Source organism: Mesoplodon densirostris, chromosome 6 (genome assembly GCF_025265405.1).
Source record: "Mesoplodon densirostris isolate mMesDen1 chromosome 6, mMesDen1 primary haplotype, whole genome shotgun sequence".
Taxonomy (NCBI): domain Eukaryota; kingdom Metazoa; phylum Chordata; class Mammalia; order Artiodactyla; family Ziphiidae; genus Mesoplodon; species Mesoplodon densirostris.
In genome coordinates this window covers 116172561-116316739 of record NC_082666.1, presented here as the reverse complement: position 1 = coordinate 116316739, position 144179 = coordinate 116172561, and the positions used below count along the sequence as shown (strand labels likewise).

At 41.1% G+C, this 144179-nt stretch overlaps 1 protein-coding gene and 1 pseudogene across 2 annotated transcripts; both read left to right on the top strand.

The window, feature by feature from the left end:
• The first annotated feature begins 66679 nt into the window (after positions 1 to 66679).
• On the top strand, positions 66680 to 68048 carry LOC132492130 (leucine--tRNA ligase, cytoplasmic-like; annotated as a pseudogene).
• Positions 68049 to 77134: 9086 nt separating this feature from the next.
• Positions 77135 to 141071, top strand: SPIN1 (spindlin 1). 2 transcript variants are annotated; one of them, XM_060102480.1, is made up of 6 exons: positions 77135 to 77152; positions 99719 to 99931; positions 115594 to 115642; positions 128441 to 128694; positions 133650 to 133883; positions 137822 to 141071. In XM_060102480.1, exons 2-6 carry the CDS (start codon positions 99880 to 99882, stop codon positions 138019 to 138021), a joined length of 789 nt encoding a protein of 262 aa, XP_059958463.1. In that variant the 5' UTR covers positions 77135 to 77152; positions 99719 to 99879; the 3' UTR covers positions 138022 to 141071. The 2 variants fall into 2 exon arrangements, with proteins under 2 accessions (XP_059958463.1, XP_059958464.1); XM_060102481.1 differs by lacking the exons at positions 77135 to 77152; positions 99719 to 99931 and adding an exon at positions 77358 to 77436.
• The last annotated feature ends 3108 nt before the right edge of the window (positions 141072 to 144179 follow it).

Genomic DNA, 144179 nt, shown 5'->3' with positions numbered 1-144179 from the left:
ATCAACATTCCCCACTCTGGATTGCCTTGTTATGATCCTGATAGAGCACCCCTCCATCCCAACCCCACACAAGCAGCTTGAACTTGACCTCACACCCAGGCTGCCTTTGAGGTCTCATCACCTTTGGACTGTTACATGAGGGCACTTCTGCATTATCCTGCAGTAAACCAGGTGTCACCTAAATCAGTGTTGAACATCAGTTAAATTGCTTCTCGAAGAATGCTACTTGGAGCTTCATTGTTTTTCTTTGTTGGCTGAAACTATTTTTTCTTTGAATCATGATCTGAAATATGGCAGAATGGGAGCTCTTCATTTTCAGAAGCTTGCAAGAGTAATAAAACAATAAATGAACAAAGCTGGGATTCCCAGCATCCACATACTGAAAGCTGAGATCTGCATCCAATTTAACAGTTTCCAGAATTCAAATGTGCTTATGAATACACATGAGATTCCATCCAAATGTCACTCTAAGGGCAAATCTTTCTCCCCCTGCTCCAGTGAGTCTTCACAAAACAGGCATTTCTGGAGTAACTCACTCTTCTTTCGTTCAAGAGCAACCCTGGAGTGTGTGCCGGTCCTGCAGATGCAGCAGTGAGCAAGGTAGAGAGGGTGCCAGCAGCACCCTGCCTGGAGCTGAGAGCCACCCCCTGAGCCAGATCGAACCTCAGCTGGACTTGAAGGCTTTCTATTCTACAAACCCCTTTATTCACACCCAAACTCCCCTCCAGAGTTGCTACCCTCCCTTCAAGGCCTCCTCTGTGATTCCAGGTTCCTCGACTCATGATGGACACATGGCTGTAGGTAATCTGCCCTCTGCATGGATCCTATTCCTTCCTGTGCCCTCCACTGCCATCTCCCTACTGACCTATGAATGAATAAATCACCTTTGTTCACGTAGGGAAAGAAAAATGTTTCTCAAGTCCTTCCATAGAGAAGGAAAACATTGTTTCCTCTACCCATCTTAGGTTCCTGGGCTGGAGCACTACAAATTAGACTGGCAAAAAAACAAATCAACAAGAAGAAAACAAGCAGAGTTTATCATTGCATGCAGCCTGCCTTCATGCGGGACGAACTCAGAGATGAGTTACTCAAAGAGGTAGTCTTATATAGCATCTCAACAGAACAATAGATTTGTAGAGAAGTGACAAGACAAAGGAAAAGAGGTTGAACTGTGGGAAGGTCAATATATGGGGGGCATTTGTGGAGTAAGATTTGTCTGTGAAGATTTGTCTGGCACCATCTTGGTGCCAGCTTCCCATCGTCTTCACAGTCATAAAACTTTCCCAGGAGAGGGGATTTATGGCACTCCCATTTCTCAGAAGTTTCTGCTTTTAGTCAGATAAGGGAAGCTCTGGGAAGGCATCTTTCTGTATCTGTTGATTCTTATTTGCCTCCAACTCAAAACAATCCTTATGCCAAATGGCACGTTTGGCCTGGCATGTTCCCATCCCCTAAACTTCCATGATGTAGCTCGGTGTCACTCGACAATGTCCCAAACCTGGAAGCCGTCTCTAAGAGATGGCTGCTTCCTCTATCCGTCATTCATTCATGGGCCAGGAAGGGTGATCACATCCTTCTGTGCACTATCACCTCTGCTCAGACACTCTTGTCTCCTCTTGGTAGTCCTGTGTCGTTACTGAGGCCACCTCCTCGCCATGTCCCTTCTGCTGCCTCCAAGGTCTCCACCTCCCTTTGGACTCACCCCTGACATAGGTACTTTCAGCATTTTCAATGATAATCCTTGAAAAACTTTCATCACAAAAGCCCTTTCCTTCCTTTGGATGCCCTTCCAAGCCTGCTGGGCAGGGATCAGCAGCCACCCTTGACCAATGAAAACTCAAGGCTTGCAGAGGTTCCGGGCAACTTCTCCAGCCTCACAGCCCATGTGACGGAGCAGCCTCTGCACCAATGCTGCACCCCTATTCTCTATGAAGCTTTTTATGGCTGGCCCAGAGCAAGGAGGCTGTGACTGACTCTAGTTTGGGGGACACATCTGAAGTTTGGGGGAATCCCTCCTGTCCTGCTCCCAAGCCACCACATTTGCAATGCCTCCATCTCTGCTCCATGATGCCACGGAAATCCTGTCCATGCTCAGCACTGCTGTGCACAAAACCTGCACTGTCCCCACACTTTTATTCGCACATATACTGAAGTGTGTTCTCACTGATGAAAGTAAATTCCGGTGCGTGGCTTTTACACCCAGCATCGTTTTGCCTCTGTGACATGGTAGCAGAGAAGGGTAGGAGCTGAAAGTGTTCTGCATAAATTGGGGACTGGGAAGGAAGCGAGAGGCATCAGCAGCTGAGATTCGACATCAGAAACATCTGTGAGGACAGCGGGCCCAGGGCCTTAACACTTGAAGTGACATCACCTGGGAACTGGCTAGCAAGGCAGAGTTTCAGGCCTGAGGCCTGACCTGCGGTCAAAACCTCAATTTTAACAAGATCCCCAGGTGATCTGTGCACACATGACAGTTTGAGGGACCCTGGGCTGGGTAATAGAGAAGGTGAATGGGGGGCCCACGGGGGAAGGGAGGTTCTGACAGAGGAGGTCATGCCTCCACTCAAATTCTTTGAGGAGCCCTGCCTGTCCACTCACTCACCTCCAGGCTGAGGAAGGCTGTGGGACTCGAGCGAGCATTTCCCTCACATTGCTTCTGGCACCAAATGCACAGGGTCTTTTCCAACACTGATTCTCCAATTCTCTGACACCAGCCGTGTGTCCTGGAGATAGCACAGACCCCGTAGGTTAAGGGCTCAATCTGGCAAGACTGCCCTCACTTCTGACACCAGGTTGTCTCCTGTACTTCTGATCACCCTGCTGTAAATTCATGGGGTTCCCATGACCCCCTCGTCTGGTTTGATAATTTGCCAGAATGACCCACAGTACTCAGGAAACTGTTTAGTTACCTATTACTAGTTTATTATAAAGGCTATAATTCAGGAAGAGCCAGATGGAAGAGATGCACAGAGCAGGGAGAGAGAATGGGAAGTGGGAGCTTCCATGTCCTCTCTGGGTGCACCACCCTCCCAGCACCTCCCTTCACCACCCCAGAAGCTCCCCAAACCCCATCAGTGAGAGGTTTCTATGGACATTCCATTATGTAAGCGTTGTTGATTAAATCATAGGTTTTGGTGCTTGAGCTCAATCTACAGCCCCTCTCCCCTCCCTGGAAGTTGAGGGATGGGGCTGAACGTTCCACCTGGGTCTTTCTGGAGACCAGCCCCTACCCTGAGGCCACCCAGGAAGGACCCCCAGCCCCCAAAGTTATCTCATTCGCAATAAGAGACACTCGTACCACTCCAGAGATTCCAAGGATTTCAGGAGCTGTATGCTAGGAACCAGGGACAGAGACCAAATATGTACCTTTTATTACATCACAGGACCTATCTCTATCCTGTTTTCACTGGGTATGCTTCAGCTGTGTATGAAGCCTGAAGCATGTAGATTGAATTAGGGCGAGGGATGTGACATCCTGGGATACGAGCCCCCCAGAAGGGCGCCCTCATATAAGATGTCCAAGCGTGTGAGAATGCGGTGCTGGAGAGACCATGTGCACAGCGGTGACGATGCTGCCAGATCCCAGCCTCCGCCATCTCCATTAAGGCACAGACGTGAGGGAAGGGATTTTGGATCCTCCAGACCAGCCAACCTACCAGCCAAGGTACCACTGAATAATCCTTTTGGCACCACGCAAAGCACAGGAAGTGCTAGGCTAGCCCAGAGTGAATCCTGCCCCGGAGGACCTGTGAGCAGCATCGTGGCCCTGCATGACGCATGCACTTTGGGGCGGCTTGCCACAAGCGATAGAGATTGCAGCAATGTGTAGTGTGGAGATTTGGAGAAGCAAAGCTGTGCTTTCTTAGGGACTGGCTGTTCTTCCTGCACTGGGGTCACAGCGATGGGAAGTGGAAGGCGAAAGCGCCTGCCTCAACACCCTGCAGCCAGAACGGCTGTGACTTTCAGCCTTTTAGTGATTTGTCTTCCAAGAACAATTTCTATGAACAAAGAGATTTTCTGGGTTCTGAGTGTTCTTAGGCTTAGCAAAGCTGGGACAGCCCTCAATTTACAGATGAATAAACTGAGGCCCAGAGAGGGGAGGTCCCAAGATAACACAGTAGTTGGAGACCAGAACACCCTGCTAACTAACCTCCATTTGCAATTCTGGTTGTTTCATATCCAGGTGGCCTGCTCTATCCCACGGATCAAGAGAAGGAACAAGCTTCCTTTAACATGTGTGCTTTGTCCCCGCATCTAAATTTAGCCCCTTAGGTTGGCAACTAGATGTGTTAGGCAGTCTCTAAGCAATACACCTGTGTTTCTCATAACATCTTTCATCTCCATGGTTTCGACACTTCCCAACTTCTAGAACCAATTTCATTATCACGTCTCAATGACTTTAGTGGTGAGCTAAACATCAATCAGGATATTCACACTTAAATGCGTAGCATTCAGAATCGTATTTACGTATTCCTACTGGACGTTCTCTTCCCTAGACGAGAGAGGGCCTAATTAAAATGGACTCATACAGATCGATTAATCTGTAGTAACAGGCAGTGACTGAGATAAGACATCACATTCAAAGCATGTCGTAGAATTGCTAACGTAGCTGTCGATATGGGGGATACTCAAAAAATATTCAAAAATATAAAATTGCTCAGATAACTGAAGCACACCCATTCAGAAACTTTAACAACAACTCTTGTTGAAAGTGTGTATGTTCTGAGCAGAGAATGTAAGAAGATGAAAACACCTAGTGAGTTGGCACAGAAATATTCATGAAATAAGTGAATATGAAATCTAACCTAAGCTTTTTGCTGTGTCTCTGGGTCACCCTTTTGAACAGTTTTGTTGTCACACAGTAATGTTCTCGGAGACCATGGAGGTGTGTGTGCCACCTTAACTCATGGTGGGAGATTTGAGGTTAGCTGGGAAGAGTATACTTGGCCATTAGAAAACAGAGATGGTCCCTAGACCGAAACAAAAAGAGACAGTGCTTGGATAGTGTGGAAGAGTCACGTGCTCTGAGTGGGATAAACAAGTCAAAGGTGCCGCTTCCCTGCCCATCACTCTGGAGCCTCCATAAAGCACTTGACCTCACACGAGGCTAGGAGTCTTTTTTTTTTTTTTTTTAGTTATTTTATTTATTTATTATTATTTTTGGCTGTGTTGGGTCTTCATTTCTGCACGCAGGCTTTCTCTAGTTGTGGCAAGCGGGGGCTACTCTTCATTGTGGTGCGCGGGCTTCTCATTGCAGTGGTTTATCTTGTTATGGAGCATGGGCTCTAGGCACGTGGGCTTCCATAGTTGTGGCTCGTGGGCTTCAGTAGTTGTGGTGCACAGACTTAGTTGCTCCACGGCATGTGGGATCTTCCCCGACCAGGGCTCGAACCCGTGTCTCTGCATTGGTAGGCAGATTCTTAACCACGCACCACCAGGGAAGCCTTAGAAGTCTTAAAATAAATCTAGTAAAGACACAGACCTACTTGAGAATGGACTTGAGGATATGGGGAGGGGGAAGGGTAAGCTGTGACAAAGCGAGAGAGAGGCATGGACATATATACACTACCAAACGTAAGGTAGATAGCTAGTGGGAAGCAGCCGCATAGCACAGGGAGATCAGCTCGGTGCTTTGTGACCACCTGGAAGGGTGGGATAGGGAGGGTGGGAGGGAGGGAGACGCAAGAGGGAAGGGATATGGGAACAGATGTATATGTATAACTGATTCACTTTGTTATAAAGCAGAAACTAATACACCATTGTGAAGCAATTATACTCCAATAAAGTTATTAAAAAAATAAAATAAATAAATTTAGTAACTAGAATTTGTATGGGGACAGGGTCCTGCACCCGTGAAGAAGCCCTGGTTGCTGGTCAGGCAGCCACCAGGAGGAGAAAGCAGGCTCGAGGCACTGGGTGTAGGAGGGCATCTCTGGACACCTGCAGTCCCTGCACCAGTTTCCTCACAGCCTCCACCTGAGCCATGGCCCACAAAGCACCCTTAAATATCTCATCCTTATTTTAAGAATTGTGCAGTTTCACATCTCTGTAGAGCGGCCATTTGAACTGCAACCTGGAAATGAGTTTAGTTTTACATTTTAGCTTGTTCTTTTTGAGTCTTTGGATTTCATGGGAAAAGTCAGAATTTGGTCTTACTAACTTTGCCTCTAGAAGTTGAAATTTCTTATGACTCTGCAGACTTACTTAGTAGACCGAGATTCTTTTTCTTTTTCTTTTTTTCCTTTTTCAGGGTATCTCTCAGCACTAGCATTTCAAAGATTCAAGGAACACGTTTTGGGAAACATTTGTTTAGATTAAAGACCTCCAATCACATCTGAGTCCGCTACGACGTCTCAGAATCTTCCCAGTTCTCTTCTTTCTCTCAGCTTTAACCCCTGCTTTCCCTACCTCCCCAGACCTGACTCTTCCAAATGGGCATACCTACCCTTAATTAAATCCTTCCTGAGAAGTCCTCCAGCTCTAGTGGGTGTGGGACTTAGCAGCTCAGCAATACCCTTCCTTCGATGAAAGCAGGCATCCCTTTGTCCTGCGTTCCGATCTTCAGTAAATATCCGCTGATTGATCTTATGAGGTCTGTGCTCATAGAAAATGTAAAATGAACAAAACTTGGTTAACATATCCACAAAATCATCATCCCTTACTTCTCTAGTTGTTTCTACGTTTTTTACTGGGCTGAGTCCAATTTCATCATCGTCTGACTGAAGCAATGAACATGGCCTCTGATCTGGTTTCTGGAGGCAATTTTAATGTTGCAACCAGAGGTCAGCTAGCCCTTGGATGCTTGCTTGAAACCACCACAGTGCCATCATTGCACAATGGAAATTATGATGCCTCTGTTCACCACTCTTACGGGGGTTTTGCCTTACACTGCCCTACCTTACCCTGACATGTGATTTATCTCCCTTATGTCATTGCCACATCTTCCATTGCCTGTCTCCTCTCCTTAATGAAATGGTAGACATCTCAAGGCAGCATCATATACCTAGCACAATGCCTGGCGCAGAGTAGGTCTTCACTAAAGAGTGGTGGATAGAGAGACGGCTCACAAGTATTAGATTTTAAAACATGGAGCTGAACCAAAATTTTTTCATCCAAGCAGCAGGCATGCAGAGTCAGTGAGGTTTATTTCTGTCGAAAGCCTCAGATTTTAAAAGGAAAAACTAAACCAAAATTTCCCCTCAACACACCAGGCATCCACAACAGTGAAGTTTATTTCTGTGTTAAAAGCCTCCAGCTCATGCCTGGCACCCCACGCACCCCAAGCTGCAATTGGAGAGATGTAGGTCACTGCTCACAATAGAGGTAAAAAAAATGAGTTCATGGGTTGGCTTAATGAAGAAATATGACCTTAACCAGCCACTAATAAGACGTGCTCTGATAATCACTATCTGGAAAAATAATAAACAAAACATTTTATGCTGCAGTTACTCAGGAAAAGGAGCCTCATCTCCAAGGGAACATTGGCCTTGATTTCTGAAAAGATCATGTTCCCCAAATCTGCTCCTGTCAGGTTGCACCTCAGAGCAGCATGGGTGTCAGTTGGCATGGGTAAGGCTGGTGGTGGAGTTCTGGAGGGTTAAATGCAAGTGATTTGTAACACAATGGGGATTGATGGTTGGCCCATCAGAGAACCCCAACCTGACTTGGCATATCAAGTGAAAAGGGATGAAAAGGGGATTGATTTGCAAGGCAGTGTTTTGCAGACTTTCCAGGGGATGTCCTGACAAGAGGACTGGGGACATCCATTCTGACTTGGACACTCACCCCAGCCCAGCCCCCTGGACTCCTCGGTCTGAGTAGAAAGTGTGACTCTAGTCTTAAACCCTTGTTTAAACCAAACAGACCAGGAAATAAAAATTTAAGATCAAAATCTTAACCAAATAGTAGCACTTGGAAATTACTCTTAAAATATATTTCTCTGTATTTTAAGAGTTTGACAAAAATCCACTCTGTATTTCATCTGACCAATTTTTAGCGTAAATTTCATATATCTAAGTAGTGGGTTGAACGATGTTTCCCCCAAAACATATGCCCAGATCCTACCCCCTAGAAAGTGTGAATGTGAGTTATTTGGGAAAAGGATCTTTTCAGGTGTGATTAAGTTAGTGATCTTAAGATGGGATCATCCTGGATTCAGGCGGGATGAAATCCAATGACTGGTATCCTTGTAAGGGATGGAAGAGAGTCACAGACACGGAGAAGGCTATGAGAGAACAGAGGCAGAGATTGGAGTGATGCAGCCACAAACTAAGGGACGCCTGGGAACGCCAGGAGCTGGAAGAGGCAGGAAGGATGCTCCCCTAGAGCCTCTGGAGAGAGGGTGGCACTGCCCATACCTTGATTTCAGACCTCCGGACTCCAGAACTGAGAGCATAAATTTCTACTTTTTATGTCACCTGCATTGCGAGTTTTTCTTAAGGCAGCTCCAAGAAACTAAAACAACCTGTAAGAAATTTTATGTGTTGCAAAGGAAAGGAAGAGGTTGAAAATTAAAGTTAGCCCCAGAGTTTTATGGCTTTGGGTTTTGTTTTTGTTTTTGTTTTCCAAGTCTGCATTTTAAAGACCTCCATGGACATATGAAGAGAGAATTTGAGAAGAAGGAGGAGGAAGGAGGAAATTTCCTCCTCATTCCCTCTTTGTTTTTTTTGTTTTGGTACACGGACCTCTCACTGTTGTGGCCTCTCCCGTTGCGGAGCACAGGCTCTGGACGCGCAGGCTCAGCGGCCATGGCTCACGGGCCCAGCCGCTCCGCAGTACGTGGGATCCTCCCGGACCGGGGCATGAACCCGTGTCCCCTGCATCGGCCGGCGGACTCTCAACCGCTGCGCCACCAGGGAAGCCTGAAGAGAGAATTTGAAGTGTTTTTTTCTCCAGGCATCCACACCCACTGCTGGGAGCAGGGGAGGAAGGGAGTCGTCTGTGCACTTGTTCTTGAAATCCCCTGTGGGTTGTTTTGGGGTCTTTTCCTTTTATTTTTCTGGCCTTGTGGCTTGCGGGATCCTAGTTCCCCGACAAGGGATCGAACCCATGCCCCCTGCAGTGGAAGCTTGGAGTCTTTACACCTGGACGGCCAGGGAAGTCCCTGTTTTGGGGTCTTGATGTATCTTGATATTCCTGCTAGGGACTGTGTCCTCTCCCTTATACAGTACTCATCTTCACTCCTCTTTTCTTTCTTTCTTCCTTTTTTTTTTTTTTTTCTTGCTTGCCTTTTTTTCTTTTCCTCTGTGGGTGACTCCCCATTTATTATTGAAGAGAGTTGACTCTGAGTCACCATTCTGTGCCTAGCCGGGGCAAATCAGGCCTATGAGTCCAGCAATTTTCCTCCTTTGGAGGGAAGGAGGGATTTCTACTCCAGAGGATGCTCTGAGCCAAGGTATAAATGGGGTGGGAGGTGGGAGCAGGCATGAGTGAGGGTTCTCAGAGTTTATCCAAGATTCTTCTTTTCCCCAATTGCCCTTAGCGGGGTAAGAACTATGTTTGTCTGTCTCTCTCTGGGCAGGACTTCTCTAATTTCAGATGAATAAACAATGTGCTCTACAATGTGGTGGAGGGAGAGCAGACAGGGGCAAGGGGAGAAAACCAGGTCCCTGGGCCCCAAACTTAGCTCCGGCACTACCTGAACCACATGTGAACAGGTGAGTGGACAAGCCCAAGTTTGGGGCTCACTGTCTGTGCATTGGCCCCTGGGGGTCTTGAGTTTGGACTTTATCTGCATATTCACATCCCTGTCATCTGTGAGTGTGGAGCCCTCAGAGCTTGGCCCTGAGGAGTGACCCCCAAAAAGGCTCTTCCCCTCTGCTTCCGCACTCCCTCTCCTTTCCCATTAACATGCTTCTGTGGCCCATTTTCACCAGAGACAACAGAGAAAGAAGGATCGAGAGAGGGAGAGAGACCAAAAATGACCACATTGGCACTCAAATTGCAAATTTTTTTAAATATTTTTTTAAAATATTTATTTATTTGGCTGTGTCAGGTCTTAGTTGCAGCACACACAGGATCTTTGATTTTCATTATGTCACAGAGGATCTTTAGTTGTGACATGCAAACTCTTAGTTGCAGCATGTGGGATCTAGTTCCCTGCCCAGGGATAGAACCCAGGCCCCCTGCATTGACAGCATAGAGTCTTAGCCTGTGGGCCACAAGGGAAGTCCCTCAAATTGCAAATTTTTATGCAGAAGAAAGTTATTTCTTCACTAGAAGGTAGAACTCTTATAGATACGGAAATTTAACTTAATTAAAACTTTTTTTTCAATTTTTATTTAAGGATTATTATTTTTTTATGATGACTGAGGTTTGACAAGAATGTGCTTGGATATTTATAATGCAGTCACATGTGTTTGCTGGAAGAGAGGCCACTGACCCACAGAATCCCACTTAAACCCTCTCACAGTATAATCCACACCCTCTCCAGGAAAAACAACCAGCAGCCTCTGGGTGTGTCTATATTAATCTAAGAGGCCTGACTCATGGCTGGTGCCCAAGTCTCCTTGAATTATGGTGGATTTGGTTTGTATCCAAGTCTCTGGATGAGCCGCTTGGCCTATCCCCAACCTACCAGTCAGTACCCATACAGCTGCATTTGTAAACCTAATATGTAAAGCCCTTTCGGCTGTCTCTAGGTCTGGCCAGGGAGAATTCAATGACTACAGCATTTTCAGTTTGTTGTTTCTTAAGCTTAATTCATTGGCACAAGAAGAAATATATCAGATCATAAGTTATCTGTAGACTTTCTGCCTTTTCTGTAAGGCTAGAATGTTCCCAGATGCCAACAATTCTTTAGATGGTTTACTCAGATTGACACGCAAGAGAATTATCCTTCTTTGTAGAAAATCCATCTAAACCATTTGCCGAAGGATTTGCTATCTGTTGTTACCTCTTTGGTAAAGAAAGCTGTATTCTGTCAATAACTAAAGTAGTGGAGCAGGGACGTGGGTGTGTTTGCCTAGCACCCCATCCAAGGGGACAGACCCCCTCTCCAAGGCCTTGCCACCTCACTGATGGGGAATCTTTCCTCCATCCTGCTGGCTTGCAGAGCTATCAACCTTGCCTCTCATCACTTTACATGGAAAATAAAAGGATTTACTTCTGTACATCTTTGAGCTTTCTTGAGGGGAGAGGGGGGTGGTTAGAAGTTAGTAGCTGTAATAAGTCGTTTTATTTCTTGTGTGCCCATCTCTATCTTAAAGTCCCCTGAAACCTCCAGTCTGGAAGAATCAATGCCTAATTGCATAATTTTTATTTCACTTAACATTTGAACGTGTTCCGTGGAGATTTCACCAAACTCCTATTAGGAAGGAGTAAGCAACAGTCAAATTGCCAGTAAATTTTGGAGAACAATGCTAGGCGAAAATGCTTACCAAGACAGAAATCATTGCAAAAATCATTTTTCTTTATGAGGAAAAAAAGTTAGACAAGCACAACATGGTCCAAACATTTATTCGATGATTCCAAAGGCATTTCTACTCTGCTCAGGACTTGGTGAGATTCTGCCACATTCCTTATCCTGGATGTTTATGAGTTAGAGGCCATGCCCCGGGGAGAGTCAATGTGGGGTCCTGGTGGTAGACTGTGTTTCCAAAGAAGGCTGAAGCAGTGTCTCGCATCCCCTTTGCCCTTCCACAGTGTGGCTGTGCCACCCATCCCTCAAAGGGTACAGTCCAGTCCTTCCCTTTGCATCTCAGCAGGCTTTGGACAGACTTTGACCACGAGAATGCAGAAGTGTAACTGCCAAGACTGATCTCAGAGAGGCCGCAGTGAGTGGTGGCGTGAAGCAAGATCTTAATTCTCTGCCCAGGAATGGAACCTGGGTAGCCTGGATGAAAACCAGGAATCCTGGCCGCCACACTCCCTGGGCTCTTGCCCCCAGTGGAAAATGCATTTCTCACGGAGGCAAAACTGTAGAAACAGATACAAAGTTTATTATTAGAGACACAGCACAAAAACAAGTGGGAGAGCACACAGAGAAACAGTTTGTATAGTTAAGATAGAAGCAAGGCAGAGATGCACACCCGGAGAGAAAGGGTGTGGGAGTCCTCCCTAATGAGGAGGAGTGCAGTAAAAACGGATTATAGAGGCCTTAGCATCACGTATTACGGGGTGGTGCCCCCTCCTCTTTGACCCCCAAGGAGCCTTTCTGCACATGTACGACATCTCCCTTGCCCCAAGGATGGGAAACATATGACCTCTTGATCTTTTAACAGGGTTTAGCCCCTCTCTGTCCCTGCCATAAAAGTGTCCAATGTCCTATTATCTACCCTATTCCTGTTGCTGTTTCTTATATCGAAGTGCTGATCTTGAAATATAGACAGGAGTCCGGTCATAAATATGTAGTCCGGAGCCTGTTTGTCTCTTGCCTCAGGAAATGTAAACAGGGGGCTAGTAATGAATGTCCGGCCTGGAGTCCATCTTCTCACCCCAGGAACAGGAGGCCGGTTCTAAATGCCTAGCCTAGAGCCCGTCTATCTCCTGCCTCAAGGTGGGACCGTGGAAAAGCTGGGCTCCTCTGCCTCCCTGCCTGAGCACCATATAAAGAACAACGTGGAGAGAGAGATCCAACCAGGCCCCAGGCTTCAGCCACAACAGGGCCAGGTTCTCAAGTGCCAGCTGCAGGGGTCCCAGCCGCTCACCAATTTGCTCACCAACATAGAGTGGAGCAGGACTACCCACCTGAACCCTGCCCTGGCCCCTGACCCTGCAGAATTTTGCACAAATAAAAGGATGGTTGTTATTTGACGCCACCAAGTCTCTGGGTGTTTTGTCACCCAGTGAAACAGCCAGCAACCAGGAGGTGAACAGTGTCAGGGGAAATGCAGGCACAGCAGGAGGTGAAGCATGAACAGTTGGGTCAAGGGCATCTTTTGCTATCACAGGCCCACATCCCAGAGGGGCCTGGAAGCAGTTACTGCACAGAAGGCAGCCGGGAGTTCACCTAAGACCCCAGCCATAGAAGCTGGCTTCTAAAATAGGCAGAGACACTGTGAACAGAACTGAGGCCTAAGGTCAGAAATGCCAGCAGACAGAGATTCAACCCCACTGTGATGGAAGAAAGGGACTTGAAAGACCCTACCTAGGATCAGAATATGTCTTAGCAACTGAGTCATGGATCTGTCTGCAGATGGGAGAGAAAAGGCCCATCTCCTATCCATCAATGAAATACATTGAGGGGCTGGAAATAAACCCTCACATTATGGTCAAATGATTCTGGTAAAAGTTCCAAGAGTATTCAATGGGGAAAGAATAGCCTCTTTCACAAATAGTACTGGGACAACTGGACATTCACATGCAATAAAATAAGTTGGACCTAAACACTGCATGCAAAAATTAACTCAAAATGATTCATAGACCTAAAAATAAGGACTGAAACTATTAAACTCTTAGAAGAAAATATAGGAAGAATTCTTCATGACTTTGTTTTAGGCAATAGTTTCTTAGATATGACACCACAAAAGAAACAAGAGAAAAAATAGATGAATTAGACCACATCAAAATTAAAAACTTTTGTGCTATACATAATATCATCAAACAAGGGAAAAAACAACTCAGAAAATGGGAGAAAATTTAATCAAATTATATATCTGATAACAGACTTGTATCTAGAACAGACAATGGACTCCTACAACTCAATAAGAAAAAGACAAGTAACCTAATTTAAAACTAGCCGCAGGATTTGACTAAGCGTTTCCCCAAAGACATAGTCAACAGGCTCATGCAAAGATGTTCAACATCCTTAGTCATTAGGGAACTGCCAATCAAAACCACAGTGAGAGCACTTCACTCACACTCACGAGAGTGGATACAATCAAAAGGACAGAACAAATGCTAGTAAGAATATAGAGAAATTGGTAATCTCATATGGTGCTTGTGGAAATGTAAAATAGTGCCTAAGGCTGGGTTGGGGGGAGTAGGTGGGAGAATGGGGATTGAATGCTGATAGGTATGAAGTTTCTTCTGGGGGTGTGGAGGAATTAAAAATGTTCTAAAATTAGATTGCAGTCATGGTTGAACAACTCTACGACTATACTAGAAACATTGAATTATATACTTTAAATGGATGAATTGTATGGTAAAGGGTAGGAGAGCATGCCACCCAAAATATGCCACTTTGACATAGGGATTCTTTTAAGCTGAAGGCAATTGAGAAGCCACAGGTGCAAGAAAAGCTCTCTGCCCTCCCATCTGCCTAAAAAGGCATCAATTTGTAAAGGCGTCCCCCTCTTCCTTTCTCTACCAGGAAGGACAGAAGTTAATCACCCGACCGACCACACTAGACCCAGATCAACCCTGAGACACAGCAGAGGAATCTGCATTGCAGGTGGCTCTTACCTTCCATCAATTTCCCCATGTATTTACCTTCCCACAATTTGTGGTCCCTAGAAACTCAAAGTCCTTTCCTTCGTCTTGTCCCTTCTCTAAACATTTATTATCGTTCTGTAGAGATGCAACATAAGCCCAGGTTACACCTTGGAGTTACTCATTGCTGAGTGTTCCTGCCTGTACGAACTTCTCTCTTTCTCTTGTTAATCTATCTTTTGTTAGTCTAATTTACAGAGTCTCAGTCAAGCCTAAAATTAGTTTTTCCTCTTCTAAAGGTATGTGAAGTTTATTGTCAGGGAGGGGAATGCTTCCCTCTCTACCCCTCTTGAGTTTTGGTGCCGAGATTCATAATGAAATTGACACAAGACAGAATAACAGGAGAAAAACAGACAAATTTTAATTTGTGCACACAGAGTCTCATAGAAATGGAATCTAAGAAGTGACCAAAGCAGGCAACTTATATACTTTTTAGACAAAGAAACAATAAATTTGCGAGGAATTGTCAGGACAAAGAAATTTAGACTTTGGGTGCTTAATTAGTGAAGAATCTGGAGTTTGGCTTGGGGTAGTAAAGTCAATAAGGTTTGTTTACACAGGCTTCTTGGCCTGAATTTCATATCTCTAGTGATAAGGGTGTCCTTCTACCTCCAGAGGCAGGGAGTGTATCTTTCATATGAAAGATTAATTTCCTGCTTTCAGGGAGACAGAAAGGAGGGTCAGTGTGTCCCTCTTGCACAGGCTGTTTCTTAAGTAACTTTAATTCAAAATAATCAATTTGCCATTGACACATATCTTGGACAGCCTAAATATCTCAGTAAAGCTGTTACAAAACCAAATAACCAGGCGCGGTCTATGAGAGAGGAGATGAAAGAAGCTGGCAACTGGAATCCATTCAGATCTTCCCCTCCCTCCTAGCTAACAAGGGCCAGCATCGTACCGCAAAGGTAAGACATGTCAGTTACCTGGTATAGTTAGTAGATAAAATGCAGGACCTAAGAAAATGGTTTTAATATAGTAAAGGAAATGAAGGATTTACATTAAATTGTTTAATAACATGCTTTTTTTGTTAAGTATTTTATCTATTAAATGCTTCAATAATTTGACCTCACAATAATGAAAGGGAAGACATGTAGGTATAATCATAGGTTGCCCGAGGGTCTAGGAATTTAGTAAATGTGTGGCAGAGAAAAACATATCTAAATTCAAACTGGAAAAGTCAGTGTGAACTCACAGAAACATTTCCCCTGTTAAAAAAAATTGTCTCATCCACCACAGTGTCTCTGCCCACCATCATTTCTCATGTGCACCCCAAACATCCACCCTTTGGTTTCCAATTCTATTCTCCCCTAAAAGGCATCTTGGAGAATAGCTGAGAACTGTCTCAAGGCTGAGAAAACTCACAGTGGGCCTGGAATACCTGTCATTGCCAGGAAGCTAAGAAGCTTTCAAGGATGTCAATAGGATGCTAAAAGGACAAAGGACTAACTTTCAGGGACTCCCAGTGACTACCCTGTGATGCCTTGAATATCAAAAACCTTTTCCCCTTAATTGAGAGAAATTAAATTATAAAAAGCTGTATATAAGCAAACCAGAAGCTTGTAAGCATACTGTACTATTAAACTTTTTGGTTTTTTCAATCAGCTGGGTCTAGAAATGTAAGCTGGCCAACTTTCCTCCCCTGCTTATGACTTAAAGAAGAAAAAGTTCAAAGAAATCTATTATTTTAACTCCTCTGCTACCTCTGTGAATGTAGCTGCAGCGTCAGAGGGCTGGCCCACCTTGGCAAGTACAGACAGGCTGTTCCCTTCACATAAATAAACATGTGGTCTAGACCTACTTACATTGTTTGTGTAAGCCCTTGCTGAAGCTAAACTGGGTCAGTGGTGTTATCTTTGTAGAACAAAGGACAGTCTCTGGTGATCACTCATTAGATGCCTCTGTGACCTTTAGAAAACTCAGAATGGTCATTGTTATAAAAAGGACTGTTGGGACCTCCCTGGTGGCGCAGTGGTTAAGAACCCGCCTGCCAATGCAGGGGACACGGGTTCGAGCCCTGGTCCGGGAAGATCCCACATGCCGTGGAGAAACTAAGCCCGTGCGCCACAACTACTGAGCCCGTGTGCCACAACTACTGAGCCTGTGCTCTAGAGCCCGTGCTCCGCAACAAGAGAAGTCACTGCAATGAGAAGCCCGCGCAACACAATGAAGAGTAGCCCCCCTCACCGCAACTAGAGAAAGCCGCGCACAGCAACCAAAAATAAATTAAAAATTTAAAAAAAAAAGGACTGTTGGCCAATATTAGTATTGGCTCACCTTGGATTGGATTCAATTCCTGTGGCCAGGAGACAGCCCTTGCTTTTGTTCCTCCACCGCCAGCAGCGTCTGGAACTCCCCTTGCTTCCAGGAACAAATGAAAGAGGCCGAGTGTGCAGTGAAGGGTCGTGTCTTGCCCACTTCTCCCTCTGAGCCACTATTTCTCCTCCCAGAAAACTGTCCTGCAGTTGCACAGTGTAGAATATGGGTGTGTGTGCCTAAACTTTTTTCCGGCTGGATGAGACCACTTCCCTAGAGCGCAGGCTTTCTTTACAACTCTGGTGAAAGGAAAAACATTTCTCAAGTCCGTCACTCATCTCATCCTTCCCTTCTCTACCTCTTGCCATGAACGTCATCCCTCCTGGCCCCTGATACTCTATTCCAATGTTAGATAGTATGATTGTAAGTTATTGGAGTATCACGTTGCATTATTTAATTAGTTCATTTTTGTTGTACATATTTTGCAGGGTAATGTCATGGGTCTACTGTTTCAAAATATGCTCAAACGACCAGACTGTAGAAAGAGAAAAGGAAAAGCACCAGCTTCTGCTTACTCATCTAGGGTCCCAGTGATTGCCAGGACAGTGTTACCAGCTCAGAGAAGCAACATAAGCAGGTGAGACGGTTGGGTGTGGGGAAGGCTCTCTCTGATATAACCACCCCAGTCCCAGACATCCTGTGTGTACCCACCTTCTAATACAAGCCAACGAGGCACCTGCCTGTGCCTAATTGTGGTGGAGATTGCCCAAGGGCATTTGTTAGAATGTGAGGTGAAATAAAAATGGAAATTTCTCATATTAGTTCACCATGAAAACAATTGATTGAAGGAAAACTATGAAAACAAGGAAGCTTTATTAGACAGCTTGGGGAATTCTGTACATAAGGAATACCCTTTTAAAGTGTCCTTTGGGGTATGGTTTTCACACTTTCTCGAGACGTTTTCCTGTGGCCTATTATAATTCATCCACATTGAGGTAAGGGGTGGGGGGCTGTGGAAAGCTGTGCTCAAAAAGCCCTTGCTAGTCCTTGCTTTTCAAATTCTGTGGGCTGCCTGAGATGTGTTGGGTGGAACCTGCCTCCCTCTGCTCAGTGGGACTCCCTGCCAGCCTTGCAGTCAGGTCACAGGGAGGCGGAAGCCCACCCCCAGACCCCTTAGCATCCAACACTTGATAAGAGGTGATGCACCTCCCACTTCCAAGAATGGCTCACAGAGCCAGGCTGGAGACCACGGTGGGGCTGTGACAGTCAGCAGTGTGACGCTGGCCTCAAGGAAGAGTTGCCAGCGTGTCCTAAGGCAAGACCATCAAGCATGTTTTGATGCCCCAAAACTATGTCCTGTATGGACTTCAGAATTTGACCCTCAGATCAATCAAGGAGTTGATTACCAGTTGAGTATTGGTTGAGTAGTCAACTTTCTTTGAGTACTAATTAATTGTTTACCCTGCTTTAATCTTCTCCAGAGCTTTTTTCTCCACCCACGGTGCAGTCACTTGATTATTTGTTTATTGGTAAATTGTCCCCCCTGCAACTTGTTTTCCCCCACTTCTAAGCACTATGTTTCCCAGCATCTAGAATAGTACCTGGTGCATAGTAGGGCCCCAGTTAATTTTTTTTGAATGAATGAATGAGGCACACTGCAATGTCCCTGTTCTCACAGGAGCTGAGGAGATAAAATCCATATCCACAAATATGGAGCTGGATGTACAGCATGCATATAACATCTTTAGGCCACATGTGCACAGGTCAAGGGGGAATTATAAGGATAAGGGCTGTAAGGACTTGTAAAGATGGAGGTTTCGTTGTGGACTTCAGTAGAGAGGGAGGGGTAACTACTCTCAAAATGTAAACTCTGGGACAAAATAATTTAACTGCCAGAGAAAGCAAAAGAATCATTGTTTCTAGAGCAGAGGTCTGTCTTGGCTCTTCCATGAATTACCTATGGGCCTTAGCATGTCCCTAAAACTTCTAGGACTTCGAACACAGAGCGGAGTCTAGATGGTCCAGAAGCTCTTTCAATGCCAGCTTTTCCTGATTACTATCGATACCCAATTTTTATGGCTTGAGCATGTGTTATAAGAATGAAGGAAAGGGCTTCCCTGGTGATGCAGTGGTTGAGAGTCCGCCTGCCGATGCAGGGGACACGAGTTCGTGCCCCGGTCCGGGAAGATCCCACATGCCGTGGAGAGGCTAGGCCCGTGAGCCATGGCCGCTGAGCCTGCACATCTGGAGCCTGTGCTCTGCAACGGGAAAGGCCACAACAGCGAGAGGCCCGCGTATCGCCAAAAGAAAAAAAAAAATTAAGGAAAGGCAACTTCCCTGAGCCTGTCTTACTTGCTTCAAAGGCCACCTGAACCAAATTTCTAGCGTTGATGCAGAGCTGATTCCCCCTGGTCCCGTCTCCCCTCACTGCAGCTTGTCTTCCCACTGCTAACCTTTCACTTAAAACTTTGCCTCCTGGAAGCCCCCCGTCCACTATGAGCAGGCCATGCTCCCGCACCTCTGATTCTTCCTGAGGCCTTGCCTCCTTGCAGGATCTTTGTGTCCTGGCTGCCATTCTCCCACACACTCCCGGGGAGGCAGGCGATCTCCTTTCCTCTCTGCCATTGTGGAAAGAGCATCCTCCTTTGCCAGCTTTGTCCCCTGGCAATAGCAGCTTCTCCTGTCCCTGACTGCACTCTTCTACATGATGATGATAGTAGCTCATGGACAGTGTGGCAAGCACTGTTCCAAGTGCATTTCATGTACTAAGTCATTCCACTCTCCAACACAATTATGTACAAGATAAGGATTAATACCATGATCCTGATTTTACAAATGAGGACACTGAGGCCCAGAACAGTCAAGTAAGTGTCTAAGGTGACCCTATTAATAACTGATAGAGCCAGGATTAAAATTTAAGCCATCTGGATCCAGAGTCCATGGATGCTGTGCAATCCAGCAGTTGGGTAATGAAATTAGTGTAAGGAGTTGTGACCAGCATTTAGTTTTAGATGAAATAGAACAGAACAGAAAGAATAGAATAGAATAGAATAGAATAGAATAGAATAGAATAGAATAGAATAGAATAGAATAGAATAGAATAGAAATTAGTAAATAGCAGAATTATTTTTGCAAAACTCTTGTTTTATTTCAGTCATGCACATGTGTTTGACTGCACACTGTATTTCTTTTTTTTTTTTAAGTTTGAAAATCATTACAATGTTCTGTGGCTTCTTCCTGACCTCATTAAAACTGCGACATGTGACTCTAAGTACCTCTCTCCACTTTGACTTCTGCCAACATCTGGATGACTTCATGGTTCATGGGTCCATCCAGTAGCTAGTTCTTATAGTTCCTTAACTCCAGGTATATTCATCTCCATTTCAATTCATTTAGCTGGTTCCATAGCTAAATCCTGGGGATGATCAGTTCTTAGGAATTGCTGCACTGATGAACCTGTAAACTCTCAAGTTTACTCTTCAGACAGACCCCTAGCCATTCATATTCTTTTCTCTGTGTCTTAGTCCATGCAGGCTGCTATAATGGAATACCATAGACTGGGCAGCTTATTAAAAACAGGAATTTCTCACGGTTCTGGAAACTGGAAGTCCAAGATCAAGGTGCTGGCAGATTTGGTGTCTGGTGAGGGCCCACTTCCTGGTTCCTAGACAGACATCTTCACACAGAATCCTCACATGGTGGAAGGGGAGAGGGAGCTCTCTGAGGTCTCTTTTATAAGGGCACTAATCCCATTCATGAGGGATCCATCCTCATGACCTAATCACCTCCCAAAGGTCCTACTTCCTAATATCGTCATGTTGGGATTAGGGTTTCAACATATGAATTTTGGGGGGAGGACACAGTCCATAATACCATAATCAGCATGCTAAAGAGACATTTTGGGACGGCAAGTTTTGCTCCCCTACACTTCCTTGTAGTCAAGTCCATAAAAACTTTTCTGTCCATATATCTTTCATTCTATCTGAGTATTTGGATTTGTCTATCACTGCCATTGTCTTGGATCTTTCTTCCTCTCTGACTTCTGTGACTCTCCTCTTCCTGTTTTCTGCCTCACATTTTGGTCACCTTTCTTCATCATTAGTTTCCTGCTGTTGAGAGTTAGTTTTAGAATAAAGGGAAGAGCCCATGTGAATTGAATTGACCAAAAGTTAACGCTTCTCCATAAAAATATTATCAAAAAAATTTTTTTGGACTAGACAAGCTGATTCTAAAATTTATATGAGAAAATGAACAAACAAGAATAGCCAATGGAAGAAAATCTTAAAAAGAGGGAGAACAATTAGGTGAAAATAATGGTGCAACCAGATATTAAAACATATTATAAAGTCTCAGTAATGACAACAGCATAGTATCAGCACATGAATAGACAGATCAGTGGATCAGAATAGGAAATCTGGAACCAAATACAAATATACATGGGAATTCTATTTATGATAAGGAGAAAGCCTAACAAATGGGATAAGGACAGACTACTCTCAAATTTTTAACATCCCTTTTTCTGTATTTTCTGTCTCATCCTATATTTTTGTCTCCTTTCTTTGGTCTATAAATACACTTGTGTCTCTCATTAAATATCAGAAAACAAACAACCCTCCCTACCTTCCTGTATCATCTTAGTTAACCACTATTTCTCTTATACTTTGCAGCCAAGTTCTCTTTAAAGAATAGTTTTTTACACACTGTCTCCGCTTCTTCCCTTTGAAAAAATATTTTTAAACCTTATATTGGTTTATTTTTAGTTATGAAGTAAGATAATAAATAAGACTATGTATCTTAATAACTTGAAATATGAAAAGAAAATGGTTGTAATTAATGTTTATTATCTCAAGAGTGGAATTACAAGGATATTTTATGGTCTAAATCTGCACTATCCAGTACAATAGTCACTAGCCACATATGGCAATTGATCCTTTGAATGTGGCTACTCTGAGTTGAGATGTGCTATAAGATACACATTGGATTTTGAAGTTTTAGTGAAAAAAGAGAATGTAAAATAACTCTTTACTAATCTTTTCTACTGATTACATATTGAATCAATAACATTTTGATATATTATTTTTTTTGAATTTTATTTATTTTTTCATACAGCAGGATCTTATTAGTTATCTATTTTATACATATTAGTGTATATATGTCAATCCCAATCTCCCAACTCATACCATCACCACCACCACCGCCACTTTCCCCCCTTGGTGTCCATATGTTTGTTCTCTACATCTGTGTCTCTATTTCTGCCCTACAAACCAGTTCATCTGTACCATTTTTCTAGGTTCCACATATATGCGTTAATATACAATACTTGTTTTTCTCTTTCTGACTTACTTCACTCTGTATGACAGTCTCTAGATCCATCCACGTCTCTAGAAATGACCCAATTTCGTTCCTTTTAATGGCTGAGTAATATTCCATTGTATATATGTACCACAACTTCTTTATCCATTCGTCTGTCGATGGACATTTAGGTTGATTCCATGACCTGGCTATTGTAAGTAGTGCTGCAATGAACATTGGGGTGCATGTGTCTTTTCGAGTTATGAATTTCACTGGGTATATGCCCAGCAGTGGGATTGCTGGGTCATATGGTAATTCTATTTTTAGTTTTCTAAAGAAACTCCATACTGTTTTCCATAGTGGCTGTATCAATTTACATTCCCACCAACAGTGCAAGAGGGTTCCCTTTTCTCCATACCCTCTCCAACATTTGTTGTTTGTAGATTTTCTGATGATGCCCATTCTAACTGGTGTGACATGATACCTCATTGTAGTTTTGATTTGCATTTCTCTAATAATTAGTGAAGTTGAGCAGGCTTCCATGTGCTTCTTGGCCATCTGTATGTCTTCTTTGGAGAAATGTCTATTTAGGTCTTCTGCCCACTTTTTGACTGGTTTCTTTGCTTTATTAATATTGACCTGCATAAGCTGTTTATATATTTTGGAGATTAATCCTTTGTCCGTTGATTCTTTTGCAAATATTTTCTCCCATTCTTATGGTTGTCTTTGCATCTTGTTTGTAGTTTCCTTTGTTTTGCAAAAGTTTTTTAAGTTTCATTAGGTCCCATTTGTTTATTTTTGTTTTTATTTCCATTGCTCTAGGAGGTGGATCAAAAAAGAGCTTACTGTGATTTATGTCAAAGAGTGTTCTTCCTATGTTTTTCCTCTAAGAGTTTTATAGTGTACGGTCTTACATTTAGGTTTCTAATCCATTTTGAGTTTATTTTTGTGTACAGTGTTAGGGAGTGATCTAATTTCATTCTTTTACATGTAGCTGTCCAGTTTTCCAAGCACCACTTATTGAAGAGACTGTCTTTTTCTCCATTGTATATCCTTGCCTCCTTTGTCATAGATTAGTTGACTATAGGTGTGTGGGTTTATCCTGTTCCATTGATCTGTATTTCTGTTTTTGTGCCAGTACCATACTATCTTGATTACTATAGCTTCGTAGTACAGTCTGAAGTCAGGGAGTCTGATTCCTCCAGCTCCATTTTTTTCCTTCAAGACTGCTTTGGCTATTCAGGGTCTTTTGTGTCTCCATACAAATTTTAAGATTTTTTGTTCTAGTTCTATGAAAAATGCCAGTGGTAGTTTGATAGGGATTGCATTGAGTCTGTAGATTGCTTTGGGTAGTATAGTCATTTTCACGTTGTTGATTCTTCCAATCCAAGAATATGGCATATCTTCATCTGTTTGTATCATCTTTAATTTCTTTCATCAGTGTCTTATAGTTTTCTGCATAGAGGTTTTATGTCTCCCTAGGTAGGTTTACTCCTAAGTATTTTATTCTTTTTTTGCAATGGTAAGTGGGAGTGTTTCCATAATTTCTCTTTCAGATTTTTCATCATTAGTGTATAGGAATGCAAGAGATTTCTGTGCATTAATTTTGTATCCTGCAACTTTACCAAATTCATTGATTAGCTCTAGTAGTTTTCTGGTGGCATCTTTAGGGTTTTCTATGTATAGTATCCTGACTTCTGCAAACAATGACAGTTTTACTTCTTCTTTTCCAATTTGTATTCCTTTTATTTCTTTTTCTTCTCTGATTGCCATGGCTAGGACTTCCAAAACTATGTTGAATAATAGTGGTGAGAGTGGATATCCTTTTCTTGTTCCTGATCTTAGAGGAAATGGTTTCAGTTTTTCACCAGTGAGAAGGATGTTTGCTATGTGTTTGTCATATTTGGTCCTTATTATGTTGAGGTAGGTTCCCTCTATGCCCACTTTCTGGAGAGTTTTTATCATAAATGGGTGTGGAATTCTGTCAAAAGATTTTCTGCATCTATTGAGATGGTCATATGGTTTTTATTCTTCAATTTGTTAATATGGTGTATCACACTGACTTATTTGCATATATTGAAGAATTCTTGCATCCCTGGGATAAATCCCACTTGATCATGGTGTATGATCCTTTTAATGTGTTGTTGGATTCTGTTTGCTAGTATTTTGTTGAGGACTTTTGCATCTATATTCATCAGTGATATTGGTCTGTAATTTTCTTTTTTGTAGTATCTTTGTCTGGTTTTGGTATCAGGGTGATGGTGGCCTCATAGAATGAGTTTGGGAGTGTTCCTTCCTCTGCAATTTATTGGAAGATTTGATAAGGATGGGTGTTAGCTCTTCTCTAAATGTTTGATAGAATTCACCTGTGAAGCCATCTGGTCTTGGACTTTTGTTGGTTGGAAGATTTTTAATCACAGTTTCAATCTCATTACTTGTGATTGGTCTGTTCATATTTTCTATTTCTTCCTGGTTGAGTCTTGGAAGGTTGTATCTTTCTAAGAATTTGTCCATTTCTTCCAGGCTGTCCATTTTATTGGCATAGAGTTGCTTGTAGTAGTCTCTTAGGATGCTTTGTATTTCTGTGGTGTCTTGTCGGAAGCTATCCTGGAGCCATTGCACCATGACAAAGTCATGAAACAACGGAAGGCAAAACTGCAAGGCAGCGCCATGCCAGGAGGGTGGACTACAGCTCTGTTGTTATGTTTTATGATAATAAATTTACATGTAGGGGCAATTTTAGGGGGATGTTGCTCCATGTGAGAGAAAAATTCCTCTAAGGACTCCCCCTCCTGAAACTACCACAGAATGGGAAGTACCCACTAAAGCCCCGGGGAAATGGGTAAAGAATTAAGAGCCTGGGGCTTTCCTGGTGGCACAGTGGTTGAGAGTCCGCCTGCCGATGCAGGGGACGCGGGTTTGTGCCCCGGTCCGGGAAGATCCCACATGCCGCGGAGCGGCTGGGCCCGTGAGCCATGGCCGCTGGGCCTGAGCGTCCGGAGCCTGTGCTCCACGGTGGGAGGGGCCACAGCAGTGTGAGGCCTGCGTACCGCAAAAAAAAAAAAAAAAAAAAAAAAAAAAAAAGAATTAAGAGCCTGGAACTAAGGGGATGTTTTTATGGAAAACACCCTCTAGTATGGAGTTATGGCCATGGACCGCAGTTCCTGATGACATAGGAAATTTATGGTTCTATTATAAAGGAAGATTAATTATAGAAAAGCAAATGCCTAGAGCAGAACTTGTTGTTAGGATAGGGAGAAAACACTGTCTCAGTTGGAGGAAACAACAAGAAAGGGCATGCCGAGTAAATTGTAAATATTTTCGTGGAACCATTGTAAAAGGTTGCCCATGCAAGAAGAGAAATAGGAACAAATAGATCCAACTTCTGCAATTAAAATAATTATATAACTGCTGGGCTTGATTACTAAGAAATAACCTGTGTTTAATGGGAACTTGGGGAAATATTTTAATGGGACATCTAGAAACTAGGGGATATTTAAAAAAATCTTTATAGAACATTTTGAGGTCAGATTGTGTTAAGATTGTTTGGCCATGTACCTGGTAATGTAATCAACTACAATATATAAATCTGTGACTGTAAACAATAAAGGAGAGAGAGACATGCGATGCTGATACTTTAAGAAGTGTAATAGATTTATTTCCTTCGCCAATGCTATCCATCCCTTGGGTATCCCTGGACTTGCTGGAGCTGGACTCTGACGGTGTCTGTTGTAACCTCTCTTTTTTCATTTCTAATTTTATTGATTTCAGTCCTCTCTTATCTTTTTCTTGATGAGTCTGACTAATGGTTTATCAATTTTGTTTATCTTCTCAAAGAACCAGCTTTTAGTTTTATTGATCTTTACTACTGTTTTGTTTGATTCTATTTCATTTATTTCTGCTCTGATCTTTATAGTTTCTTTCCTTCTACTAAATCTGCATTTTGTTTGTTCTTCTTTCTCTAGTTCCTTTAGGTGTAAAGTTAGATTGTTTATTTGAGATTTTTCTTGTTTTTTGAGGAAAGCTTGTATTGCTATAAACTTCCCTTAGAACTGCTTTTGCTGCATCCCATAGGTTTTGAATCATCATGCTTTCATTGTCATTTGTCTCTAGGTAATTTCTGATCTCCTCTTTTATTTCTTCAGTGATCCCTTGGTTATTTAGTGATGTATTGTTTAGCCTCCATGTGTTTGTGTTTTTTACTATTTTTTCCCCTGTAATTGATTTCTAATCTCATAGTGCTGTGGTCAGAAAAGATACTTGATATGATTTCAATTTTCTTAAATTTACTAAGGCTTGATTTGTGACCCAAGATGTGATCTATCCTGGAGAATGTTCTGTGTGCACTTGAGAAGAAAGTGTAGTCTGCAGTTCTGGGATGGAATGTCCTATATATATCAATTAAATCTACCTGATCTAGTGTATCATTTAAAGCTTGTGTTTCTTTATTAATTTTCTTTTTGGATGATGTGTCCATTGGTGTAAGTGAGGTGTTAAAGTCCCCCACTATTATTGTGTTACAGTTGATTTCCTCTTTTATAGCTGTTAGCAGTTGCCGTATATATTGAGGTGCTCCTATGTTGGATGCATACATATTTATAACTGTTATATCTTCTTGGATTGATCCCTTGATCATTATGTAGTGTCCTTTCTTGTCTCTTGTAACATTCTTTATTTTAAAGTCTATTTTATCTGATATGAGTATTGCTACTCCAGCTTTCTTTTGATTTCCATTTGCATGGAATATCTTTTTCCATCCCCTCACTTTCAGTCTTTATGTGTCCCTAGGTCTGAAATGTATCTCTTGTAGATAGCATATATATGGATTTTGTTTTTGTGTCCATTCAGCGAGCCTGTGTCGTTTGGTTAGAACATTTAATCCATTCATGTTTAAGGTAGTTATTGATATGTATGTTCCTATGACCATTTTCTTAACTGTTTTGGGTTTGTTTTTGTAGGTCCTTTTCTTCTCTTGTGCTTCCCACTAAGAGAAGTTCCTTTAGCATTTGTTGTAGAGCTGGTTTGGCGGTGCTGAATTCTCTTAGCTTTTGCTTGTCTGTAAAGTGTTTGATTTCTCTATTGAATCTGAATGAGATCCTTGCAGAGTAGTGTAATCTTGGTTGTAGATTCTTCCCTTTCATCACTTTAAATATATCATGCCACTCCTTTCTGGCTTGTAGAGTTTCTGCTGAGGAATCAGCTGTTAACTTTTTGGGAGTTCCCTTTTATGTTATTTGTCATTTTCCCCTTGTTGCTTTTGTGTGTGTGTGTGTGGTACGTGGGCCTCTCACTGTTGTGGCCTCTCCATTTGAGGAACACAGGCTCCGGATGCGCAGGCTCAGCGGCCATGGCTCATGGGCCTAGCCACTCCGTGGCATGTGGAAGCTTTCCAGACCGGAGCATGAACCCATGTCCCCTGCATCGGCAGGTGGACTCTCAAACACTGTGCCAGCAAGGAAGCACCCCCCCCCTTGTTGCTTTTAATAATTTTTCTTTATCTTTAATTTTTGTCACTTTGATTACTATGTGTGTTAGCGTGTTTCTCCTTGGGTTTACCCTGCCTGGACTCTCTGTGCTTCCTGGACTTGGGTGGCTATTTCCTTTCCCATGTTATGGAAGTTTTCAATTATAATCTCTTCACATATCTTCTCGGGTCCTTTCTCTCTCTCTTCTCCTTCTGGGACCCCTATAATGCGAATGTTGTTGCATTTAATGTTGCCCCAGAAGTCTCTTAGGCTGTCTTCATTTCTTCTTATTCTGTTTTCTTTATTCTCTTCTACGGCAGTGAATTCCACCATTGTCTTCCTGGTCACTTATCAGTTCTTCTCCCTCAGTTATTCTGCTATTGATTCCTTCTAGTGTATTTTTCATTTCAGTTATTGTATTGCTCATCTCTCTTTGTTTGTTCTTTAATTATTCTAGGTGTTTGTTCTTTAATTCTTCTAGGTCTTTGTTAAACATTTCTTGCTTCGTCTTGATCTTTGCCTCCATTCTTTTTCAGACGTCCTGGATCATCTTCACTATCATTATTCTGAATTCTTTTTCTGGAAGGTTTCCTATTTCCACTTCATTTAGTTGTTTTTCTGGTGTTTTATCTTGTTCCTTCATCTGATACATAGCCCTCTGACTTTTCATCTTGTCTATCTTTCTGTGATGTGGTTTTTGTTCCACAGGCTGAAGGATTGTAGTTCTTCTTGCTTCTGCTTTCTGCTCTCTGGTACTGATATATTATTTTAAATGAAGACTTATTAAAATAATTTCATGTTTCTTTTTCTCTTTTTAAAGTGGCTGAAGGACTTCCCTTGTTGTCCATTGGGTAAGACTCCATACTCCCAATGCAGGGGGTCCAGGTTCAATACCTGGTTGGGGAATTAGATCCCACATGCATGCTGAAACTAAAGATCCCACATGCCACAACTAAGACCCAGCACAGCCAAAATAAATAATAAATAAATAAATAATAAAGTGGCTGCAAGAAATTTTTAAATTACATCTGTGACTTGCAATTTACTTACTTACTGTGCACTATTTATGGTTTAAATAGTTTGTGTGTGGTTTGAATTTTGCAACAGTAAGCGTATATTATTTTCACATTCAAACTAAATGTTTTCATTTCTTACTGTTTTAGTGTGTTAAAAATACATATATATTACATAAAATTTACCATCTTAGCCATTTTTTTTTTGGCTGCACCACCTGGCATGTAGGATCTTATTTCCCCCACTAGAGATCAAACTTGCACCCCCTTCATTGGAATCATGGAGTCTTAACCACTGGACTGCTGGGAAGTCCCCCATTTTAGCCATTTTTAAGTGTACAGTAGAGTAGTAACTATATGCACCTTGTTGTGCAACAGATCTCTAGAACTTTTCATCTTGCAAAACTGGAACTCTATACCCATTAAAAAACAACTCTCCACTCCCCCCTGCCTCCATTTGCTAGTAAGCACATTCTACTTTGTGTTTCTGTGTGTTTGACTGTTTTAGATACCTCATATAAGTGGAATCACACAGTATTTGTCTTCTTGTGACTGGCTCATTTCATTCAGTACAATGTCCTCAAGATCCATCCATGTTCTAGCATGTGTGAGAATTTCCTTCTTTTTAAGGCTGAATAGTATTCCATTGTATGTATACACCACATTTGCTTTATCCATTCATCTGTCAATGGACATTTAGGTTGCTTCCACTTCTTGGCTATTGTCAATAATGCTGCAGTGAACATTCATGTGCAGATATCTCTTTGAGATTCTGTTTCTCATTCTTTTGGATATATACCCAGAAGTGGGAGGGATGTTTCCATTTCGTAAAAGTTTTTCTTCCCTTTCATTTCCTCTCTGACCCTCCATGCTCAGTGTCTGCCCTTTATAATCATCTGAAACTGTCCTGGCAAAGATCTCCCACATCTTTGGAAATGTTGCCAATTACAGTGGTTATGTTTCCACCTTATGTTACCTGACCTCTCTGTGGCATTTAGCACTGTTTACTACTTCCTTCAGGAAACTCCATGTTTCTTGGCCTTGCATCTAGTTCCCCACCCACTATCTTCCTAGACTCTTTTAATGGCTCCCACACCTCTGCCTGCCCTTAAAACTGGTACAGCACAGGACTTTTTTCAAGGAAGCTTTTCAGCTCACATTTGGTGTCCCCCATTCCCCCACCACCACCTCGTCCAGTCTTTTCTCAGAGGCTTCAAATCTATTTGCTCTTCAGACACCTAGAATTCCACATGTTCAACTCTGCCTGTCTTATCCCGCACCCCCTGCTAAGTCCACCGCCCTCATCTGCTCATTTCTGCATGTTTTCTTTCCCTGACACATAGTGCGTCTACCATGGTACTGCTAATACCCAACAAGTTTCTGGGAGTGAACCAAGAAACCTCTTTCTCATGTCCACTTCTATTTGTTCCTTAGATGTTAACTCTACTTCTTAAATATCCCTCAAGTTAGTCCATTTTCTTTATCTCTACAGCCAGTGGTCTAATTCAGACCTCCATTCTCATACCTATTAAGAATTCTCTTAACTGGCATCTGAGGGTGTTTTTTACACCTAATATCATTATGTGAATAAAATACAGGAAGCATACAAAATCTCCCATGTAATTTTTAAGGTAACAACCTGAGCAGAGATTTCTAGAATTCTCATATAAACACAATTCAGTAAGTATTTTCCCAGCCCCTACTTTATGCCTTGCATCAGGCTGGACCCAGGGAATGCCAAGATTTAAAAAGTGCTGAGTTTCTTTCCTCAAGGACATCACAGACTGATGGAACTGATGTCACAAATTGGCATAGAAACACTTATAAAAACAAATGCAATTTATTGCATTTCATACCAAGTGTAGTGGGACAATGCAGGAAGTAGTAAATACCCAATTCTCTCGAATTCGTCCTCCATACTGGTGCCAGAGGATCCCATCTCATATAGGATAAAGGCTAAAATCCCTAACCTCACTAGCCAAGTCCCCCATGACCTGGAATTTCATCCCCTACTTTGTCCCTCTTGCCCCTATTCTTCAGCCATACTAAATACTTGTGAACATTCCAGGCTTTATTATGTTTCCAGGCCTTTGTGTTTGCTTTTCTGCCAAAAAAGCCTTTCCCTTGTTTGTGGGTGTGTCTGGTGAATCACCTCCTCTATGAAATCTCCCTGCCCTCTAAGTTTGGATGGTCACACTCCTTCTTTTGTTGTCACATAATACTTGGAACCAGCTTCTACTAGGGCACCTGCCACAACCAAATGTGTTGATTCATTTATTTTATAACAGCTTTATTAAGAGTATTCACATACTATACAATTCACCCATTTAAAGTGTACAACTGAATTGACTTTTATTATATTCACAGAATTTTGCATCTATCACCACAATCAATTTTAAAACACTTTTATTACTTCATTTCCCAGGTATCACCCTTAAACCTCCCCTTTCCTCAATCTCCCTAGCCCCAGGCAACCTCCAATCTCTACTCTGTCTCTATAGATTTGCCTCTTCTAGACATTTTGTATAGGTGAAACCATATAACACATGGTCTTTTGTGACTGAATTATTTCTCTTAGCATAATGTCTTCAAGGTTCATCCCTGTTGTAGCATGTGTCAGAACTTCATTCCTCTTTATGGCTAAATACTATTCTATTGTAAGAATATCCCACATTTTGTTTATCCATTCATCAGGTGATGGACATTTGGGTTGTTTCCACTCTTTGGCTGATGCTAGAAACATTTGTGTACAAGTTTTTGTGTAGACAAATATTTTCATTTCTCGTGGGTATATACCTAGTAGTGGAGTGCTGGATCAAATGGTAACTCTATGTTTAGCTGTTTGAGGAACTGCAAGACTGTTTTCCACAGCAGCTGCATCATTTTATAATTCTACCAGCAGTTTATGAGGGTTCAAATTCCTCCACATCCTTGACCACACATTATTATCTGTTTTTTTTACTATAGCTATCCTAATAGGTGTAAAGTGATAGCTCATTGTGGTTTTGATTACATTTCCCTGATAGATAATGAGATTGAACATCCTGTCATGTGTTATTGGTCATCTATATAACTTCTCTGGAGAAATGTCTATTCAAACTCTTTCTCCATTTCTTAATTGGGTTGTTTGTTTTATTGTCATTGAGTCATAGGAGTTCCTTATATATTCTGGGTATTAATCTCTTATCAGATATGTGATTTGCAAATATCTTCCCACATTCTGTGGGTTGTCTTTGTACTCTGTTGATAGTGTTCTTTGATGAGAAAAATTCTTAATTTTGACGGAGTCAATTAATCTACTTTTTCTTTTGTTGGTTCTACTTGTGATGTCGCATCAAAGAAACCAAAATCATGAAGATGTTCTGCTATGTTTTCTTCTAAGAGTTTTATAGTTTCAGCTCTTATGTTTAGATCTTCAATCCACTTTGAGTTAATTTTTTATGTGGCAAGCCCTTTGCCTATTTTTAATTGAGTTATTTTTCTTTTTTATTATAAAGTTGTAAATCCATTTATTTTTATTTATTTATATATGCTTGTCTCCTTTATTTTGTGATTTCCTTGAGGCAGACATGGTCTTCCCGATTTTGGCATCCTCAGGGCCCAACTTAATGTTAGGCATAAAATAGATGTTGAAAAATTATTTATTGAACTGAGTTTATACAATATTTCTGAATAGAACTACTCATGTTGTTACCTAGGAAAGTATATATGGGGGATTTTGCATTCCAAGTACTATTCATGGTTTGAAATCACGTACCGTGTCTGCTTTTATTGCATTTTCTTGATGTTGTGCAGTTTCTTTTGCTGAGTGAGTTTCTGTTGCTGGTTCAGTTCAAGCCTAAATTCTGCTGGTTTCTTCCTGTTTCCTTAGAAGCCATTAATAGTCAATCCCCTTTTCTTTGCAATCTTCATAAACCAGGATAAAGTGATAAAAGGGAATCCAATGCAGGTGAGGCCAACCCCAAGTGTACAGACAGGGGTGACAGGCCCCATGACAACCTGGAATACATCTTATCTAATGGATAGCCTCTCCTGTGCCCACACATACCCAATGTTGCCTGGTCTTTTAAATTTGGATGTTTATGAGAAGTTGTCCAACTTTTAAGTGTTGGTAACTAATTTTTTTAAAAAAATATGATTTTTAAACATGTTTTAAACAGGAGGACAGCAGTTTGTATCTTTGATCTATATATATTTACTCAACTCATGTTAAATTCCTCACTGGAGCTTGGGTTCCAGTCTTTAAAGTCTATTAAATTTCTTCTGCTAAACAAAGTACTAATTCTGAAGCCTGCCTTAGCTTGTCATTACTTATTATTTATACCATGCTGAGTTAATCCCTGAATCTGACCAAACATAAATCACTGGATGCCTACCCTGAGGAATTTCTGTCTTCCCCTGCACTTCAGAGAATTACTAGATTAGACAAAGAAATCTCAGATAGGTTATCGAACACAGAAAAAACAAACCTGCCCAAAGAAGCACTTTAAACAGATAGTCATGCCTATACCATATGCCCTACTCTGAGGAAAATCATAACCTTTGACCTACTTCTCTCTGAACAAATATTCAATTACATGATTAATGAAATCAATGTTTACCATTAAGTTGCTACATTTCTTTGAATTATTTCTAAAGATGTTTAAAATTTTGCTGGTGGATAAATACCACTTGTAGTAAGTGCAAAAGTTGTCCTTGTTCAAGGAGTTCTGGTTCTCAGCTGAAAGTGCTCTTAACCACGGTAAGCCGGGAAGGAACTTAAAGCAACTGCCAAACAATTGTTTGTATTGTAGGGGAGGAAAGCTCTTCCCTTTTTCCCTTCCAGTGGCTAGTCTAGTAATTAAATTGACATAAGGCAGATTAACAAGAGAAAAACAAATTTAATTTTGTATGTTCGGGAGTCCATAAAAATATGGGACTCAAAGATGTGACCAAAGCAGACTGCTTTTATACCTTTTAGACAAGGAAACAATAAATGTGTGAAGAATTGACAAGATGAAGAAGTTTGGGTTTGGAGTAGTAAATGAGTGAGGAAGTAACAGGTTTGCTTATACAGGTTTCTCGGCCCTAACTTCCCTATCTTTGGTGATATGGGTGCCTTCTACCCTCCTAGTACAGGGAGGGGACTTTTCACAGGGGAGATTTATCTCCTCCTTTCAGTGAGAAAAAGGAAGTTTGGAGTGTCCTTCTTGCAACAGCTGTTTCTCAAGTTCTTTCAATTCAAAATCATCAATATTCCAAAGTGGCATATCTTGGAATGACATATTCCGAACCCCTGCAATGATTAGAGGCTTCTCAAATATAATATACTGAGAAGCATACCCCTGAGTGTGCCCTTATCCTTGCCTCTCTCCTCTCCTCCATCTTAGTAAATGGCCATGCCATTCACCAGGTAATCAAATCAAAACCTTTCTCTCCTTGCCTCAAACTTATACCTATCCAACAATATTCAAATGTCCCAAACATTTTGATGTGCTAAATGTGTGCCTTTGGAGCTAGCCCTTGCCTCAGAGCCTTCAGGCTTCACCTGGGCTCACTGATCATCCTTGGGGCTTGGCTTTGGTGTGGGCTGGGAGCCTCTTCTAGGCACTAGTAAGTTTAGAAGTGAAGGCAAAAGGATAGGTGTAAATAAACACCAGACAGCAAACCCTGATCGAATGAATGATGCTGACAGATGGGTGCACACAGAGGAGAGCTCACAGCTCATTTCTGGAACACTGAACGAAGACGGAAGAGCGTTGATGGAGGAAGTAGCAAAGGAAACCACAGCCCAGAGGAAACCACAGCTAGACTAAGAGATGCATCTGGGCGGGGAGGATGGGGGGGTGGACAGACTGCTCTGCCTGTAGAATTTGGGATGGGCCCAGGGCTTGACACTTAGGGGCAGGAGAGAAGAATGGGGCTGAAAACCAAGCAGTGTCTGAAGATCTGTGTACAGGAGGGTCAACATCCCCCTATCCCACCCCAGTCTGTGCACAGAGCTGCCAGGAACATCAGCCAGGCACTTACCCTGAGCCCAGAGGAATGTGCCCAGTCAGGGAAGACTTGGGCAGCTGGTGTGCAGACCCAGAGTGAACACCACCTCCTGCTGGAACGCAGCTGTTGAAGGGAGGGCGGCAGAGCCTTATCTTAGCCTCAGGTGCTTCTCTGCCCACTCCTGCTGAGGAGTCCAAGGCAGCAGTCCGTGCTCCAGTTCCGGAGTTTTTGTCTGCCTTTAGGGGCTCACTAGAGATTAGACAAAACTTGTAGCATGAAAGAAAGCAACCAGGATTCTAAAGAGAGTGAGAAAGGCAGAGATAGAAACTTATCTTGGAGGAAGCAGAGGGAATTCAGAGAACAAGAGAGTATAAGACAAAGAACATAACAGAATAAAACCTCTCTGATCAGCATCCTCAGAGAGATTTTAGAAAACATTGCATCCGTAGAACAAGAGCATGGCACTGTGAAAAATGAGCCATGTGAAAATACCCACAACAAAAGCCTCTGGAAATTAAAATTGTTTCACAAAACATAAAATAACAAATATGGATGGACAATAACGTTTAGGACATTTCAGAGACTACAGAGAGAAAGAGGAGACAGAAAATATGACAGAAATAATAAGAGATATAGATGATTAAACCAGGATTAATCCAGATACAATGTCTAACTAGTAGGAAATTGAGAGAGACAGAGAGGGAGAGAAACAGAGGGGAAGAGAAGAAGGAGGAGGAAGAGGAGGAAAAGAAGAGGGGGAGGGAGAGAGAAAGAGCGGGAGAGCAGGAAAGGAAGAGAACATAAAATGTAGATTAGAAAATGATCAGATAAATAGAGAAACTTTTCCAAGAGCTGAGGAAAGACACAATCTTGAGATTGAAAGAGGCTTTGAGAGTATAAGTTAATATACCACTTTGAAGAGTGACCTGACAGTAATTCCTGGGGCTGACTGTTCACACACCCAGTAAGTTCCCTTTTGAGTCTGTCCTCTGGGGCAGAGCTTCCCGACCAGGTGCCCCAAGTTGAATGCAGATGTGTTGAATTTGTATGTGTCCTCAGCTGTCCCCTGGTGGCTGAGCAGGGCCAGAGGCATTTAGGGCTGCTGGGATCAGCACCTCCTGCAGGAGCAGCGCCATCCTGTGCTGACTCCAATCTGCCACACCAGTAGTGCTGTGTCTGGTGTGTGATGTGACGTGGGAAGGTTGGGAAGCATTTGTCTCAACACAGAACATATAAGCAGCTTACACGGTGATGTTCGTGGAACCAGAAAAAATGGGAATAGGCTAAATACCTACCAATGGATTAAAAAGTAGTGCATTTGCTGTGCAAACTATTATATATAGGTTGGATAAACAACAAGGTCCTACTGTATAGCGCAGGGAACTATATTCAATATCCTGTGATACACCATAACGGAAAAGAATATGTGTGTGTGTGTGTGTGTGTGTGTGTGTGTGTGTGTGTGTGTGAGTATGAATGATATCTGAATCACTTTGCTATACACCAGAAACTAACACATTGTAAATCAACTATACTTCAATAAAATAATTTTTTTTATAAAAAGTAATGCATCGATCATACAATGAACATCACACAAAATAAAAACATGAACTGGACTACATATATCATCATGGATAAAGTCTGAAAACAAAATGTTGAATGAGAAAACAAGTTATGAATCATTTATATAATGTCTACAATACCATTTATGTAAAATTTTTAAAAAAACAAACAGTGGGCTGTATGTTAAAAACAAGCTTTCTGAAAGTGGAATCTATGAAAAGAATCTGCAATGTCAAAATTTAGAAGATCGCCTGAGATGAAAGGGAAAAAATACATTTAAATATTTATGATTTGGAAGCAAACATTTGATGTGTCCCTTCAAGAAAAAAAGAAAAGCAATGACTATAAAATACTAGATAAAATACACAACGATAAGATAATAGCAAAGGGGAGGGGGGGAAATGGTTGTGAAACATGTAGAAATGAAAAAGAAGCAGGATGAAACAAGGAAAGAATGTGATGTGAAGGACCAGCTTGAGTCACAAGGCTAGAATGCAGTAAAAAACATTGAACTCTATGACTGAATCAATATCACACTTTTTAGAACTACCATATGACCCAGCAATCCCACTTCTAGGCATATACCCGGAGAAAATGATAATTTGAAAAGATACATCACCCCAATGTTCATTGCAGCACTATTTACAATAGCCATGACATGGAAGCAACCTAAATGTCCATCAATAGAGGAATGGGTAAAGAAGATGTGGTACATATATACAATGGAATATTACTCAGCCATAAAAAAGAAAATGCCATTTGCAATGACATGGGTGGACATAGAGATTGTCATACTGAGTGAAGTAAGTCAGAGAGAAAAAGACAAATATATGATACCACTTATATGTGGAATGTTAAAAAAGGGTACAAATGAACTTATTTATAAAACAGAAGTAGAGTCACAGATGTAGAAAACAAACCTATGGTTACCAGAGGATAAGCGGGGGGAGGAGGGGTAAACTGGGAGGTTGTGATTGACATATACACACTACTATATATAAATTGATAACTAATAAGAAACTACTGTATAGCACAGGGAACTCTACTCAGTACTCTGTATATGCCTATATGGGAAAAGAATCTAAAAAAAAAGAGTGGGTATATGTATATGTATAACTGATTCACTTTGCTGTACACTTCAAACTAACACAACATTGTAAATCAACTATACTCCGATAAAAAATTTTTTTAAATCACACTTTTAATTAATATAACTTAAAAGTTATTTATTTATTTATTTAGGCTGTACTGGGTCTTAGTTGCAGCACACAGGATCTTTAGTTGCAGCATGCATACTTCTTAGTTGCGGCATGCTGACTTCCTTAGTTGCAGCATGTGAACTCTTAGTTGCGGCATGCATGTGGGATCTAGTTTCCCGATAGGGATAGAACCCAGTCCTCCTGCACTGGGAGTGCGGAGTCTTACCCACTGGACCACCAGGGAAGTCCCTAATTTATTATAACTTTAGAATAAGCTTTAATATCTGATTACATTACTCAACTGTCAATATCTTTCTTTTAACACTTAAAAATATATTCATATTTTCTGCCTTTTGAAGAAAAACTTTTTAAGATATGACAAATAAAGACACTACCATAATTTTATACAAACAAGATATTAATTATTATACTTGAAGATAATTTTTTTAAGTTTTCTGGACTTTAGTTAATGATTATTTTTTAAAAACTACCAATAAGACTTGAGAAAGTATATTTGTTGTGATGTTTGGTGATGCTCTATTCCACGACCAGGGGATGTGAGTCTCCATTATTTTATGTTTTCGAGGCCTGACTTTTTTGACAAAATTATAAGCACCTTAGATGTAGGAAAGGAAATGCATTTACTACAGAAAATAAATAAAGTAATTGACATATGACATATTAATAAAAAAGTAGAACAGGATGCTGTTAAAACAAAAATTCTGGGACTTCCCTGGTGGTACAGTGGTTAGGAATCCACCTGCCAATGCAGGAGATATGGGTTCGATTCATGTTCCGGGAAGATGCCACATGCCGTGGAGCAACTAAGCCCATGTGCCACAACTACTGAGCCTGCACTCTAGAGCCCACGAGCCACAACTACTGAGCCCACACGCCACAACTATTGAAGGCCGGATGCCCTAGAGCCTACACGCTGCAACTACTGACCCCATGCTCCGCAACTACTGAACCCACGTGCTGCAACTACTTAGCCCACATGCTGCAACTACTAAGCCCAAGTGCCTAAAGCCCATTCTCCTCAACAAGAGAAGCACCACAATGAGAAGCCCGTGCACCACAACAAAGAGTAGTCCCTGCTCACTGCAACTAGAGAAAGCCCACGTGCAGCAATGCAGCCAAAATAATAATAATAATTAATTAATTAATTAATTAATTAGTTTAAAAATGCTTAAGAAACTCAAGAATGAAATTATCCATTCATTCACTCCACAAATCTGGATAAGCGTGGACTAAGGAGCTGGGGACACATGTGGTCCATGCCCAATGGAGCTTTTATTCTGGTAGAAGGGCCAGGTAGAGTGTGACCAACATCAAATAATAATCAGTATCATGATTGAAAAGAACAGAGTTTTGTCTGAAGCCTTAGGAATTGCAATTCAGGAGACACAGATGCAGGTAAAACCAAGAGTGTTCTGGGGAAGAGAAACAGGAGGCTATAAAGGCAAAAGCTACAAGGTTATTATAGTTGTCTTGCAAGACTTATAATTGGCTCTGATGCAAAAGAGAAATATTTGTTCCTTTATTTTTTTCTTTTGCATTATGGTTTAGTACAGGATATTAAATATAGTTCCCTGTGCTACACAGTAGGACATTTTTGTTTATCTATTTTATATATAGTAGTTTTTATCTGCTAATCCCAAACTTCTAATTTATCCCTCTCCCCAACCTTTCCTCTTTGGTAACCATAAGTTTTCCATATCTGTGAGTATATTTCTGTTTTGTAAATAAGTTCATTTGTATCATTTTTTTTTTTAGATTTCACATATAAGTGATATCGTATGGTTTTTGTGTTTCTCTTTCTGACTTATTTTATTTAGTATGATCATCTCCAGGTCTATTTATGTTGCTGCAAATGACATTATTTCATTCTTTTTTATGGCTGAGTAGTATCGCGTTGTGTATATATACCACATCTTCTTTATCCATTCATCTGTTGAGGGACATTTAGGTTGCTTCCATGTCTTGACTATTATGGGAAATATTTGTTTTTAAGAGATAAGCTGAAAGGGCTTCCCTGGTGACGCAGTGGATAAGAATCTGCCTGCCAATGCAGGGAACACAGGTTTGATACCTGGTCCAGGAAGATACCACATGCCATGGAGCAACTAAGCCCATGAGCCACAACTACTGAGCCTGTGCTCTAGAGCCCGCGAGGCACAACTACTGAAGCCCACATGCCTAGAGCCCACGCTCCGCAACAAGAGAAGCCACCGCAATGAGAAGCCCGTGCGCCACAATGAAGAGCACCCCCGCTCGCCACAACTAGAGAAAGCCCACGTGCAGCAACAAAGACCCAAAGCAGCCAAAAATTAATTTAAGTAAAATTTTTTTTAAAAAAGAGAGAGATAGGCTGTCACAAGTTATTTAGGGTAAGGGTCCCATAAGTATCTTGGGTTTCTGGAACACTGTGCAGATGACCTGGATGCCTGTGTTAAGGCAATAAATGGTCAAAAGTTCAGATTCCATCCAAGCTGAGACATGCATAAGTCCCACCTCATCAGTGGCCTCCTGGCTCCATTTTAGAGAGCTCTCTTAGCAATACTGACTCCATTCTGATTTTTCTTTTACACCAGAAACTGGAATGTAAAGTAGAGAAAGCTGCAGGTGCCCCAGGGGAGATGTGACCCAGCCTAGGCATCAGGAAGAATTGCCTTGAAACGTGATGAGTAAGCTAAGAGCTGAAGGACCAAAGGAGCTAGCAAGGCAAAGAAGAACAAAAGAACATTTCAGGTGAAGGGGGCTCAGGTATGGAGCCAGGTGAGAAATTATTGACTAAAATGAGAAATCTGTGATTACGGACTTCCCTGGTGGTCCAGTGGTTAAGGTTCCGTGCTTCCACTGCAGAGGAGTATGGGTTTGATCCTTGGTCAGGGAAGTTCCACATGCCATGCAGTGTGGCCAAAAAAACCAAAATCTGTGATTACAAATAGTGACATTGTCACTCAAGAATTACCAATGCCATTTCTATTCATAAAATGGATTTGCTCATAGGGTCCTCGGAACAAGATGTGAATTGAGTTTCATCTTCACAGTAAGCAATCTGGTAGATTACACAGCTCTACTATTCTGAAGTAGAAACATATTCTACTATGTTCCACCTAAGACTGGTGTTCTTTCTGCAGTTGCAAAACACAATATTCAACTGCTTTTGTATAGCTTTGTAGCTTCATACAAGATAAATGTCCTAGATCCCAATATATTGACTGTTTTTTGTATCTTATAAAAATATTTTGCCCAGAGGCTGCTTTGGATTCTTTTTTTCCAGAATTTAGAATGTTGCACATGGTGGGGGGGGGGGATACAGTTGGAAGCCTTTAACTACCAAGTAGAAATTTCATGATGTTCTATATTTGAATGTGTAATTTCATTAGTGATGTATTCTTTTTCTTTCTTTTTTTGCTGTTTGCAGTGACTATTTCAGAGTTCAAATTACAAGTTTTACTTTGGAGATTTTATAAAAATACAATTGCCTACTTTAATTTACAATATTGAATTTTCAAATAAAACAAGGATGCACAGTGATTAAGGTCCTAGCCAATGTAATAAAGAGACAAAAACTAGGAAGTTGAATAATGGAATGATACTTGTCTTACAAAATTCAAAATGATCAACATAAAATCTAGTGGAAGTAGTAAGAGAGTTCCATTAGGTGGGCAGATACGGTTCCAACAAACAATAACCATTCACCCTGAAACCAAGCCAGACCCTGAGGGGCCCTCCTGGGTACAAGTCCCTTCATGTTCTGGCTTCTGATTTGTAAAAAAAGCTTTAGTCTCCTAGGCCTTCCTCAAGTTCCAAAGATCAGACTCAAGCAGTTAAGTATTACAGAAGTGAGAAAATGCAGAAACAAAGGAAAAGCAGTCAAACAAGAAAAGTACTAAGCTTGAACAATAGAGTCACAGGACTCCTAGTTCCTCCTGAAGGGATATAGATAACAATCTGCTGCATATCCTTGAGTTTTTTACAGAAACTAGGACCGCCCCCCTCCCCCACCGCCCCGGGTTGGAAACTGCTAACCACAAGCACACAGACATCAGACTGGTTGGAACCAGAAGGTTGAGGATTGAGATTCCTGAAATATCACCTTGTTACTGCACCACCAACCAAACAAGCTGACCACGTACCCTATGGCCCTCACCCCTAATGTTGCCTTTAAAATCTCTGAAAGCCATGAGGAAGTTTGGGTCTTTTAAGCATTGGCTACCCATCCTACTTGCTTAGTGCCCTGCAAATAAACCCTGTACTTTTTTTCGCCACAACCTGGTGTCAGTAGATTGGCTTTATTACATGGCAGGTGAGCAAATGTAAGTTTGGTTTGGTAATAGCTTTTCACATAGGAGAACATCCTTACAAGGAACATCCAGTTAGAAATGTAATGCAAAATAATCCCAACAAAACCTATAAAAAAATTTACCAAACTTACTCAGTAAATTCAGCCAATCTTAAGCCTAATGGAACTTGAAACGTGAATTCTAAAATTTTTCTAAAAGATAAATAATATCTGCCAAGATTTTTTGAAGAAGAGGAATGATGAGAGCACACTGTCCTATCACAGGTAAAATACTGATGGCTGTGAAATAAAAACAGTGTGGCTTTGCACTGCTGCAGGCAACTTGACCAATGGGAATTTAGCACATGACAAAGTCAAAGTTCAAAAATGTAGAGAAAGAATGGATTATTTTTTAAATGGTATTGAGACAACTGTCTGTCCATACAGGAAAATCTGAGATGTCTTTCCAGTGTATGGGAGCAAAATTTGCTACCCCAAATTGAGTCTCTTTGGCATGAGGATTAAAACAGGCTGATTATTTTTAAGAAACAAGAGACTCAGGAAGTCTTTCTTTCTCCCTTCCCCTTAGCTGCCTAAAGAAGTTAGATAAAGGGCTTATTTACAGAATAAAGCTGTCCAGAGTTAATCTGCAAAGAATATGGGTTAGGTGTGGTGGGGGAAACTCAGCAGGACCCAGAGACCAGAGCTTGCTTTGTGTCCCCTCACCTCTGCCTAGCCCAGCAAACATTTATTTACCAAACATTTGCTTTTTCAACTTCCTGTGAATTGCCTTTCTCCCCTTTGAAGTTCCAAACTACTATCCCCAACATCTCTTTTGTCTTTAGCTGAAGATGGTATTTAAGGTCAGGGTTTCGGCCCTTTGGGTGAGTTACTTAGTTTTCCTGGGTCTCTCCCATGTACAGGTTATTAAACTTTTGTTTGATTTTCCCCTGTTAATCTGTCTCATGTCAATTTAATTCTTAGACCAGCCAGAAGAACCTAGAAGGGTAGAGGAAAATTTCTTCTTCCCCAACATCAGTTTAAGAATCACACAGCCTTGAGACTTCCCTGGTGGTCCAGTGGTTAAGACAATGTACTTCCAGTGCAGCAGGTGCAGGTTCAATCCCTGCTCAGGGAACTAAGATCCCACATGCCACATGGTGTGGCAAAAAAAAAAAAAAAAAAAAAAAAAAAAAAAAAAAAAAAAAATCACACAGCCTTAAAATGTTTTGTATTGATTAAGGATGTAAATGTTAAAAAGTGAAATTATAAAAGTACTAGAAGAAACCCAAGGGGGAATATTTTTTATTGTTGGGTGGGAAAGTGAAACCAAACAGAACCCTGTGGGTCTCCCAGGTACAAATCCTTTCTGTGACCCCCATTTCTTGTTTGTAGAAAATAAGCTTCATTCAGCTTCCATGACCTTCCCTGAGTCCCAAAAGGCAGGTTCAAACAGTTGCTAATCAGGGAAGGGAGGGAATGCAGAAACAAGGGAGAAGTCAAGAAACAATAGTACAGACTTGGGGCTGGGTCCTGGTTCTTCCTGAAGGAACATATATAATAATACCTTTGGATTCTTCTGCAGGAACTAAGGTCCCCACCCAGGTAGAAGATGGTAACTTCAAGCTGAGCACAAGATTCCTGGAGCGACACCCGGTTACCTCACCACCAGCCAATCAGAAGAAAGTCACACACCCTGCAGCCCTTACCCTAAATTTGCCTTTAAAAACTTCTCGCTGAAAACCATCAGGGAGTTCAGGTTTTTTAGCACAAACCACCCATTTTCCTTGCTTGACCTGGCAATAAACCTTTCTCTACTCCAGACTCCCACATTTCAGTTTGTTTGACCTCACTGTGCGTCGGGCACACAAACTTGTGTTCAGTAACAAAAGTACTGTTAGGGACTGAATGTTTATGTCTCCCCCAAATTCATATGCTGAAATCCTAACCCCCAGGGTGATGGAGGCTGGAGGTGGGGCCTTTGAGAGGTAATTATGAATGGGATTTGTGCCCTTATAAAAGAGGCATCAGAGAGCTCCCTCACTCCTGCCAGGTGGGGACACAGTGAGAAGACAGCTGTCTAGGAACCAGATAGTGGTCCTCTCTAGACACTGAACCAGATGGTGATTTGGTCCTGGACTTTTAGCCCATAGAAGGTGAGAAATAAATTTCTGTTGTTTGTAAGCCATGTAAGGTATTTTGTTATAGCAGTCCAAACAGACTAAGACAATGACTTACTGATGAGGATAAGAAATGCAAAAGCCATAAAGAAAATAAATAGGTTGGACTTGGCTGCATTAAAATTTAAACTTCTATATGGCAAGACACCATAAAAAAGTTAAGCAAATAATGCACACTTTTTTTTTAACGTAAGAAGAAAATGACAACAACCCAGCAGGAGGGAAAATGCATAAAGGATGTGAATAGACTGTTTAGATAAAGAAAACTACAAATGGTTAACAAAAACACTCTCTCATAATAGTTATCAGAGAAATGAAACTTAAAATAGTGAGATACCATTTAAGCTAATTAGATTAGCATAAATATTAAAGATTAATAATATCCAGTGTAGGGACTTCACTGGTGGAGCAGTGGTTAAGAATCTGCCTGCCAATGCAGGGGACACAGGTTCGAGCCCTGGTCCAGGAAGATCCCACATTGCCATGGAGCAACTAAGACCGTGACCCTGCACTATAGAGCCTACGAGACACAACTACTGAAGCCCACATGCCTAGAGCCCGTGCTCCACAACAAAAGAAGCCACGGCAATGAGAAGCCCTTGCACCACAACAAAGAGCAGCCCCTGCTCGCCACAACTAGAAAAAAAACCCCGCACTCAGCAACGAAGACCCAACGCAACCAAAAATAAATAAATTTATTTTTAAAAATAATAATAATATCCAGTGTAAGCAAATGAATCTGTATGTTTCTGGCATGGGAAGGAAAACTTATTCTTATACATTTTCGGTAAGAAATTAGTATAGGACTTTATAAAGAACTATTTGTAAGCATCTATCAATCTGATTTTAAAGTGTACTTATACTTTATGATAGCAATAACATTTATAAAAAGCCCTTCTATAGAAATATTCATGCATGTTAAGTGGATGATTATAGAAGTATTGTTTATTGTAATGAAAAACAGAAACACTCTAGATGTTCATCAGAAGGGGAATTTAATTAAACTGTGTCACCTTAATACTATGGAAAACTATGCAGTGGTTTAAAAGAATATAAGAAAGTCCAGTTCAGGACAGCAGACCAATGAGACATGCCACCTTCCACTTGTCTGAGACCTCCTGCTTCTAGCAGTGCCTTCTTCATCCCAAAGCTCCCTGACGACACACCCTGAGTGAAGTCTGCTGGTCAGTGAGTGGTCCCCTGAGTTCCCAATCAAACTCACTAGAAAGATCCCTGGGGTGACATGACTTCCAACCAAAACAACAGCATTAATTTCCATTGGCCACTGAGCTCTCCTGTAACAAACATCCACCAATCACCATGCAGAAAAAAGAGAACCAATAGTTTACAAGAGAAATACTTACACAAACAAATGGCCAGGCATGGAACAATAATTTGTGAACAACATATAAGATGAAAAGTCTCTAACATACTTGGAGAAATGTAAGAAGATTTTCGCCAACATAAAACCCAGATAAATGTGGAGTTACTGTGTACCGGGTACAGAGTTCAAGTCTGGGAAGTTGAAAAGAGTTCTGGAGGTGGAGGGTGGTGACTGTTGCACAACAGTGGGAATGCACTTGATGCCACTGAACTGCACACTTAAAAGTGGTTACGTGTCTTCCTTGGTGGTGCAGTGGTTGAGAATCTGCCTGCCAATGCAGGGGACACGGGTTTGAGCCCTGGTCTGGGAAGATCCCACATGCCGCGGAGCAACTAGGCCCATGTGCCACAACTACTGAGCCTGCACGTCTGGAGCCTGTGCTCCACAACAAGAGAGGCTGCGATAGTGAGAGGCCCGCGCACTGCGATGAAGAGTGGCCCCTGCTTGCCACAACTAGAGAAAGCCCTCGCACAGAAACGAAGACCCAACACAGCCAAAAATAAAATAAATAAATAAATAAAAATTAAAAACAAAAAGTGGTTACGATTATGTTATCTCTATTAAAGTACAATTAAAAAAAACAGAATATAATGAAAAATAAGACAGAGGACCAGTTACTCGGCATTGTTCTCCTTGCAGCTGTGGTACCAAAGGAGATGTTAATGGGAGTTGTTCGATTTGACATCTGGGAAAGCGCCTGGAAAGCGGCACACAACCTGGGATGTGTCTGCCTCCGACCTACAGCTGTCTTGGGACAAGAGGGAAGGCAGCCTCACCAAAGGCATCACTACCCTGAAGACCTAACAAAGGAAAACAGACGCCTTCCCCAGGGAAGAGGTGAGGACTAACCACCCTGCACCGCGAAAGCACCTCCCACCGGTCTCCTCTGTGGAGGCGGTGTATGGATGATGCCCCAGCAGATAAGGTAATAAGACAAAACCCCCGTGGTGAATGTATGTGTTTCAGCCCCTTGGGAAGTCAGCTGTCTGAAGCCAATCAACTTGTGGGCATTAGTGCCAGGGAGCAGGTGACAAATCACATCTTGCTTGTTACAGCTAAAGCCAGAATGCCTCAGCTGTCGGGGAGAGACGCGTTAACCCCTCAACATCCGTTCCCATGACGCGCCTGTCATGAAGACTAGAAGAGAAATGTTTCCCTTTATTCTTGGTAGACAAAGGGGATCACTTATTCCATGGACACAGGGGATAAAAGAATTCTTAGTCATTCTCATTAGAAAGACCGTTAAACCATAAATCGCACAGGTCATGGAGGCATAGGACAAATATTCCAACAGCTAGCCCTCCTCTTTCATTTTAGAGGTCAGAAACTTGGGCCTGGAAAAACTAATATTTTTCACAAATTTAGCAACTAATTTGGGAACTTAAATTCATGCTTGGAAGTGTAAGAGAAGAGAATAATTTTCCCTCTACCCTCTGAGTTCTTGGCTGAGACCCTCCTAATAATAAAAGACAGATGGACAAGAGAGAAAAGAACAGAAGTTTATTAACATGTATACCTCATAGGTGCATGGAATAGACCCAGGGAAGCTGTAAATCCCCAGATTACCCAAGCCACCACCTTAAATACCATCTTCAGCTAAAGACAAAAAAAAGATGTTGGGGAAGGGAGGCCAGCCATGGTGATGGCGGGGGTTATTTCCAGGGAGAGTAAAGTAAACGGTAAAGTTGTTATGTAGATTCAAGTGTGTGCCTCCCTCACTTATTAGACTCTCTTGTAATTTAGAGTCAGCATCCTCTTCCTGGTACATAATAGGTGATACCCATACAAATGGAGATTTGCTTTATAAATATAAATGTCCCTTACAAAAAGGGAACTTCTACTCTGTTTTCAGAGCTTCTATGGCCTCAGCTGTTTCTCAAAATAATCCTTTTGCCAAAGAGGCATATTTTGGGGTGGCATATTCTGCTGCTCTTCAGCAAGCTCTAATATCTGCAAGAAAAATGGATAGTTTTGATATTTTCCCCCAAAAAACCTACACATTCACAATCACCTTGAAAAAAAAAATCTAGATGCTTGACTGTATTTTATTCTATTGAGTTGTTAACTGCTCTGGTATTTATAGTTCTGTTTCCCTAGTGAAGACTGCGGTTTTAAAAGCCACTGTCCCTCCCCCATACATCACCATCTCCCTTACTCTGCTTAATTTCTTGGCAGTTGGGACCTTGTCTCTAGTCTTCAGGTCAAGAAGAAATCACATTCTAGAAAGACGATCTAAAATATTAATTTAAAATGTCATACATTATCTATTCTGGGTTTCATATAAACCATAATATAAACTATGTTGGATTAGATTAACACTGATTCATTTTTTTTATACATCTTATTTGATGTCTAGAAATTTTTGTCCCTAGAACTCTAAAGTTTTCAGCTATAGAGGCCACATATTCTCTCCATATAGGCCCTCAAAGCATAAATCTGTGTTTTCCTGCAGAAACAGAATCAACAATCTGTATCAAATATCTTTATTTTTTAACGGTGACTAAACAGCTTTTAGAAGGTAGAAGTGATTCAACATGTTAAACACAGGGGCTAAAAACCTTGCAGAGGAGAAAGGTCCTCGCGTCTTTCACATTCTCACATGCTTGTGCAGTGGGTCAATTTTCCTTCATGGCTCCTTTTTGTCTCTGTACTTTGCAGAGGTTGAAAACAAAGTCTCGGTATTTACATCAGCAGCACTAATATAACCGGTTTTGCTTAACTGATTTATTTCTACTACTATGCAACATTTCTGATGGTGGATTATACAAGTAATAAGACATAGTCCTATCTGATCCATGTTTGTTCATGAATCAACCTAGCTCTTATATCCTCCTTCCCTTTCTTTTTACAAAAGATTTTGTTTCAAAAGAAATTAAAGGGGGAGCAGATGGAGCACTCTTCAGCACATATTAAGCCTTAAATGTGAAAAGAGGGAACTTCCCTGGTGATGCGGTGGTTAAGAATCCGCCTGTCAATGCAGGGGACACAGGTGCCAGACCTGGTCCGGGAAGATCTTACATGCCGTGGAGCAACTAAACCTGTGTGTCACAACTACTGAGCCTGCATGCCACAACTACTGAGCCGGTGCACCTAGAGCCCATGCTCCCCAACAAGAGAAGCCACCACCATGAGAAGCCTGTGCACCACAATGAAGAGTAGCCCCCGCTCGCTGCAACGGGAGAAAGCCCATGCGCAGCAACAAAGACCCAAAGCAGCCAAAAATAAATAAATAAATAAATAAATAAATAAATAAATAAATATATATATATATATATATATATATATATATTTTTTTTTTTTTTAAATGTGAAAATAAGCTGAGGTAGATAGATAGACGGATTTTGCAATGTCCACCTGTGAGCTCCAGGGACATGGGGACACATGTAGACATCTCCCTGAGGCTGCAGCCCTGCTTTGTGTCTCCCCACCTTCTCCCCTCCAACACCAGAGGCTAATGGACAGGCACCGCGCTTCTCCCTTAGTTCTGAGAATGCAGAAGTAAACACTTTCCTACCAACTCCCTGGTGGTCACTGCCTTGCCTCTCCCGAGCATCTCTTTGCCCATACCTCTTTTTCTGTCTCCTTCTAAAGAAGGACAGAAATGTGGGGATGCAGTCCACTCTTCACTTCCCAAATACAGAAACTGACAGCTCTCTCCCCAAAGTCACTCTGGCCATAGTCCAGTCACCTGTAGGAACAGACCAAGGAGCAACAACTGGACCACTTCTCTTTTTCCTTCTCAAACAAGCTAAAAGAAATTATCCTGATATTTGTTCAAATGGTAAGGAAGACCTCTTTCAAGACTATTGTGATAGGGGCAAGAGATCAGGCCCAACTCTGAATGCAGCAGAGATGGCTAGGGGTTGACAGCCAATGAGCAGACTGTGAGGTTGGTGGTTGGGAAATCACTAAGAGGAGACATCCAGGATGGGGGATTCTGGCTAAACCTGTCTAACTGGATTCTTGCTGAAGGCATCACGGATGAGACATCAATAGTGGTGGAGGAGGAGTCTGATCAGATATCAAGAGTGGGTGAATATGGCTAAACTGACTTAGCAGGAGTTTTTGCTAAGATTGTCTTCAGCAGGCGGTGGATGAGGAGTCTGTCTAACGTTTGGTCAAACAGAGAGTCTTTGTGAACCAGCTGACTTAAATTGGGGTAGCCAGGGAAACTGCAAGACTCCTTCCTTCCTCAAGAATGTCTGGGCCAAGGAGCTGGTGCTGGTGGAGTCCCTCACCATCAGGGGCCTCATTATAATTCTGCCCACAATCAGCCCCTACACCAAGTATGCCATCATGATCAACCAGGCCTCACCTTACAACCACACAGTGCTCCTCCTAGACAATGGGAATATACCCAATGGGTCCAGCCACCCACAGGACCCACAGGGCCCAAGCTTAGAGTGGCTGAAGAAACTGTGAGCACCTACATTGACAGGGAGGGGTCCTCTTCCCTGGATCTCCCAATAAAAATGTGAAAACTGAAAAAAAAAATGTGGGCAGCAAGCCTATGTGCATGTGCTTGTACGTGTGTTTAATTATGGGAATGGGAGAGGCAGAAACAAGTGTATTTTTAGATGAGACAAGTCACTTCCCTAGGCCCAGTTATTCCATGCCAAGCTGCTTGGGGATTGGTGCCCCGCCTCTATCCAGAGATTTGAATCAGTGAAGGTTTGCTCCATCTGTTTTTTGAAATACAACTATAATCCCAGGGAAAAACAACTATTTGTCTCAGGGACAAACCAGCCAGGGAAATTTCAAAGAAACGAGACAAGAGCTGAGGGGACTGGCCCACAGCACTGTCATACTCATCCTTCAGGATTCCGCCTGGCTGGCTTCATTCCCACAACGTCTGGACAGCCTGCATACGAAGCCCTAAGGGTGAGGACTCTGCCTTTAGTCCTCAAACATTTGTTGAACACCTACCTGAGCTGGGCCCTGAGAAGGTGCTGAGAATCTTGACCCCACTCTTGAGGAGCCTGCAGTCTGGGAGGGGAGGTGAAGATGCAAACACTCCCAGGACACCGGGCATGGGGGGTGGGGGTGTCCAAGGCAGCTGGGGTGCAGCGTCAAAGGGAGGGAAGAAGGAAAGGGGAGGAGGACAAGTCAGAGAAGCTTCCCTCCCTCTCTCCCTCTCCCTGCCTCCCTCCTCCCTGATAATAGAATTCATTTTGCTATTTTATTTAATCCCAGTAATTCCAGAGTCTAGATAACTGCTGGCACATAGATGCTCAAAAAAAGTTTAATTGACTGGGCTTCCCTGGTGACGCAGTGGTTGAGAGTCCACCTGCCGATGCAGGGGACACGGGTTCGTGCCCCGGTCCGGGAAGATACCACATGCTGCGGAGCAGCTGGGCCCGTGAGCCATGACCACTGATCCTGTGCGTCCGGAGCCTGTGCTCTGCAACGGGAGAGGCCACAACAGTGAGAGGCCCACGTACCGGGAAAAAAAAAAAGAAGTTTAATTGACTGACTGAACAAACCCCATTTTTCCTCTCAGAATGTCTCCTTGGCATGAGGATTATCTCAAGCTGATAATTTTTAAGAAACAGAAGACTCAGGAAGTCTTTCTTTTTACCTCCCCCTTACTGCCTAAAGGATTTAGATAAAGGCCCTGACCCAGGAAGAGCCTCATCACCAGAGATATCTACAAAGAATACTGGCTGGGTGTGGCAGGGGTCACTCAGCAGGGCCTGGAGACCAAAGTCCTCTCTGCGTCCCACTGTCTCTGCATGGCATAGCAAACATCTGTTCACCAAACATTTGTTTTTCCACTTCCAAGTGAATTGTCTTTCTCCCCTTGGAAGTCCCAGACCCCTACCCTTTCTCCTTCCCTCAGATGACGTATAGGCCTCAACTGCCTAACTCGCATTCTTATGGAGGCCCCGTAGGTATGCAGTACGTAATTAAATTGTATTTTCTCTTGTTAATCTGTGTCATGTCAGCGTGGTTCTTAGACCAGCTAGAGGAACCTAGAAAGCGTAGAGGGAAATTTTTTCCTTTCCCAACATGGCACCATGAGTTTCTGGCTGGCACGCCAATGCCTCCTTCTCTTTGTTGCTGCTCTTCAGTATTCTGGATCCCCAAGGCATTTATAAGGGTATCCAACCCCACTATGAGGAAACGTATTTGCTCTGTAGGGGAGGAACAAACTCTCCCTCTTCCCTCCTAGGTTCTCCAACTTTGGCCCTGCAAATTAGACTGATAAGAGACAGATTAAGAGCTAGGAGTTTATTAACGCATGCAACACACATAGACATGGGAAATCTCAGGGATGAGTAACTCAAAGGGGTGGTTAGAACTTGGGCTTATATAGCATCTTAACAAAAAACAATAAATCTCTAGAGATGTGACAAGACTCAGGAAAAGACGTTCAGGATTTAAAGGCAGCAAACATGAGAAGGTAAATATATGGGGAGGACTCATGGAAGATAAGTGTTGTTTTAGTAACCTTGTTACACAGATTCCTCTCCTGCTATTTTGGGAGCTGAGAAGAGAGAGCCACCCTCCTCTTCCTGGTACAGTACAGGGAGAAACTTTTACAAATGGGTATTTATATCGTGCTTTTAGGCAGATGGGGAGGGTGGAGAGCTTTGTTTGGCATCTGCTGTTTCTCAATTGTCTTCAGCTCAAAATAATCTTTATGCCCATGTGGCATGTTTTGGGGTGGCCTGTTCTGATCCCCTATAGCCCTTAATAATCTCAAATCTTGATTGGTGGCCAAATGCACTGCCCATGTTTAAGGACAACCATGATGATGCAGGATTTATATACCAGTAGTATAACAGAGTTTAAGATGCCCTGGGAGGATGTGGACCAGACTTGTCACCTTATTCCAAATGGCAAAGGCTACCTAATGTGATGGGTTGTATGCCCTTGGCTGTATCAAAGAGTGAGATTTCTTTCTATCTTTGCAATCTTTTTAGTGAGTTACACTGAATGCCTGTGATGTGCATCGAATTCTGGTTTAATGCTTTATTTGATAATTATGTTGTTTTCTTTTTCTTCTGCTTGTGTGGAGCAGTATTCTGGGGTGGGAAAGGATTTTGAAATTATATTTCCCCCGCACTGGCCGAAAACAAGCCCCAGCACACCTGGCCCAGGGTACCTCCAGGTGGTTGCAGACTCAGCCTCCTTCCCCAAGGAGTACTCTTCTCCCTGCCACACCTAAAGCGCCAGGGTACTCTGGAAAAGACCAAGGCCCTGTAGCCCAGGCCAATTATCATTGATCAAAATTTCTGGGGTAGAGCTGGGAAATCAGCATGTTTTTTAAAAACTTCCCAGGAGATTCTAGTGTGCAGGCATTAGAGAGATTTGCAGCTCTGGGAGACAAAAACCCAACTCTTGCTGGAATTGGAGCCTCAAGCAGAGCTATGGAGGGGTCAAAAATGGCCAAGCTCCCCATGAGGAGACACCGCATCTCTTCCTGCTCCAGATCTCTCAGGCTTCTCGGTCTCCCTGTCCTTTCTCAGCCTGGGCCTTTAGCCTTTCCTTCAATTTTGGGAACAATAGATTGTCATTCATTTCATTTCACTTAAGTTAGCTCACAACGAAAAAACCTCATACAGTTATTGGAAGGAAGTGTAGCGGAAGAAGAGGGATGACCCTCTCAGGGTTCCTGGCTAGGTCTGAAAATTAAACTGATAAAGACAAATGAACAGGAGAAAAGCATACACATTTATTTAATATAAGTTTTATATGACATGGGAGCCTTCATAAGAAAATGAAGACCTAAAGAAACAGTTAAAACCGAGCGTTTTTATGCTAAGTTTGATGAAGAGTGCACCGTCATGAAGGAACAGGATAGGACAGGGTATGAAGTCAGTGCAGTAAACTGGGGGAAACAGCAAGGCCTGTGTGCTCAGAATCTTCTCAGTGTCCCTCCAACCTGGAGATAAAGAGGCTCCTTTACTCTGGGTATAAGGAGGGTGACTCTTATAAGAGGATCTCATGACCTGCTTTGGGGGAAGTGGGAGGTCAGAGAACCCTTCCAAGCACCTGTCATTTCTCAAATGCCTTCAGTTTAAAATATTCAATATGCCCAGGTGCCAAGATGTTCTGAACCCCATCAGAAGGAATCGTTACTTTCAACTTTATACTGAAAAATCTAACCATGAGTCAGATTTTTGTGTGTGTGTGTGTAGTACGCAGGCCTCTCACTGCTGTGGCCTCTCCCGTTGCAGAGCACAGGCTCCGGATGCGCAGGCTCAGAGACCATGGCTCACGGGCCCAGCCACTCCGCGGCATGTGGGATCTTCCCAGACCGGGGCATGAACCCGTGTCCCCTGCATCGGCAGGTGGACTCCCAACCACTGTGCCACCAGGGAAGCCCCAGATTTTTTTATAACCTCTCAAAACTTAGAAAATCCAATCCAAACTTCCTAAGACCACGGCCCTGTTAAAGAAAATATCATTATGATACTTGTTAAAACAGTAAAGAAGACTCTCTTCAGGACTATGGTGAAAGGTGTCAAGACTATTGCAATAGCGACAAGATATAGGTCCAACTCCAAATGCAGCAAAGATGGCTGGTGGTTTATAGTCAATAGCAGAGTGAGGAGTCAGTGGATAGGAAATCACTAAGAGGATACATCCAGGGTAGAGGATTCTTGTTAAACTAACTTAAGAGGATTCTTGCTGAAGGCAGGCTGGGGTTGTCAGATATCAAAGGTGCAGGGGTGAGGAATTTGATCAGATATCCAGGGTGAGCAGATATTGAAGGCATTCAGGGCACTGTCAGGGAAGAAGAAAACTTTCCCCTACCCTTCTTAGGTTCCTCTGGTTGGTCTAAGAATTGAATTGATATGAGACAGATTAACAGGAAAAAATCAAATTTAATTTTGTATGTATAGAAATCCCACATACATGAGAGAGTCAGAGACCCCACATACATGAGCAGTTCAGAGACAGAAAGGTAAAATGAGGTATATATGTCATCCTGAGCTAAGGAATGGGATGGGGGCCTGGGGCTTCCAAGGACAGGAAGGTAATTCACAGGACAATAAGAAGAAGCGCAGGTGTTTGGTAATTAGATATTTGACCTGCTGTATATATTGGGCCACTTAGATAAAATTTATCTCCCAGTAATAACTTTTCTGGGAAAAATCTCCAATTTAAATTCTTCTAGGTACTTAAGGGAGAAGCAATAGATTCTCTTAAACGAGCGGGGTCTCAATTGCCTTTAGCTCGAACTAATCCTCATGCACATTTTTGGGAGGCTTGTCCTGAATCCTGACAACATGCTACCCCAAAATATGCCATTTTGGTATATTGATTATTTTGAGCTGAAGGCACTTTAAAAACAGAAAATCAGGGAGAGGCTTTCTCTGAACTCTCCTCATTCACCTAAAGACAGATCCTCCAAAAGGAATTCAGTTGTCATAAATCATATCCCCGGGAGTTTCATCCACCAGGAGAGAAGACTAGTAATTGACATCACATCCAGAATTTGACCCAGTCTATCATACCTCCCATCTATTCCTCTAAGGGCTCTGACATCTTTCCTGAAAATCACTTACTCTGTCCTAAGGGGCCCATATTCCCTATCCCCTTCCCCTATTAAGATGGTATATAAGCTCTTACTTATACATGTTTTTTTTTAGGTACTCACTTTTTTTTCCTGTGATGCCTTTGTGCATGTAACATTAAAAATTAATTGGGGGGCTTCCCTGGTGGCGCAGTGGTTGAGAGTCCGCCTGCCGATGCAGGGGACACGGGTTCGTGCCCCGCTCTGGGAAGATCCCACATGCTGTAGAGCGGCTCGGCCTGTGAGCCATGGCCGCTGAGCCTGTGCTCCGCAACGGGAGAGGCCACAACAGTGAGAGGCTCGTGTACTGAAAAAAAAAAAATTAATTGGGAATTCCCTGGCAGTGCAGTGGTTAGGATTCCGCACTTCCAATACTGGGACTCAGGTTCAGTCCCTGGTCAGGGAACTAAGAACACGTAAGCCACACGGTGTGACCAAAAAAAAAAAAAGAAAAGAAAAAAATTAATACATTTGTATACATTTTCTTCTGCTAATCTGCCTGTTGTCAGGGTACTTCATAGACCCAACCATCAAATCCAGGAGGGTAGAAGGAAAGTCTTTCCTCCCCTACAATACCAAGGGTAGGGGATTCTCTCTAAACTAAGTTAGCAGGATTTTGGCTATAGATTGACTTGTTAGGCCAAGGACAGGGCTCAAGGACAAGGCATAGTCGAAAAGGAGGCTGTCTAAAGTTTGGTCTCACTCTCTGTTTCCATCACTTCTCAGCCTTTACTTCATGCCCCCGCAACAACTGCTTGTATCCACACACATGCACACACTCCACTCCTTTGACCATGCAATCTTCTACACTCGAAATATTCATTCACCTTTTGATCTATAACCCACATTCAAGAGTTAAATCAGCTTAGATAAATTCCTTGAAAAATATAATTAGCAAACATGACATAAGAACATCTAAAGAGTCCCAAATCTATAAAGAATTCATAATAAAAAAAAAAATCCTCCCGGACTTCCCTGGTGGCACAGTGGTTGAGAGTCCACCTGCCGATGCAGGGGACGCAGGTTCGTGTCCCGGTCCAGGAAGATCCCACATGCCGCAGAGCGGCTGGGCCCATGAGCCATGGCCGCTGGGCCTGTGCGTCCGGAGCCTGTGCTCCGTAATGGGAGAGGCCACAACAGTGAGAGGCCCGCGTACAGAAAAAAAAAAAAAAATCATCCCTCTACAGAAAGGCCCAGACCTAGAGGTCTTTCCTGGTGAATTCTATCAAACATTTAAGATAGAAATAATATCAATACTATACAAGCTCTTTCAGAAAATGGAGGAAGAGGAAATACTTCACAACTTGCTTTGTGAGGCCTGTGTGACCCTGATACCAAAACCTGATTAAGACTCTGCAAGTAAAGAAAATTACAGACAGATACAAATATCCTTAACAAATATTAGCAAATCTACTTTAGTAATATATCAAGAATTAGGCTTATCATGACCCACTGGGACTTATCCTAGAAATATAAGGATGGTTTAACATACAAAAATCAATTAATGTGGGCTTCCCTGGTGATGCAGTTGTTAGGAATCTGCCTGCTAATGCACGGGACACGCGTTCCAGCCCTGGTTCGGGAAGATCCCACATGCCACAGAGCAACGAAGCCCATGTGCCACAACTACTGACCCTGCGCTCTAGAGCTCGGGAGCCACAACTACTGAGCCTGCATGCCACAACTACTGAAGTCCATGTGCCTAGAGACCGTGCTCCACAAGAGAAGCCACCACAATGACAAAAAGAAGTCCCTGCTTGCCAAAACTAGAGGAAGCCCACATGTAGCAACGAAGACCCAATGCAGCCAAAATTTTTTAAAAATTAAAAAACAGAAAAAAAATCAATTAATGTGATTCTCTACATTACATTGAAAAAAGATAAACTTTGAAAACATTATGCTAAGTGAAAGAGGCCAGTCACAGAAAATCACAAATGGTATAATTCCAATTATATGAAACATCCAGAATAGGTAAATCCATAGAAACAGAAAGTAAATTAGTAGTTGCCTAGGCAGGAGGGAATGGAGAGTGATTGTTTAAGGATATGGGTCTTTTGGTGTTATGAACATATTTTAAACTGATTGTAGTGATGGTTATGCACTTTAAATGGGTAAACTGTATGCTATGTAAATTATATCTCAATACATGCTATAAAGATCTCTTAGGATGTCCCAAAATGCCCTGTAGGACATTTCTCATGTATCATTCCATGTTCAAAAGGCCAGACCTCCTAATTTAAAAATACAGTGAAGGAATTCCCTGGCAGTCCAGTGGTTAGGACTCAGCACTTTCACTTCTGAGGCCTGGTGTCGATCCCTGGTGGGGGAACTAAGATCCTGTAAGCCACGCGGCATAGCCAAAAAAAGAGAAAAATACAATGAAATCTTTTTAGAAAGATAAATTAAGTTTATCTAAACCTAGACAAATACTTTAAAGACAAACAGGAAGAATGCCTCTTCTACCCCACACATGCTCTCAATTTCTGGGAAGTTGTACTTGGAATAATGTGGTTTCCTACCACTGAGGCTCAGATGCCTGACCCCTGTGGCCTCATGCCTCTCAAGGACTGGGAAGAAGTTCTGGCACCTAAGGATACAACTTTTGCACAGGCTTCATTCATGGAAACTGGTTTTCCTTTTTTGTTGTTGTAATTGCATTTCATTTTTTTCAGGCATTATTCACATCTTATTAAGCATGATATCCCTTGCACCTAACAGTGCCTACAAACTCAGTAGGTATCCAATAAATATTTGTTAACTGAATAAGGGCAGGAGGGTAGGGAGGGAAGCCTGATATCTGTAACTATAAATTGCAGACTCTTGTTATTTCTATACTTTTGACATAAACAACTACAAAAAAATGGCAGCATCTTGTAGGGATCTCCATGTCCGGGAATTTTATTGTCAACTTTCGGTGGATATATATATTTTTTTACTTCTTTTTAAATCGTGTTAGTATTTTGCTGTTATTACATGCTGTGATGGTTTTAGAGTGGGATTTGCCAGAATCGTGTTTGCCCCATTAAAGAACTCCTATTACCATTGTCATGACTGTTTCCTTCAGTTGAGCATAATTTTGTTCTCCATCTCCAGATACACTGACCATAGGTATATAAATTACACAGTATGGCTTACCAATAACATTTCTAAAGTACTTAAAATGCTTTACAAGCAAACCTTTTACAGTTATCATTTCAAAATTTGTGAAATAATGTTACTCACTATGATGTGGAACCTTGTGATACATTATTTAGTGTTTTATTAAACCTGGAAGCTCACTAGCTTTAAGGAGCTTTCTCTCTTAGGTTAATGGACACCAACCTACTTTGTCATTGTTCACTAGTTCTATGCCTCTGACTCTCTGGTGTGCAAGGTGTAAATTTATCAGAATAAAGCATAATTAAACAGAGTGTAGATGCTCAATGAATACATAAAAATCCCACCATTATGGTGTAAAAGTTGTCTAAAGAATTTGATCACCTAAAGTGTGGGGTCACATTTCTGAATGAGTTAAATTCTATCAGAAGAATTACTACATTTAGGAAATGAATGAATGAATCATTAAAATAGATACATAGTGACCTCCAAGTATTTATGCACTCATTTGTTTTGATATTATTTGAACTTAATAATATGCTTTGAAAGATGAGAGCTTTGGCTACTTGCCTACATTAGAAAACACCTGTTGTTGGAATATGTCCAAATGAATCTTCTATCCTACTTTACGCCTTTGTTTGCTTGACAGCCAGGTATGAGAAACCAGGTAATTTAAATTTTTTTCTACAAAAATGAATTGCTCTTTGGTTCAGTTAAAGTGCCAAATGAGTAACTTACACATCTGTCAAGTGTTTTCCTTGCCTGAATGTGAAGCAGGCTCTCTGGCTACAGACACTGTCTGCTGTAGCTGAAATGAAAAGACCCAGCTCAGTGTTGGGTTCATTCTAGGATTATAAGAGCTTTACAAGTAAGGATAGCTTTATATTAAAACCACAATGAGACCAAAATAGAGGGGATCTTTTGCTAAATTGAATGAAAAGAATATGTGATCAAGGATCCCTGTGGTAATGATAATTTTGCAGCAATCGTTCTAGACCAAAGGCAAGCTAAACAATACAGCATTTTCCATGCCATGTGTAGATGGGGTTCTTATTTAACCTGCATTCCACTGTTTTTAGTGTTTTATTTAAACTAGAGTGTTAATTTTATTGTTCTTGAGCTTGTTTCCTGAGGCAGCACATAACTTGCGTATGAAGAACCAGAAGAGATGGTTAAAAGGAAGAACGTGACTCAGTAGCAGGTGGGTCTCCCAGGGGCTGCTGCTGGTCCATGAGTCTCACATTCATTAAACATGAAGGTCCTAGAGGACTGACCATTCAAAGATCACAAAGGGAGTGATTCTCCTTCCAGTAAGAGTGGAATAAAGGGGACAGAATTTGTATCTTGCTTTACCCAACTGAAAAACAGATCAAATATAGGAAACAACTATGGATTACTGCTTGGATGGTTTGCTGGCCATGGAGCATCATAAAGGGTGCCCAGATGTAGCCAGCAGTGGCAGGATCCCTGGGTTAAGGAGACACAGCTCAGAGATGGGGGTGGCCAAGGCAGCTATGCTTCACAGGAGAGAGTGCCCCAGAGGAGAGATCTCCACAGAGAACTCCAGAAATCTGTCTGCAGATATGTGAATGAGTTCTGAAAAGTGTGAGTACCTGAGGAGACAGGCCAGAGAAAGATCACCAGAAAGGCTCAGGGAAGCAATCCCCAGGTTCACACAGTCCAGGAATAATTCATGTTCCACTAGCCAGATTGGAAAGACTCCTAAGAAACAGGGTGTTGAGAAAAGTAGTCAATAGTGTATTGTCTTAAGAGTAGGGACAAATTAGCCCTAGAGTAAAAATCAAGTCTTGAAAGGATCAAACTATTTACAAGTATCTTCAGTATGTACCAGGATAAAGGCTAGTAACATTTAAAGGAATACTAAAAAAAATCCCTACACCCAAGAATATATCTACCATATCTATCATGCAATAAAAAAAAATTACCAAATATGCAAAGATCTAGGAAACTATAACTCATGATTAGTAGAAAAATCAATCAGTAGAGACAGATCCAGAAATGATACAAATGATAGAATTAGTAGACAAGCATGTTAAAATAGCTACTATGGATGTTTTCCAAATGTTCAAGAAGGCAGAGGAACACATATGTATAAAAGAGTTATTGGAACATATGAAAAAAAAATAGAAAGGACATCAAGAAATAAAAAACATAATGTCTGAGATGAAAAATACACTGGATGGAATTAACAGCATTTTAGACAATGCACAAGAAAAGATTAATGAACTTGAAGATCTAGTAATAGAAATCATCCAAAATGAAACAGAGTATCAGTGAACTGTGAGACAATATAAGCGGCCTAATATTTTTGTAACTTGAGTCCTAGAAGTATGGAGGGAGGGGATTTGATGAAAACTATAAACCCACAGCTCAAACAAACAAGAACAAAAACCAAAACTCACAACCCCAAGCAGAAGGATCATGAAGAAAATTACTCCAAAGCATATCATAATAAAATTGCTTAAAGTGAGTGACAAAGGAAAATCTCCCTGACATGTGGAAAACAAAGGGCACATTCAGAACAGAGAGATAAGGATGGCAGAGGAGGAGTGGCCAGTGGGTCTAGGACCCTCTGCTTGAATGCTTGTATGTCCCTCATTTGTCCTCCTGGGCCCAGCTCACAGGCCAGCTCCTGTGAGAGACAGGAGGGGACACTGCTTACTCTTGATTGGCAAGATCTGTTTTACTGATGTAGCAGGTGAGGGAGGATATCACCCTCTCCCCTCACTCTGTGTACCTGTCTCTCCAGACTATGTTTGAAGAGGTTTGTGTTTGGAAAGGGTAGAGGAGGAAAGACTTGCCCTGGCTGGGTCTATGAAACACACTGACAACAGGGACAGTAAACAGAACAAAAGGTATGCAAATTTATTTATTTTGAACATCACATGAATGGGGGTGTCTCAGGGAAAAAAAGTGAATACCCTAAATGGTGATGAGATTTGAGAACTTATATACTGTCTTAATAGGGGAAGGGGAGAAGGGATGTGAGCATTTTAGGGGAGAGTAAATGATTTACAAAAAAAAAAAAACCAACAACAAAAAACCAGACGGAAGGTGTAGTAGTTTGGGACAAAATTTGAGAGTGGTGGTGACTTCCTGTCTCTTCTCCTGTGATAAGAGTCAATCTTCCCTGGTGAGTGAAGAACTCCTGGGAGGGAATTGATGACAATTGAGTTCTTTTTTTTTTTTTTCTTTAATTAAAAAAAAAATTTATTTATTTACATTTAGGCTGCCCCTGGTCTTAGTTGTGACATGTGGGAACTTTTTAGTTGCAGAATATGGACTTGTTGCGGCATGCATGTGGGATCTAATCCCTAGCCAGGGACTGAACCTGGGCCCCCTGCATTGGGGGCACAGAGTCTTACCCACTGGACCACCAGGGAAGTCCCTGGTTCTTTTTGGAGGATTTGTCTTTAGGCAGATAAGCATTTGCTTTTTTCAAGTGCCTTTAGATCAAAATAATCAATATACCAAAGAGGCATAGTTTGGGGTGGTGTTCCTGAATTCCTTCAAAGGACCTTAGAATTTGTTCGTGCAGAGTTAAAGCCTTGGGAAATACAGAATCCAATACAGGCCTTAGAATTTGTGGGTGCAGAGTTAGACAGAGCCTTGGGAGATAATGTCACTTAAATATCTTAAGAGCCACAAAAAGACAAAAATCCCAAATGCAAGGAGGTTAGGTATGATCTTAAGGCGGAGGCTGCTGATCTTCAGATAAGAGAATTACATAATGTACAACTTGAGTGATTGAAACATGGGCTGGGACTCCCTTTGGTACAGAAATATGTCCCTCATTTTGAGAAGGATCACCTGGGTTTTCTGGAGCTGAGAGAATAACCTTGCTTGGGATGGTTACTTCACTCCACTCAGGTGGCATCACATGCTTGTGTCTTCGTTGTGTCAATGTATCTAAAGTATGGGTAGAACTAATTCATAAATCAAACATATAGAGTTAATATTTTTGTGCACACTTAGCATTTTAAGTATTTTTAAAATTTCAGAGATTTGGGGCCCAACAATCTTGTAATTTCAGCTTAAAATGTGTAATTAAATAACTGATCAGACTCTTTTAATTTTAAAATAAAATCTTACCCTTTGTAAACATTATTACCATTTAAAAGAACTTACAATTCATGAATTTATGAAGATTGGTGATTACTGGGAAAATTTTGTTCACTAATCAAACAACCAAAGTACTTACAAAGGAAATCATATATATGTATATATATACACACACACATATATATACACACATATATACGTATTTTGCTATTTTTTAATTTAAGTATAGTTGATGGAAATCAAATATATTGTTAAATGTTTAAGGAGACTTAAGTTGTATAAAAGCCTTAAAATTTATTTAAAGATTTGTTAGATATATAAATAGAATAATATGAATTATAAGTTTACTTAAAGAAGAACTAGGTTTTTACAATTTTAGAATTCACTAATTTTAAATTTGTAACTTTGATATAACAACTATTGATTTAAAAAACAAAGTTTGCCCCACAAAATAGTTGAAATGTGTACAAAGAGGTACTCTCAAGGATATCCAAAATGTGCTTTGAAAAAAAGGAACTTTTCCAATAAAAGAAGGACTCTGTAGGTCAACAGGAGCCTTCCCTGAGCAATGAAGGTGAAGGTGGAGCTCATTTTATACATTTCTGTCATTCTTTGTATCTTTTACAGCAAGTATGCATCAGTTTTCCAGTAAGAAAGTGTTTTAACAAGAAAAAAAATCCTTCATCTTCCTTTTCTTCCCAAGGGTGATCGATAACTCATGTTGACTTCAAAAACACACACACAGTGTAAGAGCTGTGAGTTGAGTATATTCAGCATCTTGCTGAGGACTGTAGACCAGGAGACAGCCTCTCAGCCCTGAGAAACTGTTCTGAAGCAGTAAGGGAGAAGCCAGCGTATATATGAGATTTTTGCTGGAAAAAAACGAAAAAGACAAACAAACAAAAAAACCATGTGGTTGAACGTCAGATTACTGCTAATCACAAAAAACAGACATATAAAGTTAATGATTTTAGTGCTTTGCTGTATATGGAAAGATGCAAAAATCTGGGGTCATTGAAATTTTTCCTTAGATATGCATCTTAACTGCTTAGAGGCTGGTATCCAAAGCCCAGAATGCTTCCTGTTTTTCTCCATCCTGAATTCCCCTCAGGTGCACAGGCAACTGCAGTGGTTAATGGATTGATGGTTGTAGAACTGGAAGAGCAGGCAACATTTTTTTTTCCTTTACCCTCAGAAGTTTAGCTCTTCATTTGCAATAATGGAGGAGGGGTACGGAGCCCACTGAGGAGCCTGGAACATAAGGGGTGAACGGATACTACTCCAAGAAGAGCTTCAAAGGGCCAGTTGACTTTTGTCTTTGAGAACCAAAAAAAAAAAATTCTCTCCTAGAATTAAAAATTCTTCCCCTTAGCCTCCACCACCTACCAGCACAACATTATCATTAGCAGAAAGTCACTGCAAGCACTCTAGCTGGGCGAACTTATATTGAATTTAACTGACATCCAAGGCAGAGAGAAAAAGCTAGGCTTTGCCAATTTTTTATGTATAGATTAGCAGTGGTATATATGGACACACATTAGAAGCACATTCACACGTGGGGGTGTTTGCTCAAAGGGTTTTCAACTTTGAGATCGAACATGTTTGGAACTCATCCATTTAGAACATTCCAACTATTCTGCTTCACAGGAGAGGTGATCAGAAAAAGACTGAAGATAGGGTTTCCCCGGTGGCGCAGTGGTTGAGAGTCCACCTGCCGATGCAGGGGACACAGGTTTGTGCCCCGGTCCGGGAAGATCCCACATGCCGCGGAGCGGCTAGGCCCGTGAGCCATGGCCCCTGAGCCTGCGCGTCCGGAGCCTGTGCTCCGCAACGGGAGAGGCCACAGCAGTGAGAGGCCCGCTTACTTACTGCAAGAGAGAAAAAAAAAAAAAAAAAAGAAAAAGACTGAAGATAACAAAATTCTTGGCTTTTGATTTACAAAGTAGGCTTCTGAGGTCTCAAGGCAGAGATATTAATTTGAGAAAAAAAACTTGAGAAGTATGAAAAGTGGGTTTGAGACTCTAATGCCAAATTGCTAAGGACTCACAGATTTGGGGGATATCGAAAGAATAGATGAAACCCACCCTCCTGAAATGAAGACTCCCTCCTCCTTCCAGGAAGCTGGCATTGCTACGAAAGGTAGAAGGCCTTGGGATCAGGGCTTGGGACAGATCATACCTGGTGGGAGCCTCTCTGTCCCTAGGTTGCCGATGCCCAGGAGCTAGCATCTTAGCTACGTTCTCCATAGGTTTTGGCTTTGTCCTGGCCACAGGTTGCACCTCTGTGGGTTATCCTGGATGTATGTTATCTGCTAGAATGCCAGTGCTCACTGTATGTGCCTCAGGCTTTGCTCAGCCCTCTGAATCATCCTCATACCCAGAGGAGGTGCGGTGAGGCCCAGACTGAAGTTGGTAGATGACCCAGTCTTGAAGGCCAATTGTGAAAATAATCACCACCCAGGGTCCTTGTTTGCAAGCATTGTGGCTTCACAGATTTAATAGCTCTGATAGCTCTGAGGGACTGCTCCACAGAGGCAAGGGAGGATCCAGGATATACAGGAGTTTTTGCAACAAAAAGCAGGTACTCAAAACATCAAAAGTTACTGCTAACCAAAGAAAACCAGACATCTCAAGTTAGCACTTTTCTATCTATGGGAAGATGCAAGAGTCTGGGGTCATCAAAATTATTCCTTTGATATGAACCTTAACTATCTAGGACTGGTATCCTGCTTTTCTCCATCCTGAATCTCTTCATTGTGCACAGTCTGGGGCATCTGCAGTGGCCGATGGCTTGATGGCCCCAACATCCTTTATTTACCGATAAGCCGGGTGACATTCTTCATTCTCTTAATGAAGGGAAACCTCACTAAAATAGAGTTGGGAGGGCAGAAGGGGGAGCTCTCACACAGGTACCATTTGAAGTCTAAAATCCCAACAGGAAGAGAAGTACCTTCTATCTCCTACAGGAATGATACTACTTTATTACCACCAGCAGGAGGAAGAGAGATTTTCTTCTTGCTTGGCATGGCTCAGACAATGAGAGACTGTCACAACTTAACCAATGAAAAGCCACTATACTTTGAACTCCCAGTTTCCTCTAGTGCAGCAGTCCCCAACCTTTCTGGCACCAGGGACCCGTTTCATGGAAGACAATTTTTCCATGGACTGGCTGTGGGGCGGATGGTTTCAGGCTGAGTCAAGCACATTACATTTATTATGCACTTTATTTCTATTATTATTACATTGTAATATATAATGAAGTAATTATACAACTCACCATAATGCAGAATCAGTTGGAGGCCTGAGCTTGTTTTCCTGCAACTATATGTTTCCATTTCGGGGTGATGGGAGACAGGGACACCCGAAGTGTGTTGTTTATGTCCAGTCTACTCCATAATCTCATTTTGGTTGCTGTCACTGCAGAAAAACCCTGCTTCACAAAGATAGGATGTTGGAAATGGAAGCAAGTTTTTTAGTGCTTTTGTGGCAATCTCAGGATATTCCGCCGTGACTCTAATCCAGAATGTATGGAGTATGGAGATTTGAAGTTGTCTCAAACATACTTTTTTTTTTTTTAGAGCATTTATGTTTAAGCTTCTTTGGTGTTCTTTTATTAATTAATTAATTTATTTTTGCTGTGTTGGGTCTTCGTTTCTGTGCAAGGGCTTTCTCTAGTTGTGGCAAGCAGGGGCCACTCTTCATCGCGGCGCGCCGGCCTCTCACTATCGCGGCCTCTCTTGTTGCGGAGCACAGGTTCCAGATGCGCAGGCTTAGTAGTTGTGGCTCACGGGCCTAGTTGCTCCGCGGCATATGGGATCCTCCCAGACCAGGACTCGAACCCGTGTCCCCTGCATTAGCAGGCAGATTCTCAACCACTGCGCCACTAGGGAAGCCCTCAAACATACTTTTAAGGCCACCGTCATTTGCAATCTCAAGCAGTTGATCCTCTTCTAGCACAGACGAAGTCTATTCACCTGGCTTATTCACAAATGGGTCGCAGATCCATTCCTTCCCAGTTCGGGGGTCTTTTGTGGTTGGGAAGTAATGCTCAAACTCTTGTGAAAGCTGAGATAGATGAGCAGTTTTGAAGGTTTCATGGTTTCGTTGGATAGCTGGTCACCACATATTATACAAAGTGGGCTTGGAGAATGTGAATCACCTGCTGCAATTTAAGTAAGACTCTTGGTATTTTCTTTTAAATGCAGCTTTCTTTTTGTTGGCAGCCTGAGAGTCTTCTGCTGTCTCGTCATTGGGTCTTTCCCCCTTTTCAAAGAAACTCTCCAGTGACATTTGTATTTTACTCATTTTGGCTAGGGTGAGCTTGTGGGCTTCCATGTGACTGAGACAAGTGCGCAGTGCGGGAAAGAGACGCGGATGGAAGTGGTAAATAAAATAATGGGCGGGCCACGTGCAGACTAAAATAAGTGTCAAATTCTGACTTAAAGCCTGCCACCAGATGCAGCTTAATTGTCACTTGCCACTCACTGATAGGGTTTTGATATGAGTCTGCAAGCAATTGATTTATTATGGGCTCTGTGCAGTCAAACCTCTCTGCTAATGATGATCTGTATTTGCAGTCGCTCCCCAGCACTAGCATCACCACCTCAGCTCCACCTCAGATCATCAGGCATTAGATTCTCATAAGATCCTTCGCATGCGCAGATCACAGTAGGGTTCATGCTCCTATGAGAATCTAATGCCGAGGCTGATCTGACAGGAGGCAGAGATCAGGTGGTAATGTGAGTGATGGGGAGTGGCTGTAAATACAGATGAATGGCTCACTCACCCGCCGTTCACCTCCTGCTGTGAGGCCTTGTTCCTAGCAGGACACGGACCGGTACCAGTTTGTGGCCCGGGCGTTGGGGACCCCTGCTCTAGTGGACTTTTTGTTTATAACAGCCCCTCCCAACTTTCCCTTCTCCTCAACAAAATGTTTCCTCTCCTTACTTTGCTGCACTTCTTTGCTGGCTTTTGATGTCAAAACTCCACAGGCAACTTCCTCACTTTGACCCAAGCTCTTGACAAATATTCAGCCGATGGAATGTGCTTGGCTCTAGCTGATGCTGGTGACACTGTTGAAGATGCTAACTTTATAGAAACCATGGCAGATGCAGGTATTCTCCGTCTGTACACCTGGGTGGAATGGGTGAAAGAAATGGTTGTCAACTGGGATAGCCTAAGAAGTGGTCCTGCCAACACCTTCAATGATAGAGTTTTTGCCAGTGAAATGAATGCAGGCATTATAAAAACAGATCAAAACTATGAAAAGATGATGTTTAAAGAAGCTTTGAAAACAGGGGTTTTGAGTTTCTGGCTGCAAAAGATAAGTACCGTGAATTGGTCATAGAAGGGATGCACCAAGACCTTGTGTTCCAGTTTATTGAAGTTCAGACACTTCTCTTGGCTCCATTCTGTCCTCATTTGTGTGAGCACATCTGGACACTCCTGGGAAAGCCCAACTCAGTTATGAATGCTTCATGGCCTCTGGCAGGTCCTGTGGATGAAAGCTTGATATGTTCCTCACAGTAGCTCATGGAAGTAGCACATGACCTTAGACTGCGACTCAAGAACTATATGATACCAGCTAAAGGGAAGAAGACTGACAAGCAGCCCCCTCAGAAGCCTTCACATTGCACCATCTATGTGGTGAAGAACTATCCATCTTGGCAACACATCACCCTGTCAGTTCTACGTAATCACTTTGAGACCAACAGTAGAAAATTGCCTGATAACAAAGTCATGCTAATGAACTAGGCAATTTGCCAGAATTGAAGAAATACATGAAGAAAGTGATGCCATTTGTCACCATGATTAAGGAAAATCTGGAGAAGATGGGACCTCGTGTTCTGGATTTGCAATTAGAATTTGAAGAACAGGCAGTGCTCATGGAGAATAGAGTCTATCTGACCAAATTCCCTTGAGCTAGAACACACAGAAGTCAAGTGTGCCTCTGAAGCAGATAAAGTCAGGGAAGATTGCTGTTCTGGGAAACCACTTAATGTTTTTAGAACAGAGCCTGGTGTATCAGCTTCCCTAGTGAATTCTCAGCCATTCAATGGCCACTTCTTAACCAAAATTGAAATCAGGCAAGGAGATAACCGTGATTCTATAATCTGGCATTTAATGAAAGTGGACCGAGGAATCAAAGACCTTTCCAAAGTGAAACTGATGAGATTTGACGATTCACTGTTGGGGCCTTGGCAAGCTCCTGTCCTGGGAAAAGAGCACGCTGAGGAGACCCCCATTTCTGAGCATGCTGTTTTCCACGTGGACCCCACGAGCAAGAGAATTCATCTTACTGAAAATGGGCTAAGGGCAGATATTGGTGATACAATGATCTATCTGGTTCATTAAATTCAGGCACATTGGAGATTTTTCCTGGCTTCTGGGGATATTACTACTATGACTGTGCCTACAGATGGGCTATGAGCACCTTAGGCTGGACCTAAATGTGGTTTGCTATAGTTGCGTGTCTTGAATTGCAGTTGTTTTCTGCTCCCAGATAAACTTGCTTTGCTGGTATAATAACTGGCTGTTTTATTGTCCAACCAGGGATTGAACCCAAGCCCTTGGCAGTGAAAGCTCGGAGTCCCAACCACTTAACCACCAGGGAATTCCCTATATATCTATGCTTATGTAAATACCATATTGTCTTTGAAGGAAAAAAAAAATACCACAAACAAAAGAAAAACCCAAATAAAAAATTGGGTAAATTTTTTGCTACACATATGACAGAAGGCTAGTATTGTTCAAGGTGCAAAGAATTCCTACAAATTAAGGAGAAAAATAAAACAAAAATCCAAATAGAAGAATTGACCATGGACAAAGACAATTCACAAGAAATAAATATCGAATGATTGTTTTCTGTTTCATTTTTGAAGAGCTTCTTTTGAGATTTAATTCATTTACACATAATTCACCCCTTTCAAGTGTAAAATTCAATGGTGTTTAGTAAATTCCCATAGTTATGGATCCATCATCATAATCAATTTTAGAACATTTTCATTACCCCCAGAGGAAACTCTGCACACCTTAGTCATCACTCTTCAGTCTTCCTATCCCCTCATCCCAGGCAACAACTAATCTAATTTCTGTCTCTACAGATTTGCCTATTTCGGACATTTCATATATATGGGATCATACAATATGTGGTCCTTCATTGGTTGATGATATTGAACACTTTTCCTGTGCTTATTGGCCATTTGCTTATCTTATTGGGAGAACTATTCAGATCCTTGGTCCATTTTTAATTGGGCTGTTTGTTGTTTTATTATTGTGTTGCTAAGTTCTTTGTATGTTTTTATACAAGTGCCTTTCCAGATATGTGATTTGCAGATATTTTCTCCAAATCTGTGGGTTGTCTTTTCACTTTCTTGATGGTGTTCTTTGAAGCTCAAAAGATTTAATTTTGGGGATCACTAGTTTACCTATTTTGTTGTTGTTGTTGTTGCTTGTGCTTTTGGTGTTAGAATTAGAAACCATTGTCTAATTTAATGTCACAAAGACTTATACCTATGTTTTCTTCTCAGCATTTTATAATTTTTACATTTAGGTCTTTGATACCTCTGAGTTAATATTTACATGTAGTGTGAGATGGGAGTTCAACTTCTTTTTTTAAAATGTGGATATACATTTGTCTGAGCACCATTTGTTGAAAACCCTGGCACCCTTTGAATTGTCTTGGTACCCTGTTGAAAATCAATTGATTGTAAATGTGAGGGCTTATTTCTGGACTCTAAATTCTATTCCATCTATCTATATTTCTTTTCTTTTCTTTTCTTTTTTTTTTTTGCCACACAGTGGCCTGTGGGATCTTAGTTCCCCAACCAGGGATCGAACCCGGGCCCTTGGCAGTGAAAGCTCGGAGTCCCAACCACTCAACCACCAGGGAATTCCCTATATATCTATGCTTATTTAAACACCACCAAGGAATTCCCTATATATCTATGCTTATGTAAATACCATATTGTCTTAATTACTGTAGCTTTGTAGTAAGTTTTAAAATTGAGAAGTGTGATTCCTCAAGCTTTATTCTTCTTTTTTAGTATTGTTTTGGCTATTCTGGATTCCTTAAATTTGTACACAAATTTTAGGATCAGCTTATCAAATTCTGCAAAAATGTCATCGAGATTTTGATAAGGATTGTACTGAATCTGTAGATCAATTTGGAGAGTATTACCATCTATAAATATTGTCTTCCAGTTTGTGAACATGAGATACTTTCAAACTTATCTAGTTCTTTAATTTCTTTCAACGCTGGTAATTTTCAGAGTATAATTTTTGCATTTCTTTTGTTAAAATTATTCCTATTTTATTCTTTTGAAATCTATTATAAAAGGAATTGTTTTCTTAATTTCACTTTTGGTTTACCCATTGCTACTGTATAGGAAAAGATAGATTTTTGTATATTGATTTTATATCCTACAACCTTGCTGAACTTGTTTATTACTTCTAATAGTTTTTAGTGGATATCTGAGGCTCAAATGACTTTTAAACATATGAAAAGAGACCAACCTCTCATAAAATGAGACAAATGTAAATAAAAACTATCATGGGATATGGTTTTGTTCACCTACTGAACTTGCAAAGATCTAAAATTTTCATATCACTGTATGGGTGTGGTATGTATTAATATTTCTATTAATATTCATACTCTTTATTCAGCAATCCCACTTCTAGGAATACATCCAAGAGCAGCTATCTTCCAGTTCACGTACAGTATCCCTAGGGATGCATAAACAGTATTGAAGTGTTACGTTGTATGTATGCATGTCACTGTTTGATTCCATTTACATAACCATACAAAACTACTCTGTTGAGAGAACTCAGCATAACTGTATCATCATATCATTTAATCAAAAATTTTCAGGAGACTTCCTTGGTGGTCCAGTGGCTAAGACTCAGCGGTACGACTGCAGGAGGCCTGGGTTTGATCCCTGGTCAGGGAACTAGATCCCACATGCCACAACTAAAATTTCACATGCCACAGCTAAAGATCCTGCATGCCACAACTAAGACCTGGCACAGCCAAATAAATAAATAAATACTTAAAAAAATTTTTTTTCAGGCTGTTTCTTTAAATCATGAGGACTTCCTCCATCTCAACCTAACCATAATGCCACCATCATCCTCCTCCTCAATAAAATAATAACTCTCCTTTATCTTCGAGTAGTTTGCTTGCTGTGTTTTTATTTTATTTTAGTTTTTTTTATTATTATTATTTTTGGGTTCACGGGCCTCTCACTGTTGTGGCCTCTCCCATTGCAGAGCACAGGCTCCGGACGCGCAGGCTCAGTGGCCATGACTCACGGGCCTAGCCGCTCTGCGGCATGTGGGATCCTCCTGGACCGGGGCACAAACCTGTGTCCCCTGCATCAGCAGGCGGACTCTCAACCACTGCACCACCAGGGAAGCCCTATTTTATTTTTTTAATACATATTTTTTAATTGAGTTGCTTTTAAATTTTTTTTAAATTTAGAGTTGCTTTACAATGTTGCGCTAGCTCCTGCTACACAGAGAAGTGAACCAGCCATATGTATTGCTTGCTGTTTAAAGGTTATTGTTATATTACCCTTTTCATAAGCATTGCATCCAGTTCAAATCCAGTCCCCCAAAGTTGTTTCAGTAGCCTTCTACATGGTCGCCTATATTTCATAATTCCCACTCTAAATTTTCTTCTAGATAGCAACAGATTGATTTTAAAAAGTCACCCCACAAACCTGACTGAACATCTTCAGTTGTCTCCCACTGGATGGTGAAACTCCCTTACATGTGCATAGAATCTAAATTCCCCAGTACCCTGGCACTTGAGGCCCTTCACAAACCCTATGTTCTAACAAATGCACATGATACAATATTCAGACAAGTCATGTATTCATTTATAATAAATAGTTGTTGAACGCTTACTGTCCTCTAGGAGGTATACTGATAAGGAAAACAGATCTTCCCTCTAGTCTCTGGACTTTATAATGGGGTGGGTGGTGTCTAAACAAGTCAGTGCTGTATGTAATTACTAAAGAGAATCAGTACTACAAAGAAAAATAAACAAAGATGTCAGTAAAAGAGAATAGAGGGCAATCTACTTGTGCAGGGGGTCAGAAAAGGCTTCTCTGAGGAGGTGACATTTAAAAGCATATATTTGCCTGTTGGGTAGAGAATGACCTGGAGAAAGGTGGGAGTGAGCCAGGGGAGGAAGCTGCTTAGTTGACCAGATGGCTGAACTCTGCTCCTGCTGTTTCTTTCTTGGAGTCATTCATTCAGTAAATATTTCCTTAGCACCATGTGATGTTCCCTTCATGAAGTGTAAACATTCTTGTGTACGTAGACATAGTGTCCCCTCCAGAGGCTAATGCAGTACCTTGTGCTCAGTAGGGTCATTTGATATCTGTTGAGCCAGGAAGTGGAAAGGCTCTTCTGGCTCTTTCATTCAGCAGTGCTGTGACAGTGATAGTTTCAATTATTTGAGAGAAGCCTGGAAGGGGAATGGCGCTCTAATTTATGATTTTCCTGAGGTTCCAAGATAAGCCAAAAACGAGTGTGGAGAAAGAGTACTTTCTGAGAGAATTCCTGAGAAGAAAGTGGTCCTCTTTGGTTCTTCTGGTCCCACTGCTGCCAGACTTCCAAGGAAAGAGGCTTGCAAAATCCGGCTCCTTCCCCCTCTAATAGGAAGCTGCTGGGGTCTACCTGGTCTGAGGCTTCCTGGGAAGCAAGGTGGCCAGACCTCTCCATTCAGAATGGGAAAGGAAGGGACTCATACCCTCCTGGTTGAGGTTGTTGGAGCCAGGGCAGACTGCCTCCAAATATGCCACAATGGCACATTTGATTATTTTGAATTAAAGTTACTTAAGAAATGGCCAGTGCAAGAGGGACACTCTGACATTCCCCCTCTCGCTCCCTGAAAACAGGAAATAAATCTCCCATGTGAAAGGTACCCTTTTTGTACCAGGAGGCAAAGAGAGATCCTTATCACCAGAGACAAGGAAATCAGGCTGAGAAGCCTGTATAAACAAACGCTGTTACTTTTTAAATTCACTACCCCAAGCCCAAATTCTATTTAGATTTTTCACTGATTGAGCACCCAAAACCTAAGTGTGTATTGTCAATTCCTCACAAATTTATTTTTTGTCTAAAAAGTATGAAATCTGCCTGCTTTGGTCACCTCATAGATCCCATTTCTACGAGGCCTACCTGTGCATGAATTAAAATTTGTTTTTTTTTCTCCTGTTCATCTGTCTTGTGTTAATTTTGTTATCAGTCCACCCACAAGAGCTCAAGAGGAGTAAAGGGGGAAATTTCCCCCTCTCCAACAAGGTGAGGACACTAGAGAGGGCACGGGGTGGGGGGTGGGGGTCGGGGGGAGAGGGGGAGGGGTCAGAAGCCAGGGTGTTGGATCTAGGTCTGTGTGTGGCTCCTGCAGAGTCTGCAGTAGCACCTCTGGCAAACCTGGGTTTTTTCCCTAACTGGTTACTTCCCCTCGAAGAAAAACTTCTGCGTTGAGGCTGTGAAACAAACTTGGGGAAGCTGGCTACAAACCACAACTGGTCTTCTGTAGTGTCTTTAATGAACCACATCTCTCACCAGGCTCTAGTCCAGGCAGTAGAGATACAGCAGAAAATAGAAACAAAGGTGTGCCCTCTGGAAGTTCAGAAGACACGATGTGACAGAGGGTGCTAAGAGGCTTGGAGAATCCATCCTCACTCATTGCAGCCTCCTGTAGCCCCGAGTGGGGTAAATACCTGGAGAGGAGCCAGGCAGAGCTGACCCTGCATTTTCCTGAGCGTTCCTTACCTCTTTTTTGGCCCCACTGCTGGCCATCCAGGTAGGTTCTGGTCACCTCTGCCCTGGATGACAGCCCTAGACCTCATGCTTCTCCCTGTAGAATATGTGCACCAATGTGGCTCTAGTTAGAGATCTGGCCCCAGAGCCAGTGGAGAAGAGTGGCTTCTGTCCTAGTGAGGCCACCATCTTCTCAGGATTCACATAGGGCTGCCTAACCAGCATAGCCATAACCTATAGCCACAAGTGGGAGTAGGAGAACCAGCATAAGCCACAATCATAATGAGGGCCATCATGTTAGACTTGTAAGCCCTGAGTGCTCCCAGTTCAATGACCTTTGTCTCCACTGCCCGGGGACAGCAGGCTATAGCACCCAATTGGGAGTTGACCCAGGCAAACACTGGGGAGAGAGCATCCTTACTTACAAGGTGACTGGTGGCCTATAAGGCTCACTCACTTAGAGGTTAAGTTAATACAAAGAATCATCCCTATTGCGTGGGGTACATACTGAATACTGAATACTTTTTGCTGTGTTGAATAACTGAATAATCCTGTAATAAATATAACTAATTTAAAAAGGCTCCTGAGGATCAGTTTCCTATGATCCATCAATGTCAGTGGGGTGAATATACCAAGGTTCACTGTGGGTTCATCTCTGGGGCAGAAATTCCCTTCTCCCCAAGTAGGACTCCTGGGACCCAGCATTAAAATAGACATAGGCCTTGTATAAGTTGAAACTTTTAACACGCCTGTTTATATTTGTTTATATTTGCCAGCAATATAGTTCCTGCAGGATGAAAAATACATGCAGGCACTTCTGACGTAATCTCCAGAAGTCCAGTGTGGTTGAAAAACTGTAAAGAAATTAAGTTTCTGGAAATGCTTAGTTAGCAAGTTGGAAGAGAACAGAGGCTGCCTGGGAAGCTGAAGCAATTTGGCTTATTAAGCATTCCAGAAATTCACAAAATACTTCGTATTCCACTTTTCTAACTTGTTATTTTGAAAAATTTCAGTTTTCCAGAAAAGTTGAAAAAATTGCAATATTAAAACATATATACCCATCACTTAGATTTACCAATTGTTAACCTGCTACATTTGCTTTATCTGTATATAAAATACATGTTTCTGAGCTATTTGAAAGAACATTGTAGCCACCAAAACTCTTAAAATAATTCATCACACAGCTCCGAAGAACAAGGACGTTCTCAAACATAGCCATTATCACAGTGAAACATTTAACAGACTAAATAATACTCTCTTTAATATATTTTCCATCAAGTTCTCCAATTATCTCCCAAATCTCTTTCATAGCTTCTTTCCTTTAACTTGGTGTAGGATCAATGGTCATGCAATGGATTTGGTTGTGGTCTCTTATGTTTGAACTTATTCCTAGCTTTTCTGTGTTTTTCTTGATGTTGATTTTTTGAAGAGTCTGGTGGAGCTGTTTTGCAAAATGTCTCTCACACTGGATTTGTCTGATTTCTTCCCCTGTGACTAGCTTCATTTTAAACCTTTTTGGCAGATATACATGGGTGACGTAAAACCTCATTTTTGACATTCAGCACGCTAGCAAGTAAGGCTTCTGAGGGCCGTTGAGATATTTTTAGCAGAAAGACAAGTAGTTGCCTTCTCTGGAGTGTGGTCCTTTCTGACATAGGGCTGGCTGACCTCCCTGGCCTGTGCATTCTTTTTTTTTTTTTTTTAATTAAAAATTTTTTTTTTTAAATTTTTGGCTGCATTGGGTCTTCGTTGCTGCGTGGCTTTCTCTAGTTGCAGTGAGCAGGGTCTGCTCTTCGTTGTGGTGCATGGGCTTCCCATTACGGTGGCTTCTCTTGTTGCGGAGCACCAGCTCTAGGTGCGTGGGCTTCAGTAGCTGTGGCTCACAGGCTCTAGAGCGCAGGCTCAGTAGTTGTGGCGCACGGGCTTTGGTGCCCCGCGGCATGTGGGATCTTCCCAGATCAGGGCTCAAACCCATGTCCCCTGCATTGGGGGGCGGATTCTTAACCACTGCGTCACCAGGGAAGTCCTGGCCTGTGGATTCTTGATAGCTCCCAGTGATCATCACTAGAGGCCAACTTTAAAACAGGGGTTCTCCTGTGTTGGAGGGGATAGGACAACATATTTGGCTTTGTCTGGAGACATTTTTGGTTTTCATGTTGGAGGAGGGAGTGTGCTACTGGCACCTAGAGGGTAGAGGCCAGGGATGCTGCCAAACATCTCCCTTAAAAAAGAGTTATCTGACCCCAAATGTCAACAGTAGCGAGGTGGAGAAGTCCAGGGGATGCCACTGAAATATTCCAACTAGCTGACTCCTTGGCACCTGCCTCCTTCCATTTCTCCTTGTTTCTGAAATGTTCCACTACTGTCTGCATCATAAACATTAAACACAAAGGAAAGTAACAACTTCTCAACACTTCCTAACTGGTAATTACGGCGACACACTTTTGTGTGTCTGTAACTAAATTGGCCCTCTACTTGGCCTGTGAACTTGTAGCTCTTGCCAAGTGTGTCATCTGAGATGAGCACTTTAACTGTTCCAACAGACACGTATCAGTCTTACTTGGAAGAAAAAGGTGCCAGTAAAATCCCAAAGAGCATTGCTAACTGACAATTGTCCTGCAGGTTAGAGTATACGCAGTGCTTTCCAATAATACGTCTGTCATTTGACCTGACAACATTCGGGGTGGCGGTTTATTACGAAGTGACTGCGCTTTTGCACTCGAGGAACCACGTCCGCCCAGCGACTCGCTAGAGGACACCGGGCTGGTGGGGGGAGAGGGCTGGGCGGGAGTCGGGAGATGAGGATGTGGGGAGAGGAGAGTCCCAGGCCAGGGCTTGGGGCGGGCAGAACTCCAGGCTGGGGTAGGGGTTCAGACCCGGGGTTCAGCCTACAGGTACGGCACTCCGCAGGAGTCAAAACTGTTCTGGACGCTTCCTTCCTCTCCCCGTCCTCCTGCAAACAATTAACCTGGCACTCAAAGGGCATCTTGGCTGAAACAGAACTCAAACAAGTTCACGAGTAACCGTGGGAATGCCTGGCTCCTGACTTCCGCGGAGAGCCGAGCGAGTTCTCCAGTTGGTGGGGGGGGAGGCGCACGGGGAGGGAATGCAGGGTCAAGCGCTGCAGAGCTCACTCTCCCCCGCCAGGTAGGGCAGGTGAGTGGGCGAGGCCCGGGTCCGTGCCGCGGTGGCGCAATGCGGCGGGGAGGGGTCCGCGCGGGAAGCCGGACGGCATTGGACGCTGTCTCTGCGGCCACGGCTCAGCCAGTGGAAGGCCTTGTCACTGTATCCGGCTTTATCCAAAGGGGCGGCGTGCGCGACGCAGGTCGACTTGCTGCTTAAATTCAAGGACAAGGAGGGACAGTCATTCGGTGAAAGCCCTCCCACCGCGCGAAAACGAAACTTCCAAGGATGCCAGACTTCCACTGCGACCGCGCCGCCCCTCTCCCGGGGTTCCGGGCCCTGAACGCCGCCTCTTCCAGCGCGCAGCTGGGGCGCAGCCAGGCCCCGCCCCCAGGTGAGAGCCGCGCCCGGCTCCTCCCCGCCGCCAGGCCCCACCCAGCGCTAGGCCCTCCTCCGTTCTGTTCGGCGGCCAGGTGAGTGGTGCCAGGCCAAGGCCTGCTCTGCCACCAGGCCCCGCCCCACCTCCAGGCCCTCCCCCACTCAGTCCCGCCCCACCACCAGGTGAGCAGTCTCAAGCCAAGTCCGCCGGGCCCCGCCCTCCGCCCTCTAGGCCCCGCCCACTGACTGCAGCGCCTGCGTAGTACGGCCCGTCGGGCCGGGGCCGGGCGGCTCGGCCGGTGCAGTCGGCGGGCGCAGTGCGCGTGCGCCGTGCGGCCGGGGGCGGGCGGCGGCGGCCGCGGAGCGGGGGCGGGGCGGCGCCGTCTGGCTCGGTTGGGCCGGGGCGGGAGCGCGGCGCGGGACGGCAGGGCCCGCGGGCTGCCGACGGCGGCCTAGGTGGCCGGCAGGTGAGGTTCGTGCGCCGTGGGGAAGCGGGCGCTGCAACGGGGTCGCGGGCGGGGCGCGCTGAGGGACGGTGGCGCCCGGGGAGCAGCGGGCCGAGGCGCATTGTCCGGGCGGCGGGTGGCGCCTGCACAGCGCCCCCTGCCGGCCGGGCCGCGGGCGGGGGCCTCGGGCTCTGACCGCGCGCCTTTGTTCGCCGCCCCCGCCAACATGGCCGCCGCCCCCGGCCAGGCCGGTCGGCCCCGCGCGCTTTGTTCCGGAGGCCTCGGCACACTGTGGGCGGGGGGCGCGGGGCGGGGGGGAGCAATGCGGCGGGCCCTGGCGGGGGGCGGGGCGGGGTGAGTGTTGCATAACCCGGGCTGGGCGGGGAGGAAGGAATGGGACCCTCGGGTCTTGAGGGGGAGGGGTTCGAGTCCCCTGGGGCGGGGGTGGGGACTGTATCCCTGGTTGGGTGGGAGGGGATGTAAAGGGGGGAGGGGAACGGGCCCTCGGGACGTGGGGAGGGGCTGGGGTGGAGGGTGGGAAGGAGGTGGGGGACGGAATGGGGACTGCCCCCTGGAGCGTGAGAGAGAGAGGGGCTCTGGACCGAGACCTCAGAAAGGGGAGGGTGTTCTCCGGGTTCGGGACCCCCCTGAGGCCTGGCGCTGGTCTCCCACCCACGGCTGTGTACCTACGACGGCGTAGCCTCCCCGGCGGCTGCCCTGGGTCCTGCAGCAGTAGGCTTCATGGAGAAGGGGGTTTTTCGGGGCTCCCCGTAACACCCCCCGCCTCATTTCCACCGCCCCCTTGGCTGCCTGTCCGCGCGCCCTGGTCAGCTCTGCGCGGGACTGGCGGACGGCGGGGTTTCTGCACACGCACACTCACACACACACTTTTCTTTTTCATCACGAGTGACCTTGAACGCATTCCGCAGGCATTTGCTGAGATTAATTGCACGGCGCGGAAACTGCGCAGTGCCTTCGGTTTGGCTCTGTTCATCTTACCAACTGCGGATGCGTCCTCGACTTTACCGGATTTGGTTTTAGTGATGGCCTCGGCAATAAATGCCACGAAATAGGCACCCCAAACCTGTTTACGCATTTGCTTTACGTTTATTTGCTATTTATGATTTGTGGATTGGGATTCCTGGTTTTGGAGAGGGTTTTCCATGCATGTTGAAGTAGCAAATACGGATTTTGCAGTACGTTAAAAAGCAACACCGAATACATTTAAGTGTTAACGGATTACACTGTATAACGTGACTTGTGCCAGAGACGACGTACCTACCAAAATGCGAATTCCTATATAACTTCTGTTGGAATTTTCTGGAAGGAACTCTGCGGTCTGAAAGCATTGATGGAGAGTACAGTAATTGCTTTCTACACAGCTTTTGCTAGGAAGTGAAAAGGAAGTGAAAACTAAACCTACACTTGAGGGTGTATACCAGGACAGATTGAGTTTGTGAACATTCTTAAAGGTTGTGAACTTTCAGAGGCTGTGAAATTTCAGATGGGGGTCAAGTGAAATGAGGAGGCTTCTCCCCCATCCCCCCAACCTTGGTTAGTGGGCAAATACCAAAAAGTTGTAGTAGCTACTGGTTTACAGAATCTTTATTATCAGACTTGATAATTAAAGGTAAGAGTTGCTAAATATGTTTGTCAAAATTATGGGTAGTAGATGTGTGTTTCTTGTGAGAAATAAAATAGAATTTATTTTGACTCTTTTGAGTAGCAAAATGGTTACTTTATTTTTTTTTAGTATTTATTTATTTGTTTATTTTGGCTCTGCCGGGTCTTAGTTGCCACACACAGGATCTTTACTTGTGGCATGCGAACTGTTAGTTGCGGCATGCGTGCAGGATCTAGTTACCCACCCAGGGATCGAACCCGGGCCCCCTGCATTGGGAATGCGGAGTCTTACCCACTGGACCACCAGAAGTCCCACAAAATGGTTACTTTAAAATGCCGTGAAATGGATAAGGAAAAGAGGCCCTCAGTCATCTCTGTGATTAACTTAGCATTCTTTTTTTTTTTTTTTTTTTTGCGGCACGCGGGCCTCTCACTGCTGTGGCCTCTCCCATTGTGGAGCACAGGCTCCGGACGCGCAGGCTCAGCGGCCATGGCTCACGGGCCCAGCCGCTCCGCGGCACGTGGGATCCTCCCGGACCGGGGCACGAACCCGCGTCCCCTGCATCGGCAGGCGGACTCTCAATCACTGCGCCACCAGGGAAGCCCCCAGCATTCTTTTTTTTTAAAGATTTTCTATGGGCCCCAGAATTTTGATAGTACTGTTTCTGACAGTACCTTTATTTACCAATTCAGACCACAGTAACAATATTTACTTAGTTTTGGAATGTATATCTGAAGCAGTGTTTAAGGTGGTATTCTTGGTGATACTAGTGCTAAGAAATGCTACAGGAAAAACAAAGGGGTTCTTGGTTACCTTAGTTTGGGAAACAATGCTTTGTCCTTTTCCTTCTCCCCAAGGGTCACAATTCACATATCAGGTTAAGGGCTCCGAGAAATAGTACCAGCAGTGTTTTCCGTATTTGGCCCCAGATCTCTTCCTGTTTTGTTTTTCGTGTGATATCTAGTAACACTCTTGAAATCCAGGTAATGGTGAAACGTTGGTCATTGATGTCCTTACCGGTAATGGTACCACTCCTGTAAATTGTGGACTGGGAGGTTGATGTGATTTGTGTGTGCCTGTGCATCCCATGGGAAAGAGTACCTCAGATTTGGCTCTTATCACACTGATAGTGTATAATTATGAGTTATTAATTTGAGGTCTTAACTAGAAGAAATTTAATTATGTAGTGTTCTCACTTCCCAATGACTTACCTGATTGCATACAGTTAAACTCCACTGGCTGCACTCCTTAATTGTTAAGCATTTTTTCCGCCGGTATGTTGGAAACACATAAAAAGGATATTGTTGTTCCTGAAGAATTACTGTGGATTATTTTAGAGATTAAAAATAATGCTGTTGGGTATTTCTTTTGAATTAGCTGTTAGCAGGATTCTAATTTGCTGAGAAAGAACAGTTAACATATATCATGTAAATACTTTCTTATATTTATTAGATGCTTACTTGTGTTTTCTTTCTCTTTTCCTTGAATGAAAAGAAATTGGAAGCAGGGAATCAATTGTGAAAAGGATAAGAGCTCTGGAGTTGGACATGGAGATCGAATGGCCTTCAGCTCAGAAGAGTCTGGGTTGAAATCCAGCCACACTCCTTACTGGTTCAAAGCCACATACATGATTCATCACATAGCCTTTTTAAGCTTTCTATTCCTTAACTGTAAATTGGGATGAAACCTATCATATAAAGCTGTTATGAGAATTAAATGCAATGGATTTGTAGAGTTCCCAGTACAGTTCCTGAAGTGCAGCAGCTGGTGCCAGTCATTGTTGATTTCCTTCTCCATCCTGCTTTTGAACTTTGCTGTAGTTATTAGCATGTTTTTTTCAACATCAGGTTGCTTAGGTGTGCTTGTCTTCAATTAAATTTTTTTTTATACATTTATTTATTTATTGGCTGCGTTGGGTCTTCGTTGCTGCACGCGGGCTTTCTCTGGTTGCGGCGAGCAGGGGCTACTCTTTGTTGCCGTGCACGGGCTTCTCATTGCAGTGGCTTCTCTTGTTGCGGAGCACGGGCTCTAGGTGCGCAGGCTTCAGTAGTTGTGGCATGCGGGCTCAGTAGTTGTGGCTCGCAGGCTCTAGAGCACAGGTTCAGTAGATGTGGCACATGGGTGTAGTTGCTCCGCGGCATGTGGGATCTTCCCAGACCAGGGCTCAAACCCGTGTCCCCTGCATTGGCAGGCGGATTCTTAACCAGTGCGCCACCAGGGAAGTCCCAATTAAATTTTAAGTTAAATCTCTACTGGGTGCTTATTATATGGCCTTAAAATTGCCATAAGTTGTGTATGGACATAATACATAAAGATGTGCCCTCAGAGACCTTACAGCTTGGTAGGGAAGATACCCATACATAAGATGAGGAAATTCTGTGCTTTTGATATCTGGGAAGAGAAGTTGATGTTCCAACAGGGTTAAGAATATAGATTAGGAGAGGAAAAAAGTCTAGATGGAGGGACAGCAGGAGCAGAGTCCTGAAGAGAGTGTTTGAGACCATTCTGGATTTGAATTACAACCAAAAGTTTGCCCTGTATTATCGGTTACTCCTGTGTGACAGATTTCTATGGTTCCTGGACATCATAAGTTCTCTGTGGGTATTGATCATACCACTGCTGACACCACTTATAATTTGGCATGGCCAGTCTGTCTAGGGATGAATTTGGGGCCAGATTTTAAATAACTGTACATATCACATTAAGGTGGTTGGTGTTTATCCTAAAGGTGAGGGGAGCCATTGAAAGGCATTAAACCGTATGAAAGATGCATTGGAGGAATCTGCCAGTGTAGGAGCTCTAGTTTAAAGAGTGTAGCCTGTTCAAGAAGGCAGATGAAGTCATTTGAAGCAGGGGCAATTTGTCTGGAGTCCCTAGAATGTTAAGTGTGTTGACTTTTTCGGGGGTGGGGGGTGGGTGGTAGAGGGAGGAAGGATCCATTCATCATGGATATTGTTTTATCCAAATGTTGAGAGAGTAAATGAAGAGGTTAATAAAGCATTTTCATACCATTTTAGATGTTTTTAGATTGTAGTAATAAAGCATGCCAACTTTTTAAACTTAGATTATATTTGTTTGTTTATATTTGTTGTTCAGCTTGCTTATAGTTATATCCTTACAACCTAGGTTTAATTTTTGGACCTGTCTGAAAATTATCCACGTATTTATCTATAGATGATCTATATACTTAAAGACACGTATGTATGACCTGTATATCTATCTGTATATTAACTAATCATATATCTAAGTTAATACTCCTAGTGTGAGTTTTAGGTCCTGACACAGGATAAGAATGTTCTTTTTCCTATGTACAGGGTGGATTGTTCTTGTTTCTTTTTCCTTTCTCTCTTTCAGGATCACTGTGGACCCAAGGAATTTTATGTATTTGGTGTGTTTTTAAACAAGTAGTCATCATTCTTTTCCCTCAGCTTGTTCTAATTTGGGCATGGCTTGGTCCTTTCAAACTAGTTCTCTTCCCTTGGATGCGACCCCATTAATCTTTGAACTGTTTCTTGCTCATGTTACAAGATGTCTTAGACTCACTTTGTGCTTTTCCTGCCCAATATCTATCAGCCAGTTGTTTTAGCTCTTTTTATCAGGCAGTGGAATTTAGATAACAAAATCTGGTGCTGTGTGTCCTTACTGCTACTGAGATGCCCTTGCTTTCATTGGATAGGCTTGGGAAATAATAAACTTTGCTTTTGTGTTGATATTTCCAATTCACATTTAACTTTACAGGGTTTTTACTTTGACTTTATCCTTTCTTCTCTAATGTTAAAAATTTGCATTCTTAGCAACAGTAGTTACTTTCCTTTACCCTACAGTATAAATATAGTAGTTTGAAAACATTAATAACAGTAGAGTGATTGTAGGTTTGTATTTTATTCTCCTTGTTTTAAAAATGTATCCATGGAAGGATGTACAGTTGACATTCTGAATTATAAAATCATTTGAAAACATTTTCCCTCTGATTTTGTAACCAATTTGATCATTAGTTTGATTTATTTGAATGAAATCTTTAACTTTTAAGGATTTCTTTAATGTTTTAATGTATTTTTTCAGTTTGTAAAACATTTATATAGTTCCAGAATCAAAGCTGCATTACAAAGGTATGTTCACATTCTCCCTTTTCTTCCTATCCCTGCACTGTTCCCCTCCTGCCCCACTTTTATTAGTTTCTGGTTTATTTTTCCACTGTTTTATTTTTGCAAACATAAGCACAAGTATGTTTTTTACCTGCCTTTCTTAAAAAGAAGTTTGTGTACACTGTTGTTTCTTACTTTTTACTTAATATATTCTAGAGATCACTTCATATACACTCTTTTCCATTCTTCTGTGCTTGTAGTTCATTTCCTGATTATGAACACTTGGGTTGTTTACATTCCGTTGCTATGAATAACCTTGTGGATGTATTGTTTTGTATTTGTGCAGGTATAGTTTCAAGATAGTGAGATCGTTGGGTAAAAGGTAATAAATATGTTTGTAATTTGTGAGTGTCAGAAAGTACCTTTTAAAAAGGCAGATCTGATAATGTCACCTTTTACGTTAAACCCTCAGTGGCTTCCCGTTGCTTTAAGGACAGAACTTCAAAACGTGGCCTTAAGGGTGTGCATGTTTCTTAAACTTTGGGGCCTTGACCTCACCTGTGCCACATCTCCCTTTGCTTTCCTTGCTCCAGCCATGCAGGTCCTTCTCACATCTCCCGTGCCCATCATCATCTCCGCCACCAGGGAGTGCGGCATTTGTTCTTTCCCTCTTCCTGGAATGCTTTTCCGTCCGGGTTTCAGTTATTCCTAGTTTCATTTAGAGCTTGTCTCAGGCATCACTTTTTTTATGAAATTCGTTTTGTGCGAGTTTGCACATTTTATAATAAAGGTAGAATAGGCAACTTCGATATATCCACCACTTGCTACAGTGACGAGCAGTTTTTTGACTTTACTGAAGTCAAGTTCTTCTATTGGGGACATTGTTGTCCTTCCTGGTGCTTATCAAAATTACAGGGTTACATTTGTTCACATGATTTAATGGATTTTTGTTTTCTCAAAAAGGCTGAGCTTCATTAAAGCAGAGATTCTTCTTGTTTTGTCCATAATTACTTTTCTAGTCCTTAGTTCAGTACTTGGGTTGTGAGTGCTCAGATTCCCTGGGCAGTAGCTAGAATTGTCCAAGGGCAGGTTGAGGCTGTGTGGTTAAATGTGTGGTCTGTTGCACAGGGGTGTGTCAGACAGTCTTAGTCAGGGATCTCAGTTAACACAGCGTAGGAGCTGACGACGCAGCTCGTTGATAAGGCTGTTTGTGTGCCTGATGCTGGAGTTTGCAGTCCATAGGACAGGCATTTGAGAAAGGAAGGTGGATGTACAGTGGGGGAGAACCCAGACTGGAAGCCACAGCAAAGACAGATGGAAAGCTGTGTCAGTTCTTTTGCCTCTGACCTTGGTTGTGTGGATATCCTGAAAGAGTCATGGAGGTAACCACACACACTTGGCTCAGGAGGCAGAGACTCAGGGAGCCTGGGGGAAGGTAGAGTAGTTGTTGCAGCCTTGCATCATTGAAGCAAATGGGGAGTGCAGTGGGTGCAGGCTGCAGATGTCCTACCAGATAGATGCGTGCCCCTTCACCTGCTCCGTCCACGTGCTGCAGATGTCCTACCAGATGCGTGCCCCTTCACCTGCTCCGTCCGCGTGCTGCACAGTAGTCTCTCTTGTGGCCCGCCCAATCTAGAAGCTAATGGGAGTGGAAATCTTGGGGAGTGCGATTCAGCCTAGCCAAGTGAAAACGTTGCAAAGCAAAACGATGAGTTCAGGGTTTTAAATTACCAGGTCAGGTTCCACATAAGGGACCTGAAAGTTTCTACAACTGCCCTAAAACTGCAAATTGAATTCCCCGTTTGTAAGTGAAAGCACTGGTTGGCAAGGAATGGGATCCTGAAAATTGGATTAGAGGCATATGGTCAGATTCTGATTTAGCTGGAGACCTTGAACACCTAAATTCTGCTGGGCTACAGTTCCCAGTAGAAGCAGCCTTTCCATCCCTTGCCTGAACTTAATCTCCCTATGCCTGAAAAACCTGCATTTGGCTTCCCCTAGAATCATCCCAGGAGGCCCCAAAGGGTGAGGTGCAAATTGTGACCCATGAAGAGGTAGGCCTACCCTCCAAAAGATTGTCTAGTTTGCCATGAGAGAAGTAGGAACCCGGGGAATATTTATGGGAATGGATGTTAAGGGTGTGAGTTGAAGGTGAAGGGAAAGTAAAGTAGGCCAGATTTATTGATGTGGACCCATAAGGAGAGATTCTGGATTCAGGGTTATAGCTTGAGGGCTTAGAAAGGGCTCTGCTTGGTTGATTGCCTGAAACAAACCAAAGGGTGACCTGTCCTAAGTGGAGTTGAGATGCCAGAACTACCTTGGTATACTGTAGAGGAAGGTATCCAAAGGCTTAGGGAGATTGGAGTGTTGGAGTGGATTTGTCATGAAAGACTTACCCTTCCTGGGAAGGTTCACAACTCAGGCCTTATCCCACAGCCATAAGACATCTGCAAGACATCTGAACGTTTGGTACGATAAGCCCCAGTATCCTTGAGAACTCTGGTCACTCTTCTCTGTAGATCAGAAATCACAGTGGGATCTGCTGGCACTGAACTGGGATCTGTAAATGCTGTGGTGACAGTTGGATCCTGGGTTGTCAGGTTTATTAAATGGTCTTTTTTATTTAGAGTCAATCTCTGGGTTGGAACTACTGGTAATTTTTTGGTTACTCTGGTATTTTTGTGTAACCCTGTGAAGTTTTTCCTTAAATTGACTCAGTAAAAGATAAAAGCAATCTTATGTACTTTGCATTCATAATTACCCTTCACCACAAGTTTTAGTCCATAAAGTAGGGTTCATCTAAAATACATTAGCCTTTAAATATATAATTTATATGACTTGTGGGACTATAATTTGGTGGACTCTTTTTGGGAGGTGGCGTCATTGAAACAATATAAAATGCCTGTACTCTGTTCGGCCTAGCAATTCCACTGCTAGGAATTTATGATATAGATGTATTTGCACAAATGTACAAACCTGTATGTGTAAGATTTTTCATTATAGCGGTGTTTGTGGTAGTGAAAAATTAGAAACATTTGTCTAATATTGAAGTTAACAGCAACGTAAGTGATCTTTATATCCATACGCTGGAATGTTCTGTCACTATGAAAAATAAGAGGAAAAAATTTCCTATGCTGCATGGAAAATGTAATGTTTAGTAAGAGAAGCAAGTTGTAGAACTTTGTGTGTGCATGTATGTGTTTTAAGATGTTTGTATATCTATACTTACTATGCTTTAAGAATTTGCATATGTCTTTAGAGTCACAGCAGTCTTTTAACAGTGGTTACCCCTGAGGGATGTGAGAATGATGAAGGAAGGGGGAGGAGGGCTCCATGTAAACAGTCCGGCTGCATACAGCTTTTTTTTTTTTTTTTAAATTTTATTTTTTATACAGCAGGTTCTTATTAGTTATCTGCTTTATACATATTAGTGCATATGGGTAGCTTCTTAATCTGAGTTAATAGTAAGTAGCAAATTCCCCTTTGGTTTAAGGATAGTTGACGTTTCAGAGTCTTGCCTTTTTGATTTTTCTTTTTTTCTTTTTTTTGGTGAAATGTACTCAAAGTACAGAAGTAGTTACAGATCCATGGTTTGCGACATACCAACCGTGGAACTCTACTCATTTTGTCATTAATTTCATTCACTCGGTCATGTATAGTTGTAGTTTGTTTATTCATGTAATTATTTACTCATGTATTATCCATGGTAGTAGTTCATTCTCCTGTTGATAAATACTGGGTTGTTCCCAATTTGAGCCTGTTGAGGGTCCCCCAAGGACAAGCAGACAACAAGTTGGGATTAGATTTTGCTGTATTGGGAGAAATACTTGTGAGAAAGCCAACAGCCCCTTGCAGGACTGATGTATGTAGAGGAGGAAGAGGTTGGAGGGAACGTTTGGTACGATAGGTCTTCGGACCTAAGTGCAGTTCTAAGAAAGTTTAAGCAAGGCCAGTGACATGTCCTCCAGCCAAAGTTGGGGTCAGAGGAGTTCCTTGTCCTGCAGGAATGGACCTGCTTTAGCATCCTGCCTATGGCCAGTCATTGGCTAGAACAGCCTGTGGGAAGTGTTGGGCTGGGGGAATGGTGATGATGGATTCAGAACAGAGCAGCTACCCATGTTAGGTGATCCAACAGGCTCATTTCCATGACTGTCACGGGGCTCATGTGAGCAGACATGCTGTGAACATTCAGGTGCATGTTTCTTGTATGCTTTTTTGTTGGGTAGACTTAGGAGTAGAATTGTTGGGTCATATATTATGCCTATGTCCGGTATTAGTAGATAATGCCAAACTTCCAGTGTGGATATACCTATCAGTTTCTATTCCAGCTACAGCAGGGGTCCCTAACCCCCAGGCTGCGGACAGGTACCCGTCTGCGGCCTGTTAGGAACCCGGCTGCACAACAGGAGGCAAGTGAGCGAAGCTTCATCTGCTGCTCCCCATCACTTGCATTACCGCCTGAACCATCCGCCCCCCCTCCACTCCATGGAAAACCTGTCTTGCATGAAACTGGTCCCTGGGGCCAAAAAGGTTGGGGACCGCTGGTGTAGAGCAAACAGAGAGCAGAGGGTGGGGGAGAGGGCAAGGGTGGAGAAAAGAGCGGGAGGGAATGGGTGGGGAGTGGGAATTTTTTTCATCTTAAGCAGCTAAGACTTCTAGGGTGGTTTGTAACCATAGCATACTCAATAACCTATCTTGTCAGATAAACTTTTTGTTTGTTTGTTTTAAATACACTTTATTTTTAAGAGCAGCTTTAGGTTCACAGCAAAACTGAGTAGAAAGTACAGAGTTCCCCTGTACCCCCTCCCCAATCCCACACAAGCACAGCCTCCCCCATTAGCAGCATCCTGCACCACATTGTACATTTGTTAGAAGGGGTGAACCTACATTGACAAATCATTATCATCCACAGTCCATAGTTCACATAGGGTTCACTCTTGGTGTTGTGTATTCTGTGGGTTTTGACATTTATAATATGTATCCGACATTATAGTGTCATACAGAATAGTTTCACTGCTCTAAGAATCTTCTGTGCTGTATTTGTTTTTTTCTGATTTCTGTCTTCATTGTGGTCATAATACTATATAATTAAAAGCTTATGAAATTTTTTGAAGCTTGCTTTATGGTCCAACATATGATCACTTTTTGTAAATGTCCTGTGTGTGCTTGGAAAGAATGTGCTTCTGTCTTTGTTGGATGCAGTGTTCTATATTTGTTAGTTTAACTTGGTTAATTGTGTTAAATTCTTCTACATCCTTACTTTTTTCCTTTTCGTTTGCTGGTGGTATTGGCTACCAAGAGAAATGTATTAATACTCATATTTTGCATTTGTCTGTTTCTCCTTACTTGCGATAATTTTTGCTTTATCTATTTTGTGGCTATGTTACTAGGTGCATACAATGTTTAGCATTGTGTATTTTCTTTACCGGTTGAGTCTTTTAAAATAATTGTCTTTCCTTAAGGCAAAAGTGTTATTAGAGGTAAAGGTTGATTAGCTTAATATTAATGTAGTTGCATTATCTTTTCTCTGATTAGTAGGTGCAGTGTATATCTTTTTTTTTAACCTTGTACTTTCAGTCTTTGTACTATGTTTTGGACGTTTCTGTTGTCAGCAGTATATAGCTGGGATTTTAAACATCTAGTCTGGCAATATTTCTCATAATTGGAGTGTTTAGTCTATTGATATTTAAATTTAACCCAACTGTTGACATAGTTGGGTTTAAGTATGTTGTCTTAATAACTGCTTTCTGTTTATTGTACCTGTTTTATGTGTCTTTTACTCCTTTCTTGCCTTCCTTTGAATGCCTTTTTTTTTCCTCTGCTAACCTCGAGGTTACTTAAAACATGCATCTTTGACTTGTCAAAATCTAATATTTGGTTGTTTCCTCCTCTCCCTGGACACTTAAACTCCATTTATTTTAGTTTCACTTACGTAGCACGGTTTGTGCTATTTTAATTCTGTGTATATTTTGTCTTAGGACGTTATTAATTTGTACAGCAGTAGCCATTTAGATTTACCCTTTTCATTGCTCTTCGTTCCTTGTTGTAATTCCGGTCCAATCCAGTTCCAATTCCATTCTCCTTCTGCCTGAAGAACATTCTTCATTTCTCCCCTGTTGTGTGACTCCTAATAGTGAATTCTTTGAGTATGTGTTATTCTAAAAATATCTCAAATTGATTTTCCCTTTTGAGGGATATTTTTGATATGTATAGAGTTCTAACTTGTCAGTTTTCTTCTAAGATGTTGAAAGAAGTTATTAAATTAGATTTTCAGCTTTCATTTTTTTTCTTAAATAAAGTGTCAGTTTAATATTTGCTGTCATGGATGGGATTTATCTTTTTTACTTCAGGCTTTTATGGGGGGTTTTTTGGTTTTTTTTTTTTTTTTTGGTCTTTCAACAGTTTTTATGATGTGTCTAGGTATATTTCTTTTTATTTATATTTTGTGTTTACAGGTCTTACTGAAACTGTGGTAATGTTTTTTATTCTCTTGAGAAGTTTGCAGGCATTATCTTTGCAAGGATTTCTGCTGCCCTGTCCCCCCTACCCTCTACTCCATTTAAATGCATGTGAGGCCTTCCCAGTCTCTTGCCCTTTGCATGCTTCGTCCTGGGTATTTCTTCTGACCTCTCTCTGTTCACTAAATTTTTAATGAGACCAGCCTATTGATAATCTATCCATTGAGTTTATTGTATTTTTTCACTTCTGGAAAATCTGGTTCTGTGATAGTTTTCTACCAGAGTTTTATATCTTATTTTTCTGTCTCTGAACATAATAGTCCCAGCTATTTTATTTTTCATGTAATAATTTTATTTATTCCTGTAACCTTCCTGTAGCTTACTTTAAAGTATGATTTTGTAACTGCAACACCTGGTAGCCCAGTGGGTCTGCTTTTTTTTGTTGTTTATCTGTCATTTCTGCTAGTTTTTATTTTGTCTCTTTCTGGGCTAACTTGCATGGTTGCACGTGTAGTAGATTACATTTTTTAAATCGTTTGAGATAATTTGGGGTCAGGATGATATTCCTAGAGAGGATTTATGCTTGCTCTGCCAGACGTCTGAGGGAGCTGGCAGCTTGGGGTCACCTCTGCTAAGTTTTAGGGTAAAGAGGAGTTGCGGCTGGACTTCCTACCATTCCCCCAGCTCCCAAGAGCAATTCAGGATTCCATGTCATAGAGATGTGGCTTCACCAGCCCCCTCCTTCCTTTGGTAGTCCCTGGGTTCTGGTCTTTGGCCCCTCACCTTGCAAAGTTGTTAGCCTTAGCTGGCCCTTAACACTTCGCAGTTACTCTCAGGGAGAAAAGTTGCATGTGTGGGGTTTACCTACCACTCTAGGTCCTGCCTCTGGAAGCACTGCAATCTTCAATTTCTTTGATGCCTTCAAGTGTATGGTTAGTGTATGTGTCACTGTGTGTGCTCAAGTTTTTGTCATGGAAGTTTTCAGTCATATACAGTTGTTCCTCGATATCTACGGGGGATTGGTTCTAGTATCCCCAGGGGATACCAAAATCAAGTCCCTTACATAAAACGACGTAGTTTTTTGCATATAACCTATGCACATCCTCCCATATACTTTGTCATTTCTAAATTATTTATAATATCTAATACAACATAAATATTGCATAAATGGTTGTAAATGCAATGTAAAAGCTGTGTAAATAGTTGCCAGTGCTTTCAGGAACTTTCTGGAATTTTTTTCCCCCTGAATATTTTTGATCTGAAGTAGGTTGAATCTGTTGACGTGGAACCCACAGATATGGAGGGTGAACTGTACAATAGTCAAGAAAATACTGTAGAAGATCCCTCTTTGTCTCTGTGACACCATTCCAGTGATCTTCCTGACCTTGAATAGCTTCCTGGCTTCTGGTATGGCAAGATGTTCCAGGCTCTTCATATATTTCCTCCCCCTCACCTGGAATTAACCTTTTCTATAAGAAACCCTGCTTCCCAGTAGTTTTTGTTAAGGGTGTTCTTTTAGATTTTATTTTGATAGTCTAGCTTTCAGAAGAGTGGTCTAAATTACCAGTCCATCACTACCAGGATTGTCCATTCTTTACATTGATTCCTGCAGGTGGCCTTTAAAGACACATCAAAGATTCAGGGTTGCTTTTTGCCAGTGGTTTTAGGCAGGGGTTGTTGTGCCACGGACGTTTTCTCAGTCTGGTGAAACCTATGGATACCTTCTCAGAATGTTTCTGAATACAGTGAATAAAATACAAGGGAGCAAAGAAGAAATGTTATATTTAAATAGTTATTAAAGTATGAAAACAATGTTAATTTAGTAATATGGCTTTTTTGTTAATGTTAAGTGACAGATAAGACATACAGAAACAATTTCATATTTTAAGGTACTAAAGTGACAGCTCTTGATGTTTATCAAAAAGTAAATTGAGGTGGTCTTTTATCTCCTTTCACATATTGATCAACAAATAATTGATGATAGGGAATACAAGAGAGCATAGTAGATCTGTGTGTCACAGCAGTGTAATCCTGACACACTAGCTACCCAGAGTGAGGCCAGACTTTATAGGCCGAACCACTGTCCTCCATAAAACTGCCCTCACTACAGACACCAACAATAAACTTGCTGGTCCACAGTCCACCCACGTTTCTGACCACCTGGCTACGAATTCGGGGGTCCTCATGACCTCACGTTTGATAGTTCACTAGAACAACTCACGGAACTCAGGAAAATGCTGTACTTACGATACAGTTTCATTATAGCAGAAAAGGATCCAAATCCATGACCATCCAAAAGAAGAAGCACACAGGACAAGGTCTGGAAGGGTTTGAATGGGAATCTTCTAGTTCTCTTCCGTGGAGTCAGGAGTATCACTGACTTGCACATGGATATGTAATGGTGCATGGAGTTAAGAGTATTGTTGACCAGGGAAGCTCTCTCCGGCTTCTATGTCCAGAGTGTTTATTGGGGTTTTGTTATGTGAGCATGGCTGATTGAATCATTGGCCATGAGGTTGAGCTTGGTCTTTAGTTTCCCTCCCTGAAAGTTGGGCTGCTATCAGGGGATTCAAAGCTCCAATCCTCTAATCCCGTGGTTGGTCTTTTTGGTGTGACCAGCCCCATCCTGAGTCATCTTGTTAGCACAAACTATCTAGGGACCCACCAAAAATCACAAACACTCCTGTCATTTAGACATTCCAACGATTTAGAAGGTACTTCCCAGGAACTGGGGTGGGAGGGGGCAAGGTCCAGCCAAACTCTTTGTTTTACAACAGTCACCAATTCTGTTGTCACAGTTCGATGACTAATGCCCTGATGGCTGATCCACTCCGGTCATGTCTTGTTCTGTGACAGGCCTCAAAACTTAATTTAGAAGTAGTTGATGAGGGCTTCCCTGGTGGCACAGTGGTTAAGAATCCACCTGCCAATGCAGGGGACACGGGTTCAATCCCTGGTCTGGGAAGATCCCAAATACTGCGGAGCAACTAAGCCTGTGCGCCACAACTACTGAGCCTGCGCTCTAGAGCCCACGAGCCACAATTACTGAAGCCCGCGCGCCCATGCTCCACGATAAGAGAAGCCACCGCAATGAGAAGCGCACACACCTCAAGGAAGAGTAGCCCCCGCTTGCCGCAACCAGAGAAAAGCCTGCACGCAGCCACAAAGACCCAGTGCAGCCAAAAAAAAAAAAAAAAAAAAAAAAAAAAAGCCAAAGTAATTGAGCTTAAAAGCTCTTTTGAGACCTGTAATAAATGCAGTGGGGTGGAAAGATCTGTGATTTCTGTTGTTGAGAAGGTCAGGGATACTGGTAAAATAATGTGGTTTCATACGCTCATGATGGAAGGAAGTGCTTGCTGTATAATTCAGGTGAAAGTTAGGAAAATGAAGATAGAATTTTTCCCTCATCCAAATTCATGTTACTTGTGAATTTTGTCCATACTTAAGAGCTCCTATTTTAGAACTTGGTGGTTAGATGTCTCATGATTTAGACTGTTTAATAATTTTGTTTATATTGATATGAGAGTTTGGGGCCCTGAAGGCCTTCAGATATACACTTGGTATGTACTGTAGCCAAACACTGGGTAATTAACAATGCTGTGTTCAAACAGCCCTTCATTTTAATCTTGAGGCTTTAGCCAAAGGGACAGCCTATGCTGGAGACCTCTAGAGCACTGTTTTTACATGCCATCCATTGAAACATTTGTGACTGGACTTTCTGGTAAATTCTTTTGGGTACTTAGGAAGGTTCTGAGTTGTAATACAATGTTTTCTCTTTCCAGATTTATAGAATCTAAAATTATTGACCCTTTTTCTCTCTTAACATTTTATTGTGAACATCTGTATACTCACCATCCAGATTCAGGAATTGCAAATATTTTGCCACCTTTTTTTTAATATAATTTTTTAAAAATTTATTTTATTTATTTATTTTTGGTTGCATTAGGTCTTCGTTGCTGCGTGCGGGCTTTCTCTAGTCGTGGCGAGTGGGGGCTACTGTTGGTTGTGTTACGTGGGCTTCTCATTGCACTGGCTTCCCTTGTTGTGGAGCACAGGGTCTAGGCGTGCAGGCTTCAGTAGTTGTGGCACACGGGCTCAGTAGTTGTGGCTCACGGGTTCCAGAGCACAGGCTCAGTAGTTGTGGCACATGGGCTTAGTTGCTCTGCGGCGTGTGGGATCTTCCCAGACGAAGGCTTGACCCGTGTCCCCTGCATTGGCAGGCAGATTCTTAACCATTGTGCCACCAGGGAAGCCCTACCACCTTTTCTTAATCTATTTTTAAAAATCACATCTTAGGAAATAAGCTACAGACTTTTGAGTACCTACAGTAAATCTGTGTTGTTGCCACCAATTCCAAATTTTGCTGTTCTTCTCTCACTGCTGTTGTTTTCCCCAAACTTTTTAAATGAAACTTCCTATACACTGAAAAGTTAAACCTATAGCTGAGTTATACCTGTATGTTTTCCATTGAGATTCATTTGCTGACATTTTGTTATACTCACATTTTTTGTTGTTAAGCCATTTGAAAGTTGCAGAAAATTGCAGACATCATGATACTTTTTAAAATGAGGACTTTTTCTTTGTAACTACCATATCATAATTAAGAAATTAAGAAAATTATTTCTTGTTTAATATTCAGGTCCTATTCAGATTTTAGCCATATGTCATTTTTCACATAAATATTTGTGATAGCATACATTCCTCCCCACCCTTTGAACCCTTTGTGACGACAACTTTAACACACTTGTTGGCAGCCCAGACTTCAGCTTAACACTTGGTGTGTTTAGCCGTTTGTACTTTTCCACTAGTGTTGAGACTTCTTTGGAACATGGCACTTTTGCTTAAGCAGTTTTAGAAATTTATTTTCTTTTTATAAATAGCACTGTTTCGTGATAGCAGCTGGCAGCAAATATTTTGATATGTAACTTTTTAAAAAAATATTTATTTATTTTGGCTGCTCCAGGTCTTAGTTGCGGCATGCATGTGGGATCTTAGTTCCCCTACCAGGGATTGAACCTATGCCCCCTGCAGTGGAAGCACAGAGTTTAAACCACTGGACCACCAGGGAAGTCCCTGTGTTTATTTATTTATTTTTTTTAAGTTTTTAATTTTTAATTTTTTTTAGCGGTACGCGGGCCTCTCACCATCGTGGTCTCTCCCGTTGCGGAGCACAGGCTCCGGATGCGCAGGCTCAGCGGCCATGGCTCACGGGCCTAGCCGCTCCGTGGCACGTGGAATCTTCCCGGGCCGGGGCACGAACCCGTGTCCCCTGCATCAGCAGGCGGACTCTCAACCACTGTGCCACCAGGGAAGCCCCCTGTGTTTATTTTTAAAATAAGAAATTTATCTCAGCTATGCTACTTGTAGTCTATATGCCCACATGCGTTTTAATTTCGGTGCCGTAGGTTTTTATTTTTTATTATTTATTTTTTTAACATCTTTATTGGAGTATAATTGCTTCACAATGTTGTGTTAGTTTCTGCTGTATAACAAAGGTGCTGTAGGGGTTTTTATTTATATATAAATTTATTTTTATTTGGCTGTGTTGGGTCTTCATTGCTGCACTGGGCTTTCTCTAGTTGCGGTGAGCCGGGGCTACAGTTCGTTGAGGTGCGCAGGCTTCTTGTTGTGGTAGCTTCTCTTGTTACGGAGCACGGGCTCTAGGTGCGCAGGCTTCAGCAGTTGTGGTGCGCGGGCTCAGTAGTTGTGGCTCGCAGGCTCTAGAGCGCAGGCTCATTAGTTGTGGCTCACGGGCTTCATTGCTCCACAGCATGTGGGATCTTCCCGGACCAGGGTTCGAACCCGTGTCCCCTTCATTGGCAGGCGGATTCTTAACCACTGCGCCACCAGGGAAGTCCTGGTGCCGTAGGGTTTTAATTTCCAAAATGGAACAGGTATAGTGTGTGCCTTATGGTGGTTGTGTAGAGTCTGAGTTGATGCATGTATAACAGTGTGTGACACACAGCATGTGCTTGGGAACACTTGTTTGTGAAATTGTGAGAATCTTGTGATCCCCTTTCAGATGGTTACAGAAATATTTTGAGTTTCAAAACTAAATTTATGACATGTTTTAAAGATTGTTTAGCAAAATTGTATGCTTGGATAGTTAATTATATTTAATACAGATGGACTTATAGCAAAGGGAAATAAATCCAGGATCTTACCCAGCTTTCTTTATGAAAAATTTTAAATTGAAATAAAAGTTCAGAGAATAACATTAGTATGTTCTTAGTATAGATTCAAAAATTAATATTTTGTCATTTTCACTTTATTGTTTGTGTATGTATCACTTTCTTTCCGTGAACTATTTGAAATTCACTTGCAGACATTAATTCAGCCTACCTGTAGAAATTTCAGCATGTATTTCCTAAGAATAAATATATTCTCATGTATAACTACAGTGTCATTATTGTGCTTTTAAAGGTTAATGATAATTCCATAATGTGTCATCTACTATATAGACCCTATTTAAATTTCCCCAGACTTCAATGTCTTCTATAGCTTTTTCCCCTCCAAACCATTCATTCAGGGTTTGCTTGCTTTCTGCTTTTAGTCTCTTTTAATCTAGAGCAGTATGTCTACCTTTTTTTTCTTATGACATTGACCTTTTAAGGAGTATATTCCATTTGTCTTATAGAAACTTCTCACATTCTCTTGTATCACCTGTATTTCTTAAAAACTGAGAATTAGGTCTAGAGGCTCAAGTAGATTTAGGTAAAGCATTTTTGGCAAGAATGTTTTATAATGATGTGATGTACTTTGCATCACATCACATCTGGAAGCCTCTAAGTGTGGTTGGCTCACAATTAGTGGTGTTGAATTGTTTGATCCCTCCATTGTCAAGAAGCATTTATAATCAACAGGTAATTTGGGGTGATTCTTTGGTACTGTGCAACATGATTTTTGCTGTGAACAGCCTTTCATCGAATGGTGTTAGCAATCTGTTGGGTTTAGTCTTGAATACAGAACTATCTTTTTTATTGGCTTCAATTTAAGCTCCATTTGACAACATTTTGTGTAATATTTGAAAAAAATTACGACTCCTGCTATCTTAGAAATGAGATTGTGCTGTCTCCGCATTTAAGATAAGATCAAGCAGTTGGAATAGTAATTGCAACTCAAGAATGGGGAAGGACTTTTATCTGGAATTTTGTTTTCTTATATTATTCAAAAAGCTCCTATATCCTTCCCTTCTGCAACTCTTTTTTTCAATCTGTGTCTTATACTTTTTAAAAAGTATTATAACAAGTTCAACCTCAAAATTTTAATGAAGTGGTAAGCAGTAGAAAATCATACCAAGATAAGCTTAAATCTGCTCGTGAGAAGGGTACATACTCTTTAGACCATCAGTAAGCTAAAATTTTCATGTTATAAAATTTTCATGTTATAGAACCAAGTTGATTTATTAAGTTAAGAAACATTGATACGGGCTTCCCTGGTGGCGCAGTGGTTGAGGGTCCGCCTGCCGATGCAGGGGACACGGGTTCGTGCCCCGGTCCGGGAAGATCCCACATGCCGCGGAGCGGCTGGGCCCGTGAGCCATGGCCGCTGAGCCTGCGCATCCGGAGCCTGTGCTCCGCAACAGGAGAGGCCGCAACAGTGAGAGGCCCGCGTACTGAAAAAAAAAAAAAAAGAAACATTGATACTTGTGTAGATTAAAATATTCTTCAGTCTTTGAAGCAGCTTTGTAAAGAGTGTCAGAGAAAAGGAGCAGAATCATAGGATGTTTTTAAAATTGGAAAATACCGCATTATTTCTTGTATACCGATGAGAACAGAAATTGATAGGGAAGATAGAGATGGGATTGATAAAACATAAGAAAGGGTTGAATTTAAACACAGTTTATCTGTTATTATAGTAGCAGAGGCTACCAACCAGCTGGTGAATTTGGTGGTGGGAAGATGAGTAGTTCTCTTCTGTTTGCTTCTGTCTAACTAGCAGAAAGGAACCTTATCTGCTGAGGATGGGCTTGGTATTGTCAAATGCCCACTTGAGATATGAGATTATAAATTTGAAGTTTTTCAGCCCCGTTTAATGACTGAAATTGTGGGTGAGATTATAAATTTGAAGTTTTTCAGCCCCATTTAATGACTGAAATTGTGGGTGCAGTAGGTAAGGAGTTGGGTTAGGGTTTTGCCAGAAAGTGACAGGAAGAGAAAAGCAAGGGAGTCACTATAGTGATTGACCATCTGTGGAATCTAAGCTGAGTAATGACTGCAACGAAAAGGGGGGCCTGTTATTATTAGTGCTATGGCACGTGCCTCCACGTTGGGGTGTTGGGGTAGGAGAGATTGTGTAAGTAAGGTTGTTTGGGGAACACAAACAACCACTTTGGAGAGAGCTGCTGGATGGAGGGGACCCTAGATAGACTTTTGCTACAGACAGACTGCCTTTCAGAAGGCAGCAGAGAGGTTTGGGCAGATGGGGGAAGAGGGCTGTAGGGTTCCAGTAGGGAAAGATACATCAGAGTGGGAAGAATTGAATGGGGAAGCTGAGATTTCTGGTGCTGAAAGAGGTAGAGTGATGCGAGGCTTACATGTCTGTTGGGTGGCCTTGGGAAAGACCAGTGTACGTCTTTGTTGTCATGACAGCCTAGACGTTGTTGTCATGACAACCTAGACTTCCTTTTAGCTCAGTGGGTGGGGAGGCAGGCTGGTTGTAGCTCCTAGGAAGAGCACATGAACCTTGCATGGGAAAAGTCACCTTCAGAAAAGGTGCTGCTTCCATGTTTTTTCTGTACAGGCATACCTTGTTTTATTGAAGGCTTGTGGCAACCTGGCATTGGCAGATGATGGTTAGCATCTTTAGCTAAAGTATTTCTAAATCAAGGTATGTACATAGTTTTCTTCAGGTATAATGCTACTGCAAACTTAATAGAGTACAGTAAAATATGAACATAACTTTTATATGCATTGGAAACCAAAAAATTAGTGTGACTCAGTTTATTGCAATATTTGCTTTGTCGTGGTGGTCTGGAACTGAACCCTCAATATCTCTAAGGGATTCCTGTATAACTTACTGCCACTTGAAATACTGTCTCTCTTCCTTACTTATTTGTGTATTGTCTCTCCCCTCCTACCTAAGCTTCAAACAGTAGGCATTCTGAATATTCATTAAATGAATTATAAAAGCCATTTGTTTTTAAATTTCCCTTGAAGTTTTATGTAGTTAAGAATTTTTACCAGTTGAAATGATCCCTCTCTCCCTTGTAATTTAGGCTTTTAAATTATTTTAACTATTTTGTTGAATTTTAGCCTCTAGAAAATGCATTCCCTTCAATTCTTAAACCTGTGAATGCATGGCTGTACGATGTAGACGTGATGACTAATAACCAGAACTGACTGTAGTCATGTGGTTCAGTGCAATTTGTGGTGGATATTTTTGTGTTTTATGAGAATACGTTTCCATATGTGTTCTACTACGTGGAGTGTAAACTGGACCCACATTTCAATTAAATGATAAACTGACTTTTTTTGCATGGGTATGGAAATTTCTTTGAGGCTCCTCCGGAGTTATTGGATCTTCCGCTCTGGTTTCCCGAAGCTTGGGAGCAGGAAGGGCACCGCCATGTCTTATTGGCTGTGATCCCTTCTTTGGCCCCAGGCTGCTGGTTCACGGACCATCCCTCTAGCCGTGGCTCAGACTTGAAGTAGCTTCCTGTGCTGCCTCACCCTCCAGCTGTTGCTCCACCATATGCACCTGCCACACCTCTGTTGCCCGCCCCAGTGCCTTGCTGCGTCTCTTTGTGTCCCATCAAGAATATGGGCCCTGCCAGGCTAAATCTTTTCTGACATGCCAGTGTCTAACCTCTTCTGACTTCTGCCAGCAAAATGGATTGGCGGCCAGCAAAATGGGTTGGGATACAATGGGGGAAGCCGGAAGCCAGATGCTGTATTATGTTCCGTTGACCCGTGAGGAACTGCACTTTTCGTTGTTGAGGGGTCTGGTACCTCCTTTTCTCCTGCTTCTCCGTGTTGTCCTTGGCACCGAGGTCTGAGGAAATAAAGTTAATTGCTTCCCGGCAAAGTGTATTTTAGCTAATGTTACGTTTAAAATTTGTCATGTTTGATGGCTTACTTGGAGTAGTTTGCTTTTGTGATGCTCTAGTAATGAACTGTTATTTCACTGTCTTACAGAGTACTTAGGATTTCACGTATTTTTGCTGAACTTATTAAAAAAAGGCGCTTGGGATGATGGATTAACAAGAACATTGAAATTCTGTGAAAAGTTTCAAATTGGAGCATACTGAATTTTCACCCTAGTCCAGCAGCTCTGCTGCTCACTTAAATACAGATGAATGAAGACCCCATTCGGGAAGACACCTGGCCAGCGGTCCAGAGCTGATGCAGGTAGGCAGTGCAGTTCTACACTTTAGTACAATAAATTTAAAACAGTTGTAAAAATGAGAAATGCTCTCATGTAATTCCTAGTGGTTTGCTATTCCTAAAGCTTTGTGATTTCCAGTATTTTAAACACATACACATGTGAAAGAAACAGGTTTAGGTTTTTGAAAGGTAGGGATCATATTAATTTTTTTTTCCTGTGGTCTCTTGCAGTAAGTTATAGACGTCCAGTAAATACAGCTAGTGAATTGTAAATACTTACAGGATTATAGTAAACAAAGGATTTATCATTTGTTTTTGAAAGAAGATGTGAAAGTGAGATGACTATCTGAGTATTAGATTTAGTGAGATTTAGGATATTTATAGGGAAAAAGGTAAGCTCACTTTTTTGCGTATTTATTTGAAAGAACTTTATTGGAATGAAATGTATGGAAATGAAATGAATATTTAATAGAAATTAATTCTTATTTTTGTGGCACATAGCCGATACTAGAAGTTTAGACTTTGCATGATTTTTGTCCACCCTAAAAACAAAGGTTAAAAATCTTATAGGCTACAAAATAAAATAGGTAAGTAGTATTTTCTTTAAGATTTATGTTTTTCTCCATTCCAGAAATACATTTGAATATTGGAAAAAACCTGTCATAACATATTAAGGTTCTTTGATAAATGAATCTGAGAATTCTGCTAGGAAAATTACTATTAATCTTACAAGTGGTTGCTATGTGATTTAGAATTTATTGTATTTATTAACTGTAGTGTTTGGAATTCCTTTGTAGAAGAGCCACAGGGATTAAGATTTTTAAGTTTCTCTTTTCTCTTTGATTTTAGTTCCTCTCTTGTAAAGATAATATTGATTTAACTGTTAAATATTTGTCAGTAAGATTAACTTGCAGTAGTGGTGACTGACTGAAGTATAAGTCACCTGAGAGGTTACTATTTAAATTCCAACTCGGCTCATCAGCTCTGTCCTGCTCTTTTATTAGCTGTATAAACACTGGTGCATTTTGTATCTTCTTAAGCCTTGGTTTTTCTCATCTGAACAGTGGGACTGTTATGGTATGTATCTATTGGGGTTATTATGAAGAATAAATGCGGTTATGTTGTCAGGTGCTTAGGTAGGTGCCTCACACATTATAGCTGCTCTGCAAAAAGCATTTTTTTTTGTTGATCATACTGTTTATAACGCAATGTTTATTCCATCTCATTAGTTGCAAAAATTGCTGTCAAGTTTTTGTTGACCAGTGAATGCCCCATGTTTCTGTCATTTGAAATAGTAATTCGTACCCTCAAGTTCTTTTTATGCACACCATTCTAAATTCAGCACTCCTGTTTTCTTCACTGATTTAGTCATATTCTTAGGAGAGAGAATTGATTAAAGTGATGTGTAGTATGGTGTAAGTAATTGAAGGAGCTAAACCAAGAGATGTTACTGTTAAGGGAGAGATTGTCTAATCCTAGCCAGTACTTTGATCTTATATTTTCTTACTCTTTGATATTTTTTAGAGCATATGGCATAGTGCTAAAGACAAAGTAGGTACTCTGTAAATTCTAATCAGCCTATTGTTGAATATTTTAACATATGAAACCCTGGGGTCATTTATTGTTTTTCACTGTTGTGTATTATACTCTATTTTAGAGAGATTACTGATCCCTTGATCAGTATTACTTATAAATTAGTCTTAATCATTTTCCCTGTTAACATAGACAAAGGCTTTGTTACTTTTAAATCCCTGTATCAGTAACAAATGTGCCCATTTACAAATAAAGAAAATTCACACACAAAGGGGGTTTCTTTTTCTCATGCAGCAAGAAGCCCAAATAGGCATTCCAGAGTTGGTGTGGTGGCTCAGCTGTGCCCTTAGTCTGTTGCCATCTGAAAGGCTAAAGTGGGGGCCTTCAGTGGATAAGGCTCCTAGGATGTTTCTCTTCCTCTGTGGGCCATTGTGTAGCTGGCCTTACTACATGAAGGCTCCCAGAGGAAGTATCCCAAGAGAAACAGGCACAGTGGCATAGTCTCTTCTCTTGGAGCCGTGGAAGTCATACAGGTTCACTTCTGTTGCATTTTGTTCATTGAAGCAGTCTCAGAGGTCTGCCCAGGTTCAAGGAGTGGGCATGTACTGTGCTCCATGGGAGAAGTGTCAGAGAATTGTGGTCATGTTTTAAAACCACCACAGTGGGCAACTCCTAATACCTGACAGTGTTTGACATTAGGGTGTAAGTGATCAATAAAAATTTGAAAATTGAATTTTTTACATTCTCTTTATGTACCTAGTTCAACATATTAGGGGTTTCTGGTTTTTTTTTAATTAATTAATTTTAGCTGCGTTGGGTCTTTGTTGCTGCGCACAGGCTTTCTCTAGTTGCGGCAAGCGGGGGCTACTCTTCGTTGTGGTGTGCAGGCTTCTCATTGTGGTGGCTTCTCTTGTTGAGGAGCATGGGCTCTAGGTGCACAGGTTTCAGTAGTTGTGGCACGTGGGGTCAGTAGCTGTGGCTCATGGGCTCCTGTAGAGCGCAGGCTCAGTAGTTGTGGCACATGGGCTTAGTTGCTCTGCGGCATGTGGGATCTTCCTGGACCAGGGCTCGAACCCATGTCCCCTGCATCGGCAGGCAGATTCTTAACCACTGCGCCACCAGGGAAGTTCCAGGGATTTCTATTTTTAAAATAACTTAGGTTTATTTATATAAATATGTTGGAATTCAGTTGGTTACTAAAGTGGTAGTTTATATGTACCTAATGACGTTGGGCAGCAAGTCCTTTTTTACAGTAAAACTTTTTTCATATTTTTTTTTCCTGTAAAGTTAGCCTCCATTTTTACTAGTTTACCAAAGGTTGCAAATTTTCTCCTTTTATGACATTATACTGATAGGTACAGGGAATGGTAGTAATAGATATCCATGTGCCTAATACTCAGGTTAACAACCATTTTTACTATATTCAAATATTTTTAAAACCTTGATTTTATTTTTATCAAATCAATAAAAATTCATGGGTGAAATGTCAAGTAGTGCCGAAGACTTATATCAAAAAGTAGGCACTCCATTCATTTTGATGTTTACCTTCAAAATTTGTAAATGAGTATACAGATTTCTCTTGATCTGAAAAATTTAGATATGTATTGAAACCTGTTGAGGATGATGGCTTTTTCACATAACATCTTTTTCTCCCGTTAACCTTTTTTTTTTTTAAATAATGAAGTCAATATTTAATTTTTTTATTGAAGTAAAGTTAATTTACAATGTTGGGTTAGTTTCAGGTATACAACAAAGAAATTCAGTTGTGTATGTATACATGTACATATGTATGTATTATTTTTCAGATTCTTTTCCATTATAGGTTATTAACAAAATATTGATTATATTGGGACTTCCCTGGTGGTCCAGTGACTAAGACTCCACGCACCCAATGCAGGAGGCCTGGGTTCGATCCGTGGTCAGGGAACTAGATCCCACATGCTGCAACTAAGAGTTTGCATGCCACAACTAAAAGATCCTGCCTGACACAACTAAAGATCCTGCACGCTGCAACGAAGATCCCGACTGCCGCAACTAATACCTGGCGTAGACAGACAGACAGACAGAGAGATAGATAAATAAATGAGATATATTTTTAAAAAAGATACTGAGTATTGTTCCAGCTGCTATACAATAGGTTCTTGTTGTTTACCTATTTTATATATAGTAGTGTGTATATGTTAAGCCCAAACTCCTAATTTATCCCCCTCCCCCATTATGTCTCCTTTGGTAACCATAAGTTTGTCTTCTGTGTCTGTGAGTCTATTTCTGTTTTGTAAATAAGTTCATTTGTGTCATTTTTTTAGATTCTACATATAAGTGATAGCATATGATACTTTTCTTTGCTTCAGTTAGTATGATAATCTCTAGGTCCATCCATGTAGCTGCAGATGGCATTATTTCATTTATTTTTTATGGCTGAGTAATATTCCTTTGTATATATGTACCACATCTTCTTTATCCATTCATCTGTTGACGGATATTTAGGTTACTTCCAGGTCTTGGCTATTATAATTAGTGCTGCTACAAATATTGGGGTGCATGGGTTGCAGTATCATATGGTAGCTCTGTTTTTAGTTTTTTAAGGGACCTCTATATTGTTCTCCATAGTGGCTGTACCAGTTTACATTCCCACCAACAGTGTAGGGAGGGTTCCTTTTTCTCCACACCCTCTCCAGCATTTATTATTTGTAGACTTTTTGATGATAGCCATTCTGACTGGTGTGAGGTGATACCTCATTGTACTTTTGATTTGCATTTCTCTAATTAATGCATGTTGAGCCTCTTTTAATGTGCCTGTTGCCCATCTGTATGTCATCTTTGGAGAAATGTCTGTTGAGGTCTTCTGCCCATTTTTTGATTGGGTTGTTTTTTTGATATTAATTAATTGATATTGTATATTTTGAAAATTAATCCCTTGTCAGTAGCATCATTTGCAGATATTTTCTCCCAGTCCGTAGATTGTCTTTTTTCATTTTGTTTATGGTTTCCTTTGCTATGCAAAAGCTTTTAAGTTTAATTAGGTCCCATTTGTTTATTTTTGCTTTTATTTCCATTACCATAAGAGACAGATCCAAAAAAATATTGCCGTGATTTATGTCAGAGTGTTCTGCCTATGTTTTCCTCCAGGAGTTTTATAGTATCCAGTCTTACATTTAGGTCTTTAATCCAGTTGAGTTTATTTTTGTATATGGTGTTATGGTGTTAGAGAATGTTCTAATTCCATTGTTTTACATTTAGCTGTCCAGTTTTCTCAGCACTACTTACTGAAGAGACTGTCTTTTTTCCACTGTATATTCTTGCCTCCTTTGTCATAGATTAATTGACCATCAGTGCATGGGTTTATTTCTGGGCTTTTTATCGTGTTCCATTGATCTCTATGTCAGTTTTGTTTCAGTACCATACTGTTTTGATTACTGTAGCTTCGTAGTATAATCTGAAGTCAGGGAGCATGATTCCTCCAGCTCTGTTCTCCTTTCTCAAGACTGTTTTGGCTATTGGCGGTCTTTTGTGTTTCCATACAAATAAAATGTTTTGTTGCAGTTATGTGAAAAATGCCATTGGTAATTTGATAGGCATTGCATTGAATCTGTAGATTGCCTTGGGTAGTATGGTCGTTTTAACATTATTGATTCTTACATTCCAAGAACACAATATATCTTTCATCTTCAATTTCTTTCATCAGTGTCTTACAGTCTTTGGAGTACAGGTCTTTTGCCTCCTTAGGTAGGTTTATTTCTAGATACATTCTTTTTGATGCAGTGGTTAATGGGATTGTTTCCTTAATTTCTCTTTCTGATACTTTGTTTTTGGTTTATACAAATGCAAACGATTTCTGTATATTAACTTTGTATCCAGCAACTGTCAAATTCATTGATGAGCTCTACTAGTTTCCTGGTAGCATCTTTTAGGACTTTCTATGTATAACATCATGTCATCTGCAAACAGGGACAGTTTTACTACTTCTTTAGCCTTATAAGTTTTGGCTAAAATGGTACTTATTGTTTCTATCATGATTACTGCATAAGTACTGAACTTTTGAGCCAAGTAATGCAGTATGATTATTTTTTTTGCACATTTTTCCTGGAGTTTAATGATTGCTTTAGTTTTTTTTCTATTTGTTTAAATTTCTTTGCAAGTTGAAGTCTCTTAAACCCTCCAACAGCTTTATAAAACTCCTCTCAGTATAATTTCCTGCATGCCAAATGTGATAGATAATCCATCTGTCCGTGTTTTTCTTAGAGGATTTTTTCCTAGTGCCTTCTGTCCTCCTCTAATCTGTTGATTATTCTCTCGACCTGCTGCAACATTGTCATCCCTGGAATTTCTTTTTCCTCTTTTGTATGTTAGATTCTCCTTTCCTCCTGGTTCCCATGCATTTTGTCTCTTAGTGTGTACTCTTGCCTGGGTAAAGCATGTACGTCTTCAAAAGTTTCAAGAGTAGGCAGTGAATGAGTTGATTGTTAAAGCTGCAAGTGGAATGTATAGTGATTCATTCATAGTCTTTACTTTCCACTTCTCAGATTTCCTGAAATTGTCTCTAATAAGAATTTTTAAAAATGCACATAGAAGATGGAAGTTTTTTTGGACCTTATATCAACATTGTTGTTATTCTACTCTCATGCTTTATATTTGGCAGGGAAAAGATTCTAGGTTGGAAATAACTTTTTCTTTCAGAATTTTCCAGGCATTGCTCCATTCATTGTCTCTGAGATCCAGGATTGCTATTTGGGGAAGTTGTATGCCATTTTCATTTCTGAACCTTTGTATGTACCAGTGGGTTTTTTCCCTCTTCTCTAGAAACTTATTTTTTTAATTTTTTGTAATTTATTTATTTTTATTTATTTATTTTTGGCTGCATTGGGTCTTTGTTGCTGCGTGCGGGCTTTCTCTAGTTGCGGCAAGCAGGGGCTACTCTTTGTTGCAGTGTGTAGGCTTGTCATTGAGGTGGCTTCTCCTGTTGTGGAGCACAGGCTCTAGGTGCTTGGGCTTCACTAGTTGTGGCATGTGGGTGCAGTAATTGTGGAGCACAGGCTCTAGGTGCTTGGGCTTCACTAGTTGTGGCATGTGGGTGCAGTAATTGTGGATCACAGGCTCTAGAGCGCAGGCTCAGTAGTTGTGGCACATGGGCTTAGTTGTTCCACGACATGTGGGATCTTCCCGGACCAGGGCTCGAACCTGTGTCCCCTGCATTGGCAGGTGGATTCTTAATCACTGTGCCACCAGGGAATCCCCTGTAAGTTGCATTTTTAAAAAGCCTTTCTTGAATTAGCTCTACCTCTTATGATTGTCTTAGTGTCTCTTTGCTTTTCGTCTCTATTTGTGAATGTTTTCTCTTGTGAATGTTTTCTTTAGAGATGGATTTTCAGATTTCCTGCTTGTAAGATGAGAGTATTTAACACCTCTCAGATTTCCTGATTTCTCCCTTAAAGTTATAAAGTCATACTCTTTTTCTGTTTGTTGAAGTGGCACCCCCAGAGACCACTGCTGGTCTTGTAAAGCCAGGCTAATTAAAATTGCTGATCAACAGGAAGACTGTCACCTTGACAGCCTCCCAGGGAAATTTCACAAGAGGGAAAGGTGCTCACAGGGGACGAATGAGTGAGTTAATAGGATTGGAGGCAATGAGTGTGGTGTGTAGGGGGATTGGTATTTTTAATCCAAATGAGTTGCTGGAACAGACATTGGTCTTTATACTTAGAACATCTGAGTCCATGCAAAGTTAAGTTAAAAGTTGGTTATTTTGGAACATGTGTCTGAATGAGCTTTGTTAAAACAGTTTGAGTGTATGTAGTTTTACTTGCCTGTCATGGTTTAGTACAGTTTAAGTAATGGTTTGGTGAGTCATTGAACAGTTTATTTTGTAAATTAGGCTTATTTTCTCATTTCAGTCAACAAATAGATGTAGCTACCTAATAAAGGGTCTTGTTCTGTTTTCCACTGGAAAATCTGTGATCCCCAGATGGGTGATACAACCCACCCTTGACAACTCACTGACATTGGTGCCCGGTGAATATATACACACCTACCTACTCTTCTGTTATATGCTTTTTCCACTTGACAGTATGTATAGGTGACCACCTCTTCTTAGCAGTATATAGAGAAATTGCTCATGACTCTTTACAATTGAACAGTATTCCATTGTGCAGATGTACCAGATTAGTTTGTTCAGTAGTCAGTTAGCTGGACATTTAGGTTGCTTCTACTCTTCTGTTATTAGAAATAATAACTGCAATGAATAGCCTTGTCCATTTATCTCGCCAGTGCCATTAGGATAGATTTCTAGAGGTGGAACTGAATCAGATCTTAAATGTGTATGGAATTCTGTGAGATGTCACCAGATTCCCCTCAATGGGCTCTGTACCGTTTTGCATTCCTACCAGCAAGTAATATGTGTTTCTCACAGAGTCTCACCAGCGTTGTATGTTGTCAGCAATGTAGATTTTTGTCCATCTGATGGGTGGGCCTAATGGCCCTGGCAAGACAAATGGACAAGGCTATTCATTGCAGTTATTATCTCTGTAGTTGTAGGCGTGAGGCTGCATATCTTGTGTTACTTGTAAATGCCTCTTTGGCCTTTTTCTGTTCTTATCTCACCCATTTTTTCTTTGCTTTCGGAAGCTCTTTTAATGTCAGAGATATTAACTTCTGTCTGTGGTATGAGTAGTTTATCTTATACTCTCTGTTGTGTGGAGTCAGCTTCTTGGAGAAAATCTTCCTTGAGTCCCTTGTCTCTTGCTCCCATCTGTATGAGTCTCCTAGCCTACTTCTCAGAAGCTGCGCTGAACTTCTAACATGGTTTCTCAGATCCTCTGTGTTTCTGGAGTATCCTCCAATAATTTTGAGAGAAGATTTGTTTAAGGTTTAAATTTTGAGCCCGTACATGACTGTAAATGCCAGTTGGTAATTTATCTGGTTACGAGTTCTGTATTCAAAATAATTTTACCTCAGTTTTGAAGGCATCACTTACCTCTTGTTGTCTAGCCCAGTGTTGATGGTCAAAGAATAAGTCTAGTACCTCTTTATTTATTTTTAAAGAATTAAAAAAATAGACTATTTTTGTAGAGCAGTTTTAAGTTATAGCAAAATTGAGCAGAGGGCACAGTGATTTCTCATATACTCCCCATCTCTCCCCAGTGTTCCCCAGTAGCAGCATCCCACACTCAATTATACATGTGTTAACAGTGAAGGTACTACATTGACACATCAGCATCATCCTAAGTCTGTAGTTTGCCTTAGTGTTCACTCTTGGTGTTGTATGTTCTGTGAGTCTTGACAAATGCATAATGACACAAATCCACCATTATAGCATACAGAATGGGTTCACTGCCCTAAAAATCCTGTGTTCCAACTATTCATCCCTACCTCCCCCTTTACCCTTGGCAACCACGGACCTTTTATTGTCTCCATAGTTTTGCCTTTCCCAGAATATCATATAGTTGGAGTCATAAAATTCCTTCATGTCTTTTCATGGCTTGATAGCTTTTTTTTTTTCAGTACTGAATAATATTCTGTTGTCTGAATATAGTACCAATTATTTATCCGTTCACCTACTAAAGGACACCTTGTTGCTTGCTTCCAAGTTTTGGCAATTATGTATAAAGCTCCTATGAACATCCACGTGCAGGCTTTTACGTGGATGTAAGTTTTCACCTCCTTTGGATAAGTGCCAGGGAGGATAATTGCTGGATCATATGGTAAGAGTTGTGTGAGAAACTTCCAAATTTGGATTCCCACCGACAGTGAGTGAGAATTCCAGTTGCTCCACATCCTCTCCAGCAGTTGGTGTTGTCAATACATATTTTGGATTTTCACCATTCTTATAGGTGTGTTAGTGGTAACTCATTGTTTTGAGTTTGTATTTCCCTGATGACATGTAATATAGACCATCTTTTCATACATTTATTTGCCATCTCTGTATCTTTGGTGAGGTGTAAAGGTTTTTGGCTCAATTTTTAAAAGTTGTTCAATCAGTTTGTTTTCTTTTTGCTGAATTTTAAAAGTTCTCTTTATGTTATGGATAACAGTACTTTATCAGATATGTCTTCCCCAAATATTTTCTTATCGTCTTGACAGTGTCTTTCACAGAGCAAAAGATTTAAATTTTAATTAAGTCCAGCTGATCAATTATTTCTTTCATGGATTGTGCCTTTGGCATTGTATCTAAAAGGTTCTCAACATAACCGAGGTTATCTAGATTTTCTCCTATGTTACCTTTTAGGAGTTTTATAGTTGCTAGTTTTTTGTTTTACATTTAGGCCTATGGTCTGTTTTGAGTTCTTTTTTGTGGTGGATATAAGATCTGTGTCTAAATTCATTTTTCTACATGTGGATGTCCAGTTGTTCCAGCACCATTTGTTGAAAACACTGTTTTTACTCCATTGTATTGCCTTTGCTTATTTGGCAAAGAACAGTTAACTGTATTTATGGGTGGCTATTTGTGGGTTCTTTATTCTGTTCCATTGATCTCTTTGTTCTTTCACCAATACCACACTGTCATGATTAGTGTAGTTATATAGCAAGTCTGGAAGTCAGGTAATGTCAGTCCTCCAATTTTGTTTTTCTGCTTCAGTATCCTGTTGGCTATTTGTGTCTTTTGCCTCTCCATATAAACTTGAGAGTCAGTTTGTTGATAAACACAAAATAACTTGCTAGGATTTTGGTTGGGATTGCGTTTAATCTACAGATCAAGTTGGGAAGAGCTGACATCTTGACAGTGTTGGTTTTTCCTATCCATGAACATGGAATATCTGTCCATTTATATGGTTCTTTAATTTTTTTAGTCTTTGAGACTAAAAAGTGAAGCGGTCATAAAGTGCAATTACGAAGTTTATTGTGGGGTGACTTATACACAGGCAGGATCAGCTGGACGACCATCCATAGGCGTTTGCAGCTGCACCCCATACCACCAAAAGGAGTATAGGGGGATTTAAAGGAGCCAAAGCTAAAAATGGAATCTGATTACTAAGGGAGAAGCACACCCACACAGAGGGGACTGGGGTTTTTCCTCCCCACCTCAAGGGTCTCATGTCCACTAACCATCTGCATCAGCAAAAGATATTCTCCCAGTTTTCATATCAGGTGAAGGCAAAGGTAAAAGTTGATAGGAAACTTACCTGCTTTGGGTGCATTTCTTATGAGTAAGCTAAAGCGCAGTCATAACAGAAAGGGGAGAGGGGGTGGGACTGAGGGCCTGCGATGGAGCTGACAAAGAAGAGTCAGTGTGGTTCAGCCACACAGAGCCCTTGGCATGTTATTCATAGTTACTTTAAGTTCTCAGTTGGATAATTCCAGCATCGCTGCCATATCTGAGTCTGATTCTGGTATTTGCTGTGTCTCTTCAAACTGTGCCTCACAGTTTTTGATGAAAGCCAGACATGATATTCTGGGTAAAAGGAGCTCTGGTAAATGAGCCTTAAGTGATATGGTGGTGCGGTGTGGGAGGGAGAGATACACTATGTAGTTCTGTGATGAGGTTTTAGTCTTCAGTGAGTCTGCCTCACCGGGCTGTGACCTTCACTTGTGCCTCTCAGTTTCCTCCCCTCTTGTGTCCTACTGGGTGGCTAGGGGGCTGAGCCTTGAAATTCCTGTCACACCAGGGGACAGCTAGAGAGTTGGAGTTGGCTATTTCCCTTCCCTCTGGTCACTTAGGCCGTGATGCAGTAAGGCTCCAATAAAATAGTTTCTCTCAAGGGCAGGCCTTGGTAAGAACAGAATACTTTGGTGTATTTCAGAAAGGCTCCTTCTCCCTTCCCTCTGCTGAAAGCAAAAGGGGTTTTTTTCTCTGCTCTTCACTGTGAGAACCTGATGGTGCTTCTGGAGGTACAACGTAAAAAAATGTGGAGCCCCCTCCTTCCCATGACTAGGTCCCCTGGAGTTTTTATTTTTCAGACTTGTCCACACCAAGCCTCTAGCAGTTAGTCAATTGCCTTTCAGGTCTTCCTACCCAGGTACTGGTTCCTGCAGAGCATTCTGCTACCATGAATTGTGAGTCTCTGTATCTGCTTGTCTGTGTCTCCAATTTTGGGGACAGTGATTCCTTGTAACCTCACGTCTCTCACCAATGTAAGAAGAGTTGTTGATTTTTCAGCTTGTTCAGCCCTTGTTAGGACAGAGTGGTCACTTCCAAGCTCCTAACGTGCCGGACTGGAAATGGAAAGTGCTGTCTCTCCATTTATTTTAATTTTCAAGAGCTCTTGTTGTCCCTTTTTATAGCCACTTGTTCCCATTTTATGACTATAGTATCTTCAGTTTTCCTGAGGATACCAGTTCTTTTATTTAATCTTCGTAGGTCTTGGGACTACAAACAGTGATGCTTATTTTTATCTTTCTCATACCACTGGGTTTTTGGTTTGTTTTCTTTGTGTTGTTTGACTATTGATCATTGTCCATTCACACTTAAGAATTAAGGATTAATTACGAACGGCTTACCTTTTCTTGAGTGATCAGAAGATTATTTTTGTCACGGTACTCATCTAAATGGGAAAGTCAGCTTTGTGGGGAGCGTGGCGATGTCTGGGGCCTGTTAAGTGTCTAGGATGCAGGGAGCCGCGTGGGTGTTAGGCCGGGGGTGTACCAAATGCTAACGTCAGCTGCCTTTTCCTTGTATAGTTAGTGTGGAAGGGAAGGAGGGGATCCTGACACCAGGTACAATTCCAGTAGATCTTGATCGAATCCTGTATTTTCACATCTACTTTTGCATTTTTTATATCGTGATACGCATCTACTGCAAGCCTAGGGATGTTCCAGGGATGCTCTGGATAGATTTGCTCTCTGTTCAGTCTGTGTCTTATCTTCATATATGAGCTGCCCATTTCGTACAGTGTATATATATAAGCATGCTAGGTGAAAGTGGGGGAGAATGGCTCTCTTAAGCAATCGGGGTAATGTCTCACTGTTTTTATCTGTGAAGTAGAATGGACAGTCTTACACAGACCAATTGACCATATATCTCCTTTTTCATCTAACTTCTTAGAATTGTAAATGTTATGTAAGTACAGAAATTTATGTCTAAAAATTGCATGTCTTAATGTAAGGCCAAGGAGAGAGAACTTTGCAGAAAACCCAGAAGCCTTCTTCCTCCACCCAGGTGGATCTTGGATCTTGTTACTTAGCGTGAATTTTGATCAGTATAGTAAACATGCTTTTGCATCATTCCACAGATATTGATAGATTGTTTTCATTTTCATATTTTTATTCAAAATATTTGAATTTTCATTGCGATTTTGTGTTTGAACCATGAAGTTTTAGAAGATTGTTGTTTAATTTGCAAATACTGGGGTGTTTCCAAATACCTTGCTATTTATTTCTGACTTGATTCTGATATAGTTAGAGGACATACTTTGTATGATTTCACGTTATTTTAAGTGTTTTGAGGGTTTGTATTCTGAGTAGCATATGGTGTATCTGGGTTAATGTCCCATGTGAACTTGGAAAAGATCTTTATTTTGGCAGTATTGGATTGGCGTTCTGTAAATGTCAGCTAAGCCTAGTTGGCTGTTTGTGATGTTCAGGTTTTTTATATCCTTTCTGATACTCCTAGCCACTTGTTATATCAATTACTGAGAAGCGTTCATATTTTTAAATATAATTATGAGTATGTCACTTTTCCTTGTGAATTCTGTCAGTTTTTGCTTTATATATTTCAGTGTTCTTTATTTATTTTATTTATTTATTTTCGGCTGCGTTAGATCTTCGTTGCTGTGCGTAGGCTTTCTCTAGTTGCAGAGAGTGAGGGATACTCTTCATTGTGGTACACGGGCTTCTCATGGTGGCTTCTCTTGTGGAGCATGGGCTCTAGGTGCACAGGCTTCAGTAGTTGCCGCACGTGGGCTCAAGAGTACAGGCTCAGTAGTTGTGGCACATGAGCTTAGTTGCTCTGCGGCATGTGGGATCTTCCCGGACCAGGGATCGAACCCGTGACCTCTGCATTGGCAGGCGGATTCTTAACCATTGCACCACCAGGGAAGTCCATATATTTCAGTATTCTATAATTAGGTACATATACATTTAAGATTGTTATGGCTTCCCTTTTTTTGTTTTGTTTTGTTTTGTTTTTTTGGCCACACCCTCACAGCTTGTGGAGTCTTCGTTCCCCACCAGGGATTGAACCCAGACCCTCGGCAGTGAGATCTTGGAGTCCTAACCACTGAACCACCAGGGAACTCCCTGGTATGGCTTCTTGATTGATCCTTTCATCATTTTGGAATGTCCTTTTTGATCCCTGGTAACTTTGTCCTGAAGTTACTTTGTCTGATGTTAATAATCGTCTCTTCCTTCTTTATATGGTCTCTTAACTGATTGATTTAGACTATGTTTCATGAAATTATCAATATTGTTGGGGTTGGAAAGATTTTTGCTATCTATAGTATTCTGAATCCACAGGTAGGTTATTTTGTTTATCTTAGCAGCGCCTTAAAGATTTATTCCACTGTTTTCTGGCTTACATTGTTTCTGACAACAAATCTGGAGCCAGTATTTTCTGTTTCCCTAAATTTAAGGCGTCTTTATTCTTTGTCTGCTTAAAATGTTTTATTAGTCATTGGTTTTCAGAAACTTGAGGAGGATGTGCCTTGGTGTGTTTTTTTCCTTTGTCTTTATCTTACTTTGGCTTTATTGAGCTTGTTGGCTCCATGGTTATGTACTTACCACATCTGGAAAGCTTTCTGCCATTATTTTTGTCAGACTTTTTCTTCCTTCACCCCTTGATCCTCTCTTTCATGGAGTGCATTTCATTTATGTTGGGCTAGTTGACATTGTCCCACAAGTCACTGAGGCTGTTTGTTTCCCACAGTTTTTTCCTTTGTGTTCCATTTTAGATATGTTGTACTGTAATGTCTCACATTCACTGGTCTTTTTATCTGTGGGGTCTAATCTGCTGTTAATCATATCCAGTGATTTTTTTTTTCTTTCATTTTGGATCATGTATTTTTCACCAGTTTCATTCATTTATTCTCTTCTCCCCACCCCACCCCCATTTTTCTATTTTAAGTGTTTATGTCTTCCTTTAGCTATTTGAGCACAGTTGTTAATAGTTCTTTTAACATCCTGGCCTGCTAATTACATCGTTTTGGTAATAACCCGCTTGGTTATGGGGTTACAGTCTGCCGCTTTTCCACAGGTCTAATAATTTTAGTTGGGGTGTTGGACATTTGAAGTGTGTTGTGGAGCACTGGGTTTTATTGATGTCCTTTAATGAATATTGGAGTTTGTTTTGACAAGCAGGTGCTAGGATGGGTCTATAGCCGCTTTTATTCTTAGGGCTACTTCATCCTTCTGGTTAAGGGATTATCTTTTTATGGTTTTTACTGACTGCCCTGTGTGTGCAAAGAGGTGGCTAGATGGACTTTGAACAACTCCCATGCCTTTGCAGGTTAATATCTAGCCAGACATAAGACCACCCCTCCCCTTCCAGATGTTTGGAGCTCCCTCTGAGATCTCTCTCCTTGCCAGCACTCAGATCCACAGCTCCCAGCCACCCCTCCCTCCGCAGCTCCCATCTGACGGTCAGTGTAGCACAACCACAGTGTTCTTGGTTTCCCCTTCGTGAACCACCATCCACAAGTCGTTGTCGGGATGCACTTGGTTGGTGTGGGGGCCTCTGCGTGGGTTTTCTGCTCCCCGGTTCCATAGTCCTCTGCTGCCTGTTGTCCTGATGTTTGGATCCAGATGTGTCATATCTCGTGTCCCATTTTCTAGGTGTTTGTGGCAGGAAGACAAGTTCTGTACCTTTTAGTACTTTATGACTAGCATTGTCATTGTTTGTTGTGGTTTGTGTCCATGTGGTTTTGGTTTGGTGTTTTACGGCCGATTTAGGGAGATAAACCGCCGTCTCTGTCGTTGTATCTTCCCCGAATCCCTTATGTCTCCTATTTAAAAGATAAGTAGACACATGGTTTTCTTACATGTTGGCTGTTTGTGGGTTTTTTTGGCCACGCCTCGTGGTTTGTGGGATCCTAGTTCCCCAAGCAGGTATCGAACCTGGACCCTCGGCAGTGAAAACGCAGAGTCCTAACCATAGACCACCAGGGAATTCCCTTGTGGTTTATTTTAATTTCATACTTTATAGAGCAGTTTTTCAGAAGTTAACTTTTTCCTGAGTTTGGACTATTTTTTATTCAGTTTTTGTTGACTCATACTCACTTCTCTTTTAGGCCATGCTGGTGTATCTGCAAGCATGATGAAGAAACGGACATCCCACAAGTAAGCAATTCTGAAACTTGCCTTTTTAGATAGCAAATTGTGGCCTTTGGTTACATGAGATATGAGGTCATGTATGTGAGGCCCTCTCCCTGTATGAGCAGGTCTTGCCTCATAGCAGCCGGCGTCACATATAGCCTTGCTGCATGCTGAGTAGTGGTGTGCTATCTAATCCCTGTGCATTGAGGGCCTGGCTAGCACTCTGCCAGGCACACTCACTTCTTTATAAGATTTTCAAATGAATGAGGAGCTTGTAATTTAGAGAAAGCATATGTATGTTGAAAGATAATTTTAAGTGACAAATTTGTTATAAACCCTAAATTCTATAGGTACTAGAGAGTAGAAGCAACTTTTTTCCTCCCTGAAATCTTCTTTTGTGTGTAATGTAGTTATGTCCAAAGAGAAAATTGAGATACTATCTTAAGTAACAATATCCACTGGTACTGTATTTTATTTAATAGATTTTACAAGTATCCACAGTATCCACTACTGTGCAGTAGTGACGGCTACAGCACCATGGGACCCTCTCTAACAAACCAGTTATGATTGTATGAGTCTTAATCATGGATTGTTGAATATGGAAGACTCTCCTTGACCCTAGCACCTCCTAAGACCCTCCCCATAGCAGTTATTTTCAAATTACTCATATTGAAATGCTTGCGCCTCTTGGTCACCGCACCGTAGTGGTCAAAGAATGTGAGTCCTCTGGGTTTTTGTGGAAGGTCTGGATGAATAAAGGTGCCTTTCAGTAATTGTTGGTGATTAAACTAAACATGGCTCTATTTAAATGAATACTTGTATATGTAATGTAAATATTTGTGATATTCAGTTTAAGAAATGACTTGGAAAGTAAAAATACGAAGATAAGGCAAGTCCTGAGGTTTGATAAAGCGTTTCTCAGATTTCATTTATTTGCCCATCACCTTCACATCTTCTGCCATATCTAGTAATCTGATAATTTATATAATATATCTCCACTCATTATCATATCATTACCATAAATGGTACACCACCTCTTGGCACAAATAGAAGGTAATGAAAAAAAATTTAAATATAGTGGGAGATGAAAGTAAATTACACACTAACTTTGCAAAACCAGAACTGTTCCTCTTTTTTCCCCTAAAACACAAGGCTTGAATACCTACCTGTTCAGGTTTTGAAGTTCATACGTGTACAGCTAAAAGGGTTTCTCATCCTGTATGTTGCATGATGCAGTGAACTTGATCTAGTGCTTTAATATGCGGTGTGCTCGTCTCACTTAAAGGGTAGATGTTTTGAACATATTAAAAGGGAGACATTGAAATGAAAAGTTATCAGTCATTTTCCTATTTTTTTGCAAATTTGAAGATGGGTGGGATGGACAAAAACTGAAACAAAAGTTTCCACATTTCACAAATGAAAGGTGTTAATAGTTGTCCTTGGAGCGGTGACTGGGAACAATGGCTGGTGGAGAGGCTGGCCTTGGAGTGGGAAGCCCCACTGGCTCAGCTGTGGGCCTTACCAAATTCCCTCATGCGCCTGGAGCTCTGCTTAACTCATGTAAAGTCATGGTGCTGGACTAGAACAACGAGGTTTTCAGCTTTTTATCATAGAATCCTTTCTACAGATGAAGTGTGTATAGCAAACAAATATAGGAAAGCAGAGCTGGAGCCTCACTCTCCTTGCCTGCCCCCATCGTGGCTCTCTAGAAAGTAAGGCAATCGGGACGCCTCACGTGCAGCCACTGACCCGTGGTCACGCCTCCTCTCGCTTCCCGCGTTGATACAGGGGGACTGAGCAATAATAACTCCACGTGCAGATGCCTCTGCTTGCTTGAGAGAGAGTCACAGGAACTCCCAGGAGACAAATGCTGGCAGAGCCACCGTCCCGAGAACGACACCTCCCGTCCCTGTGGGTGCTAGGGGATTTGGGTAATCGGGTCTGCAGTGCTTGGAGCAGTGCCTCTGCACCCAGAAACGTTGTGTAGCTGAGTCTTGCTCTCATTTTTTAAAGTAAATAGAAACAAACTTTTGTGCTTCTTGCGGGCTAGGGTCCTTGGTGTGTTTGGGGGACAAGCTGGTGGACAAGCCTTTCCTGGCTTCCCAGGAGGTGGTTTGGGAAATCTGCACTGAAGTTACATCTTGAAGGGAAGTGTAGTTGGGGGACATGTAAGGTGAACTTAGCTACAGTGATTCTTTGTTTTAGTTTTCAAATGTAAATCTGGCTCTTTTCTTCCTAATTGGAATAGTGGATAGATTTACATTTCAGGGTACTGTTGGAAGGTATGACTGGGCTTTGGTGTATTTCCTACTAATGTACATTTAGAAAATGGATCAGGAGCTGTTACATGCTAAGTTGAGGATTTCCAGGGAATGTTTTCCTTTCATTTTATAAGATACCAATACTAGTCACCAGCCAAAACTGTCACTGTGATCCTCCTCCTCGTTTCCCTGGTGTAGTCTCATTTAGTGTTCATGGCATCCCTGTCAGGTAGGGACCATGAATCCTTCCGTGCACAGAGAGATTAAGTAACTTGTCTGAGGTCATACATATAAGAAGTTACTGAGCTAGGATTCAGAAATAGGACAGTCTGATTCTAAAGCCCATATTAACTACCACATTCTGTTTCCTGAACTGTATGTTTTGTTGTCTCATATCTGAAAAACATTATTTCTGTCCTAAACACACAGACTAGATAACAGTTGGAGCAAGCATCTAAATGATCCATAGTATTGACAATCTTAAATTGGTCAAATATGTAATACTTTTTAATCAATTTGCCAGTAACTGTTATTAACACCAGTGAAAGTGACTAGTGCTTTGGAAAACCCTTGAGGCATTTGGATGTTTGCTATGGACATCTCTGATATCCTCAGGGTGTACAGTGTGTAGACTCTCAGCGGCCATGGCTCACGGGCCCAGCCGCTCCGCAGCACGTGGGATCCTCCCAGACCGGGGCACGAACCCGTGTGTCCTGCATCGGCAGGCGGACTCTCAACCACTGCGCCACCAGGGAAACCCTAGGAATTATTTTCTTGATGACCAAATATTTGGAATGGTACTTTGAGAACTTATTTAAAGTATTGAGCAAAGTACAGAAATATTTTCTGCACTCTCAGTTTATCTTTTTTGGGCACATGGATGGATAGAAATTAGTGTTTGTTCTGGATCAGCTCTACTACCAAAGGTATGGTGCCAGCAGCAGTAGCACTTGGAAGCTTGTTAGAAAGTCTTTGGTCCCTCTCCAGACCTGCGGAATGGAGCCCAGAGTCTCTGGGGCAGGGCTTGGGTATCTCTTTTCAAAAGCTCTCTAGGTGATTCGATGCATGCCAAAGTTTGAGAAGCACTGGCCTAGACCATTATCAGAGCTGATATCTTAAAGCACATTAGATAACTAAGTCAAGTTGTTTGGAAATGAGTACACAAAATTACAGCAATGAAGGATGATTGGATGCTGTGTACTGGGTCACCATTTTCTCCCATTGAAACTACAAGAAAAGCCATTTATAGCTTCTGGAGATAAGAAACAAGGAAAGTGATTATAGATGTTTAATTCTTGTTTCTCTGCTTTTATCCTTGAATTGTTTGGATCTTGACGCGATGCAGCTTTTTATTTGCCCTTGGCTATGTAATTCCATATGTCCTCAGTTGAATGAAGTGTCTTGGTATTTGTTTACAGTATTGCTGTTTATTTATTGACTACCTAGTAAATGATAGTTAAGAACATTTTAGACTTTTTTTCCAAAGAAAATACCAGAGGCTAAGGCTGTTAAAAACAATGTATCCAGGGAGAACATAAAACAGCATCACCATATTCAAGGAACTGTTATTTTAAATTTTAAAAGTTCGTTGCTTTAAATCATTAATCTCACATCCTTATTTGTACTGCTCTTATTTATTTATTTATTAAAAAAAATTTTTTGTTGTTGTTCATGCTGTGTGGCTTGCAGGACCTTAATTCTCCAACCAGGGATTGAACCCGGGCCCTCAGCAGTAGAAGCGAGGAGTCCTAACCACTGGACCACCAGGGAATTCCCTGTACTGTTCTTAGATTGAACTGTCTAGAGATGACACAAGTGTGTTTGTGTTCTTTTTATATCTTCTTCCAGTAATCCGACATATTCTTATTGTTTGCTTTTATATATACTATTTCAACTCATGTAAGTAAGCTTTAATTTTTATTAAAGTTTTTTTAAATATATATATAATTAATTATTTATTTTTGGCTGCGTTGGGTCTTCGTTGCTGCGCGTGGGCTTTCTCTAAGTTGCGGCGAGCGGGGACTACTCTTTGTTGTGGTGTGTGGGCTTCTCATCGCGGTGGCTTCTCTTGTTGCAGAGCATGGGCTCTGGGTGTACGGGCTTCAGTAGTTGTGGCTCGCGGGCTCTAGAGCACAGGCTCAGTAGTTGTGGTGCACAGGCTTAGTTGCTCCGTGGCATGTGGGATCTTTGCGGACGAGGGCTCGAACCCATGTCACCTGCATTGGCAGGCGGATTCTTAACCACTGCGTCACCAGGGAAGTCCCCCCTTAAAGTTTTTCTTACTGATTTTTGAATCTGAATTAGCAATTAGAAATTAAAATGTTAGAGTTTGTTTAATATATAATTTTTAACTTTCCTAGTATGGAAAATTTCAAATACACACAAAAATAAAGTAGTATGTAATAAATCCCAAATTCCAATCATCGAGCTTCAGCAATTAGCAACATTTTGCCCAATATTAGATACTCTTAGTATATTTCTTGTTATTTAGGGAAGTTCTAAACCTTGTCTTCTAGTAGATGCTATAGTTGGAAGAGCTTAAATCAGTTTATCAAAAACATATATTTCTACACTCTTAATATTAAATAATATTTAATATTTTAACATATGTTTAAAAATATTTTTAAACATTCTTCTTTGTAAACTTCGGCTGCAAGGGTATTTGAGCAGTTTAGGCATTCAAGGTGCAGTAATTGGAAAGCTTGACTGATGATTTTAAAAAGTAGTATATTATTCTAATTACTGTTTTTGTCTTTAGTATTCATTGAGGCATCCATTCTTTTTTTTTTGGTTTGGCCGCGCCACGCAGCATGTGAGATCCTAGTTCCCCCACCAGCGATCAAACCCATTCCCCCTGCAGTGGAAGCACAGAGTCCCAACCACTGGACCACCAGGGAAGTCCCATCCATTCATTCTTTTTTACCTCCTCCTTTCGATAAAATTAAGTTGTTTATTAAATAAATTGGGCAGAAATGGTATCTATATTAGATCTCCTTGAATTCTTCTCTTAGAACTAGTGAAATGATGTAAAAAAAGGCAACAGAAATAAAATTTGGAATTGATAACACTAATATGTATAAATCTGTTTTTATATATAGTTTATTGCAGAATTAGGACATCCATTGCATTAAGAGTAATTAAAAATTGTGTTTTATCTGCCTATGAAAGTAAAATACTTAAGTCATAGAAAAATTTGAAAACACAGGTTAAATTCAGAGGAAGACAACTTAATTATTTTTAATGCCATCATCCAGAGATTACACCTGTTAATAAGTTAATGTATGTTTTAAAAGTTTTTTTTCTGCATATCTGTATGGATAATTGTGTGTCCTACTGTGTGCCCTGCCATGCACAGTACTAAGTGCTTTGGAAACTTACTTATTTCATTTATTCCTTGCAACGACTCTGAGGGATGTATGTACCGAGTTGAATAATGTCCTCCAAAATTCATGTCCACCTGGAAACTGACTATAATCTTATTTGGATATTGGGTCTTTGCAGATGTGATCCAGTTAGGATGAGGTCATACTGGATTACGGAGGTCCCCCAATTCAATGACTGGTGTCTTTATAAGAAGAAAATCTGGACACAGACTTATAGGGGAAAAGGCTATGTGAAGACAGAGATTGGAGTGATGTGTCTACAAGCCAAGGAATAAAATGTCATGTTTTTTCTGTGATTTTAATAGCTATGTAGTTATTTCATCATATAGATACACTATTACTTACTGAATCAGTGAGACCTATTGAACACTTTTTATTTCCAGTTTTCCCTGGTACGAGCACTGCTCAGAACATCACTGTAGCTGTAGCTTTGTGCTTGTCCACTCTTTTCTTTTGATAAATTCCTAGACATGGAATTACTGGGACAGTGGATTGCCAGATTGTTCACTAGGAGGGTTGTATTTATTCTGGAAGCAGTTAGAAAATAGTACTTCATCGTAATTTGCATTAAATTTGCAGTTTTTGTTATTGGTGTAGAAAGATCATCCTACCAGCAGACCAGAACACTGAGAAATCTCTGCAAGATATACAGCAGATGGGAATAGATTTATATAAAAACTAAGCTAAGCCAAGGAGCTCCCAACCACTTTCAGCTGCAAAGGAAGACCTCCAAAAAGTTGAAAAAGTTAAATGTTCAAACTAGACCCCTAGAACCTGTTCAGGCCAGGGAGAGCAAAGGCTGGCTGTAGTCGTATGAATCATTATGGGTGAGAAACCAGCTGCATTAAGCAGTAGATGCTCACCTTACCTCCCCTGACTTGAAGTTGCTACTCAGTCTCGGCTGCTCCACAATTCCCTGGGTCCTGGCTGCTTTATCAGAACCTGTACTTAATACTCAGACACCAGGGACCCTGACTTGGCCTGAAGAAATATATCTCAGCTACAGATACCACTTAATCTTTCCTTGCATCTGAAATATGAACACCAAGAATCATCAGGCACCTGAGGAACACTGATAGCACCAAAGAAAGTCATACATGGAACAGGGCATCTAACCAGGAATCTGCAAGTGTTAAGAAAGCTGCCACTCAGACAGCAGCAGACTCAACAAAGACAAGGCTAAACCCAGAAGTTCATAAGGAATCGGGAAAAGTGAAAATTATCCTCAGATATCAGAAGGTGTGTTCATTAAAAAGAAAAATCATTCAAGATAAAGAAATAATCAGTTCATAGAAATTAAAAATATTATGTAAGGTATTCAATAGATAGACTGAAATTCAAGCCTGTTTTACCTAATTCAAGAGATTGACCAAGTGCTAGTGAGGGATAATTAGAAACATATGTCACAAGTCCTGGTAACAACATGTCAGAATCCGGTAACAAAATTCTATAAGCACCTTGAAGAGGAAGATGGGTTACCCTCAAAGGAGCAAGGATCAGATTGGCATCTGGTATCTCTCAACTCTGGAAGGTAGAAGACAATGAAAGTACCTTTTTGCAATAAAGGTACCGAGGGGAAAGGGAATCTGAGCCTGCCTTGTATACCTAGGCAAGTCAAGGGTGAGAACAAAATAATATTTTGAGGCTTGCAAGAATTTGGAGTTTGCATTTGTTAACCCTATCTGACTTACCAGAGGACACGTCTAGAAAGACCAAATGTATTGGGTTGGCCAAAAAGTTCAGGTTTACGGGAAAACCCGAACGAACTCTGGCTAACCCAGTACATGAGAAAAAAAATAATTTTGCAGAAAGCAGCAAAAATCCTCTTGTTTAATTCTAAATAAGGAAATGTTTTTTAAAAATTATTTTTAAGATAGTAGCAAGATAAATAACAGTTTGGAACAAAAGACTAAATTTCAGCAGTGTGGTGAAAGTGGCCAGGAAGGGGTTACTAGGTGCTAAGATGTTTGTTTTTAAAATTCTTTCCTTCTTTTACTAAGAATTTTTTTGTTATTTTTAGTCTTGCTTGGACCGGGGAAGGGAAAGTATAGGTTTTGATTAATTGTAGATTTTAATAGAAAATTCTAAATTTAAATAGGATTTTTTTGGCCGAGCCATGCGGCTTGTGGGAAGCTCCCCAACCAGGCATCGAACCCGCGCCCTCGGCAGTGAAAGCATGGAATCCTAACCACTGGACTGTCAGGGAATTTAAATAGGATATTTAGGAAGTTAGAAGTAATTGCTGTAAGTTTAGAAACAAGATCTATAGATTCCTACAGCTTCCATTAGAAGCTTTATTTAGTGCAAAGAAACCTTGCTCATCCTAGCTGTATAGATAAAGGAAGAAAGGGGTGAGGAAATGAGACAAAGCATTGCAAACAGAAACACAAAGCAAAATGTTAGAATAGACCAAGCATATTATTTACCACAGCAAAAGTTAATGATTAAGGGCTTCCCTGGTGGCGCAGTGGTTAAGAACCCGCCTGCCAATGCAGGGGACATGGGTTCGAGCCCTGGTCTGGGAAGATCCCACATGCTGCAGAGCAACTAAGCCCGTGCACCACAACTACTGAGCCTGCGCTCTAGGGCCTGTGAGCCACAACTACTGAGCCTGCGTGCCACAACTACTGGAGCCCGTGTGCCTAGAGCCCGTGCTCCGCAGCAAGAGAAGCCACCGCAATGAGAAGCCCACGTACTGCAACGAAGACCCAACGCAGCCATAAACAAACAAATAAACAAATACATACATACATAAATATTTTTAAAAGTTAATGATTAAAGTTCCCTTAAAGAAAGTGAGGAAATAAAATCCATGCAAAAAGGAGGGATTGTGTTTCTTCAGAATTAAAGGATATAGGAACCACTTTGAACAGGGATGCTTGCTGGCTAGATTTGAGTCCCTTGTTGTTGTTCAGAAGATGGAGGAGAGCCTTGTGTGCTACCACTGGAGGTGACCAGGATAAAAACCGCTTGTTCTGAAATGTGATTAGAAAGCATCAAGCGTCTCCCTCTTCAGAAGCAATTGCGGTTCCAGAAGAATGCCACTAATGAGTATAGAAAGGATGAGTGACTGAACTAGAAAATCACTGCTCTGAGTCTTCCAGTTGCCCTTTTCTGCTGTCAGTGGCTAAGTTTATATTGGTTTTGTTGAGAATCATGGTAGTAGAAAATGTCATGCCTCTGAATCTAGGATGGAATCTTTTCTGTTTGTAGTCAGTGTTTTCCAGAGAAACAGCACCAATGGTGCATGCATAGAGAGACTGGAGATCCAGGGAAGAGCGCATGTTGCCGCTTGAGTCTGAAGGTAGAATTGCCTCTTTGTGTGGGGCGAACACTCTTCCTTAATACCTTTAACTGATTGGATGAGGCCCAACTATGTTATGGAAGGCAGTCTGTCTGTTGATTTACATTTTAGTTTCATGTAGAAAAATACCTTCACAGAAAACATCTAATGCTTGACTTAGATACCTGAATACTGTGGCCCAGCCAACCTGACACATTAAAATTAACCATCACACTGGTGAAGATGCTGAGTTTGCTTATAGTTTTGGTAGTAATAATGGAATGTCTGTGTGAATTACAAAATGGTGCATATGACTGAATTCTTTCTTCAGTGAGTTTTGGGAACCAACCTCTGCCTTTGCTGTGAAGAAAGCCTGATCCTGTACACAGGATGAATCACAAGGACTTTTGCCTAAAGATCAGAAGATAGGTAATTGTCTATTTGAAGAAAAACGTAATGCTAGCAAAGATTGTTGTATTCTAAGGGAGGAATGTAATCACCTTCACCAGCCATATTCCTACAGAGGGCCAGTTGGATGTAGTGGCACATTTTCAGCGATTATGAAAAGGTCTTGAGGTTCACTTTCTTTCGGGTTTGAGTGTTAGTAGTTACAAGTTACAGACTCGATAATATGTTATTAAGGTTTTTTCCTCTCCACTAAGTTTTATACTGAAGTCTTTTAAAATTAATCTTATTAATTCATTTAAGGTTATATAGATTGGTTCCTTACTGTGAACAATATTGAATTTAGCTCTTGCTTTTCTCCTTTCTCTCTTCATTTAATATCAGGTACTTTGCTCCAAGTAATATTCTTCTGTTTAGTGAGCTTCTTATACTTTACGTATTCTTCTTTCCTCCCCCTTTTCAGAGTGGTGTTAACTGTATTTTCAGAGCAGGTAATAGTTAAATACTACTCTATTTCTCTTGTCCCTGTGTTTGTTCTGTAGTAAGAGATATTCATTGCTTACTATCAGCTCTGTGCTGAAACTTTTCTAAGTGTTCTTTCTTTTTTTCCCTCTTAATATTTATTTATTTATTTATTTGGCTGCAGCAGGTCTTAGTCGCGGCACATGGGATCTTTAGGTGTGGCATGTGGGATCTAGTGCCCTGAGCAGGGATCGAACCCTGGCGTGCTACATTGGAAGTATGGAGTTTTAGCCACTGGACCACCAGGGAAGTCCCCCAGGCGTTCCTGATTATCTGAAACTCTGTCCTATACAGTCGTCCCTTGGTGTCCGAGGGGGATTGGTTCCAGGACCCTTCACACCATACCAAAATCCATGGATGCTCAAGTCCCCTATATAAAATGGCATAGTATTTGCACATAACCCACATAAGTCCTCCCATATACTTCAGCTCATCTCTAGATTACTCATAATACGTAATACAGTGTAAATACTATGTAAATGGTTGTAAATGCAATGTAAATGACAGGTAAATTGTTGCCTGCATATGGCAAATTCAAGTTTTGCTTTTTGGAATTTTGGGATTTTTCTATCCACGTTTGGTTGAATCTGAGGATGTGGAACCCATGGATATGGATGGCCAACTGTTAACTTCTTCAGGAAGCATTTGTGAGAACAGTATTCCCTGCGTTCTTATGTGTTCACACAGTTTTATCTGTGTACTTTTACTTGGAGGTCAGTATAGAATTCTTGGCTGCCTGTAAAACCCTCACCTCACATTTTCTTTCCTGAGAACCTTAAGTTTGTCACTCGGTTATCTGGTGGCACACGGTGTCACTGTGTGATTTTCTTTTCCTTACACACGTGATTATCTTTTCCTTACACATGATGCAGTTCTTTTGCTTGGATGCCCATGAGATGTTATTTTCTTTAAAGTTTGTTTGTTTCACTAGACTGTCTTAGTGTCCGTAGTTCTGGGTCAGTTTTCCCAGGGGCATGTGTGTACATTTAAGTCTTTTATTTCTGGATATTTTTCTTGAATTATTGTAGTATTCTTTCTGTTCCTCTGATTTTAGCTTTTGGGTGATTCTGTTATATGGAAGTTGGAATTTCATATCTGTTCCCATCTGTCTCTTTTTTATTATCTGTTTTCCTTAAATGCCCCATGGTGTCAATTTCTTCCATGTTCCTCTAGTTTAGCCTTCATTTCTGAAAAGTTTTCAAATTGCTGCTTGTTTCTTGACTGTGTCTGATTTTTCTCACATCTTCTCTTGTGTAGCTGTCTCTCATCTGGGCTCTTATGTTTTTGATGTAAGTTCCTCTTTCATGGCCTCTGTTATGTGCATAATGTTAGGTGATAATTTCCATCTGCCTTGTGGGCATATTTTTGGGTTTGCCTCCGTTGCCCATTGGTACCACCACGGTCCTCTCCCAAGACTTTTGTACGTGAGAAGGGGTGAGAGTATTCCAGGACAGCTATCCTTGCTGCAGAGCTCTTCAGTATTGCCATGGCATACTCAAGTTTCTCTGTATAGTCTCCTCTGTGATACCTGTTGAGGTCGGCCTCCTTTGGGCCCACCCTGTAAGCATCTGAACCTCATCTTTCCTTTACCTACTGGCCTCACCCTACTCAGGATGTTATTCTCAGTATGTGTCCTCAGTTCAGGGCTCTGCCTTTCCTGGAAGGACATTTGGCTGGGTGTTTGCAGAGACTTAAGGGCTGGGTTAGACACAGCGTTTTCTGGTCTCGTGTCCTGCATATAACCTTATGAACCCTTTTACAGTCCAACTGGAGAAGTTTTCCTTCTGAGGTGTTCCCCAAATGGTCTTCCCTATCTTGCTTAGGTAAAGGACTGTGTCACCTGATTCTAGGCCTCCTTGAGACAGCTTTAATATCTTGTTGTAACCTGTTTTCACTGTTTCACAAAACCACTAAGTTTACCAAGCTGGTCTACTTAAAATATATACAACTGTAGTTTTAAATATTACAGGCTACAATAAATTACTTGTTTTTAAAAGTTTATTTGTATTTATGCCATTTGTTCACCACTTTTATTTCTGGTTTACCAGATGAGAGTTTTATGCCCATAAGAGTGTGGGAGTGCGTTCTTTTCTGCTCCCTAATTTTTTTCATTCTTGGCATATAGCAGCATCCATGTGCCAGCATGGCTTTGGCCTTCAGCTTGCATTCAAGCCAAGTCTTGCCCCTTGTCTCTGGATTTCTACATGAAATGAAGATTTTTTTCCCTGATACTGAGAGCCAGGTGTATTATTTGTAAACATTGTATGTAGATTTTTCAATTGTTTGTAATTGAGAAAGAATGTAGTTTGGTGTTGCTTCAATAATTTTTAATACTACATTAAGTATTTGTTACAAATATAAGTGTTGAAGGTTATGTTTTCTAGAGAAGTAATGGTAGTATAAATGCATAGATAGAAGCCAGCCTGGACTCCAGTTTAAGAAAAAGTTAAATGTCTAGTTTATTCTTATTGTTTAAGCCAGTGGGGACAAAATTATGTGGGCATTAGAATGGGTGAAATTGAATTTCTTTTTAATGAGAAATGTATTTCTATTTTATAAAGCCATATATGCATGTGCGGTTATTTCATGTAGTCAGCCCTTGTGTTTCTTTGATTAATTTGGATAATTGTGAGTTGATTGAATTAAAGGAAACTCAGAAAGCTGAAAAACTGATACTTAATTTTAAGGCTAAGTTGCTATTGACTAGTTGTGTTTTTCTGCGTGTCCGCAGTTAGGGTGCACAAGAAGCTTCTATTGCTAGAGACGGGCCCCACCTGTGAGCCACCACTGCACGGCTGTGGGACTGGGAGAGGGCTGCCTGCAGCCACCTGAACCCCGAGTGTGGCAACATTAGCTAGCACAGAACCCGGATCATCTGTGATGGGAGCATGCTAGCTAGCAGTAGTTGTGTTGGTAGGAGTGCATACTTTTGAGATGATACCTTACGTGTGTATATGTGTGAATACAGAAAACATCGGAGCAGTGTGGGGCCGAGCAAACCCGTTTCCCAGCCCCGGCGGAACATCGTAGGCTGCAGGATTCAGCATGGGTGGAAAGAGGGGAATGGCCCCATCACCCAGTGGAAAGGAACCGTTCTGGACCAGGTGCCTGTAAATCCTTCTTTGTATCTTATAAAATACGATGGATTTGACTGTGTTTATGGACTAGAACTTAATAAAGATGAAAGAGTTTCTGCGCTTGAAGTCCTCCCTGATAGAGTTGGTAAGTTCTCTTTACTGTTTGTACATTATATGCTTTAAAAATGATTATTGAAATGGATGCTTTTTATTAGCATTACTGGTATTTTTTTATTGGAGCACGAGTACTTCTGATACACATTTAAATCAGTCACCTAAAACCACAAAAACTGCTCAGCCAATGTTCTAAAACCAAAGTTCAAGGAACTGTGAAGGATATAAAGAAGTATAAAATTGTTCCCCAAGAAGTCGACAGTCTAATAATTTCTAATATGATTATTTCCCACATTTTGCTCAGTTTATCTGGACTCTGGTGAGTAAGAGTATTTCTCATTAGCTCAAATATTCAGTGTGCTCATTTTATCAGATTATAATAGCTCAGAAGAATTTCATGTATTTATTTTAGGATCTTTATGTGAAGTGAATTTTTATCATTGTGTATTATTACATAAGTGATAATTGTACCTTCAGCCAAAACTTAAGCAACCAAAACATGTGAACTCTGTTATAACATTTTTGGGGTTCATTTGTACAAGGTTTGTGGGAAATGAACGGCTTTTTTAATGTCATACAAATCAGTTTTTCCTTGCATACCTTAGGTTCCTTAAGGCATAAGGTGTCAGTTAAATAATAATGACTGCGTTTATTTTTAAGAATAAAATAAAATATGATTTTATTTTTAAGGTCAACAGAATACACCCAAATTGTTACTTTCTTCAGAGTGTTTACTTTGAAATGTTTTCTTATTATTACAGTGATGCTGCTATTGCTTGAATCTGGTTTATGCTTTTGGAATTGTCCTTAAAAGCCTATATATTTACAAGTAGAGCCTCAGCAGATCTGCACTTGGAGGATAGAAATTTGGGATCAAATTGTCTAGGGAAGACACTTACCTAGTCCCCTTTCCCCCTTTGTTTTTGCCATTGTGTTCCTGGAACACATGCTTCCTCATGAAGTTAACTTTGCCAGAGCAGCAAGTTATTTTTTAATCCTTGCTTTAGATAGCAAACGCTGTCTTTATTCATCCTGTATAAATATAGTTCAGTTTTCACAGAAATCTTTCTTTAAATCTGTATTTTTAACCAAAGGTAACTAATTATGTAATAGTAAATCTTTGGCATTTTAGTCTGAGTTCAGCTGAACACATTCTTCCTCGTGAGGCACATCCTCTTTTCTCCTGATCTTGACCTCAGTCCATTTTCCACATTAGAAGTTAACATTGAAGAATCTTCCCTTCAGGGCTTAAAAAGTATGATCCACACCTTTATATCAATTATTTGTGCTCAGTAATGATCATACATTCTTTTTCTGACCCAGAATTTTAGTTTCTGACCCCTTCAAGGGCAAGCCTGCTAGCTGACTTGAAATTTACTGCATTCTGCCACATGACCTGTGTTAGCTCTGTTGTCATCATAGGACAGAAGAAACCTTTTATCTTGATAAAAAAGTGATTTGACTAAACCAAAATATCCGAAGATATATGAGTATCTCTGGTGATGGGATTTAAGGGTTTCTTAATGTTTTTCTTTCTAGTTCTGGGCCATCTCTGTTTCCAACAGTAGACATGGATTGCTTTTGTAAACAGAAGAGCAATTTAAAAAAGGAAATCCAAAGGCCTGTGTGCAAACCAGCAATATGTTACGTGCCTAATTTAATTAAGAGTTAACTATGGTATTCCCTATGATACTTTAGTCTGAAAAGTTATTTGGACTTCATTTATGTTCCATGTAGGAAGCAAATGGTCTTTCCTAATTTGCTTAAGGCAGTACATTAGACTAAAGTTACAGTTTTGTTTTCCTTAAGCTAAAGGTGGAGAGAAAAGTAAGTCAGTCAACCCAAAAGCATGTGATGTCACAGAGTACCAGTTCCCAAAGTGTAGTCTGAGGACCCTTGAGGTTCCCAGAGGCCCATTCAGGAGGCTTATGAGGTCAAAATTAATTTTCATAAAAATCTTAAAATATAATTTGCCTTTTTCACTCTCATCCTTTCACAGTTATACACTGGAGTTTCCCACTATTTGGAAGATCTGCATAACTCAGTGAATACAGTATTTTCTATGTGAGCAATGCATGATGTTACCAAATCATATATTGGTGAAAGATCCATTCAAAGACCGACAGATTTTTTATGTTGTGGTAAAAACACAAAACATTAAACTTACTACCATAATTATTTTTAAGTGTACAGTTCAGAGGCATTAAGTATATTCACATTGTTATGGAATAGGTTTCCAGAGCTTTTTCATTTTGCAAATCTGTAATTCTTTCCCCATTAAAACAACAGCTACTCTTTTCTGCCTCCCACTGGCCCCTGGCACCCACCATCCTGTTTCTATGAATTTGATTACTTTAGATACATCATAAGTAGAATCATGTAGTATTTGTCTTTTTGTGACTAGATTCTTTCCCTTAGCAGAATGTCCTCAAGATTCATCCATGTTGTAGCATGTGATAGGATTTCCTTTCTTTCTAAGGCTGAATAATATTCCATTGCATGTGTATACCACATTTTTTCCCCATTCATCCATGATTGCACACTTGGGTTCCTTCTACCTTTTGGCTATTGTAAATACTACTGCTGTGAACATGGGTATACAAATATCTCTTTGAGCCCTTCTTTCAGTTCTTTTGGGTATTTAACCAGAAGTGGAATTCTGAATCATATGGTAATTTTGTGTTTAATTATCTGAGGAGATTCAAGTCCTTTGCCCACTTTTTTGATCAGGTTACTTGATTTTTTTGTTTTGTTTGTTGTAGAGTTGTAGGCATTCTTTTTTTTTTTTTTTTTTTTTTTTTTTTTTGCGGTATGCGGGCCTCTCACTGTTGTGGCCTCCCCCGTTGCGGAGCACAGGCTCCGGACGCGCAGGCTCAGCGGCCATGGCTCACGGGCCTAGCCACTCCGCGGCATATGGGATCCTCCCAGACCGGGGCACGAACCCGTATCCCCTGCATCGGCAGGCGGACTCTCAACCACTTGCGCCACCAGGGAGGCCCTGTAGGCATTCTTTATGTATTCTGGAGACAAATAAATTTTAATTTAATAGTGTGACAGAAGTTTATTGATAATGATTTCAGATTCTACATTGCAATTAACCTTTAAGGAAAGCTACCACTTGTTGAGTTTTGATGTGGTATCATAGAAGAATACCTAGAATTATCTAAAAACACTAATAAAATATTTTTTCAACAGCATATCTTTGTGATTTTATACACCAACTAAAAGTGCATACAACAGATTGAATGCTGAAACAGATATGAGATTTCTAGCTGTCCTTTTTTTTCTTTTGCGGTACGCGGGCCTCTCACTGTTGTGGCCTCTCCCGTTGTGGAGCACAGGCTCCGGACGTGCAGGCCCAGCAGCCATGGCTCACGGGCCCAGCCGCTCCGCGGCATGTGGGATCTTCCCGGGCTGGGGCACGAACCCGTGTCCCCTGCATCAGCAGGTGGACTCTCAACCACTGTGCCACCAGGGAAGCCCCTAGCTCTCCATTTTTAAAGCTAGACATTTCTTACTAATTTTCTGTTAGAAAATATTTTTCATTAAATGTGTTTCTGTAGGTATTTTAAAATATTTTTAGATATGTCATTTATAATTTCTAAAATAGTTGGTACTGATATTTATCGTCCATATAAACAAATGCGCAAAAACTTTTAAGAATGTAAAGGAGTCCTAAGATGAGAAAGTTTGATAACTTCTGGTATGAAGAAAACTAGTGGGATTTTGCTTTAGTGTCATGCACAGTGGGGAATTCTGTTATTTTTGGTAATTATTGCATACTTAAGTAAACTACCGTATGTGTTTACAGTGTCCTTCTGATAAAATTGGATAGCAGTATCTTTACCAAGAAATTCTAATCTTTGTTCCTTTGAACTTCGACAAAAATAGAAGTACTCATGAATAAGATAGAAGTGCTAATTTTTTTAAAGATAATTGTCTAAAATGTGAGGAATGGAAGAACCTTAAAATCAGTAGGTTCCTCCATAATTTTCCCAATATTAAAAAAGAAAATGAAACTTGTAATTTTTCACCTGTGTCTTTAAGGAATGTAGAGCAGCGCTGCAGAGGGCTATTGATACACCAGTAGGGAGGCCTGTGTTCCTAATCGCACAGGCCATCTAGAACAACCTGCTTTCCTGTGAAATAATTAATTTATACAACAAATGTTGAACCCCTGTGATCACAGTATTGGAAACAAGATGGGAAAGGCCTTTGCTTTCATCGCTGTGCAGTCTAAAAGCAAGTAAACAAACATGTAAAACAAGATAACTGCAGAGAGTGGTAAATGTCTTTAAGAAATCAAGCTCGGTTAGGTGACTGATTGTTGGGGCTATTTTCACCGGGTGGTCCTGGAAAACCTCTGGGAGGACATCTGCTTAGGAAGAGCCAGCCACCAAGGATGTGGGGGCCGTAGTCAGCCCAAGGGTATCACAAGAAAAGATGCCCATGCTGCTGAGGTGTAAGGCAGTCAAGCAGTATGTGACGAGCAGGAGGGCAGAGGGCTGGCAGGGTTTGATGGCCAAGGGGCTGTGGATCTGGAGAAGCAGTTCGTTATTCAAATTATGAAAGGAAAGTGCTGGAGTATTTTAAGCAAATGACCAACACAATCTGGTATAACGGCCACAAATATCACTCTGATTACTGTAAAAAATAGATTGTAGGGGCAAGAGTAAAAACCTATGCCTTGAATAGGTTAATACCTTGGTTTTCATAAATGGTCAATGGTTATATAAGATATTTAAAAGGCAAGGTGGGTAAAGGGTATATGGGAACAATATTTTTGGAACTCTTCTGTAAGTCTATAATTTTATCTCATAATTTAAAATAATTATCTATTAAACAATAACAAAAAACACTTTATACCTTGAATAAACAACTAAAAGTTTTAATTAGGTACAGTACCAAGAACAGATGAATTCAGAAAAAAAAAAAGAAAAAAGCAGATTCTTTCAGGTAAACCATTGTTTGCTTTTTTGTCCCCAGCAACATCTCGAATCAGTGATGCACACCTAGCTGACACAATGATTGGCAAAGCAGTGGAGCACATGTTTGAGACCGAGGATGGCTCTAAAGACGAGTGGAGGGGAATGGTCTTAGCACGCGCCCCTATAATGAACACATGGTTTTACATCACCTATGAAAAAGATCCTGTCTTGTACATGTACCAGCTCTTAGATGATTATAAAGAAGGCGACCTTCGCATTATGCCCGATTCTAGTAAGTATAGATTGACAACTTTATTTTTGATAATTCAAAAGGAATTTGAATTTTAGAGTAAGATATTCGATTAACTTTTATGCAGATACATTTAAAAGGTTTAATTATTAGGGTTAAGTGATTATTCTTTTAGTCATGCACCAAGCATAGGTTGTGAAATTTTTACCCTTTTGCCAAGAATAATTTACTTTCCCTGTTCTGGACTTTGGACTTTCATATGAATGGTGTATATAATGTGGGATCCTTTGTGACTAGCTTCTTTCATTCAGCTTATGTTTTCAAGGCTCATCCATGTTGTAGCGTGTGTATTTCACTTCTTTTAATAACCAAATACAACACGATTGTATGGATATACTATATTTTGTTTATTCATCTATTGATGGATATTTGGATTATTTTGCTTCTTTTTGGTTATTATGAAGAATTGTGTGCAAGCTTCTGAGTGGACATTTGTTTTCAGTTTTCTTGGGTATATGCCTTGGAATGGAATTGATGAGGCATAGTGATCACTCTGGGTTGAATCATTTAGGCAGCTGTCAGACTGATTTTCAAAGTGGCTGCATCATTTTACATTCTCACCAACAGTGTGTGAGGGTTCTGATTTCTCCACATCCTTACCAACACTTGTTACTTGACTTTTTGATTCTAGCCATCCTAGTGGTAGTGAAATGATATCTCATTGTGGTTTTGGTTTTCATTTTTGTGATGACTAAAGATGTCAGGTATCTTTTCGTGTGTTATTGGCCATTTGTGTGTCTCGTTGGAGAAATATCTGTTCACATCCTTTGCCTGTTTTTCAGTTGCATTCTGTTATTGAGTTGTAACAGTCAATAGTATAGGTTACAAGTCTCTCGTCAGATGTGACTTGCAGATACTTTCTCTTATTCTCTGAGTTGTCTTTTCAGTTTCTTGATAGTATTCTTTGAAGTACAAAAGTTTTTAATTTTGATGAAGTCCTATTTTTCTAGTTTTCCTTTTATTGTTCATGCTTTTGGTGTCATATCTAATAATCCCTTGCCAAATCAAAGGTTATGAAGATTTGCCCCTATGTTTTCTTCGAAGAGTCTTACAGTTTTAGCTCTTACATGTAGGTCTTACTTGGATCTTTGATACATTTTGAGTTAATATTTGTTTATGATGTGTCATGTCCAACTTCTTTATTTTGCATGTGGCAATCCAGTTGTCTGAAAACCACTTTTTGAAAAAACTGTTCTTTTTCCTACTGAACGGTTTTGGCACCCTTGGTAAAAATTACTTGACTATGGAGGTATGGAGATATTTCTGGACTTTGGGTTCTATTCCATTTGTCCATATGTCTATAGTTATGCCAGTGTCAAACTTGATTACACTGCTTCATAATAAATTTTAAAATCAAGAAGCGTGAATCCTCCTTCTTCTTCAAAATTGTTTTGGCTGTTCTTTGCAATTTCGTATGAATTTTAGAATCAGCTTGTCAATTTCTGCAAAAAAGTCAGCTGGGATTCTGTTAGGTATTGTGTTGAATCTCTAGATCAGTTTGGCAGGGCCGTATTGCCATCTTAAGTTAAGCCATTGACCCATGCGCATGGGATGTCTTTTCATTTATTGTGTTTTTCTATCAACGTTTTGTAGTTTTCTGAGTATAGGTTTTTGCACTTCTTGTAGCCCTAAGTATTTTATTCTTTTTGATGCTATTGTGAATAAAATTATTTTCTTAATTTCACTTTTGCGTAAGCCTTTTTTTTTTTTTCCTTTAAACTACTCAATAGCTTTTCCTCAATCACATGAATTCTTGGCCCTAGACAGATATGGCCGACTGACAGACCCTGGATATATTAGCAATGTAACACCATCTCTGTTCCTTTTTTTTTTTTTTTTTTCTTTAAAGTTCTTCCTGTGAACAAGCCACTCAGTGAATCTACTCATGTGCTCATCTGGCCCTGACTTCTGCCTTCTTAGATTTTTTTTTTAAGTGTGTGTATATTTGTTATAAATGTGTAATGCAAAGTGTTATATAGGCGGGAATTTAAATATGAGAGCATACCATAAAAGCATTTCCTCCGTCCTCTATGAAGTTTTAAACTTTTTTGTAGAGAAATGTCCAAAGCAAGTACTGTTGACTTGATAATAGAAAGTACGAGGTCATTTGCACATGAAATCATTGCCTGTACCGACCACTTCTTTATCCTCTCGCTCCTTTCTTTCGAGTGGTCTGGAAGTTTATTTGCTGTTACTTGCTGTTGTGATGTTCTGATACAAAGAGCTCTGCAGTGGCCTCTGAGTCCCTGGCTTCTTCTCTCATGGTTACTGTAAAATGTATGGCGATCATGTGTTTGTAATTTCTTTGTACACATGAGGTGCCGCAAAAGTGTGGTGTGGTATGATGTTGCTGCTTGATGGAAGAGCACTGTTGAAGAAGAGTTCAGCTTAGATTTCCTCTTCACTTCCTTTTTTTAAAGAACTGATAACACTATGCTCAGGTGGTTTGTTTGTGTTGTGTGAGATCAGAATAGCAGGTTTCAGATTATGCCGTTCAGTGAGAGAATTTATTATAATCAAAGAGGCAAAACTACTGTTAATACAGATACATGATATGATCCAAACCAGGATACATGTGAAAATAAAAAGGTGCACTGCTAACCGTTGTGTCAGGACTACTGGCGTAAGCACTGACTGTCTTGGGCAAACCAGGATACCTGGTTGTCCTGCTTGAAGGTTCTCTGTTACAATATGGATAAGAGCTTGAGTTATTCAGGACCTGTTAGGGGTTTCTTAAAATAGAATTGTAACTGCCTAGCTCCATCCCCTGGCTCCCCTTTTTTGTACTTTGTTTCTTTATTGTTGGCAGTTATGGTTTGTTCTCATTTTATGTGTATTCCTAGAATTTACAGAGTTCTTGCTTAGGTCATAGGGTGGGCAGTGTTTTCTAACACTCAGATTTTCTTGGGGGCTTCTAAAAAAGTACAGGTGCCTCAGCCATCCTCTGAGATTCAGTTGTAATTGGTCTGAGGATGGAGTTCACTTAGCACCTATTTTTATAGCACAGGAAATCTCTTTTATTTTGAAACTGGGTTAAGAGGACCATGTGTGATGACATGAAGTTGAGGGGAAAAAAAGCTTTAAGGATTCACAGCATAAGACAGGAATACTTAGGCATTTTAAGTGCGTAGCACATTCTCAGTAATCCCAGTCGGTATTATCTGCTTTGAAATTATTTCAAAGTAAAGCAGTCTTATTTTTAAGAAGCTATAGAACACAACATTGTAAATCAACTATACTTCAATAAAATTTTTTTTAAAAAGAAACAAGTTGTATAATTACAGTTGATTCTTGAAGAGCTTGGGGGATGGGGAGACTGATCCTCCACGCAGTTGAAAATCTGCATATGACTTATGGGCAGCCCTTCGCATCTGCGGTTCCTCTGCATCTGTGGACTCAACTAACTGCAGATCGTGTATTTACTGTTGGAAAAAATCCCTGTATAAGTGGACCCATGCAGTTCAAACCCATGGGTCAACTGTATTTAGTTGTTTTCTTGACCCTTTCCTTCTTTTAGTCCATCCCTCTTTAGGTAATTATAGCTATAACTAAATATAAGCCAAAGGAATTTCTGGTTATGATTTTCAAAATCATTTACATGTCTAGCTCTTGGGAGTCAGCACACTGTTTTTGTAAATAAAGTTTTATTGGCACACAACCACACCATTCATTTATATATCATCTGTGGCTGCTCTCATGTGACAACAATACAGCTGAGTAGTTGGTACAGAGACCATATGGCTTCAGGCCTAACATGTATTGTCTGGCCTTTGAAGGAAAAGTTTGCTGACTCTTGGTCTAGAAAATCAGGATGAATTCAGGATATTAAAAATTTTTTTTTAATTATTAAAATAGATAATGTGAGTTGGTGTGTATCTAAAAATTGACTCTAAATTATTTTTTCTGCCTTTTAAATACAGATGATTCACCTCCAGCAGAAAGGGAACCAGGAGAAGTTGTGGACAGCCTGGTAGGCAAACAAGTGGAATATGCCAAAGAAGATGGCTCTAAAAGGACTGGCATGGTCATTCATCAAGTAGAAGCCAAACCGTCTGTCTATTTCATCAAGTTTGATGATGATTTCCATATTTATGTCTACGATTTGGTGAAAACATCCTAGATGTCATCACGAACTTTGCCAAATTTGTGGAACTCTTAAATGTATAATTTGTAGACATAAAGACTTGATTGCTTTCCAGTTTAATGAAAGCTTAAATGTCCCTGCGAACCCACAATCTCTGCCAGCAGAACTGGTTTTGTTCTGAATAGTACAGATTTATGTGAACACAAAGCATTTTGTGTAAGGAACTCCTTCCTCTTAAAAGAAGTCTGTCTGTTTGGAAGGGAGTTACAGGCAAGTCTGGTAAAAGTTAAGCTAGTATCATAGTCATTTAAAACTGTAGTAGATCTTATCCACTTTCCCCTTCACGCTTAACACTGTTATTCTGCTGCCACAATGCAAGCATAGTTTGGTATTTTTGTTATTGCCTTTTTTTGAGATATATATGTATCTATATCTACCTACCTATCTATATCTGTGTGTATACATATATAATGTATATATACATACACATAGATCTGTGTGCACACGCGTGCGTGCACACACACGCACACACACACACACACTTCGTGGGCAGTCCTTTCTTTGTGGGTTGGAGTGGGGGTTACGTAATTTTCTCCAGTTTAACAGGAGTGCTGACCCAAGCCATTTGTATTTAGTGTATTCAGTGTATTACTGCTGTTTATTTAAAATTAAATTTGGGCACAGGAAGCACATCGGGACATTCAGCTTGTTTTGAAAGTCAAGTTCAGAGCACCATTTCAGTCTGGAGGCTTTAAACTGTAAATTCAAATATGAATCACCTGTGAACATTTAATGACCCACATTACAATTTTACAAAACAGTTAGAAATCTGGGTAAAAGGCTGCCTTTAATTCTAAGCTTTGTACATTATTTGTTTACATTTTTTATCATAAATACTTCTTTTTAAGCAAAGCCCAGGTACTTGGTCCACATAGTGTAATGCAGGTGTATTTTGGATGGCACATTTGGTCCATTATTTGTACAAATTAGTAATCTGGAATTTTAGTACACGGATTTAAAAGGCAACAGTATATCAGCGGTTTATGTGTATTTGGTAAGTTCCTGGAAGAACATAGTGCTTTTGTATTAGAAATGTAAGTTTAAGAATGACGTTGTTGCCTTTTAACAAGTTCTCTGGGATACCTTTATTTTTATTACTGTTATTACTGATATATGATTATGGTCAGAAGGCTTTTCCCCCTCGGCTTTTCCCCTCAAAGAATGTCTAGACAAATAACAGCTTAAATTCCTGACACCTCTTGTGGTGCTGAATGTTCTTACTCATGGTATGTTGTTGATGTGGATTCATTCCATTTGGTGGATCCTACCACATCAGGGTCAGTCACCTGCACTGGCTTGTGGGTGTGACTGATAGCAGCCCTTAGCCATTGAATCCTTTCCTGCGAGGTTGTTTTAACTAAAACAGAACTGCAAAAGTGGTTCATTTAGCAGCAAAACATCAGCCTATCACTTTGTTTTGGATGATCCCTGGCAGTTTGAAAGCTAGGAGAAAGATGATTTGTGAAACCAGTCTTGTGGAGATCGAAAATCTTACCTCTGATTTGGGCAGAAAGCTTAAATGCATATGAATCTCAGTCAAACACCAGGTCTGTGTGACGTCTGTCATGGCTGTTCTTGATGTTAAGAGATTCTGTAGTTTCAAGGCTGCGCTCTGCGTGGTTTGTGTGATGCCCATTTTCGCCTTCAGGAGGGCTGTGCCTCGTTATACTGGTGGGTGGTAACCTTGCGCACCAGGTAAATACAGCACCCCAGTTCTCTCCAGCGTGCCCAGTACCTCACCGAGGGCAGCCAGGGGTGAGCTTCTCCATGCAGTGGGTACCCAGGTCTTAGATGTTCCTCCTGTGCTTGAAACAAGTGTCATGCTACAGATCTGTCATCTGTTCTCCTGGAGGCTCTTGTAAGAGTTCCTGCATGTGAGTCTCAAGGTTGAGCCCAGCTCCCTGTGCCCAAGTGGACACGTGTGGCCCAGAGAGTGAGTTGTCCAGCGTGCACTGCATGAACAGGACACAGTGACTTCAGACTGAAAAACAAAGTCCTTTGGAGGTACCCTGAGGGTTGGGTCAGTTGAGTTGAAACATTTCTGGCATTACTTAATGACTTGCATTGTGGTTTTTCTGCAAGTACCTTTAGCAACTTTTAATACCACATGATCTCTCTAGATGAATGTGACGTGATTTATTATCATCATTATTTTAATCATTGTTCCATTTATTGCCTTTAGGGTTGAAGGAAGGGGAAGGGGTCTTTTTGTTGTTGTTTTTTCCTTTTCTTTTTTTTCCCCATTCTTTTTTCTTTTGGTGGCTTAAACCACGCTTCCTGATGCCATGACTAACTGCTCCCCAGCCGAGTATTTCAGGCTTCGTCTAGGCTCATGTTTCAGATCTGCATGCATTGCTTGCATTTTCCTGGTATCGGAATGTTGGTTCCTTGTTCTAGGAATACAACATTTAATTTCCAAAATTATCATGGGACTTGTGACAACACAAGACATGAATCTCTGTATAAAATGTATTGGCCTTTCTCATTGACCTGCTATAGTATTATTGTGTCGTGTGTGTGTGCGTGCGTGATGTCTGGCTGCCATGTAAAGCTTCAAAGGAAAACCTTAAAAGCAGACCATCCTTTTTTGCATGCTCTATTCTAAGTAGAATGTTCAATGTAACTAACTAAAATTGCATGTTAAATATATTTAGGTTTTTTGTTTTCTATCTTTGTTTTTATTTGTTTTCAGTTTCTGTATATTTGCTTAACTGTGCTGTTTCAGTGATTGTAGGATAAAGATGCACTGGTGAAGCAAATGTAGTGCCAACAGAAGGTGATTTTCCAGTTGTGTATGTCATGCAGCATTTGAAGGGACTGTGCATTCTTAAAACAATCACAGTTGCTTCTAAACCAGATTTCATTTCTATTATTGTTTTACGTGCCAAACCCTGAAGTGCATTGGGCTTGAATCTCTGAACGCTGTGGACCCATTAGAAGACTGTTTTGATTGTCACAAATTGTAGTGCCTGAAGACATTCTTGAAGCTGATTGTCTTAAAAAAAAAAAAAAAAAAAAAGACAGTTCTCCAAAGACAAAACAGGAATTATTGTAACAGAAAATAATTATGGTCAAAATGTTTGTGGTTCCTTGGAAATGCTGCGCTCTTTGTATTTTCCACCACTAGTGCAGTTCGAACGAATGTGTATAGTTCAGAGGTCTTCGTGTTCGCATTTTAATATTAGGTAAATGACCTCATCTTTCAAGCTTGAATTCATTTTTAATTTTAATTTTATTTTATACAGTGTGTAGACAGTTCCCTGTTCTCTGCATTTAGAAGTATAAACAATATAAATCTGTTCATTCTGTAAGTAATTTTTATAATTATGATGTAACTCTATCCTATCCTTAAAACATTTAAAATAAACCCTTTATGTGCAACTTTTGACTGTAAATTTTGTGCTTATGAGCAAACTGTGACGTGTTAAACGTGCTTCTGAAAAAGTTTTTGAAGTTTTACTTGAAGATTTTAAGAGACCTTTTTTCCCTCTTTTCACCAAATGTAAATGTCAGATATATATAGGAACAGAAAGAAATAGACTTTGTATTTGAATGATAATTAATAGTACCTGTAAAGAAAGAGAGCAATAATCAATAGCCCCAATATATTATATATTCCAAAATATGAAAGTTTGTGCTTAGCAGTTAATGAGAAATTTCAATTTATCATAAAATTTTAAACTTAAAAGAATTGTTTTAAATAGAATTAAATAATGTGTGTTTTATACTTTCACATCTTTTCTTGCTATAATTATATATTGCTTTTATTAACACTTAAATAACAACTAGTGAAATTCTGCAGTGAAAAATCTCCATTTTTTTTTCAATAGCAAGGACAAAGACATGTAGGTAATACTGGAACTATATGTACTCTATATTTTCTCTTCCTGGATAATTTTATCAGTGAGGGGGAAAAGTAGAGTTTATGGTATGCCTGCCCTTAATTAGATTCATTTTTTATGTTTCCCTGTTTGGCCCAAGGATCCGTGGTTAAAGCTAGGACGGGACAGGTCACTTTTCTTGTTGCCAGAGTGGCTGGGGAGGCTTGGCATGACAGCTGCAATGACCACTGCTGAGGCCTTGGCCAAGGGGCTGCAGGACCACCTCTCAGACTCTGGTGGGAGGAGTCGCAGACAGGTGTAGGGAGGAGATGAACCTGGAAGCACACGTGTTCACCCTGGGCGAGATCTTACAGTCTTCTTCCTGAAGGTAAATCACTCATTGCAGTATTGAAGGTACAGCTCAGGAACTATTTTCCCCCAGAATAACAAGGCAAGCTTAGTCTAAAGGTTGGCGGTGGCTGACTGCTGTTTGTAAACTGAAGAACTAGGTGTAGAGCAGTCACCACTATTGGAGAATTGCAGGGATGGGCTTGCTTTCCATTGTTTCTTCACTTGGTACCGTCCCAGCTCTGTGGTAATAAAGCATTTGACACTAATAAAGCACTAGCAAAAGTGCTTAATAAGTACCTTGCCAAACACTTTCTGGTTTTTGTTTTTGTTTTTTGACCATGCCATGTGGCATGTGGGATCTTAGTTCCCCAACCAGGGATGGAACCCATGCCCCCTGCAGTGGAAGCGCAGAGTCTTAACTACTGAACTGCCAGGGAAGTCCCTTCATTTAATTCTTAATACTGTGAGGAAGGCATGACGTTTTTCCATGTTGTGCTGTTGTAAAAGAAGTGAAGGTTGAGTACCTTGTCCAGAATTACAGAGGCCATCAGGACTCAGACCCTCAATGCTGTGCCCAGGCTCCAAGCTGCTGTGTTCACGCCTCAGAATTAAATTACTTCAGTGGGGTGATTAGATTTGAATAGTCTATGGTCCAGTAATTTCTATGGATAATTTTTTGTAACCTTATTTCATACATTGCTAGCAAAAAGTATTTTATTTCCAAGTTGCATAATAAAAGGTTTTATATTAAGTCACTAGAATGTAGAAATCTGTCTCTTTATAGTGAGAATTGTAACCCAAAATTATAATAAATATAGCTAATAAATAAAAGGTATAAAAATATCTTTTATTTGGAGAGAGATTATACTGGAAATATTTAAATAATTTCCATCACAAGAATGTAGATACTATTTTATATTTCAGACACTTTAAACATGTCATTAAGTTAATATTCTTATAAAACCTAGACTTCTTATGCTCCTTCCTAGTTTTCACAGTAATTGTCCTATGTCATTAATATACATATGTGTGTGTTTAAGTTTTTAGGCTGCTGAATTTCAGAAAATTGGGTGAGTCTGTAAACTGTTTCTCCAGACATTCTAGGATAGTCTCTGCCCCTGTTTGGGCCCTAAAACTCTTAGGTTTTGGTAACTCAGTGGCAGATGGTCTTCGGGTACTGCCTTGGCACATCATTTTGCCTAAAATTGACATTGCATTCTTTCTGCTTAATTTTTACGTGAGGGCACTGGACCAGGTAGCGCACTGACCCCTGTCAGCTCTCTCAATGGTGACACAGAAGCGTGGGCCCTTTCCATGCATTTCTTTTTTACGTTGGCTATTAACAGTAGGTGAGTAGGCTGCCATGGGTACTGTGGGCGTGTTCCTGCTTCCGCTTTATCTCCATCCTCTTTCATTACTTTCAAGTTATGCTTTGAAACTTCATGCTCTGGGGGAACATTAGAGCTTGAAGTACCATGTGAACTACCTAAAAATCCTTTTTATAGGATTGGCATATTACACGTAACTTTAAATTCTGTGTCTTCATGTTGGAACCAAAGCAGATTATGATGTGAAAGAGACAGAAGGAAGACCTTTGAAAAACCTTGACATTAATGTGAACAGTTAACAACTGGAGATTGAAATTCAGCATTCTGAATTGTCTTCTGATCTAGATTGTGAAAGTTGCTTTAAAGCTTTTGCCTTAGATTTGTCTCCTAAAGGGTTTGTAAGAAATCTGAACACGACTACTTGTGCACTGTGCATTCCCACTAGAAAAACAAGAGGAGAGTGGTCCCTGGTGACTGTGGCTTTTTTCCCAAGAGTTGTACTTTGTTGTGGACTGTGTTTACTCTGTGTGTGTGTGTGTGTGTGTGTGTGCATGTCTGTTATTTACGGGGGGCCTGATTTGAGCAGAGTGTTGCTTCGAGTTGCCCAGTAATACCGTGACCAAGTAGTTTTAAC

Coding starts and splice junctions, on each gene's coding strand:
- SPIN1 (XM_060102480.1), top strand. CDS start 99,880: ATGAAGACCCCATTCGGGAAGACACCTGGCCAGCGGTCCAGAGCTGAT. Junction 115,643..128,440: donor AAGAAACGGACATCCCACAA/GTAAGCAATTCT, acceptor GTGTGAATACAG/AAAACATCGGAGCAGTGTGG. Junction 128,695..133,649: donor AGTCCTCCCTGATAGAGTTG/GTAAGTTCTCTT, acceptor TTTTGTCCCCAG/CAACATCTCGAATCAGTGAT.